The sequence below is a fragment of the Anomalospiza imberbis genome, chromosome 22, assembly GCF_031753505.1.
Source record: "Anomalospiza imberbis isolate Cuckoo-Finch-1a 21T00152 chromosome 22, ASM3175350v1, whole genome shotgun sequence".
NCBI lineage: Eukaryota > Metazoa > Chordata > Aves > Passeriformes > Viduidae > Anomalospiza > Anomalospiza imberbis.
Window position 1 is genome coordinate 4,970,358 of NC_089702.1, and position 133,195 is coordinate 5,103,552.

The 133,195-nt window shown below is 66.0% G+C and overlaps 10 protein-coding genes and 1 long non-coding RNA gene across 14 annotated transcripts; 5 read left to right on the forward strand and 6 right to left on the reverse strand.

Moving 5' to 3' along the window:
- Nucleotides 1–1,979: 1,979 nt before the first annotated feature.
- On the forward strand, nucleotides 1,980–6,282 carry LOC137487089 (all-trans-retinol 13,14-reductase-like). Its single transcript, XM_068212728.1, is given in 12 exon segments — nucleotides 1,980–2,148; nucleotides 2,241–2,299; nucleotides 2,301–2,424; nucleotides 2,972–3,201; nucleotides 3,618–3,813; nucleotides 4,124–4,321; nucleotides 4,412–4,537; nucleotides 4,993–5,131; nucleotides 5,216–5,325; nucleotides 5,461–5,627; nucleotides 5,715–5,874; nucleotides 6,055–6,282. Coding segments are annotated over 12 exon segments (1,824 nt in total). The 3' UTR covers nucleotides 6,201–6,282.
- Nucleotides 6,283–6,612: 330 nt separating this feature from the next.
- On the reverse strand, nucleotides 6,613–8,079 carry LOC137486585 (actin nucleation-promoting factor WASL-like). The gene is made up of 3 exons (XM_068212018.1): nucleotides 8,028–8,079; nucleotides 7,614–7,866; nucleotides 6,613–6,871 (listed from the first exon to the last, which is right to left on the reverse strand). Exons 2-3 carry the CDS (start codon nucleotides 7,860–7,862, stop codon nucleotides 6,773–6,775), a joined length of 348 nt encoding a protein of 115 aa, XP_068068119.1. The 5' UTR covers nucleotides 7,863–7,866; nucleotides 8,028–8,079; the 3' UTR covers nucleotides 6,613–6,772.
- Nucleotides 8,080–22,027: 13,948 nt separating this feature from the next.
- On the forward strand, nucleotides 22,028–37,698 carry COL1A1 (collagen type I alpha 1 chain). Its single transcript, XM_068211823.1, is given in 53 exon segments — nucleotides 22,028–22,263; nucleotides 23,839–24,033; nucleotides 24,161–24,195; nucleotides 24,296–24,331; nucleotides 24,963–25,055; nucleotides 25,136–25,204; nucleotides 25,904–25,948; nucleotides 26,178–26,231; nucleotides 26,433–26,486; nucleotides 26,609–26,662; nucleotides 26,772–26,825; nucleotides 26,930–26,983; nucleotides 27,073–27,117; nucleotides 27,366–27,419; nucleotides 27,537–27,581; nucleotides 27,750–27,803; nucleotides 28,069–28,167; nucleotides 28,255–28,299; nucleotides 28,379–28,477; nucleotides 28,734–28,787; nucleotides 28,879–28,986; nucleotides 29,254–29,307; nucleotides 29,495–29,593; nucleotides 29,758–29,811; nucleotides 29,892–29,990; nucleotides 30,099–30,152; nucleotides 30,625–30,678; nucleotides 30,782–30,835; nucleotides 30,942–30,995; nucleotides 31,242–31,286; nucleotides 31,385–31,483; nucleotides 31,642–31,749; nucleotides 32,082–32,189; nucleotides 32,288–32,341; nucleotides 32,455–32,508; nucleotides 32,610–32,717; nucleotides 32,816–32,869; nucleotides 33,220–33,273; nucleotides 33,482–33,592; nucleotides 33,595–33,645; nucleotides 33,759–33,866; nucleotides 33,962–34,069; nucleotides 34,221–34,274; nucleotides 34,368–34,395; nucleotides 34,398–34,474; nucleotides 34,748–34,801; nucleotides 34,922–35,029; nucleotides 35,142–35,195; nucleotides 35,356–35,463; nucleotides 35,550–35,832; nucleotides 36,713–36,903; nucleotides 36,993–37,235; nucleotides 37,306–37,698. Coding segments are annotated over 53 exon segments (4,359 nt in total). The 5' UTR covers nucleotides 22,028–22,181; the 3' UTR covers nucleotides 37,453–37,698.
- Nucleotides 28,780–32,869, reverse strand: LOC137486603 (uncharacterized). The gene is made up of 3 exons (XR_011005761.1): nucleotides 32,777–32,869; nucleotides 29,235–29,325; nucleotides 28,780–28,912 (listed from the first exon to the last, which is right to left on the reverse strand). It is a non-coding gene; the product is annotated as an uncharacterized lncRNA (long non-coding RNA).
- A 2,630-nt stretch (nucleotides 37,699–40,328) lies between the features above and the next one.
- Nucleotides 40,329–43,811, reverse strand: SGCA (sarcoglycan alpha). The gene is given in 12 exon segments (XM_068212033.1): nucleotides 40,329–40,554; nucleotides 41,170–41,196; nucleotides 41,351–41,556; nucleotides 41,626–41,691; nucleotides 41,694–41,732; nucleotides 41,734–41,791; nucleotides 41,929–42,127; nucleotides 42,206–42,287; nucleotides 42,362–42,501; nucleotides 42,788–42,901; nucleotides 42,904–42,936; nucleotides 43,429–43,811. Coding segments are annotated over 12 exon segments (1,188 nt in total). The 5' UTR covers nucleotides 43,469–43,811; the 3' UTR covers nucleotides 40,329–40,370.
- Nucleotides 43,812–45,196: 1,385 nt separating this feature from the next.
- Nucleotides 45,197–53,798, forward strand: PPP1R9B (protein phosphatase 1 regulatory subunit 9B). The gene is made up of 10 exons (XM_068211883.1): nucleotides 45,197–46,651; nucleotides 49,038–49,170; nucleotides 49,259–49,379; nucleotides 49,463–49,567; nucleotides 49,832–49,967; nucleotides 50,060–50,212; nucleotides 50,294–50,347; nucleotides 50,584–50,813; nucleotides 52,159–52,255; nucleotides 53,631–53,798. Exons 1-10 carry the CDS (start codon nucleotides 45,371–45,373, stop codon nucleotides 53,682–53,684), a joined length of 2,364 nt encoding a protein of 787 aa, XP_068067984.1. The 5' UTR covers nucleotides 45,197–45,370; the 3' UTR covers nucleotides 53,685–53,798.
- Nucleotides 45,394–67,781, reverse strand: PDK2 (pyruvate dehydrogenase kinase 2). 2 transcript variants are annotated; one of them, XM_068211954.1, is made up of 12 exons: nucleotides 67,550–67,781; nucleotides 66,330–66,471; nucleotides 65,485–65,556; nucleotides 65,075–65,259; nucleotides 64,564–64,653; nucleotides 64,225–64,302; nucleotides 63,809–63,885; nucleotides 63,631–63,729; nucleotides 63,437–63,544; nucleotides 62,675–62,788; nucleotides 62,456–62,604; nucleotides 45,394–45,407 (listed from the first exon to the last, which is right to left on the reverse strand). In XM_068211954.1, exons 1-11 carry the CDS (start codon nucleotides 67,665–67,667, stop codon nucleotides 62,464–62,466), a joined length of 1,224 nt encoding a protein of 407 aa, XP_068068055.1. In that variant the 5' UTR covers nucleotides 67,668–67,781; the 3' UTR covers nucleotides 45,394–45,407; nucleotides 62,456–62,463. The 2 variants fall into 2 exon arrangements, with proteins under 2 accessions (XP_068068055.1, XP_068068054.1); XM_068211953.1 differs by lacking the exon at nucleotides 45,394–45,407 and having other exon boundaries at nucleotides 62,090–62,604.
- On the forward strand, nucleotides 55,628–61,448 carry SAMD14 (sterile alpha motif domain containing 14). Of its 3 annotated transcripts, none has more exons than XM_068211959.1 (10): nucleotides 55,628–55,823; nucleotides 56,335–56,386; nucleotides 57,538–57,695; nucleotides 58,337–58,436; nucleotides 58,508–58,595; nucleotides 59,032–59,106; nucleotides 59,207–59,363; nucleotides 60,134–60,241; nucleotides 60,325–60,480; nucleotides 61,223–61,448. In XM_068211959.1, the coding sequence occupies exons 2-10, from the start codon at nucleotides 56,347–56,349 to the stop codon at nucleotides 61,376–61,378; spliced, it is 1,038 nt and encodes a 345-aa protein (XP_068068060.1). In that variant the 5' UTR covers nucleotides 55,628–55,823; nucleotides 56,335–56,346; the 3' UTR covers nucleotides 61,379–61,448. The 3 variants fall into 3 exon arrangements, with proteins under 3 accessions (XP_068068060.1, XP_068068058.1, XP_068068059.1); XM_068211957.1 differs by having other exon boundaries at nucleotides 55,631–55,823; nucleotides 58,178–58,436; nucleotides 61,223–61,446; XM_068211958.1 differs by having other exon boundaries at nucleotides 55,632–55,823; nucleotides 57,559–57,695; nucleotides 58,178–58,436; nucleotides 61,223–61,446.
- An 860-nt stretch (nucleotides 67,782–68,641) lies between the features above and the next one.
- On the reverse strand, nucleotides 68,642–83,711 carry ITGA3 (integrin subunit alpha 3). Its single transcript, XM_068211850.1, is given in 26 exon segments — nucleotides 68,642–69,454; nucleotides 69,457–69,496; nucleotides 70,431–70,556; nucleotides 70,652–70,750; nucleotides 70,990–71,103; nucleotides 71,219–71,332; nucleotides 71,438–71,608; nucleotides 71,684–71,786; nucleotides 72,322–72,399; nucleotides 72,491–72,570; nucleotides 72,663–72,731; nucleotides 72,820–72,985; nucleotides 73,064–73,161; nucleotides 73,236–73,382; nucleotides 73,598–73,734; nucleotides 73,822–73,889; nucleotides 73,961–74,047; nucleotides 74,147–74,283; nucleotides 74,411–74,499; nucleotides 74,797–74,990; nucleotides 75,631–75,838; nucleotides 76,271–76,354; nucleotides 76,559–76,808; nucleotides 77,308–77,390; nucleotides 77,480–77,601; nucleotides 83,511–83,711. Coding segments are annotated over 26 exon segments (3,174 nt in total). The 5' UTR covers nucleotides 83,705–83,711; the 3' UTR covers nucleotides 68,642–69,338.
- A 3,979-nt stretch (nucleotides 83,712–87,690) lies between these two features.
- DLX3 (distal-less homeobox 3) lies at nucleotides 87,691–91,613 on the forward strand. The gene is made up of 3 exons (XM_068211980.1): nucleotides 87,691–88,421; nucleotides 88,953–89,143; nucleotides 91,243–91,613. The coding sequence occupies exons 1-3, from the start codon at nucleotides 88,103–88,105 to the stop codon at nucleotides 91,567–91,569; spliced, it is 837 nt and encodes a 278-aa protein (XP_068068081.1). The 5' UTR covers nucleotides 87,691–88,102; the 3' UTR covers nucleotides 91,570–91,613.
- A 4,355-nt stretch (nucleotides 91,614–95,968) lies between these two features.
- DLX4 (distal-less homeobox 4) lies at nucleotides 95,969–99,049 on the reverse strand. The gene is made up of 3 exons (XM_068212036.1): nucleotides 98,673–99,049; nucleotides 97,445–97,638; nucleotides 95,969–96,690 (listed from the first exon to the last, which is right to left on the reverse strand). The coding sequence occupies exons 1-3, from the start codon at nucleotides 98,932–98,934 to the stop codon at nucleotides 96,436–96,438; spliced, it is 711 nt and encodes a 236-aa protein (XP_068068137.1). The 5' UTR covers nucleotides 98,935–99,049; the 3' UTR covers nucleotides 95,969–96,435.
- Nucleotides 99,050–133,195: the final 34,146 nt, after the last annotated feature.

The window sequence follows — 133,195 nt, forward strand, 5'->3', positions numbered from 1 at the left end:
CCCCTCCCTGTCCCCCAGGCCACAACCCCCCCCTCGGGGACCCCCCTTCTCCCCTTACCGGGGTGGGGGTCGCTCACTGTCCCTTGTGTCCCCTGTCACCCCTTCCCAGGTAGCAATAACCCCCTCCCCGCGCCCTGTAATTAACCCTTAATTAACCCTTAACCGACCTTGTCATTAACCCTGTCATTAACCCAGTGGGGGGCTGTGGACTCGCTGCGGGGGGGGTCTGGGGTGGTGACATGGCGTGTCCCCAAGGGACACGGGGGGTGCAGGGTGTCCCCTCCTGCCCCGGGCCCTGCAGCCCGTGTCCCCTCAGTCCCTGCCCGCCGTTCCCCCCCTTTTTTGGTATTTTGCCGGGAATTTTATTAAAGGAGAGAAAAATGGCTTTGTCCCTGGTGGTGAACGCGAGGGGGGGCTTGGTGTCACCTGTGTCACCTGTGTCACCTGTGTCACACCTGCCGCCTCACCCCCAGCCCTGTCCCTGCTGGCGCTGGTGGTTTTTTATCTGCAAATCGCCATTTCCCGCCAGGCTGGGGCTGGGAGGCCGTTGGGAGGGCGGGGAGGGGGGTGAGGATGAGTGTGTCACACGCGTGTCACCTTGCACGCACACGGGGCCCTTCCTTGGTGCTGCCGGGAGGGGTCAGCAGAGCTGCAGGCACCGGGGGGGGGGGCTGTGGGCGTGCAAGGGTGTGTGGGGGGCGTGCAAGGGGGGTTTGCAGGGGGGTCTGGGTGTGTGGGGGGCGTGCAAGGGGGTTTGCAGGGGGTCTGCGTGTGCAAGTGGGCGTGGGGGGGCGTGCAAGGGGGTTTGCAGGGAGTCTGGGTGTGTGGGAGGGGTGTGCAAGGGGTTTTGCAGGGGGTCTGGGTGTGTGGGGGGCGTGCAAGGGGGTTTGCAGGGGGTCTGGGTGTGCAAGTGGGCGTGGGGGGCGTGCAAAGGGTTTTGCAGGGGGTCTGGGTGTGTGGGGGGCGTGCAAGGGGGTTTGCAGGGGGGTCTGGGCGTGCAAGGGGGTTTTGGCTCCCCTTGCACAAGCGTGGGTGTGCCCGTGTCTATGTGTGCAGCGCCGTGTCCGTGGGTGCCCTGTCCATGGTGCCAGTCCGTGGGTGCCCTGTCCGTGGGTGCCGTGTCCGTGGGTGCCGTGTCCGTGGTGCCCTGTCCATGGTGCCCTGTCCGTGGGTGCCCTGTCCGTGTGTGCCCTGTCCGTGGATGTCCTGTCCGTGGATGTCCTGTCCGTGGTGCCCTGTCCCATGGTGCCCTGTCCGTGGGTGCCCTGTCCGTGTGTGCCCTGTCCGTGGGTGCCGTGTCCGTGGGTGCCCTGTCCATGGTGCCCTGTCCGTGGGTGCCCTGTCCATGTGTGCCCTGTCCATGGTGCCCTGTCCGTGGGTGCCCTGTCCATGTGTGCCCTGTCCATGGTGCCCTGTCCGTGGGTGCCGTGTCCGTGGGTGCCCTGTCCATGTGTGCCCTGTCCGTGTGTGCCCTGTCCGTGGGTGCCGTGTCCGTGGGTGCCCTGTCCGTGGGTGCCGTGTCTGGGAGCTCTGTGTCTTTAAGCAGCGCTGGCTCTAAAGCCGCTCTCTTGGCCAGTCCATAGGTCCATAGTCCATAATCCCCGTGTCCCTAAGCTGCCGTGGCTATAAGGGCTGGGGCCGCACACGCCGGGCTGGGCCGTGTCCCTGCCGTGTCCCTGTGTGTCCCTGTGTGTCCACACCGTGTCCGTGTGTCTCCCTGTGTGTCCCTGCCTTGTCCCTGCTGTGTCTGTGTCTGTCCCTGCCGTGTTCCTGCTGTGTCCCTGCCGTGTCCCTGTGTGTCCGTGTGTCTCCCTGTGTGTCCCTGCCGTGTCCCTGTGTGTCCGTGTGTCTCCCTGTGTGTCCCTGCCGTGTCCCTGTGTGTCCGTGTGTCTCCCTGTGTGTCCCTGCCGTGTCCGTGTGTGTCTGTGTCCCTGCCGTGTCCCTGCCGTGTCCGTACAGAGCCACACACAGTGACAGCCATGTGGCCCATGCTGCTGCTGCTGCCAGCGGCCCTGGCCATGCTGGCCCTGGCCCGGGTGGCCCATCGGCTGCTGGCCCCATCTGGCAACCCCTTTGCAGGGCCACCCCTGGAGCCACCAAGGCCACTGGTGACTGACCAGCGCGCCCGGGACAGGGTGCTGAAGCAGGGTGAGTGTTCTGTGTGTCCGTGTGTCCTGTGGGATGCTGGGTGTGCAGGGCTCGCCGTGCCCTGGCCGTCACTGTCACACGCATGTGCTCAGGGTTCAGCGCCCGGCGCGTGCCGGACCGGCTGGACGCTGTGGTCATCGGCAGTGGCGTGGGGGGGCCTGACGGTGGCCGCCACCCTGGCCAAGGCGGGCCGGCGGGTGCTGGTGCTGGAGCAGCACGACCAGGCCGGGGGCTGCTGCCACACCTTCCAGCAGCACGGCGTCGAGTTCGACGTGGGTGAGGATCCCCCGGCCCCCGGGCAGCCCTGTCACCCCCGTCACCCCCCTGTTCATGCCTTGTCACTGCCTGTCACCCCCTGTCACCCCCTGTCACTCCCCTGTCACCCTCACGTCCCTGAGGCCCCACTGTGAACCTGCTGCCAGCCCTGGTGTGTGCCATGTCCCTGCCCTGTCCCTGCCCTGTCCCTGCCGTGTCCCTGCCATGTCCCTGCCCTGTCCCTGCCCTGTCCCTGCCCTGTCCCTGCCCTGTCTGTGCCATGTCCCTGCCCTGTCCCTGCCATGTCCCTGCCCTGTCCCTGCCCTGTCCCTGCAGTGTCCCTGCCCTGTCCCTGCCATGTCCCTGCCCTGTCCCTGCCCTGTCCCTGCAGTGTCCCTGCCCTGTCCCTGCCATGTCCCTGCCATGTCCCTGCCATGCCCAGATCCCACCCCTGCCCCTCAGTGCCACACCAGGCAAAGCCAAACCCTGCTCTCCACGGCTGCTCCCGCTGCATCTCCATGCCATGTCCCCCTGTCCCCCCACCGTGTCCCCTGTCCCCACGCCACAGGCATCCACTACGTGGGGCAGCTGCACGAGGGGAGCCTCCTGCGGGTGGCCCTGGACCAGGTGACAGATGGGCAGCTCTGCTGGCACCGCCTGCCTGACCCCTACGACGAGGTGACCCTGGGACCCCGGCGCTACCTGCTGCGCTCCGGCAAGGTGGCCTTTGTCACCGCGCTGGAGGAGCAGTTCCCCGCCGAGAAGGCGGCCATCAGGGAGTTCATGAAGCTCTCTAAGGTGCGGCCCTGGGGTCACCTCCCCACGGGGGTGGCATGTCCCCAGGGATGGGCTTGGGATGGTGGCACTGGTGGAGACGTGGATGATGGGTGGACGTGGGGGTGCTTGTGCTGGGGGAAGGGGCTGTGGCCACAGTGGGGACAAAAGTGACAGCGGTGGTGGGGACAGGGGTGATGGGTGTGGTGGGAATGGTGGGGACAAAAGCAGTGGGCACAGAGGGGACACAGAGGGGACACAGAGAGGACACGGGTGATGGGCATGGTAGGGACAAGTTCTGGGGACAGTGAGGACACGGATGCTGGGGGGACAAGTGCTGAGCCACGGGTGGCCCTGGGGTGACAGCAGTGACAGTCCCGAGGACGTGGTGGTGGCCAGGCAGGGCAGTGTTGCTGGTGGCACATGGTGATGTCACACAGGTGGCCTCGCGGCACGCGGCGCTGCTGGCCTTGCTGAAGCTGTCCCCACGCTGGCTCGTCACCCTCCTGCTCCGCTCGGGCCTCCTGCCCCGCCTGTCCCCCGTTTTCCGCATGGCCACCACTAGCCACAGCCAGGCCGCGGCCCGGCTCACCTCCAACCCCGACCTGCGCGCCCTCTTAGGCTACCTCTTCTACGGTCAGGGGCCGTCGCGATAGGGAGGTGCTGTCGCGACAGGGAGGGCACCAGGTGGAGGAGGAGGGCGGTACTGCAGTGGCGGAGGTTGTGTCACGACCCGGGGTGGCACCATCACGACATGGGCAGTGCTGTGTTGGGATGGGGGCGGCCGTGTCGTGACAGTAGAAGGATGCGTTGCGGTAGGGGAGGGCACCGTGGTGACCCGGGAGGGCTGTGTCGCAATAAGGGAGGGCGATATCGCGGTGAGGAGCGCCGCGTCGCGACACGGCAGGGCCAGCCGTGCCCTCGTCACCCTGCCCTGTCGCCGCAGGCACGGCGCCGCGGGACTCGAGCTTCCTGGTGAACGCGCTGATGCTTCACCACTACCAGCGCGGGGCCTGGTACCCGCGGGGGGGGGCGAGCGAGGTCGCCTTCCACGCCGTGCCCGTCATCGAGCGCGCGGGGGGGGCCGTGCTCGTGCGCGCCCCCGTCACGCGCGTGCTCGTCAGCGCCGACGGCACCGCCCTGGGTGAGCGCCGGGACCCCCCCCCCCCCCGGGTTGGGGACGCGGTGGCAGCGCCCCGCGTGTCCCCCTGACCCCCGCCCCGCGTGTCCCCAGGGGTGGCGGTGCGGGCGGGGCCCGGCGAGGAGGAGCTGGAGATCCGCGCCCCCCTGGTCATCTCCGACGCCGGGGTCTTCAACACCTTCGGGAAGCTGCTGCCCCCCCACGTCCGCAGCCACCCCGGTAATGTGGCGCTCGTGTCCCCGTGTCCCTCGCGTCCTCGGTGTCCCCAGCATCCCTGGTGTCCCCAGTGTCCTCATCGTTCCTGGCACCCCCGTGTCCCTGCACGGGCAGGGTCAGGTGCCACCCCCGTGTCCCTATCCGGGCAGGGTCAGGTGCCACCCCCGTGTCCCTGCACGGGCAGGGTCAGGTGCCACCCCCGTGTCCCTGCACAAGCAGGGTCAGGTGCCACCCCTGTGTCCCTATCCGGGCAGGGTCAGGTGTCACCCCCGTGTCCCTATGCGGGCAGGGTCAGGTGCCACCCCCGTGTCCTTACCCGGGCAGGGTCAGGTGCCACCCCCGTGTCCCTATCCGGGCAGGGTCAGGTGCCACCCCCGTGTCCCTGTCCGGGCAGGGTCAGGTGTCACCCCCGTGTCCCTGCACAAGCAGGGTCAGGTGTCACCCCCGTGTCCCCGCAGGTGTCCGCTCCTGCCTGGCCATGGTGCGGCCGGGCATGGGCTCCTTCCTGGTGTTCGTGGGGCTGCGGGGCAGCGCGGCCGAGCTGGGCCTGCCCCCCACCAACTTCTGGATCTACCCCCACAACGACCTGGATGCCATGTGAGGGGTCCCGGCAGCCCTGGGGGGGCACGGCGGGTGGGTGGGGGGCACGGGGGGGGGCACCACACCCCTGTGTTCCCGCAGGATGACCCGGTACGCCGCCCTGAGCCGCGACGACGTCCCCGAGAACCTGGCCATGATGTTCATCACCTTCCCCGCCGCCAAGGACCCCACGTACGAGCAGCGGCACCCAGGTACCCTCCGGGGGGGCCCCCGCGTCCCCCCAGCTCCCCTCCGCGGGCTCGGGGAATCTGCAATCCCCCCGGCACGGGGTGGGCGCTGCCACCGGTACCCCCAGGGGGGTGTCACCGGCTGTCCCCGCCCCGCAGGCAGGTCCTGCATGACCATCCTGACCATGGCACGGTACGAGTGGTTCGAGGAGTGGGCCGGGAGCCGCCCCCGCCACCGCGGCCCCGACTACCAGCGCTACAAGATGGACATCGCCCAGCGGCTGCTGGAGAGGGCCCTGCTCCGCTTCCCGCACCTGCGGGACAAGGTGCCCCAAGGGATGGGCCGGGCTGTCCCACAGGGCCGGGGTGCCCCGGGGGGTGGGGTTCCACCCGTGAGCCCCCGTTCTGTGCAGGTGGAGTTCGTGGAGGCGGCGACCCCGCTCAGCAACCAGTACTACCTGGGGGCTGCGCGGGGGGAGATGTACGGCAGCGAGCACGACCTGCGCCGCTTCAGCCCCGCCGTGGTGGCCGCCCTGAGACCCGAGACACCCGTGAGGAACCTCTACCTGACAGGTGAGGGGCTGTGTCCCCATGTCCTGCTGTCCCCGTGAGCAGCTCCAGGCTCTGGGTGGTGTCCCCAAGGTGTCCCTGCAGTGGGTGGTGGCCACATCCCCCATGGTGGTGGCTGTGTCCCGCCCCGGGGGTGGCCGTGTGCCCCCCGTGGTGTCCCTGTGCCACGGTGGCTGTCCTCAGGGCAGGACGTGTTTTCCTGCGGGCTGGCGGGGGCCGTGCACGGGGGGCTGCTCTGCGCCTCGGCCGTCCTGGGCCGCCTGCTCTACCTGGACCTGCTGTTCCTCAAGAGGAAAATCAAGCGGCGCCAGGGCCGGCACACGGCGTGAGGGGACAGCGGGCCTGGGGACACCTGTCCTCGGGGACACCTGTCCTCGGGGATGGCTCCGGGCTGGGAGTGGCTCCCAGCTCAATAAACCCCGCTGTCCCAGTGGCCAGTACCTGTCTTTGGGGAGAGGATGGAGATGGGGGCGGGAGAGGGGTGGGATAGGGACAGGGACTGGAATAGGGATGGGGACAGGGATGGGATGGGATGGGAATAGGGATAGGGGTGAGACCGGAACGGAGAGAGGGTTGGGATGGGGATGGGGTTGGGATAGGGATGGGATGGGGATGGGCACAGGGAGCACCCACAGCTGGGGGTAAATGGGGCGTGCAGAACCCCCTTAAAATTTCCCCCCTTCTCCCTTTGTACTCCCCGAGCTTCTCCAGCCCCGTCCTCCTCCCAGCAGAGTCCGGAATTCTTCACACTTTTAAATATAATAAATAGGGGAATTCTCAGTGGGACGGCTTGTGGAAATGGGGGGCCATGAGCCCAGGCCATGCGGGTGGTCCCGAAAGGTCCATGTCCCCCCGAGTGAAGGGGAACGTTGTCACCAGCTGTCCTTGGAGGGTGTCACCTCTAGGTCCAGGTGGTGAAGGGGGGTTGAGCTGTGGGGTTGTGGCCACATTCGGGGCACGGCCCCTCGGGCACGGGGTACAGGAAGGGCTTGGCTGTCACCTGAGGGCGAGGGGGCATCAGTGCGGGGGGACATGTGGCACACTCAGGGGGCTCCCCAGGGAAAGAGGCTGTCCCCCTTCGTGGGTAAGGCAGCCCAGCACCCAGCGCCCCATGCCCCAGCACCCCCCACCCCACATCCCATCACCCCACACCCCACATCCCATCACCCCACACCCCACATCCCATCACCCCACATCCCATCACCCCACACCCCACATCCCATCACCCCACACCCCACATCCCATCACCCCACACCCCACATCCCATCACCCCACATCCCATCACCTCACACCCCACATCCCATCACCCCACACCCCACATCCCATCACCCCACATCCCATCACCCCACACCCCACATCCCATCACCCTACACCCCACATCCCATCACCCCACATCCCATCACCCAACATCCCATCACCCCACATCCCATCACCCCCCACCCCACACCCCATCACCCCACACCCCACATCCCATCACCCCACATCCCATCACCCCACACCCCACATCCCATCACCCTACACCCCACATCCCATCACCCCACATCCCATCACCCAACATCCCATCACCCCACATCCCATCACCCCCCACCCCACACCCCATCACCCCGCACCCCACATCCCATCACACCACACCCCACATCCCATCACCCCGCACCCCACATCCCATCACCCCCCACCCCACAGTCCCCCCCCCCCGGCCCCTATTCCGGGCTCAGCCCAGCCCCACACCGGGCGGGACCCACCTCGCTGTAGGGCGGGGGCTCCAGCCCCACGGGGATGGCGGCGCTGGGCAGACTGGGCAGCGTGGGCAGCAGGGTCAGCGCGGGGGGCACGGAGCCCTGGGGGTCTCTGTAGGGCGGGGCGGGTGCGGGACCCTGCGGGCTCCTGTAGGCGGGGGGGGGCACGGGGTCCTGGCAGAGCTTGCGGATGATGTGGAAGATGAGGAGGAGGACGGTGATGGCTACGAAGGTGATGATGATGATGAAGAACATGGCCCTGGGAACACCAAGAAGTGCGTGCTGGGGGCTGGCATGTCCCCGCCCAGCCCTGTCCCCACACCCGCAGAGCTCCCAGGGTCTCTCCACGTCTCCATCCCCCCCGTCCCCCTCCCCAGGGACCCCTCCCGGGCATGGCCCCCTGGCCCCCCGCCAACGAACCCGGTGTCCCCCGGCGCCGCCGCGTCACCTCCGTGCCACAGCCGCACTCTGGACCGGGGCCACCCCACGGCCCGCGCCCAGCGTCCCACACCCGCCGCCCTTTGCACCCTCCCTGCCCCACTGCGGACCTTGCCCTGGGTGGGGGGCCCTCGGGGCACCCCGCCGTGGGTCAGTTTGGGGTAACTTGGGCCACTTGGGGGCTTTTTAAAGGGTGGGACCATGCCAAGGGGGGCTGGCACCTTGCTGAGGGGGGCTGTCCCCGAACTGGGGGGATGAGAGGGGTGGCCTGGGTGGCGCAGGGCGTGCTCAGGGTGACACAAGGGGTGTTCGGGGTGACACAGGGGACCCCTGGCCCTGCCAGGAGTCGTGCCTGGGCCGAGGGGAGGGTGAGGAGCCAGCGGTGAGGCCGAAGGAGCGAGATCCCCCCGCGGGTGTGAAGAGCCGCCGGCTCAGCACCGTAAGCTCCCAAATCCCATCAGCGCCTGAGCCCCGCGCCGGGGCGATCCGGGGGCGATCCGGGGGCGATCCGGGGGTGATTCGGGGGTGACTCGGGGATGATCCAGGGGTGACTCGGGGATGATCCGGGGGTAATTCGGAGGGAGAGGCGGGGAGTGAACCGGGGGTGATCCTGAGGTGATCCGGGGGCGATCTGAGGGTGAACCAGAGGTGATCCGGGGGGTGAGCCGGTGGGTGAACCTGGCGTGATCCGGGGGTGATCCGGACGTGCCCCACGCTGCGCCTCCGGCCCCGCGACAGCGGGTGACAAAGCGGGTGAGTGGCCCGAGAGCAGACGAGGAGGCGGTGGCAGGTGTGGGACCAAGGGGACGGTTTGGGAGGGGGAGCTGGAGCCGCGGAAGGTCGGGGGGATCGGGCCGTGGGATGCCCTAAGCAGGATCATCCCCCTAAGGGGTTTAGGGCTGCCCTGGGCACCGGGGCTTGGCCGCACGGGTCAGGCAGCTCCAGCCGCGTAATTGGCTCAAGGGCTTAGCGGGGGATTTGCCACCACATGTCCTCCTGTGCCCTGGTGGGGACCCCCCAGAATCGGCCTGCCGATGCGGCAGAGCCCCCCCTCAGCCAGGTGAGCCCCCCCTCAGTGCTGGCTGAAATGAGTTTGTCGGGTCTCTGCTGCCGGACACCGGGCTCCTTCCCCCCCCGGGGCCGGGTGCTGCCCCACGAGCCCAGCCCGGGGCGCTGGGTGGGTGTCCCCTCGTGTCCCCCAGGGCATGAGAGGGTGCCCGGGGCTCCCTTCGGGCTCCACACCAGCCGCGGGGAATGAAATCCCAGCTGGAGGCAGAAACATCCGCGACGCCAGGTGGGTGCTGGTGGCCGCACCGGGCAGGAACAGGAACGGGAACGGGAAAACGGGAACGGGAACGAAGGGTGCACACTCCTGGACACACACACACACACACACACACACACACGGACACACAGACAGACACACAGACGGTCACACACGCACATCATCCCCTGGCACACGGACCCTGTGCCCTCAGGGACGGCTGTGCCAACCCCGCGCCCGGCTGCCAAGGCTGCCACGGTGCCACCAGCCCCGGCGCAGGGACAAGCGCCATCCCCGGCCGTGTCCCCAGGTGACCCCGTCTCGCCGCTCTCCCGTTTCCCAGGCCAGGGCGGCGTCCCGGGACGGGACACGCGGGACAGCCGGGCACCGGTGCCGCCCGGGCACAGCCACACCGGGGTGGGACGCGCCGCTGTCACCGCTAAATCCTCGCCGTGGTACGAGGCGGGGAGGACCCCGGGCAGCCCCGCTCTCCCCCCGCCCGCTCCGGGCTGCCTCGGCCGCGCTGCCGGCGTTCGCAGACGCGCGGTTGCGTAACCCGCGATGACGGGGCCCCCCAAAAAACGTGAGAACCGGCGGTGGCTGCGGCCCCACGGCGGGGCGGGGCCGGGGCCCCACAGGCGCTCCCGGTGTGCCTCGGTTTCCCTGGGAGAGCGGGGGCCGGGATGCCCCTTGCGGAGGAAGGTCCCCGGCCGTGTGTCCCTGTCCCTTCCCCAGGGCCGCTCGGGCCGTGGGGTGCGCACACACGCGCTGTGCTCGCTGCCCTGTGCACACACGCGTGTGCAAGCGTGTCCAAGTGTGCACAGGCACACGCACGACCGAGATCCCCACACGGATGCCGCCGCCGCTCCTCGGCCACCGCGACGCTGACGAGAGGACCCAGTGTGTCCCCCTGTCCCCATCCCCATCCAGGCCACCGTCCCCCCAGCCCCCTCCCCGCCCCCGCCTGGCCCCGTGCCCCCCTTCCCCACCGCGGCCCCTCTCCCCTCCCTCGGCCCAGCCTTTTCCCTTCCAGCTCCCTGTTTGAAGCTATTTTTTCCACAGCTCCTGCCAAGAGCCGCTAATGAGAAACAAACGGGCTCCTCGGCCGCGGCTGCTCCCGGCCCACACACCTCCGGCCGCGGGGCCGGGCTTGCACCTCCCTGTGCCCTCCTGGCAGCGACCTCGGGCACCTGCATCCTCCTCACCTGGCACCGGCACCGGGCATCTGCATCCTGCCCAGCTGGCACTGCCATCCTCGCCATCAGCACCGTCCCTGGGCACCTCCATCCTCCCTGCCCGGCACCATCCCTGGGCGTCTCCATCCACTCATGTGCCACCATTGCAAGCTGTCTCTGTCCTGCCCATGTACCACCATCCCAGGCATCTCCATGCCCCCACCCAGCACAATTCCCGGCATCTCCATCCTCCCAGGGCATCTCCGTCCTGCACACGTCACCATCCCTGAGCATCTTAACTGTCCCCATCTGTCACCATCCCAGGATGTCACCAACCTCCCCCTCCAGCACCATCCCTGAGCATTTCCATGCTGCCCACCCAGCATCACCCATGGGCATCTCTGTCCTGGCCATGTGCCACTGTCCTTGGGCATCTCTGTGCTGCCCAGGCGCCACCATCCCTGGGGACCTCATCCTCTCCTCTTGCCACCATCCCAGGGCACCTCATCCTCTCCTCTTGCCACCATCCCAGGGCACCTCATCCTCTCCTCTTGTCACCATCCCTGGGCGCCTCATCCTCTCCTCTTGTCACCATCCCTGGGCACCTCATCCTCTCCTCTTGTCACCATCCCTGGGTGCCTCATCCTCTCCTCTTGTCACCATCCCAGGGCATTTCCGTCCTGCCACCATCCCTGGGGTCTCTGCCCCGCTGCAGGGCAGGGCTGGGCCGGAGCCAGGTGCCACCAGGCTCTGAGCACCTCGGTGTCCCCTCTTCCCCCGTGTCCCGTGCCTGTGACCAGGCTGCTGCCAGAGCGGTGCCGGGGGTGGGGAGGAGCGAGGTGCGAGGGAGTCCCGAGCTGTCCCCCCCGCCGGCTCCCCCGGTCCCCCACCCAGCCCGGGCTCGGCCGGGGTCGCAGCCAAGCCCGTGCTGTTCCAGTTGGCCCCGGCTCGGCCCCAGTTATCGGCCGGTCACATTTTCCACTGAGCCGTGTTTGTGTTTGAGCAGCGCCGGCAGGAGGGAGGGAGTGCGGGAGAAGGGCAGGGACCCCCCGATGCCACCGCGGGGAGGGGGACAGCGTGGGGGGAAGGGTTTAGGGAGGAGGGCATGGGAGGGGGATTCCGGCCTGGGGAGGAGGACTGGCCGGGAGGGGGTTGGCACCGAGGGTGGGAGCAGCACCCAGGAATGGGAGCAGGGATCAGGGTGAGCTCAGCGCCTGGAGAGGGAGCGGGACCTGGGCTGGGGACATCACCTGGGCTTGGAGGGACCGCAGAGAGCAGCATCCGGGGCGGGAGCGGTACCCGGGGATGGGAACAGTGCCCAGGGATGGGAGCAGCACCCAGGGAAGGAAATCCTGGGGACACAGAGCCGGCACTGCCTGAGCCGAACGTTCTCTCGTCCCACCCTTAAGGCTCCCGGGACAGCGACGGCCGAGCCAAGCCCACGTCAGGAGACGCCCCCTCCTCACGCTCAGGCTGTGGGGAGCAAACCCCCCCTGCCTGGGGCTCCCCAGGCCCCGGGGCCGGGCAGGTTCCTCGAGCGAGCGCGCCTCGGCCAGGCCGGGCCGGAGGGACGTCACGGGGCCGGATCCTCGCCCTGCTTCCTCGAAGGAGCCGCCGCTGCCGCTGCCAGGGTGACGCTGGCGGCTCGGGGCTGACCTGCTTTCTCTCCTCCGCCCCGGCATCCCTCCGGCATCCCTCCGGCCGGGCCCGGCCCCGCTGCGCCGCCAGCGCCGACGGCTTCCTGCGGAGGCGGAGGAATTTGGCTCCCGGCCGCCGGGCTGGAGCCGGACACCGCCGGCAGCGCGGCCACCCGGCACCGGCCGAGGGACAGCGGGGTTCCACCGGGACCGGGAACGGGAACGGGCTAAGGGTGCCACCGCGGCCATGGCGGCATCGGGTGGGGTCGGGGGTAGCCCCTGGGGGTCTGTCCCTGAGAGCACACGCGTGACACAGGCGTGTGGCTGCGCACGCCCGGCACACCTCGGCACACGCAGGGGCTGCACCCACCCGAGCTCCTGTGGGGATGGAGAAGGGATGGAGGGGCAGAGGGATGGGGGGAGAAATACATAAAAAGGGTGTAAAGTAGTCAGATGGGATGGATGGATGGATGAGGGATGAGGGATGGATGAGGGATGGATGGATGGATCGATGGATGGATCGATGGATCGATGGATCGATGGATCGATGGATGATGGATGGATGAGGGATGGATGATGGATGGATGGATGGATGGATGGATGGATGGATGGATGGATGATGGATGGATGGATGGATGATGGATGGATGAATGATGGATGGATGGATGAGGGATGGATAGATGATGGATGGATGGATAGATGGATGGATGGATGGATGATGGATGGATGGATGGATGGATGGATGGATGGATGATGGAGGAATGGATGGATGATGGATGGATGAATGATGGATGGATGGATGAGGGATGGATAGATGATGGATGGATGGATGGATGGATGGATGGATGGATGGATGATGGATGGATGGATGGATGATGGATGGATGGATGGATGATGGATGGATGAATGATGGATGGATGGATGAGGGATGGATAGATGATGGATGAATGATGGATGGATGGATGATGGATGGATGATGGATGATGGATGGATGATGGATGGATGGATGATGGATGGATAGATGATGGATGGATGGATGATGGATGGATGGATGGATGATGGATGGATGGATGGATGGATGATGGATGGATGGATGATGGATGGATGATAGATGATGGATGGATGGATGATGGATGATGGATGATGGATGGATGGATGATGGATGATGGATGATGGATGGATGATGGATGATGGATGGACAGATGGTGGATGGATGGACAGATGGTAGATGGAAGGATGGATGACAGGTTACATGAGAGAAGGGACAGACAGGCAGCTGGCACAAGGGACAGCGTCACAGCCAAGGGGCACTTCACAGTGTGGCACCACCAGCCCCTACAACCCCCTTGGGCTCACCACAACCCCCTGTTATCCCCCCAAGCCCTGCAGAGCAGCACTGACCCCCTGCCCCCCTTGGGGGTGAGCCCGTTGGTGCCACAGGTGTCACTGGTGTCCCACAGCCCTCGGCGTGGCACCCAGCATGTCCCCATGGCACAGCCCAGTGTGCCCGGGCCTGCCAGTGCCCACGGGATGTGCTGTGCCCACGGGCAGGGCTGGGCACCCACCTTTATCTGGCCCTGAGAGTGTCCTGTCGGTGGTCTGGGGGTGCAGCCCCCCGGTGCCGCCCGTGGTGAGTCCCCAAGCGCTGCCAGTGCCACATGCCAGCCCTGCCTGTGGCACGGCGTGGCGTGTCCCCGCTCTGTCCCACGGCACAGTGTCCCCAGCCTTTCCCGTGGCACAGCGTGGGTTGTCCCCACCCCTGCCCGCGGCCCAGCCCTTCCTGTGGCACAGCGTGGCACACCCCAGCCCTGCCGGTGGCACTGTCCCCAGCCCTGCCCGTGGCACAGCGTGGCAGTCCCAGCCCTGCCAGCGGCGGTGTCCCCAGCCCTGCCCGGTGCCCTGCCGGTACCTCGGGGGATGCTTCCCATTCCGAGCCCCGCGGGGGTGAGCAGAGTGGGTCCCGGCCCGGCACAAGGCGGGGACCCCCCCCCCCAGCCCCCCCAGCCACCGGCGCAGCCCCCGGGCCCCCCTCCCGCTGCCGACGTGGAGGCTGCGCCGGAGACGTGTCAGGGGTGGGGTGCGAGCCAAGGGCATCGTGCGCCCGCCCCGAATTTCGGCTGGGGGGGTGCGGGCTTCAGCAGCCCCGCCGAGGGAGGAGGCGGCGGCCGGCGGAATGTGTCGGGCACCCGCCGCGTCCCCGCCACCGCCGCTGTCCCCGCGTGGGGACACGGCTGCTCCCGGCGGGGCCCGCGGGCCGGGGGGACCCCCCCTGCCTTGCTCCCCGCTGTTGCCTCTGCTGCGGTCTGTGCGGGATCCCCGGCACCGCCCGTGCCATGGGGACACCGTGGGCTCCCCCCGGCCCCGCCGTGCCTCAGTTTCCCCTCACACGTGTGCAGAGCCAGGGAAAAGCCCGCCGGACGGGGGTTGTTTTCTTTTTTTTTTTTTTTTTTTTTTTGCTGGGGGCGGGGGGGGGGGAGGGAAAGTCTTTTAAAGTTTTCTGGCTTTGCCCCAATTTCATCCCTTTGAAACCCTTTTGTTGGGTGGCCGCGCCCCCTCCCCGCAGGCCACGCCCACACGGACACACCACGCCCAGTTCCCCCAGTTCCCCCCCCTTCCAGCCCCCCCCCCCCCGCTCTATTTCCACGACGGCCGAGTCCCGCTGCCAAAGGGACGTGGCGGGGACGGGGGGGACACCGTGGGGATGGGGGGGACACCGTGGGGACGGGGGGGACACCGTGGGGATGGGGGGGACACCGTGGGGATGGGGGGGACACGGAAAGGATGAGGGGACCCCATCAGAAATGGGGATTCCCTGGAGATGGGGAGCGCTGCGGGGGTGGGGGAGCAGGGAAGGGACAGGGGGACACTGCGGGGATCGGGGGACACTGCAGGAATGGGGGACACCCCGTCAGGAATGGGGACACCGTGGGATAAGGGTGGCCCTGGGGGAACCGCGTCGGTTTGGGGGATCCCGTGGGGCTGGGGGGGGGCACGGAAGGGACGAGGGGACACTGCCGGGCTGTGAGGGAAGAGTTAACCCCCCCTCGGCCGTGCCGCTCCCGGCCCCTGGCAGGGAACTGGGATCAACTGGGGGAGCGGGCAGGGAGGTGCTGACGTGGGGCCGGGGAGGAGGAGGAGGAGGAGGAGGAAGAGCTAGAGCTGGAGCTGGAGCATCGCTGCTGCTGCTGCTGGGCCGAGCTCCAGCTGGAGCGACCCTCGCTGGGGGCGGCGGGGCCGGGGGGGGGCACGGGCCCTGCTCCCCCTGCCTGGCCCCAGCTCTTCTTTTGGGGAGGAAGGGTCTTGAGTCCACAGCTGGGTCCTGACCCCCAGCCCAGGAACCCAAACCAGGCAAATACCCCAATAATCCCAACCACCAATCCCCCAACCCCAACAACCCCAACAGCCCCAACTCAAAAACTCCAAACACCCCAACCCAACACCCCAAACCCCAACCACTCTACCCCAGGTAACCCCCAACCCAAACAACCCCAGGTAACCCCCAACCCAAACAACCCCAGGAACCCGAGGACCCCAACCCAAGCACCCAAACCACCTGAGGACCCCACCCCAACAGCTCCTCCCACCAATCCAAATACCCCAACCCCAACCCAAGAACCCCAAGCAGTGCCTGGCTCCCCCCGGCAGTCAGATCCCCCTCAAAGCCGCAGATTTTTGGGGAGACCTTGGTGCCAGATGAGCCCTTTGGCACCCCGAGGACACCCCACAGGTCTGCCCCCCCAAAGCCACCAAACCATCACCCCCTCCCTCCTGGGGGGCTCTCGGGGTTTTCAGCCGCTCGCACCAAGGTTTTGGGGTACGGCCCTCCCCCAGGGGACCCCCCCTGCCCCGCCATGGGGGTGGCGGAGGGTGCGAGGCGGGTGCTGGCAGCGCCACGACGCGGCCACGTGGCAGCGGAGCCACCGTCCCCGCCAGGCTGCGGGCGCGGGGCCAGCCACGGCCGATGAGGTCACCGGGACAGCTCCCGGCCAGCCCCGGGGCCGCCGGCAGCGCGGGAGCGCTCGGTTCCCGTTCCTGTCCCTGCCGCTCCTGTCCCCTGCCGCGGCTGTCCCCTGCCCTGCCTGTCCCCGTCCCCAACCCTGTCCCCACCCTGTCCGCACCCTGTCCCCGTTCCCGCCAGGAGTGAGCGCGGCAGATCCCGGGGATGCTTTCCGGGGGGGTTCAAGGGTGAGGAATCCCCTCCCCGGGGGGGCTGTGGGGTGCTCGGGGTGCCCCCACGTCCCCCCCAGTCCCACGGTCGGGATGGGGATGGGGAGCATCGCCCCCTCCCCGGACTGCCCCGGGGGCTGGCGCGGGGAGTGAGGGGCGGGGGGGGCCAGCAAATTCTTCAATGAAACTGAAGAGGAGAAGGGAAAAAAAAAAAGAAATAAAAAGGGAAAAAAAAAAAAGAAATAAAAAGGGAAAAAAAAAAAGGGAGTCGGGAACGGAAAATGTTCGGCGTGGAGCTCGGCCCTCAGAGTTTCCATCCCGGCTCTGCGAGCCCAGACAGCGGGGCCGGGCCTGGGCGGCTGCTCCCGGCCTGGGACCCCCTGGACCCCCAAAACCTCCCCCCAGCCCCCCCAGCTCCACTCCAGACCCCACTCCTGGGGTGAGGGGGTGCAGGAGGGGCCCAGCCCAGGATGAGGGGGTGCAGATGGGGGGAAGGAGCCCCCCAGGAGGGGCCCAGCCCAGGATGAGGGGGTGCAGATGGGGGGAAGGAGCCCCCCAGGAGGGGCCCAGCCCAGGATGAGGGGGTGCAGATGGGGGGAAGGAGCCCCCCAGGAGGGGCCCAGCCCAGGATGAGGGGGTGCAGATGGGGGGAAGGAGCCCCCCAGGAGGGGCCCAACCTTGGCTGTGGCGGTTCAGGGGTTCAGAAAGGCGGGGATGATCAACTCCCCAAAAAAGAACCAGGCCTGGATGTGGGGGATGAGTGCCCAGGGGAGTCCCAGCCCTGGACAGGAGGGTGCAGATTGGGGGTGACCCCCAGCCCTGGCTGTGGGGGGAATGTGGGGGTGCAGAGGGGGAAATGAGCCCCCCGGGGGGGTCCCAGCCACTGGGAGGGGTCACACCCCTGCTCCCCATCCCACTGCACCCATGCTGGGTGGCGGCACCCCCCGAGCAGGACGAGATCCCCCGCTCAAGCCGGGGGTCCCCGGTGGGGACACGACCACCCCATTGCTGTCCCCCCGGGCCGGCGGTGCCCCCGCCGAGGGCGGCGCAGCGTTGGCATCCCGGAGGCCAATTTAAGCAATTTTCCCTGGAAATAGCCGGGGAGTCGCGGCCGTGATTACGGGGTTCTGCCCTGACGCCACAATTGAGGGCGCCGAGGGCCGGAGGCCACCAGGAATAGCCGGGGCGGTGCCGGGCTGCGGCCGCCGCGGGGGAAACTGAGGCACCGCGTCGCCCACCACGTCCCCACGGGAGGGTGACAAGTTGGGGGGGGGGGGGGTCTGGAGGGGTCGGGTCTGAGCGAGGGGGGTCTCGGGGAACTCCACCCCCTCACCAAAAGGCCTCTTAGTGGTGGCGTGGTGGGTCTGGGGGTGGGTTGGGGGACACCGCGCTCCCCTGGGGGACACGGGCAGGGGTGGGGTCACACACCTGCGTGTCACCACCTGGCAGGACACCGCCCTCGCCCTCACCGCGACGGCCACCAAGGGGGGGCAACACGGCCCGGGGGGGTCCTGTGCGTGCGGGATGGGGAAGGGGCGATGAGGGGGGGACCCGGGAGCGGCTCCCGGGGCTGCCGAGGGAAGGCGGGGGGAGAGAGAGAAGGGAATTAATCCGATCCATGTGTCTGGGCTGCCGGGGGGAGCTAACCGGCTCCAGATGCCGCTGTCTGCTCCAGCTCCTCGGCAAACAAACCCCTGCCCTACCCCCGACCCCCCCGCACCCCCTTTTTGGGCGCTTCCCTCCCAAAAGGGGTGGGGGGCTGCCCCCCTTCATCCTCGCCCTCCACCCTCGGGGCAACCCCTGGCCCGGAGGATTTTTGGGGCAGCCGCCGACTTTTTGGGGCACCCATAAACTTTTGGGGAACCCCCTGCATTTTTGGGCATGCCCCAACTTTTTGGCACGACCACTGAGTTTTCTGGGAGGATCCCCCAATTTTTGGGGTGGCCCCCAAGTTTTTGGGGTGACTCTCTTCTTTTTGAGGTGTCTGCCTCCGTTCTGACCCCTGTGGCCACATGCCCGGTTTGCACCAGTAAAAACCAGTCTGGGACATGCGGAAAAGGCTCTGGGATTCCTCCAGAAGCTGAGGGGGGGCTGAGTGTGACACCCCCATCCCCAACACCCCCAAGGAGCAGGAGGGTCCCAGGTGGCTGCACCCAAAACCCTGCAGGAGCCCAGGCCTGCGCTCGGCATCTCCCATTCTGCTTCCGAGGATCCTAATGACTTTTCCAGCCTCTTTTTTTCATATTCGTCTTCTTTATTATTTTTTTTTCTTATTCGGAGTGGGAATTCTTCCCTTTTCCCAGCCCCCATCCCCTTGTCCCGCATTCCTGGGGCGGGCGGCCGGGGGCTGATGAGGTGGCATCATCCCGTCCTTCCCCCCAGCTTTTTTTTTTTTTTCCCCTCCCTCTCCATATATACATAAAAAATAAAAAAAAAAGGGAAGAAAAAAAACACCCAAGCCGATGACATTCTTTTCTTTTCTGTCATGCTGCAAAAATTAAAGACACATCTTCAGCCTGGAGCCCGGCCAGGGCTTTTCGAGTCGCCGGGGCAGGATTGGAGGAGGCTTCGCTTGCAACGTGTCTTGGATGCATGGATCCAGGGCTGGAGAAGGGATCCGGGGCTGGAGAAGGGATATGGGGATGGAGAAGGGATATGAGGCTGGATATGGGGTTGGAGAATGGATATGGGGCTGGAGAAGGGAAGTGGGGCTGGATATGGGGCTGGAGAATGGATATGGGGCTGGAGAAGGGAAGTGGGGCTGGATATGGGAGTGGAGAAGGGATGTGGGGTTGGAGAATGGATATGGGGCTGGATATGGGAGTGGAGAATGGATATGGGGCTGGAGAATGGATATGGGGCTGGAGAATGGATATGGGGCTGGATACGGGGTTGGAGAATGGATATGGGGCTGGAGAAGGGATGTGGGGCTGGATACGGGGTTGGAGAATGGATATGGGGCTGGAGAAGGGATGTGGGGCTGGATACGGGGACAGGGCTGGGCACAGGACTGGGACACGCCTGGGCACACGAGTGACCCCCACCCCTCCCCTCCTCCAGTGTGTGTTTTATTTAATATTTAAATTTAATGGCAGGGAAAAAAAAAAAAAAAGCTCTCCCGGTGGCACAAAAGGGGAGGGGGTGACACGGTGTGTGTGTGTGTCCCCCCCCCCTATTATTTCACTGTTAAACTGCACGGATTTGGGATTTTTCTGAAGGAAAATCAGGGAACATCCTCGTGGGACCTCCCGCTTCGATGTGGGGTCGCTCTGCCGTGCTCCCAGTATTCCCAGTGCTCCCAGTAACCTGCTGAGCTGCAAGGCCTCAGCATAGTGGTGGTGGGGGCAGACTGAGTGAGCCCAGTGCTCCCAGTATTCCCAGTGCTCCCAGTGCTCCCAGTGCTCCCAGTGCTCCCAGTACTCCCAGTGCTCTCAGTATTCCCAGTGCTCCCAGTACTCCCAGTGCTCCCAGTATTCCCAGTGCTCCAAGCGCTCCCAGTGTTCCCAGTGCTCCCAGTGCTCTCAGTATTTCCAGTACTCCCAGTGCTCTCAGTATTCCCAGTACTCCCAGTGCTCTCAGTATTCCCAGTGCTCCCAGTACTCCCAGTGCTCTCAGTATTCCCAGTGCTCCCAGTACTCCCAGTACTCCCAGTACTCCCAGTGCTCTCAGTATTCCCAGTGCTCCTACTGCTCCCTATATTCCCAGTATTCCCAGTGTTCCCAGTGCTCCCAGTGCTCCCAGTGCTCTCAGTATTCCCAGTGCTCCCAGTGCTCCCAGTACTCCCAGTGCTCTCAGTATTCCCAGTGCTCCCACTGCTCCCTATATTCCCAGTATTCCCAGTGTTCCCAGTGCTCCCAGTGCTCCCAGTGCTCTCAGCCCTCCCAGTGCTCCCAGTGCTCTCAGTATTCCCAGTGCTCCCAGCGCTCCCAGTGCTCCCAGTATTCCCAGTACTCCCAGTACTCCCAGTGCTCCCACTGCTCCCTCTATTCCCAGTATTCCCAGTGTTCCCAGTGCTCCCAGTGCTCCCAGTACTCCCAGCGCTCCCAGTGCTCCCAGTATTCCCAGTATTCCCAGTGCTCCCAGTACTCCCGGTATTCCCAGAATTCCCAGTGCTCCCAGCGCTCCCAGTGCTCCCAGTATTCCCAGTATTCCCAGTGCTCCCAGTACTCCCGGTATTCCCAGTATTCCCAGTGCTCCCATTCTCGCGGCTGCTGGGAGGGCAGGCTGAGGGCTGAGCCCAGCTCTCCCAGAATTCCCGGAATTCCAATCCCGCTGCAAACCCTGGCGCGGCGGCAGGAGGGACAAGCGGAGCTCTCCCAGCGCTCCCAGTATTCCCAGTACTCCGATGAGCCTTCAGTCCCAGCGACAGGGTGGACAGAGGTTAAATACGCCTCGCTCGCCCAGTTCTCCCAGTATTCCCAGTAATCCAGTGGATCTCCAAGCCCTCTGTACCCTGGTGGGGGGGACAAGTGGAGGTGTGAAGGCCGAGCCCAGTGCTCCCAGTTCTCCCAGTTTTCCCAGCATTCCAACGGGATTTCAAACCCTCAGCATAGCGGGAGGAGGGGGACAAATGGAGTGAGCCCAGTGTTCCCAGTGTTCCCAGTATTCCCAGTGTTCCCAGTGTTCCCAGTGTTCCACTGAGCCCTCAAGCTCTCGGCACAGCGACAGAGGGGATAAACAGAGCGCTCCCAGCACTCCCAGTGCTCCCAGTATCCCACGAGCCCACAGCCCCCCAGCACAGCGTGGGGGACACCAGGGCTGAACCCACCTTTTCCCTCGCCCCCGGCCCCATTTCCCACCGCATTCCCCAAAAATCCCCCGAGCAGCAGCGGGAGCTCCCCCTCCCCCGGGTGCCACATTGGCCGTGTCCCTCCCGCTCCGCTGCCGAGCTCCCGGCCCGGGGACGGGCGGGGATTTTTTTGGCGTGTAATTACACCCTCCCCAAATTGCACGGTAGGTTGTGGATCATTGTCCAGGAGCTTTTGCTTTTTCCAACCAACGTGGCTCCTTCAAATGTGGAAACGGCCGTGGAGCCGTGCCAGGGGGGGAGCGCGGGGAGCGAGAGGAGCGAGGGGAAGGAAGGGAAAAGAGGGAAAGAAAGGGCTAAAAACACAAAGTGAGTGGGTTTAGGGGAGGGCTTTGGGGTGTCTGTGGTTCTTGGAGGGGTTTTGGGATTGGGGTCCCTCAGGGGATGTTCCTGGGGACCGTCCAGTGGATGCTCTGGGGACTGGTGGCCTTGCACCGTGCTGGGGTTTGGTCCCGCTGGGGGGGTCCCCGATGGGAGCCGTGGGTGGGTTTTGGGGTGCCCCAGCTGCGGGGTGGCTGTTGTGGGGGGGGGGGGGGGGGAGGGTGGCAGGGCCCTGGTGCAGCTCCCGGCGTCGCGTGGCACCGGGGTCCCCGAAGCGCCACGTGCCCCATCGCCCGCCCCCACCCACCCAGCCCTGCAGACACCTCCGAGTGTGCAGAACCCCCCCAAAAATCACAACCCCCCCCGCAAAAACCCGCACCCCAAACCCCCCCTGACCCCAATCCCAGCCGGCCTGGCCCCCGGCTCGGCTGCGGAGCACACGCGTGTGCCGGGCCGTGTGTGCGTGTGCCCGGCCGTGTTTGCGTGTGCACGGCCACACGGCCCGGGGGGGGTCAGGGGGTGCCCCCCGACTCGCTGGGTGCCTCTGATTGGCCGAGGGGGCCGTCCAAAATCCGCTGCTCGCGCCGGGTCCCACCTCTCCGCGGCGGCGCATCGTATAAAAGGGCCGGCGGAGAAGTGGGCAAAGGGCAGTAGGAAGTTTCTGCTGGGGTCTGGATTTGGAGCTCCAGGGTTGGATCGGCCCCGTATGACCCCAAGCTAAGAACAAAAGAGACCCCAAAGAGTCTACATGTCTAATATTTAGACATGTTCAGCTTTGTGGATTCTCGGTCACTGCTGTTGATAGCAGCGACTGTCCTACTCGCCCGCGGGCAAGGAGAGGAAGACAGTGAGTAGTGGGCGCTGGGTGATGCTGCTCACCCCGGCGGGACGCGGCTGTGGGGTGGGACCGGCTCCCGCGGCACCGGCGACGCCCGGCCCGGCTGCTCCGGGGTGGGCGAGGAGGAACTCGGGGTGGGCGTGCGGAGAGGAGAGGGGAATTAGGGGCAAAGTAGGGAAATGAGGGGAAAATTGAAAAAAAAAAAAAAAAAAAAAAAAAAAAAAAAAAAAAAGAGAGAATAGGACTGAAGGGATTTGGGGTTGGGGGAAAAGGGGTTTAGGGGGCTGTGGGGGTGAGGTGTCGGGGCGCCCTGCCAAGAGCGGGGAGGGAAGGAAGGGTGGAGAGGAGCCGGCGGGGAAGGAGGGAGCCGGGACGAAGGGGAGGAGGAGGAGGAGGCCGGGAAGGGAAAGGAAAGGGGGGAAAGAGCGCGGGAGAGAGAAGAGGGGGGAGAGGAGGGAGAGGGGGGGCCCAGCCCCGGGATCTGCGAAAGCCATCAGGAAAGAATTAGAAAAGTCTCGGATGATTCATAAGCAAAATGTTTCGGCAGCCGGGGGAGCGGGGGCTGCCAGCGGCGCGGGCCGGGGGCACGGCTGGGGTCACCCCCCCATGCCACGCCACGACCCCCGTGCCCCGCTGCCACCTGCGCCAGTGGGACACGGCGGGACCCTGGGCCCGGAGCCCATCGCTTTTTGCCCAATTTTGTCCTTTTTTGGGGATTTTTTGGGTGTTTTCCTTAAATGCCTTTTTAATTATTATTATCATTTATTATTACTATTATTATTATTATTATTATTATGCATTTTGCACTGACAATGCCCATCCCGCATTTCCCCTCCTCCATTTCCCATTCCCCGTTCTCCGTCCTGCATTTCCCATTCTGCATTTTGCCTTTCCCATTCCCATTCTTCCCTTTTTTTTTTTTCCCCAGAAGAATTTTGCATTTTCCATTTGCCTTTTTTAAACACTTTTTTCCCCCTTTTTTTTTTTTTCCTTTTTTTTTTTTTTAACTTTTTGCCTTTTTTTTATTTTTTTGGAGGGGCGGGGGGAGTGTTCCACGAGCTGGCGCAGCCCCTCTCTCCCCTTCCCCACGCCAGGACCCTTCCCCACCGTGGGGCCACCGCCGGGCCTGGCCGCTCGCCCTGCCCTCCCCTCCCTCCCCACGCAGCCCCCGCCCGCCTCCGCTCTCTGGCGTCCCCTTCCCGCTCCCATCTGGCCCGATCCAGCCCCATCCCTGGATCCAATTTCAGCCCAGACTCCGGGGCCCGCCCGTCCCGTCCCGTCCGTCCCCCCCAGCCCGCGGCTGTCGCGTCCCCCACGGATGCCGGGGACCCCCCCCTGCCTCGGGGGGTGTTTGCCTTGGCCCCGGCCGGCCCGAGCGAGCGGCTGCGGGGATTTTTTGTTTAAATTCCAGCCGGTGTGGGAAGAGTTTATTGTGGAGTTTTTCCCGTGTCACCGCGCTGCGCTGATGAGAACCAGATGAAGGAAAGGGAGAAGCGCTGCGGGAGCGGGGAGGGGGTGAGGGGAGGGGGGAGCCCGCCGGGCTCCGGTCCGCCCATCCTGACGCTGCCGCCCGCCCCGTCCCAGTCCAAACCGGGAGCTGCATCCAGGATGGGCTCACGTACAACGACAAGGACGTGTGGAAACCAGAACCGTGCCAGATCTGCGTCTGCGACAGCGGCAACATCCTGTGCGACGAGGTGATCTGCGAGGACACCTCCGACTGCCCCAACGCCGAGATCCCCTTCGGAGAGTGCTGCCCCATCTGTCCCGACACCGACGGTACCGCGACATCCCCTCCGCGGGGTCCCACCCCCCCGGGGACCGGCGGGCTCCGCGTCCCCCTCCCCCGGGGTGCCTGGGTGATGCTGCGCTGCTCTGAACCCCTTTTTTTTCCACCCCCCCACAGCCTCCCCTGCCTACCCAGAAAGTGTTGGAGTGGAGGTAAGGGCTCCCCAAAACGCAGCCCCCGCCAATTTCACCACAACCCCGCCCCCGTCTTTGGAGCCCCCCTTTTCTAACCTGTTCTGTCTCTGCCCCACAGGGTCCTAAAGGAGACACCGGCCCCAAAGGAGACAGGGTGGGTGTGCCCCCCTCAGAGCCCCCTGCTCTGCAGAGACCCCCATCCTGCTGAGGCTCACCCCAATCCCACAGGGGGACACCCCTATCCTGCTGGGGCTCACCCCAATCCCACAGGGGGACACCCCAATCCCCAACTGGGGATCACCCAAATCCTGCTGGGGGACACCCCAATCCCCAACTGGGGATACCCCCCAGTCCTGCTGGAGGACATCCCAGTCCTGCTGGGGTTCATCCTAATCCTGCTGGGGGACACCCCACTCCTTCTGGGGTTCATCCCAATCCTGCTGGAGGACACCTCAATCCTGCTGGGGCTCATCCCAATCCCCAAGTTGGGCTCACCCCACTCCTTCTGGGGGACACCCCAATCCCGCTGGGGTCACCCCAATCCTGCTGGGGTTCATCCCAATCCTGCTGGAGGACACCCCAATCCCGCTGGGCTCACCCCAATCCTGCTGGGGTTCATCCCAATCCCCAAATTGGGCTCACCCCAATCCCGCTGGGGTCACCCCAATCCTGCTGGAGGTCACCCCAATCCCACAGGAGGTCACCCCAATCCCACAGGAGGACACCCCAATCCCACTGGGCTCACCCCAATCCCACAGGGCCTCACGCCTCTCTTCTCTCCCCAGGGACTCCCCGGCCCCCCCGGCAGAGATGGAATCCCCGGACAGCCCGGACTCCCAGGACCCCCAGGCCCTCCTGGCCCCCCAGGCCTCGGCGGAGTGAGTGTGGGGGGGTCCCTGGTGGTGCAGCCCCCCCAGGGGTCCCTGCCCCGCTCACCCCCCGCTCTCCCTCCCCGCAGAACTTCGCTCCCCAGATGTCCTACGGCTACGATGAGAAGGCTGGAGGCATGGCCGTGCCCGGGCCCATGGTGAGCCCGGGGGCACGGGGGGACACCAGGGGCACAGGGGCAGGGGGGGACACCAGGGGCACAGGGGGCATGGGGGGCACAGGGGAACAAGGGGACACCAGGGGCACAAGGGGACACCAGGGGGCATGGGGGCATGGGGGACACCAGGGGCACAGGGGGAAGCTGGGCGAGGGGACAGGACAGGAGTGGTCCCTGTGCCGGTGATGTCACTTGAGCACCAGGACATGGCAGGGATGTTGGGGATGGGGACAGGGATGGGGTGACAACAGAGACAGGGAATGTGCAGGGATTGGGACAGGGACAGAGCCGGGGACAGGTTGGTGATGGGGACAAGGAGTGGGTGGAGGTGGGAACAGAGATGGGGACATGGTGTTGGGGTGGCAGTGGGGACAGGCAATGGGGACAATAAAATGGGGCGATGGGGGCATGGCAATAGGGGCAGGGATGGGGTGGCAGTGGGGACAGGCAATGCTTGGTGTTGGGGACAAGGAATGCAGTGGCTGGGGTGGCAATGGGGACAGCGAGTGGGGGACAGGGAAGGGCTGGCTTTGGGACAGTGATGGGGTGGAGGTGAGGACAGCGGGGAGGGTGGTGGGGTGGCAACAGGGCCCAGTGGGTACAGCAGTGGGGCGGTGATGGGGACAGGGACAGGGACAGGGTGACAAGGCACCCACTGATGACTCTTTCTGTTCTCCCCAGGGCCCAGCTGGTCCCCGTGGTCTCCCCGGCCCTCCCGGTGCTCCCGTGAGTGTCACCTCTTCCTGTCCGTTTGGGTTTGGGGACAAACAGCCACTCTGGGTGGTGGGGGGACAGGTCAGAGGGTGTCATACCCTTCCTGACAGCTACAGAAGCACATGGGGACAAAGTCCTCGTGCCACCATATGGGGGGACACCGCCACTGCCACGGGGGGATCCAGGCCCAAGCTTCTCACTTTCTGACCCATTTTTTTACCCTTTATTTTTTTCTCCACAGGGTCCTCAAGGTTTCCAAGGTCCCCCTGGTGAACCTGGAGAGCCTGGTGCTTCTGTGAGTGCTGTCACCTGCCGATGTCCCCTGGGTTTGGGGACACTGCTGCTGCTCCCAGCCCTGGCTGTGGCCACACTGTCCCTGCTCTGGGATCCATGGCAGTGGGGCTGCCAGGGCCTGGCAGTGCCCGGGGCGGGTGGCAGGGTGACAGGGGGCAGCTGTCACCTCAGCACCCTCACCTCTGCCCTCCCTCTTTCCTAGGGTCCCATGGGCCCCCGAGGTCCCGCTGGCCCCCCTGGCAAGAACGGAGATGACGTAAGTGGCCCGTCCGTGGGGTCCCCCCCACTTTAGGGCCTGGTGGCCCTGCCAGCCCCCCCAGGTGAGCAGGGGCTGCCTGGCTTGGGGACATGCCACCAAGGCCGTTTTCTTGTCCTCAGGGTGAAGCTGGCAAGCCTGGCCGCCCCGGAGAGCGGGGTCCCCCCGGCCCCCAGGTGAGACACACGAGGGGACACCCCCAGCTGTCCCCCCCTCGGGGACAGGGCACTCTGGTGTGGGGACAGCCCCCCCAGCGCCCCCGTCACCACCTCCCGTTTCCCCCAGGGTGCTCGAGGTCTCCCCGGAACCGCCGGCCTGCCAGGCATGAAGGGACACAGAGTGAGTCCCCCCTCCCGTGCTGGTGACACTCAGGGGGCGAGGGACCCCTGACCTCCCCCAGGGTCCCCTCCTGACCCCCCAACCCTTCTCTCTCCTGCCCCCAGGGTTTCAGTGGTCTGGATGGTGCCAAGGGTGAGCCTGGACCTGCTGGCCCCAAGGTGAGGAGTGGTGGCAGTGCCACCGCTGTCACAGCAATGTCGCTGCTCTCCCTGCAGAGCAGGTCCCTCATGGTGTCCTTCCTCCTTAGGGAGAGCCCGGCAGCCCCGGAGAGAACGGAGCTCCTGGGCAGATGGTGAGTGCTGGACCCAGGGGTGCAGGGGGTTCTGGGTGGGAGGGGACAAGGATGGGGGGTGACACCCGGTGGGGACCCAGCTCCTCCTCAGGGATCCGCCAGGGAATGGGGTGGGAGGGGTTGAACCCCTTGGGAACGTCACCGTGGGCAGCAGTGGCGGGCACAGGGATGGGAGGAGGCTCAGAAAGGGGGAAGTGTCCATGCAGGTGACCCAAACGTGTCCTAAATGTGTCCTGTTCCCTCCCCAGGGTCCTCGTGGTCTTCCCGGTGAGAGAGGCCGTCCCGGCCCATCTGGCCCCGCTGTGAGTATTTGGGATGGGCAGGGCTGAGATCCCTGCCCGGGCACGGGGACCTGTGCCACCTGTGGGGGTCACCTGTGCCACCCGTGGGCGTCACTCACGCTGTCCCCTCTCCCCCAGGGCGCTCGCGGCAACGACGGTGCTCCCGGCGCTGCCGGTCCCCCCGTGAGTACCCCCAACACCATGCACCCTCCTGGGGAGGGAGATCCCATCCCGGCTGCCCCCATGGGGAGCCCTGGCCGGGAGCCAGGGGGGCTCTGCTGCCTGGGGATCCCCCTGTGCCAGCTGTGGGCCGGGATCTCCCCTCTGAGCCGTGCCCTCTCTCCCATTTAGGGTCCAACTGGTCCTGCTGGTCCCCCCGGCTTCCCCGGTGCCGCTGGTGCTAAGGTAGGGCCTGCTTGGCTCTGCGGGACTGGGGGGCACTGGGAGTGTGGGCTGGGGGAGCGCTGGGCAGGGAAGGGGTCCCCGAGGCCGGAGCGCCCAGGCTGGCACTGCCTGGGACAGTGGCACCCCTGGGGACGTCCCCAGCGTGTTCTGGGCACCTGTACCGGCTGTGCCACCACGGGAAGGAGCCGCAGGTGGAACCAGCCCTGCGGGGGTCAGGGCAGCCCTGGCGCTCACGGCTCTTCCTCCTCCTCCTCTTCCTCCCCAGGGTGAGACCGGTCCCCAGGGAGCTCGTGGCAGCGAAGGTCCCCAAGGTGCTCGCGGTGAGCCCGGTCCCCCCGGCCCTGCTGGCGCTGCCGGTCCTGCTGTAAGTGACATCCGAAGGCTCCCTGTCCTTTGGCCTCGCGTCCTGCCAGCCCCGCCGTGACCCTCCTCTTCCTCCTTCTCTCCACAGGGCAACCCCGGTGCTGACGGCCAACCCGGTGCCAAGGGCGCGACCGTGAGTGTCCCTCGCGTCCCCCCCGGCCGGGGCAGGAAGGGCTGTGCCGCTTCCTCACGGCCTCCTGTGCCTCTTGCAGGGCGCTCCTGGCATCGCTGGCGCTCCCGGCTTCCCCGGTGCCCGCGGTCCCTCCGGACCCCAGGGTCCCAGCGGCGCCCCCGGCCCCAAGGGGAACACCGTGAGTACCCCCGGGCTCCTCCAGCTGCCTCTTCCCGGGCTGGGAGCCTTTCCTCCGCCCCGGGACGCTGCTGCAGCCCCGCCTGGAGGTGCCTCCCGAGGTGTCCCATGGTCTCTGCAGCCCTGCCGGGGCAGGGTGGTGCAGGGCGTGGCAGATGCTGCGCTCTGGTCCCTCTGAGAGCTCATCGGGCGTGACTCGGGGGTCCCTCTGCTCCTCAATCCGCCGCTGAACCTTTTCTCTCTTCTCTCCCCTCCAGGGTGAGCCCGGTGCTCCAGGCAACAAGGGTGACACCGGTGCCAAAGGCGAACCCGTGAGTGACCCCTCGATGTGTCCCTGGGGGAACGGCCCCTGCTGGCTCCGGCCCCTCCCGGGGGTCCTCATCCCTGCTGGTCCTTCCCCAGGGTCCCGCTGGTGTCCAAGGCCCCCCCGGCCCCGCTGGAGAAGAAGGCAAGAGAGGAGCCCGTGGTGAGCCCGGCCCCGCTGGGCTGCCCGGCCCCGCTGGCGAACGTGTGAGTAGCAGCGTCCCTGTCCCCACCCCGGCCATGTCCCTGTCCCCACCCCCGCCATGTCCCTGTCCCTGTCCCCATCCCCGCCCTCCTCCCATCCCCCCGTGTCCAGCGGCTGAACCTCGTGCGTGTTTGGGGACCCCGTGGTGACATCCCCGGCCCCTTCAGGCTGCTCCCACTGGTGGCCATGTCCCGCTCTGGCACACGCCTCCCCTGCAGCCCCGAGGTCCCCCCCGTGTCCCCACACTGACCCTGCCGTGTCCCCCTCAGGGTGCTCCTGGCAGCCGCGGTTTCCCTGGCGCCGATGGCATCGCCGGTCCTAAGGTGGGTGTCCGCGTCCGTCTGCGAGAGAAAGTCGCCTCAGCGGGGCCCTGCGGACTCTGGCCGCTGTCACCTGTGCCCACTCAGTGGCCACAGCGGCGCCGAGTGGCTGCCACCCGCGGGGACACGGCTCTGTGCCGGTCCCCGGCTGCTGTCCTGCAGCTGGGTCACCCCAGTCCCCCCTTCCCAGGGTCCCCCCGGCGAGCGCGGCTCCCCCGGCCCCGTTGGCCCCAAAGGATCTCCTGGTGAAGCTGGACGCCCCGGGGAACCCGGACTCCCCGGTGCCAAGGTGAGCGGGCATGGTGACACGGTGACACGGTGACGCGGAGCCTCATCAGCACGGCCACAGGGCTGTCCTGTGCCGGCGGAGGAGCCGCTTTCCAGGACGCTCCCGTTCTCTGGAGCACCCCCTGGAAGTGCTGAGCTCCTGACCCCCCTCCTGCTGCCTCGCAGGGTCTGACTGGAAGCCCCGGGAGCCCCGGTCCCGACGGCAAGACCGGCCCCCCTGTAAGTTGTCCCCGCTGATGTCCCCTCCTCCCCTGGCTCGCCACGGGCCCGGCTAAGGAGGCGCTGGCTCCCCCCGACAGGGTCCCGCTGGTCAAGACGGGCGGCCCGGCCCCCCCGGTCCCCCCGGAGCCAGAGGCCAGGCCGGCGTGATGGGATTCCCCGGTCCCAAAGGTGCTGCGGTAAGTGCCAACCCCGGGGCCGCTGCCGCACCCTGCTCCCCGAGGGACGCGCCCGGGACCTGTCCCGCGTCCCCGGTGCGTCACGGGCTCATCCCCCTCTGGTTTTAGGGCGAACCCGGCAAACCTGGCGAGAGAGGAGCTCCCGGTCCCCCCGGCGCCGTGGTGAGTTGGGGTGGGGCACAGACAGCCCTGGGTGGGGGGGTGGACCCGGTGTGAGGTGACGGAGAGGGTCACCGTGCTGTGGGGTGACAGGGAGGGTGACAGGGAGCATCACCCCAGCGTGGGGTGGCGGGGAGAGCCTGCCTGGCACGGGTCAGCGCGATGGGTGCGAATGGGGTGTGAATAGGGTGCGAATGGGGTGCGAACGCGGGGTGAGGGGGCCGAGGCAGCCAGGGAAGGCTCCTGGCCTGAGGCCGCAGCGGGATGAGGTGTTTGGGATCCCGTCCCGGTGGCTACCGGCGGAGCTGGAGCGGGGACAGCGGCGGTGACGTGGCCGCGGGCAGCTCGCCGCGGTGTCTCCCGGCCTTCGAAGGATCCCGTGGCCGTGTCCAGGCCCACGGCCAGCTCGGGGCGGGGGGGGGACACAGAGCCCTGCGGGGGCTGCTCTGAACACCCTCCTCTCCCTCCTCCCCAGGGCCCTGCTGGCAAAGATGGTGAAACCGGTGCCCAAGGTCCCCCCGGCCCCACCGTGAGTATCCCCCGGCCCGCGGCCACCCACGGCCACGCCCGGCCACTGGACAAGGGTCTTGGGAGCCACCTGCCCCCCTCCATGCCTGTCCTGTGTCCCCCAGGGTCCCGCTGGAGAAAGAGGTGAACAAGGTCCCGCTGGTGCTCCTGGCTTCCAGGTGAGGAGTATCCCCTTCCCCGGCAGGGGACAGAGCACCCAGAGCGTGGGTGACATTGCCCTTGTCCCCTCCATGGTGGCTCACGGCTCCTCTTCTTCCTCCCCAGGGTCTGCCCGGCCCCGCTGGCCCCCCTGGTGAGGCTGGCAAGCCCGGTGAGCAGGTGAGTGTGGGCACTGGGGACCCTCCTGTCCCCTCCCCATCGCCCCTCTCCCGGTCACACCAGGGGCAGCTGCTGCTGCTGGGGTCCCCCCAGGGCACCCCAGGTGCTCCATGCAGTGAGGGAGCAGTGGGAATCCTAGCCCTGCCCAGGGAATGAGGGACCCCTGAGGGCACCCCGGGGTCCCCTCTGCCCATCCCCAGTGCCACCCGTTCCCCTCTGACTTGTCACCCTCTCCCTCCCGCTCAGGGTGTCCCCGGAGACGCCGGAGCCCCCGGTCCCGCCGGTGCCAGGGTAAGCTGAACCCCCCCGTCTCCCCTCAACTCTGGGCACCCCAAAGTTCCCCACAGGCCCCTGACGGGCCCGGGCCCTGTCCCACCTCCCCTCCCCAGGGTGAGAGAGGATTCCCTGGAGAACGCGGTGTCCAAGGCCCCCCCGGTCCCCAAGGTCCTCGTGGTGCTAACGGTGCTCCCGGTAACGATGGTGCTAAGGTAGGTGCCAGGCTGGGCGTGGGGGGGGACTGTGCCCAGCTTGTGGGGCACAGCCGTGAGGGTGGCTGGGTTTGGCCTCACCCCCTGAGGGTGGGCTGAGGCCGGGGTGGATTTGCCGTGCCGGGATCTCACTAATGCCTGCTTTCCCTCTTTGCCAGGGCGATGCTGGTGCTCCCGGAGCCCCCGGGAACCAGGGCCCCCCCGGTCTGCAGGGTATGCCCGGAGAGCGTGGTGCTGCCGGCCTGCCAGGCGCCAAGGGTGACAGAGTACGTGTCCCCACACCCCTCGTGTCCCCAGAACCCTGCTGTCCCCCTTGGTAACCTGCTCCCCATCATCCTTGTGCCCCCTCAGCACCCCCTCGGGGCTGGGTGTGCCCCCGAGCTGAGGCCGGTGGGCAGCAGGGTCCTGAGCACGGGATGCTCTGTGTCACCTCTGTCCCCATCCCTTGGGGACAATCCCTCGCTGAGAGCCCAGCTCTTGCGAGGAGGAGGAGGAGGATGGTCCCAGCCCGTCCCAGGGAGGATGAAGAACCGGGGATGTCTCAGTGCACCCTCCAAGGGACGTGTCCCCGTAACCCACCCTTGTGTCTCTCCCTCAGGGTGACCCCGGTCCCAAAGGTGCTGATGGCGCTCCTGGCAAAGACGGTCTCCGAGGCCTGACCGGTCCCATCGGCCCCCCCGGCCCTGCTGGTGCTCCTGGTGACAAGGTGGGGACATCCCGCAGGGACAGATGTGTCCAGGCAGTCACCGCCACCTCCTCGCCACAGCCCTGATCTCTTTTTTCTGTTTTCCTCCCCTTTTCCAGGGTGAAGCCGGTCCCCCCGGTCCCGCTGGTCCCACTGGCGCCCGTGGTGCTCCCGTAAGTGTCCCCCACCCTCGACGATGGCCCTGCCGTGGGTGGCCACTCCTTGGTGGCCATGGTGGCCGTCCCCTGCTTGTCTCACGCCGTTCCCTCCCATCTCTCTTCTCCAGGGTGACCGCGGCGAGCCCGGCCCTCCCGGCCCTGCTGGATTTGCTGGCCCCCCCGTAAGTGCGACGGGCTGCCCCCCCCACCACCCGGGGGTCCGCTCCCACCCCTCAGGGTGTCTCTGAGCCCCCCGGACTCACGCCGGCCCCGTGTCCCGCAGGGCGCTGACGGCCAGCCTGGTGCTAAAGGTGAAACTGGGGATGCTGGAGCCAAGGGTGACGCCGGTCCCCCCGGCCCCGCTGGCCCCACTGGTGCTCCTGGACCTGCTGTAAGTGCCCCCCTCATCCCCCCCCACGGCCCGGGCTGCAGCCCCACAGCACAGCTCACCCCTCTCCTCCTCCTCTTCCTCCTCTTCCTCCTGCCCAGGGTGCTGTTGGTGCTCCCGGTCCCAAAGGTGCTCGCGGCAGCGCTGGACCCCCTGTAAGTACCGGTCTTGTGGGGAAGGGGCGCTTGGGGGAGTCTGGGGGCGCCCCCGGGTTGGAACAACCCCGAGGTGCTTTAACTCTGCCTCTGCTCCCCCCACACCGTGGGGCACCTCCGGCCCTGCCCCCCCAAAACCGTCTGGGGATGGAGTGGGGTGGCCTCATCCCAGCAGGGGATAGAGCAGAGGGAAAAGGGGGGTTGCCTTTACACCCCCCAAATCAGCCCCCCAGGCGGGCGCTTTCCTCCTGACCACCAGCCCTGGGGTTCCCTGCGGTGACTCCCAGCCAGGGGATTGTCCCCTGGACCTTCGGATCCAACCCCACTGACGCAGCTCTCCTCCCTCACAGGGTGCTACTGGTTTCCCTGGTGCTGCTGGAAGAGTTGGACCCCCCGGCCCCTCTGTGAGTACCCCTGGGGGGGAGATGTGGGGGGGCTGGTGCTGGGGACACGGGACAGGGGGTGCTGGGGACACGGGACAGGAGGTGCTGGGCACCGTCCAGGTGCTGCACGTGGCCGCCCTGTCCCACTTGGCACCGGGACGCCTCTGGCCGCCCTTCAGCTGGCAGCGGGGGGGTCCCGGCCTGACGGCATCCCCTCCCCCCCGTGCAGGGCAACATCGGCCTCCCCGGCCCTCCCGGCCCCAGCGGGAAGGAAGGTGGCAAAGGACCCCGCGGTGAGACCGGCCCCGCTGGCCGCCCCGGAGAACCGGGACCCGCCGGCCCCCCCCGGCCCCCCCCGGCGAGAAAGGAGCCCCCGGCGCTGACGGCCCCATCGTGAGTCCGCCCCCCGCCCGGATCCCTCTGCTCGTCACCGCCTCTCGCTGTCCCCTCCGTGGCGAGGGTGGCGCCCGCCGCTGCCCCCCCTGAGGTGCCGTTTGTCCCCGCAGGGCGCTCCCGGCACGCCCGGACCCCAAGGTATCGCCGGCCAGCGCGGTGTCGTTGGTCTCCCCGGCCAGAGAGGCGAGCGAGGCTTCCCTGGGCTGCCCGGCCCCTCCGTGAGTACCGGGGGGGCTCCCGGCAACCGAAGGCTCTGTCAGCCCCCGGGGTGGCTGTCCCACGGTGTCTGAGCCCCCGCTGTGTCCCCCCGCAGGGTGAACCCGGCAAACAAGGTCCTTCCGGCTCCCCCGGCGAGCGCGGCCCCCCCGGCCCCATGGGCCCCCCCGGCCTGGCCGGACCCCCCGGAGAAGCCGGACGTGAGGTGAGCCCGTGGCCACCATCGGCGCTGGGGGGCACGGACCCCCCGTGCTGAGGATGTGCCCACTCAGGGCACTGATGGGCACTGCCCGTGGGGGGCTGTGAGAACCCCCGTGACCCCCCCCCACCCCTAACGAGGGTCTCTCTCCCCGTAGGGTGCTCCCGGTGCTGAAGGTGCCCCCGGCCGTGACGGTGCTGCTGGTCCCAAGGTGAGTGGGCTCTGAGGGGGGCGCGGGAGGGGTGATGGGGCTGTGCTGGCCCGCACTGACCTCTCCTCTTCCTCCTCCTCCTCCTGCTCGCAGGGCGATCGTGGTGAGACCGGCCCCGCCGGCCCCCTGGTGCTCCCGGTGCCCCCGGTGCCCCCGGCCCCGTTGGTCCTGCTGGCAAGAATGGAGATCGTGGTGAGACCGTAAGTGATGCTCTGCCCAGAAGCCCCCTTGCACCCCCCGGCCCGGGGACACCGGGAAGGAGCCGGTTCTGGGGCCTGGCCCCGGGCTCAGCTCCTGCTGCTGGAAGGAGCTTCTCCAGGAAGCCAGAGGTGCCACCACCCTGCAAAGGGCGATCTCAGAGGTGCCACCACCCCTCTCGGGGGTCTCTGAGCGCCTCAAGGTGGTTGTGCCCCAAGCCAGCAGCAGCAGGAGGTGCAGGATGCTCTAACCTGTCCCCTTCTCTCCTGTCCCAGGGTCCCCAAGGTCCCGCTGGCCCCCCTGGTCCTGCTGGTGCTCGTGGTCCTGCTGTAAGTGATGTTCTGCTCTGTCCTCCTCGGTGCCTCTGTGTCCCCACAGGCGTGGGGGCAGTGACTGTCCAGGATCCCGCTCAACTCATCTTCCTCCTCCTCCTCCTCCTCCTCCTGCAGGGTCCCCAAGGTCCCCGTGGTGACAAAGGTGAAGCCGGTGAACAGGGTGACAGAGGCATGAAGGGTCACAGAGGCTTCTCCGGTCTCCAGGGCCCACCCGGTCCTCCCGTAAGTCCTGCGGGGTGACGGTGGCCCCGGGCGCTGCCGCCCGTCCAGGAGGCAGCACGAGCTGCTGATGTCACCTCTGATGTCGCCTCTTCTTCCTCCTCGACTGTCACAGGGCTCTCCTGGTGAACAAGGTCCTTCTGGTGCTTCTGGTCCCGCCGGTCCCCGAGTGAGTCCCGGGACGAGCTGCGGCACCCGGCCACGGCCGTGGCATCGCAGGGGGGCGGGGGGCCCCCACCGCCATCGGGATTCCCGCGGGGTGGTGCCTCGGGGCTGGAGGCTCTGCCGGGGCCGCACGGCCGCGCTCACGCTTTTCTCCCGTCCCGCAGGGTCCTCCCGGCTCCGCTGGTGCTGCTGGCAAGGACGGTCTGAACGGGCTGCCCGGCCCCATCGGCCCCCCCGGCCCCCGCGGCCGCACCGGCGACGTCGGTCCCGTCGTACGTCCCGACCCGTCCGCCCTCCCAGAGCCGCCCGCCTTCAGCGCCCGCTCCTCCGTCACCATCCTCCTCCTCTCCCCCCGCAGGGTCCCCCCGGCCCCCCCGGGCCCCCCGGTCCTCCCGGCCCTCCGAGCGGCGGCTTCGACTTCAGCTTCCTGCCCCAGCCGCCCCAGGAGAAGGCGCACGACGGCGGCCGCTACTACCGGGCCGATGACGCCAACGTGATGCGCGACCGCGACCTGGAGGTGGACACCACCCTCAAGAGCCTGAGCCAGCAGATCGAGAACATCCGCAGCCCCGAAGGCACCCGCAAGAACCCCGCCCGCACCTGCCGCGACCTGAAGATGTGCCACGGCGACTGGAAGAGCGGTCGGTGTCCCCCCGGTCCCCGCCGGACCCTCGCAGCTGTCACCCCGTCTCTGTCCCCTCTGCTGCTCCTCACCTCTGTCCTTCTTGCACCTCCCGGTGCATTCGCACCGCCCCTCGTCTGTCCTGTCTCTCCTGTCTGCCCTCTCCTCCATCCTCCATCCTCCATCCCCCTCGTGTCCCTCCCGTCCCTCTCCTGTTTGCTCCCCTTCTTCTTCCTCTTTTCCTGCTCCACGCTCCACCTCCATCTCCCTCCTTTGCCTTCCTCACCTCCCTCCTCACCTCCCATGGCTGCTCCTTGTCTTCCTCCTTCCTTCTCTCACCCTCAACATCTCCCAGCCTTCCTCTCCCAGTCCCTGGCCCTCACCCATCCCTCCATCCTCTGCTCCTCAGCTCCATTCTCTTTACCCTGGGGCTGTTCCTCACCCTCATCCTTCATCCCTCCTGGCTCTTCCTCACCTGTTCCGTCCTGGATTCTCCTTACCTCCATCCCCTGGGGCTGCTCCTCACCTGTTCCATCCCTCTGGCTGTTCCTCAGCTCCATTCTCCATCCTCTGGGGCTGCTCCTCACCTGTTCCATCCCTCTGGCTGTTCCTCAGCTCCATTCTCCATCCCCTGGGGCTGCTCCTCACCTGTTCCATCCCTCTGGCTGTTCCTCAGCTCCATTCTCCATCCCCTGGGGCTGCTCCTCACCTGTTCCATCCCTCTGGCTGTTCCTCAGCTCCATTCTCCATCCTCTGGGGCTGCTCCTCACCTTCATCCTCCATCCCTGCTGGCTGTTCCTCCCTTCCACCCCCCTAGCTGTCCCTCCCCTGTTCCCTCCTGGCTGTCCCTCTCCTCCAGCCTCCTTCCCCCTCTCCTGACCCTGTCCCTGTCCCCTCAGGCGAGTACTGGATCGACCCCAACCAAGGCTGCAACCTGGACGCCATCAAGGTCTTCTGCAACATGGAGACGGGCGAGACGTGCGTGTACCCGACGCAGGCGTCCATCGCCCGCAAGAACTGGTACCTCAGCAAGAACCCCAAGGAGAAGAAACACGTCTGGTTCGGCGAGACCATGAGCGACGGCTTCCAGGTGGGCGCGAGGGCCACCGTTGGGGGGGCGAGGGGATGGGGCGGGGGGCGCCGGAGCGGCACGGCGGTGACCGACGTCCCCTGGCGCAGTTCGAGTACGGCGGCGAGGGCTCCGACCCGGCAGACGTGGCCATCCAGCTGACCTTCCTGCGCCTCATGGCCACTGAGGCCGCCCAGAACGTCACCTACCACTGCAAGAACAGCGTGGCCTACATGGACCAGGCCAGCGGCAACCTGAAGAAGGCCCTGCTGCTGCAGGGCGCCAACGAGATCGAGATCCGCGCCGAGGGCAACAGCCGCTTCACCTACGGCGTCACCGAGGACGGCTGCACGGTGCGTGCCGGGGGCGGTGGGGGTGGGGGACGCCCGCTGGGGACGGGGGGTGACCGTGGTGTCCCCGCAGAGTCACACGGGCGCCTGGGGCAAGACAGTCATCGAGTACAAGACGACGAAGACCTCGCGCCTGCCCATCATCGATTTGGCTCCTATGGACGTCGGCGCTCCGGACCAGGAATTCGGCATCGACATCGGCCCCGTCTGCTTCTTGTAACCCCGGACGCCCCACGCGTGACAGGAGAGAGTAATAATAATGATAAAAATAATAATAATAATAATAAAAAAAAAAAACCACAAAAAAAAAACCAGCCAAAAAAAAAAAAAAAAAAAAGGAGAAAATTTCACATGGACTTGAATTTGTGTCGGTTTCTATCCAGCGTCTCTAGAACAACTCCGGTTGCGTTGCCGTAAGAGAAAAACCTCAAAAACCCTCCCAAAAAAAAAAAAAAAACCAAACAAACCGCATTCAACCCCCTCAAAAAATATAAAAAAATAAAAAACAAATAAATGACTTTTTCAAACAAAATCACCAGGAAGTGGGTTCGCTTGCTTGCCCCCCCCTCATTCCTCAGCCCCGGAGATGGCAAAGCTCAGCTCCCCAAAGGGTCCCCGAGCCCCCCGGGACCCCCAGGGCCCCTCCCCACCAGCCCCTTTGCTTCTTGCATCTCATTAGAATTTTAATTTTTGCTGCGAGGAAGATGTCAAACTCCTGGCTATAATTTGCTTTTTCTCCCTTGTTTTCCCTCTTTCCCTCCCCTCTCCCCCCTTTTTTTTTTTTTGATAATGCTGATTTTGAGCTCTCTCGATTTCCTTTTGTTCTGGTTATTTTTTATCATGATTTTTTTGTTTTGTTTTGTTCGTTGTTTGTTGTTCGTTTTATTTTCATTCAGGCAGCAAAACCAATTCACTCCCAAGCCGCGGAGCAGCTCCGGCCCTGCGCTGACGCCCCTGTCCGGATGGCTACCTCACCACTCTCGGGGTGTTTCATCGTCTTTTTGAGTCTGAATTTTGGGGTTCTTTTTGTTTTTTAGCTTCGTTTGGAGCTTTTCAGCCGTGCCGGGACTTTCTTGCCAGGTTCAGAGCAAAGGTGCTAACTTTCCCCCATCATGTTCCCCCCTTTTTTCTCTTTGGTTGCTCTGTTGTTCTCTTATTTTGATTTTCCTTTGGAGGTTTTCTTTCCCTCAGGATTTTTATCCTTTTTTGGTTTTTTTTTTTTTAATTATTATTTTTAAATATTCTCTTTAATTTTGGCCCCGGAACACCCAACCCCGGGACCGCCTGGTGCTACAACCTCCAAAGAGGTCTCAGCTTGGTCTGTTCTAATCCCCCTCTATTTTACAGTTTATTTCCCTCTTTTTTTTGCTGCTCAGCTCCGCTCGGGAATTTTCCAAAGGTGCTACTCCCCCCCTACCCCCACCTCCACCACCCCACGAGCAAATCCCGCAAGGCAAGAGGCATCAAATCCCAAGGGGAAAAGGAATAAATCGATTTTCCAGGTGGAGCAGGTGGAACTTCAGCTCCGCTCTCATCTTCCAGCAGCTTTTTCTCCCTCCTTCCATCCCCGCATCCTCCCCGGGCACAGAGGGCCACGAACCCACTCCCTTTGCCGGGTCCCGGCGGATGCTCCGGCTTTTCCCCGGTTTTGTACCTAGTCTGTATAATGTATTATAATAATAATTAATTAATTAAGTAATTAATGATTTTAAAGTGGTTTGGGGTTTTCTTATTTTCTTTTCTTTTTTTTTTTTTTTTTTTCTAAATGGATTTTTTTTTTTTTTCCTGACTGCTGAAATAAAGGCATGTGAAATGATCCAACCAACCTCGGGCTGCTCTGCTCTGCTCTCGGGGGGCTCGGGGGGGGTCCTGGCTGGGCGATGTTGGGAATTCCTCGTCCCCCATCCCGCTCTGGTCCTGGCCGATCCCGCTCTGCTCCCGACGACTTCTGCGCTCCGCTCCCTGCCCGTCCTCCTCCTCCTCCTCCTCCTCCCTCCTCCTCCTCCTCCTCCTCTTGTCCCAGCCCCCCCATCCCGGCATGACGGGGGGAGGAAGGAAGGGGAGGGGGTTGGGATGGGCTGGGGGCTCAGAGCCGCTGGGAACCCCCAGTGGGAGGGGTCTGGGGGGGGTCTGTGTCCCCAAATGGGGAGGGGGGCTGGAGGGGAGGAAGGGCTGTGGGCAGCACTGCCAGGCTGGGGACACCGGGGGGGAGGGGGGGCTCAGCTCAGAGCGACCCCCGAAAGGGAGAGCTGGGGAGGGGGGCGGCCACAAAGAGACGCCCCAAAATTGGGGCAGAGGGGTGAGGGGCTGGGCGGTTGTGGAGGTGCCCCACGACGAGCCCCCCACTCCGCGCCCCTCACGCCCGCGGGTGCCCGGGGGTGGGGGTGGGGGCTGTGCTCTGTCTGTGCCCCCTCCCCATGGCGGGGGGCACGCGGGGACCCCCCCAGCCCTGGGGCCAGCAGCGCCGGCCCTGTCCCGCTCCATCAATGGCTGCCCTTGTTCTGCGGGGCCCCCGCGCTTTCCTCTCCCCCAGCTGGCGCCGCCCCGGCCGGGGGGGGGGCTCTCAAAGAGCCTCTTTCTTCTCGGGGCTGGGGCCGGGGCACCCCCGGGGGCGGGGAGGGGTCCTGGGGGGTGCCGGCCGGGATGGCCGGCTCTGAGCGGAGCGCGCCGAGCCCTCGGGGGCTCCGGGTGGGACCCAGGCGGACACGGACACCCAGGTGAGCTGGGATGGGGGGGGATTTGGGGGAGGGGGTCATCGCGGGGCTCTGGGAGTGCGTTCCCCCCTTGGTCCCAATCCCCGGTCTCATCCCGCTCCCCTGTCCCCCCACGGGGCTGGGGGGGGGTCACTCGGAGTCACCCCAGCCCTTGTGGGGGGTTACGAGTTTCGATGGGGGGGTCGTGGCTGAGCACCCCCCAAACCTACCCCGTAAATAAAGCACAAAGCCTCATTTCGTCCCTCGAGACTCAATTTATGCACCGAAACTCACCCTAAATCGGGGACACCCCAAATCCTCCGGGCAGAGCCCGGCCGGACCCGCAAGTCCTCCTCCCGCTGCCGGGGTTTTGTCCCCCGACAAAAGCCAACCCGGACACGCCGTTGCCTGCGCTGGCGTTGTCCCCCGCGGCGCGGGTGTCCCCTCAGTGCGGGAGCAGCGGGGGCGCGGGCCCCGTGGCGGGCGCTGGCATGGGGTTGGTGCGCTGGCCCGTGCGGACGTTGAACATGGGCAGCGTGGAGAGCGGCCGGGGCACGTCCCGGCTGCCGGCCATGAGCCGCAGCTCGCGCGTGTCCCCGAGGATGGAGCTGTGATGGACCAGCTGGATGCTGCGGGGACAGCGCGGGATGTAGCCCGGGCTGCCAGCAGCACCCCCTGAGGAACCCCTCACTGGGGGTCCCTATCCCGTCAGCGGGGCCAGCGCGGCCGGCGTTGGGGCGTGCGCCCCAAAATCGGGATCTTCACCCCAAAAGGAGGGTCTGCACCCGTCACTGGGGGCCTGCTCCATCACGGGGGTCTGCTCACCCTTCAGCGGGGTCTGAATGCCTTTATTGGGGTCTGGACCCCATCTTTATTGCGGTCTGCCCCCCAAAAGTGAGGGCTGTACCCCATCATTGGGGTCTGTGTGTCGTTTCTGGGGTCTCCTCCCTGCCCGGGGTCCCTCAGAGGCTGTCACAGAAGTGAAGCAGCTCTTTGTGCCCCCACCCCGTGTCTGAGAGGGTTTTTGGGGGGCCCGAGGGGTGGGGAGGGCAGGAGGGGGCTGGAGGGGCCCCTTTGGGGTGGGGGGACCTTTAGGCTCCATGGCACCCCCAAAGAGCCGATTGCTCCCTGTCCCCTTTTCCTGCCAGCCCTGTCCCCCCCACACTTGGCTGGAAGAACCCCCCCCCCAAAGCGGCCCCCCAAAGCAGCCCCCCCAGCACCCCCACAGCTCAAGCAGGACTCACTCAGATGTCTGCAAGTCCCGTTTTTCCCTACAAAAGAGAAAAAAAAGGGAAAAATCCAATAATTACGGTGAGAAGGGCTCTCACCACCCCCGGGTTGTCCCGGTTGTCACAAGGGTCGGGGAAGGGACACCCGGGCCGGGGTCCCCACGCCCTGGCAGGGTGGGGGGACCCCCCGACTCACACTCCCTCCCTGCGGCAGCACATGAGGTGGCCCAGGAGCAGGCAGAGCAGCGCGGCCACCGCCAGCGGCACCAGCAGCGTCACCAGGAAGGCGGGCAGCAGCTCCCGGGGGGCGACCTCGGTGGGCGGCTCGAAACCGCCCCCCTCCTCCAGCACCCCGGACCCCCACACCGGCCCCGGCGTGGTGGGGCTGGGACCGACCTGCAGCTGCAGGGGAGGGGGCGTGAGGAGGGGCTGGGGGGCTCCGGGGACACGGGGGGGACACGGGGGTCTCACCAGGGTGAGGTTGCACCAGTGGATGGAGAAGTGGGGAGCGAAGGTGTCGTAGCAGGAGGCGGAGGGGGACGCTGGCCGCGGTGACAGCGGGAGCGGCTCTGCGGGGACCACGGCTGACGCCAGGCACGGCGAGAAGGGGCTGTGGGAGCCCACCTGGACGTACACCCTGCGCGGCAGGTGACCCCAAAGCCAGCCACGGTGAGGAGACCCCGCACGTTCACCTCCACCACCGGTGGCAGGTGACGCCAAAAGCCTCGCGGGGAGGCCGAGGCTGTCCCCGGGACCCCCCAGCCCTGCCCGTACCCCTCCTTGCGGCCCTCGATGGGCAGCGGGACGCGGCCGCCGCGGTCCAGGGCGGAGGTGACATTGATGACATGCAGGTCCCCGCGCTCCCAGAGCCCGGCCGAGGCCTGCAGGAACATCTCCCGCGCCGCCTCGGGCAGCAGCTCCTCCACGTCCCTGTTCCCCACCAGGAACTCGGCCTGGAAGGGCGCGTCCCCACCTGCAGGGACAGGTGGCACCCGTGGGGACACGCCGTGGCCACGGCGGGGCCATCCCGGGCGGTTCGGGGCGCTCGGGCCCTACCTGGGGCGGGGGGTGACGCTGATGACCAGGCGCTGGGACGCGGTGGCGAAGGTGGTGTGACGGTTGTAGGCCAGCACCTGAGGGGACAGAGGGGACACTTGGATGGGCCAGCACTGCTCGTGGGCCACCCCAAGAGCGGCGGGGGCCGTACCTGGACGCTGTGGGTGCCCAGCTCGGGGGCCAGCGGGCAGCCGTACAGGAAGCCGGGCTGGCCGGGGCCCCGCTGGGCGAAGCGCAGCCACCGCGGCAGGTCCGGGCGGCCCCGCAGGTGGGCACGGAAGGTCACGGGGGCTGCGGGGACACGCGGGGGTGGGCACGGGCACCGCCAGCTGTGCCCCCACCCCGCCCCGCCCCATCCAGCTGGTCCCCACAAAGGGATCGTCCCTGGGGGTGCTGCTGCCAGGTCTGAGCTGTGACCCCAAATAGAGGGGACCCCTCAGGGGAGCCCCAAACGGGTGGAGGGTGGGATGGATGGACCGACGGACAGCCCAGCTGGGGTGATCCTGGAGGGAACCATCGGCCAGTGGCCCCCCCTTTTACCATCCCCAGCGCCCCAGGCCCCCAGGCTGGCCCTCACCATCGTCATTCTCGCTGCCGCTGAAGGCCTCCAGGAACGGCTCCCGCTCCAGCTCGTGGACGAAGATGGCTCCGGTCTCGGCAGAGACGCGGAGGTCGGGGAGGACGTGGTGGTCGGGACGGTGGCCAGGGACACCCCCAGGGCCAGGGCTGTGGCCACACACACGGGGCTGAAGCCAGGGCTGGACCACGGCCCCTCCCTGCCTCAGTTTTCCCCAGTGCCCACAGAGCCTGGGACTCTCAGAGGGGCAGGACCGTGTCCCTGCAATGCCAGGTGTCCTCGCAGTGCCAGGTGTCCCCAGGCAGAGCGGAGGATATTTGGGGGGGGTGGGACAGGGACAGAACGGGGTCAGGGCTGGGATAGGGCAGAGGACAGGATGGGGAGAAGGGCACGATGGGCACAGCACCTTCCCTGGCCCTGGCTGTCACACAGAAGTCCCACTCATTGTCCCCCGCCCTGTCCCAGAACCCGCTGGCACCCGGGACACACGGTAGCTTTTTTTAGCTCCGGCACGTCCCCAGCCCCGTCCCCCGCTGTCCTCCGCCCCTGCACCCCCTGTGTCCCCCCCAGTTTGGGGTCCCCCTCCCCTCTGCCCCCCAGGCCCGGCCGTGTCCCCCGGGGGTGACAGGGCTGTCACTCGCCTGCCAGCACCCAGAGCCGGAGCAGCTCGGGGCCCTCCATGTTCCCGGCGCCGGGAGCGGGGCCAGCGCTGATTGACGGAGGCAGCGGGGCCGGGGGGGCCCGCGGGGGGGTCCCACAGGGGACACCCCTCCACCGCCGCCTCCTGTCACCAAGGCATGGCGCTCCGAGGGGCTCCCGTGTCCCCCTGAGGTGTCCCCAGGGAGGGCTTGTCCCAGTGCCCCCACTCAGGGGTAGCGGGATGGCGGCGGGGGGGGACACTTGGGGACCACCTGGGGACAGCCGAGGGCCCCCGGCACGGCCACCTGCGAGACGGGAACACGCGTGTGCGCTGCGTGGGGACGGTGACACGAGCGGAGGGCGCTGGGACAGCGCGGGGTGGCAGCGACGGGGACCTGCGGGGCGTGGGGGGGGGCGATGGCAGCGGTGGAAGGGGAAGGGGAGGGGAGGGGGTGGTCGTGGGGGGGCCGCCCCCCTGTGTCGCGTCACGCCTCGTCACGCACAAAGGGCCGGAGGTGCCACGGGTGACACGGGGGAGGGGACAATCACACATCTGCAGGGTCCTGCTGCCCGTGCGCCTCCATGCTGGGGACCAGGGGTGTCCCCTGTGTCCCCCCGCGCAGCACGGACCCCAACACGGCCACGGGGTCGGGTCTGCCCCCCTCGTCCTCAGGCACCCAGTGGGAAGACAAAAAACGCAAATAACCCCCCCCAAAATACCCCCCCGGCCGCGCAGAAAAGGGGGGGGCCCCACTGTCCCCACCGGCCCGGCCCCCTTGTCACAGTGTCCCCTCCCGCCACCACGGAGCGGCACTGCCAGGGGATGTGCTGCACCCCCGGAGGGGTTGAGAGGGACATTGGGGTCCTGTGGGGACACCGAGGGACACCCGGGCCTGGGGGGTTTGGGGCGTTGGGAGGCCCCGGGGAGGGGGAGCAGGGGACAAGTGGGTAGAACTGAGGGGACACGGGGACGGGAGCGGGGACACGGGGACAGAGCCGGAAGGGGCACAGGGACAGGAGGGGGGGACGGGGGTACAAAATGGGGGGACAAGGGGATGACGCGGGGCGGGGGGGGTGGGTACAAACTTGGGGGGTGATAAGGGGACAGGATGGTGGGACATGGGGGACAAAGCCGGGGGGATGTAAGGGAAGGATGGGGGATGACGTGGGGACAGGATGGGGGGACGTAGGGACAGATCCGGGGGGTGGGTACAAATCCGGGGGGTGCAGGGACGAGACTGAGGGGACACGGGGACAGAGCTGCGGGAGAGATGGGGACAGAACGCGGGGGGCGGGGACAAGGGGACAGAGCTGGGGGAACACAGGGGGACAGATCTGGGGAGGGGGACGTGGGGACAGAACTGGGGAGGGGGACGTGGGGACAGAACTGGGGGGGGGACGGGACACGCGGGGACAGAGCTGGGGGGTGGCACCAGCGGCCGAGCCGGCGTGGGGGGGCCCCACACTGCACAGCGCGGCTGCCGGGGGGGCCCCGCCGCAGGGAGGGGACCCCGGTGCGGGCGTGGGGAGGGGACCGCAGGGGACGCGCGGGGGTCCCCATGGCCGGGCTGCGGCGGCGGCGGCGGCGCTGAGGCCGAAGCGCGGCTGAGGAAGAGGAAGAGCGAGCGCTGCTCAGACCCAGAGGGCTCTGCGGGCAGCGGGGCGGGCAGAGCGCGGCGGCGGCGGCGGCGGCGGCGGCTCCATCACCGGCGCGCAGAAAGGGGAAGAGGAGCAGGAGGAGGAGCGGGGAGGAAGGAAGGAAGGCAGGAAGGAAGAAACGCCGCGGCGGAGGGGCCCGCGGGATGGCCATGGCCTGACCGGGCCGGGGCAGCGCTGCCCCCCGGCACAGCCCCCCGGCACAGCCCCCCGCCCATGGCGCGGTAGCGGGCGCGGGGCCCGGGGGCAGCGGCGGCGGTGGCGGCGAGCGATGCGGGCGCCGGGACCATGCTGAGGACCGAGGCCGGCGGGGCCGGGGGGGCCCCCTCGGCCGGGGGCGCGGCGGGGGCCGGGGGGCTGCGCAGCGCGTCCCCGCACCGGAACGCCTACGAGGCCACCATCCAGGCCCTGGCGCCCACAAAGGAGGCCGATGGCGAGGACGGCAAGAAGAGCCGCGGGAAGAAGTATGGCTCCAACGTGCATCGGATCAAGAACATGTTCCTGCAGATGGGGACGGCGCCCGGCCCCGAGGGCGCCTGCGACCTGGCCAAGGCCAAGGAGAAGCCGGTGCGCCTGTCCCTGCCCCGCGCCGGCAGCCTCGGCGACGGCGTGGACCAGGGCAGCCTCCTCAAGCTGGGCACCAGCGTCTCGGAGCGTGTCAGCCGCTTCGACTCCAAGCCCGACAAACCCTTCTCCAAGCTGCAGGAGACCCGCAAGATCTTCGAGAGGAGCCCGCAGGAGAAGGCCACCACCACCAAGCTGCTGCTGCGCAAGGAGCGCGCCGGCTTCCAGGACCGCAAGCTGGACGTGGTGGTGAGGTTCAACGGCAGCACCGAGTCCCTGGACAAGCTGGACGCCGACGCCGTGTCGCCCACCGTGAGCCAGCTCAGCGCCGTCTTCGAGAAGGCCGACCTGAGGAACAACCTGCACAAGGCGCAGGGCCGGGCGGCCGCGCCGCTCAACGCCAAGGTGGTGGCCAAGCGGCCCAGGGTGTTCGCGCCCGGCGCCGAGGCCGCGCGCCCGGGCGATGGCCACGCCGCCCCGGCACGTGCCCGGCCGCAGGACGAGGACAAGGCGGCCGGGAAGAGCGGGCGGCCGGTAGAGAAGGAAGCAGCCACGCCAAGGGTGCAGGAGGTCTGCAAGATCAAGCCCGTGGAGGTGGAGGAGAGTGGAGAGGGCGAGGAGGAGGAGGAGGCGGCAGCGGTGGCGGGTGAAGCGGTGCCCGCGCCCCAACCGGCCAAAGGGGACGAGGGTCTGGCGGCCGCAGCCCCCCGGCTGGACAGCGGCTCGGGGGCGGCCACGGGCGAGGAGGGCGTCAAGGGCGAGCGGGCGGAGGAGGGCGATGGCTCCGAGGAGGCCAAGAAGGAGGACTTCTCCGAGGCGGATCTGGTGGACATAAGTGCCTACAGCGGGCTCGGGGAGGACTCGGGGGGCAGTGGGCTGGAGGAGGAGGAGGAGGCCGAAGGGCTGTACGAGCCCGAGTCGGGCTGCGTGGAGATCCCGGGGCTGTCCGAGGAAGAGGAGCCCGTCCCCAACCGCAAGATCCAGTTCAGCACGGCCCCCATCCAGGTGAGCCTGGAGGGAGGGAGGGAGGGCACCCAGGGTGAGGGGTACCCCAGGGTGAGGGTACCAGGGTGTGGGGTACCCCAGGGTGAGGTTACCAGAGTGAGGGGTACCCCAGGGTGATGGGTGCTCCAGGGTGATGGGTGTCACAGGGTGAGGGTACCAGGGTGATGGGTGCCCCAGGGTGATGGGTGCCCCAGGGTGAGGGTACCAGAGTGAGGGGTACCCCGGGGTGATGGGCAGCCCAGACTGGGGTTTGTGACCCCCACACCATCACCCCTTTGGCAGGGACAGAAAAAGGGGCTGGGGGTCTGTGTCCTCATGCCCTGTGCCTCCCATGGGACAGGGGTACCTGCCTGTCCCTGTCCCTGTCCCTGTCCCTGTGCTGGGGGAAGCAGGCCCCGGGCCTGGCTAACGAGCTGGTTAATGAACGGCCATTCCTGGACCCCCCAGGGCCGGTGTGATGGGGACAGGTGGCACTGGGACCCGCTGTGGTGGGCCAGGCACAGCACCCAGTGCCAACCCCCCTTTGTCGTGCCCAGGCCGGGCCAAAACCGCTCCATATTTTGGGTGGGGATGCCCGAAATCCTCCAGCGTGAGGGGCTGGGGGATCCCTCGGGGCCGGGGCTCCTCCCTGCCCGGGGGTCGCTGGGGACAAGGTGGCGATGGGGGGGGGGATGTGCCACCCCCGTGTGCCCAACCCCGTGCCCAGGACGGTTTCGGGAAGTGGAGGCAGGGGAGGAAGGGGAGGAAGAGGAGGAAGGGGAAGTGGCTCGGCAGCGTGGCCGGGTGGGCGGCAGCACCCCCCCCCCGCTCCCGGCAGGGATCCTGCGGGGTTCGGGGTCTCCACCCGGGATGCGGGGGGGATAAAGGAGCCGTGCAGCTATTTCGGGGTGTTCCCTCCGGCACGGATCCCCCCGACCGCAGGAGCAGCGGTTGCTTTGTGCCGGAGCCGGGTTATTTTTAGAGCCCGGCCTATATTCTGGCTCTGAGTCAGAGCGGGTGGGTGGCCCCACCTGGGACGGGGGACAGCCACTGCCGTGGCCCGGCCGGGGGACAGTGGTGGCCGTGAGCTGGGGGGCTGCACGCTGAGGGTGGCCTTGGTCCCATGGGACACAGCCAGCCCAGCCCTGGGGAAGGTGCCCTGGCTGTGCATGGGGGTTTTGGGGTGCTCTACTCACCCCATGGATGAGGTTTTTGGGGTGCTCTACTCACCCCATGCGTGGGGGTTTTGGGGTGCTCTGCTCACCCCATGGATGGGGTTTTGGGGTGCTCTACTCACCCCATGTATGGGGGTTTTGGGGTGCTCTACTCACCCCATGCATGGGGTTTTGGGGTGCTCTACTCACCCCATGGATGAGGTTTTTGGGGTGCTCTACTCACCCCATGCGTGGGGGTTTTGGGGTGCTCTGCTCACCCCATGGATGGGGTTTTGGGGTGCTCTACTCACCCCATGTATGGGGGTTTTGGGGTGCTCTACTCACCCCATGCATTGGGGTTTTGGTGTGCTCTGCTCACCCCATGCGTGGGGGTTTTGGGGTGCTCTGCCCACCCCATGCATTGGGGTTTTTGGGGTGCTCTACTCAACCCAAAGGCTCTCAGCTTGGGGGGGGGTAAGGGGCAGGTGGGGGTGGGTGGGGTGGACACCCAGGTGTTAGAGCACCCCAGACCCCTGCCCGGGTGATGCTGAGCCCCCCAAACCCACTGTGGGGAGGGGGGGCGGGTGACACTGGTGACCCCCACCCAGCCCAGCAGTGGGGGCACATTGCAGTCCCTTCCCCACTGCAGGCCCCCCCCCACATCCCAAATCCCCCAGAACCCAGGGACAGGATGGGGGGCACAGCAGGGGACCCCCACAGCCCCCCAGGGACTGCCTGAGCCCAGGGGGACATCGGTCTATCCCCGGCCCTGCTCCTCCCTGTCACCCCTGGGTGCCACACGCGTGGGTCCTGCCCGTCCGTGGGTGTCACCAGGCTTTGTCCCCTGACACTCAGCCCTAATGCCCTTTGTGGCCAGGCTTTATCCCGTGTGCTGTCCCTAATCCACTCGCTCCGGAGGCACCGAGGGGCCGGGGCCCCTCCAGGGACATCTGCCAGGCCCGGCCAGCCCCTCCCCGACAGCCCCCAGGGAGCAGGGCATGGCACCAGCCTGGGGACAGCAGCCTGGTGGCCCAGCCCAGGTCAGCCAGGGAGGGTTTAGGGTGTCCAGGCACCGTCCCCTGTCCCAGAGCCACCCTCAACCCCTTTGTCCTTCCCGCAGCTCCCCCTCGCTCCATGGCACGATTTGGGGCCAGGGTTCTCCGGGGTCCCACGGGCTCGGTCCCACCCCAGCGTTCCTCGGGGGGCACCTGTGGGGTTTTCCCCCCTGGCTGAGCCCTCCCTCGTCCCCCCAGGTGTTCAGCACTTACTCCAACGAGGATTACGACCGCCGGAATGAGGACGTGGATCCCATGGCAGCCTCGGCCGAGTACGAGCTGGAGAAGAGGGTGGAGAGGCTCGACCTCTTCCCCGTGGAGCTGGAGAAAGGTGGGTCCTGCCCCCAAAGCGCCCCCCGGGCGCCCTGCGGCACCCTGGAGGTGCCACCCCGGCGGGACACGGCTCTGTGTCCCCACAGACTCGGAAGGGCTCGGGATCAGCATCATCGGGATGGGCGCGGGGGCCGACATGGGCCTGGAAAAGCTGGGAATCTTCGTCAAGACCGTGACGGAAGGGGGAGCAGCCCACCGGGACGGCAGGTACGGCCGGGGGGCAGCGGGGCCGGGGCTGCCAGCTGTGCCCCGGAGCTGGCCAGGGGCTGTGACCGTGCCCTTGTCCCCAGGATCCAGGTGAACGACCTGATCGTGGAGGTGGATGGCACCAGCCTGGTGGGGGTCACGCAGAGCTTCGCCGCCTCCGTGCTCAGGAACACCAAGGGCCGTGTCCGGTACGAGCTGGGCCTTGGGGGGGTGGGAGCCCTGAGACCCCCCCAGGCCGTGCTAAACCCCCGGGGATCCCTGCCCCACAGCCCATCCCCCCAGCCTGTCCCCCGAGTCCCCCGTCTCCCCCCAGAGTGCCACCCCGGTGCCCCCCAAAGTGCTCCCAACTCATCCCCAGCCCCCACAACACCTCCTGAACCCGAGAGGGCTGCAGGGAGAGCTGCAGGGCTGTCCCCTGGCTGTGCCCCCCCGTGACCCGCGGTGCCCCCCAGGTTCCTGATCGGGCGGGAGAAGCCGGGTGAGCAGAGCGAGGTGGCGCAGCTGATCCAGCAGACGCTGGAGCAGGAGCGGTGGCAGCGGGAGATGATGGAGCAGCGCTACACCCAGTACACCGAGGACGACGAGGAGGTGAGGGGACAGCGCTGCCCGGCAGGGGACACGGGCCGGGGGTGGCACGGTGGGGACCCCCAGGTGCCAACCCCGGCCCGTGCCCGCCGCAGACCGGGGAGTACGCCACGGACGAGGAGGAGGAGATGAGCCCCATGTTCCCCAGCGGGGAGATGGCCATCGAGGTGTTCGAGCTGGCCGAGAACGAGGACACGCTGTCCCCCGTGGAGATGGACCCCGAGAAGCTGGTGCACAAGTTCAAGGAGGTGAGGAGGGGCTGGGAGAGGGCAGGGGGTGCCTGCCCGGGGGGCTGTGCCCACCCCGTGCCCACCCCGGCTCTCCCACAGCTCCAGATCAAACACGCCGTGACCGAGGCTGAGATCCAGCAGCTCAAGAGGAAGGTGAGGGGGGGTCCTGGCTGCCCGGGGGTGGGGGGACACCCTGACAGCTGCCCTAGCACCCTGAATGTCCTTCTCCACCTGCCCTGCATGGGCCATTCCACGTCCTGCCGTGTCCTGCCTGTCACCTGGCTGTGCCATGTCATGCCACACTGTGCCGTGTCCCATCCCCTGGCTGTGCCGTGTCCCACCCCGCTCCCTGGCTGTGCCACACCCCGTGGTGACACCGCTGTCCCCAGCTGCAGTGCCTGGAGCAGGAGAAGGCGCGCTGGAGGGCCGAGAAGGCCCAGCTGGAGCAGAGCGTGGAGGAGAACAAGGAGCGCATGGAGAAGCTGGAGGGGTACTGGATGGAGGCGCAGAACCTGTGCCAGGCCGTGGACGAGCACCTCAAGGAGACCCAGGCCCAGTACCAGACCCTGGAGCGCAAGTACAGCAAGGCCAAGCGGCTCATCAAGGAGTACCAGCAGAAGTGAGGGCAGCTCCCGGTGTCCCCTCGGGAAGGAACCCGTCCCCAGGGTGTCCCACCCCCTCCCCCCGGGCACCCCTGTCCCTGGGTACAGACTGTGCCAGTGGGTCGAGCCATCCCCTGGCCATGGCTCCATCCCCGTGGGTCCATCCCTGGATCCCTGGCCGTGTGTCCATCCCCTTGCCATGGGTCCATCCCTGGGCCATGGGTCCATCCCTGGCCATGGGTCCATCCCTTGGTCGTGTATCCATCCCTGGGCCATGGGTCCATCCCTGGGCCTTGGTTCCATCCCCTGGCCGTGTGTCCTTCCCTGGCCATGGGTCCATCCCTTTGCCATGGGTCCATCCCTGGGCCGTGTGTCCATCCCCTGGCCGTGTATCCATCCCCTTGCCATGGGTCCATCCCTTGCCATGGGTCCATCCCTTGGTCGTGGGTCCATCCCTGGCCATGGGTCCATCCCCTGGCCGTGTGTCCATCCCCTTGCCATAGGTCCATCCCCTAGCCGTGTGTTCATCCCTGGCCATGGGTCCATCCCCTGGCTGTGTGTCCATCTCCTTGCCATGGTTCCATCCCCTGGCCGTGTGTCCATCCCTTGCCATGGTTCCATCCCCTGGCCATGTGTCCATCCCCTTGCCATGGTTCCATCCCCTGGCCGTGTGTCCATCCCTTGCCATGGGTCCATCCCCTTGCCATGGGTCCATCCCCTGGCCGTGTGTCCATCCCCTGGCCGTGTGTCCATCCCTTGCCATGGGTCCATCCCCTGGCCATGGGTCCATCCCTGGCCATGGGTCCATCCCTGGACACCGGATCCTCCCCGGTCAGCCCCTGTCCCTGTGCCCTTGGTGTGGAACCTCGAGGGGCTCTGACTCCTCCGTGGCACTCTCTGTCCCTGGGCACGGACCATCCTTCGGGCAGGGTCACATCCCTGAGGTGCCAAATCCTCCCTGGGCACTCTCTGGCTCCGGGCATGGACCTTCCCTGGTCGTGGGCTCACCCCTGGGGAACCAACTCCTTCCCCTTGACTCAGACCCATCCCTGGGGCACCAAATCCTTCTGGGCACCTTTTGTCCACTGGCAGGGACCTTCCCCGTGGCATGGCTCCGTCCTGGAGCACCCTGGGCCAGTGTCCCTGCCCAAGGATGAGCTTTGAGCTCCCTCCCGATCCCAACCCTCCCCGGATCCCATGATCCGTGAGGCACCAGCTCCTTCCTGAGCATGGCCCATCCTCCGGGAGATCCCTGGGCACCACAACCCACCCAGCAGGGTCCTGCCCTGGCACCCAAACCCCGGGGTCCCCCTGGGACGTCCCCGGCTGTCCCCACAGCAGCCACCCTGCGGGTCCCCACAGGGAGATCGAGTTCCTGAAGAAGGAGACGGCGCAGCGGCGGGTGCTGGAGGAGTCGGAGCTGGCGCACAAGGAGGAGATGGAGAAGCTGCAGGAGAAGGTGGGCACGGGGCGCCGGGACGCGGGATGTCCCTGACCCCCCGCCCGGCCCCGCCCGGCCCCGCCGCTCCCAGCGATGGATCCCGGGGATCTGCTCGGCCGCCGGAGCTCTGCGGGGCGCCGGCTCCCTCTGGACTGAGCCACGCATCCCACGCCGGATCGTGGGGGATCTGCTCCCACCGGACCCTGCTCCCGCCGCCGGATCGCTCGGGATCTGCTCGGATCTGCTCGGGCGCCCGAGTCTTCTCCCGGCCCTGGATCTCGCTCTGGATTGCAGCGGATCTGCCCGGGCTCAGCTTTGGGGCCTGACATCCCCTAAGAGGGCGAGAGGGATCTCCCCGGGCTGTGGATCCCGGTGGCGCGTGGGGGATCCGCGGGATCCCGGTGACCGGCGCCAAGCGCGGGGCCCGGCGCGCTCCCGTTGGGATCCCATGCTGGTCATGCTGGATCCCCCCACGGACCTGCGGATCCTGCGGCGGCCCCAGCGCGGGGCCGGGGCCGTGCAGGGCACAGCGGATCCCCCGTGGCCACCGGATCCCAAAGGATCCCGCCCGGGGGGTCACGGGGGAGGGGCCGGCCCTGCCCGGCCGGGGGGCACCAGGGCACAGCGGGGAGGTCCCCAACACCCAGCAGAGGCTCCCCCACCACCACTCAGCCACCTCCATCACCCCCAAAATGTCCCCCGGCATCCCACAGAGACTCGCCCAGCACCTGCCTGCAGCCCCCTCCCCATCCCAACCCATCCCTGTGCCCCCCAGTCACTCCTGTGTATCCGCCAGTCATCCCTGTGTGCCCCCCAGTCACCCCAGTGTGTCCCCAGTTACCTCTGTGTCCCCCAGTCACCCCTGTGTGTCCCCAGTTACCTCTGTGTCCCCCAGTCACCCCCGTGTGTCCCCCAGTCACCCCAGTGTGTCCCCCAGTTACCTCTGTGTCCCCCAGTCACCCCCGTGTGTCCCCCAGTCACCCCAGTGTGTCCCCCAGTTACCTCCGTGTCCCCCCAGTCACCCCCGTGTGTCCCCCCAGTCACCCCCGTGTGTCCCCCCAGTCACCCCCGTGTGTCCCCCAGTGTGTCCCCCGGTCACCCCTGTGTCCCCAGTCTGTCCCCCACGTGTCCCTCTGTCCCCCTTGTCCCATCCCTGTCTTCCCTGTCGCCCCTGTGCCAGCCCCCACCCTCCACCCCCCTTGTCCCCCCCATGTCCTGCCCCCCTTGTCCCATCCGTCCCCCCCATTTCCCTGTCCCCATGGCTGTATCCCCCACCCCCACCGTGTCCCCCCGCCCGTCCCACGTCCCCATGCGTGTCCCCGTGTCCCCCCCACCCCGGTGTGTCCCCCCCGGCCCCCCCCCGCTGAGACCTGTCCCCTTTGCTGTTTTTCAGATCTCCGAACTGGAGGCCAAGCTGCAGACTTTGAAAAATTCCAACCCGACCTAAACCACCCTCAAACCGCAGCGATCCTGGGGGGGGGGGCCCCCCTCCCCCCGCCAAGCCCCGGCCCTGCCCCCTCCCCTTCCCAGCCCTTCCCCGGGGGGGTGGGGGGAGGTGAGACCCCGCCAAGGCCCTCCTGGTGCCCCCCCACCCCCCCACGGGGGCACAGACAGCGGGAGGGGGCTCGCGGGGGGTCGGGGGGGGACACCCCGCGTTCGTGTCCGTGTCCAGTGTGAGTCTCGTGGTGACGTGATGGACCCGCGGGGGGGGGCGCGGCCCCCCCCAGGCCCCCCCTTCCCCTCGACGTGACCCCCCCCCTCCCCCCCTTCACCCCCAGACACAGCTGGCACCTGGCTGGACGCTGGGGGGAGGGGACACGGGGCAATGTCCCCCCCCACCCCAAATGCGAGCCATGCTGGGGGGGACCCTGGAAGCCCCCCCAGACCCAGCTCCTTCTCTTGGGACTCGCTGGAGCACGGCCGGGGGGGGGCGGTGGTCTTTGCCCCCCCCCGCCATCCACAGACTCACCCCCAGCCCCACATCGAGGCGACCCCGGGACCATCGCCATGGGGGGGACCCCAAGTGTCCTCCCCCCCCTCCCCACTCAGTGCCACCATCGCCGGGCAAGGGGGGGACCCCCGAGCCTTTGCCAACCCCGCAGGGGATGGGGGGGCACCAGCCCCACTGCCCCCCCCCGGGAAAGGGGGGGCTGCCTGGCACCCGTCTGTGGGGACGCCCTGCTGCCCCCCGGCCCCGCCAACGCCCCCCCCCAAGCCCGGGGCTTTCGCCTTCCCCGGGCGGGGGGGACACACGGGGGTCCCCTCAGGGGTGGGGGCGATGCTCCCATCCCCTCACCTGTAAATACCCCCTCCCCCCAAAAACCACAGCATTTCTCTGGGGCTGGGACACACCCCCCCCCGACCTCCGGCCACCCCCGCCGGCCCGGGGGGGGGGGTCCCGCCCTCTCGGCCCGGGGGGAACCCCTTTAATTTTCATTTCTATTTTGCCCCCCCCCTCCCCCGCCCCCGAGTCTCCGACAGTAACTGGATGTGGGGGCAACTGGGAGCCAGAGCTGGTTATACTGGGAAGGGGAGGCGGGGGGGGGGCGCGTGGGGCGGCGGGGGGGGGGAGGGGGGGGCGGGCGGGGCTGGGGGGTCCGACTGGATTGGAGCCACTTGGGGAGGGGGGAGGGGGCTATTTAAGAGGGGGAGGGGTCCGGGGAGCGCGAGCCCCGGGGGGGGGGCCGGGGTTATTTAATCTCACACGTGTACCTGTGGGTGTATATACTATATATAATGTACCTATGTATGCACCGCTCCCGCTCTCAGCGCCCCCCGCCCCACAACCGCGACCCCCCCACCCCCGCCCCGCCCCGCAACCGCGGCCTCGGCCTCCCCCCCCACCCCCCGCCCCCCTCTGCCGGCGGATGGGACGGGGGGGGGGCACTGGGGGGGACTGGGAAGGGTGGGGGGGGAATGTGGGGAATCATTTGGGGTCACGGCAAGGATTAGGAAGGGGTGGGGGGCACTGGGGAGGGGGGTGAGAAGAATTGGGAACACTGGGAAGGATGGGGGGAACTGGGAGGGCTGGGAGTGATTTGAGGTCGTGGGAAGAAGCCGGGGGGGCACAGGGGAGTGGGCAGGATGGGGGACACTGGGTGGCACTGGGAGGGTTGGGAAGGACTGGGTGCACTGGGAGGAGCCCCCTGGGCTGGGGGGCACTGGGGAGGATGGGGAGCCTGTGGCGGGCGGGTGGCACCGCTGTGCCGTGCCCGGCGTGCCCGTGTCCCTCCGGTCGCTGTCCCTTCAGCACCGCCGCGTGTCCCTCCGTGCCCGGTGTCCCCGTGCCCTCGGTGCCCCCCCCGGCGCTGTCCGTTCAGCACCCCGCGTGTGTTTGCTGTCCCTCGGGTCCCGGTGTCCCCCCCACGGTGTCCGTTCGGCACCGGGCTCGTTCCGGGCGGGGCAGACCCCGCCCCCGCCGCCCCCGCCGTTTCCGGGTTCCTGTGCCCCCCCCGCGGCCCCCGGCCCGGCGGGGCGGCTCGGCAGCGCCCTCCGCTCCCACCGGCCCCGCCACCGGCCCGGCCCCGACCCCGGCCCGGCCCGGCCCGAGGCGACCGGGGGCGATCAGGATGCCCCAGGAGCGCGGGTGAGTGGGGAGGGGGGATCGGGCAGGGCGTCACCCCTGGACAGCGGCCCCGGTACAGCCCCGGTACTCCTCCAGCCCCCGGTACAGCTCTCGGTACAGCCGCGGTACGTTCCCGGTCGTGCCCCTCCCCCGGGACAGCCCCGGTACAGCCTCGGCAGAGCCTCGGTACGTTCCCGGTAGTGCCCCTCCCCCGGGACAGCCCCATCCTCTCGGTTCGGTATTCCCGGTCCAGCTCCATCCCCGATCGCCATTCCCGGTCCAGCATCCCCGGTCCAGCCCCTCGCCGGTACCGGCCCCTCCCGGGGCTGCTTCAACCCCCCCCCCCCCAAATGCTGCCGAGGCCCGAGGAGCCCCCGCTCCCCTCCCCGAGACTCCCCGAGCACCGGGGGGCGGGGGGGTTTAACCCCTTCCCGGCCGCTCTGCAGAGGATGTCCCCAGCCCCCCGTCCCGCGGGACACGGGGAGGCACAGAGGGGCTGGTCCTTCCCCCTGAGTGTCCCCTCTGTCCCCAGCCCTGTCCCACCATGTCGGTCTCCAAGCTGCAAGACACGGACGAGGTTTTTGGTGAGTTCCTGTGGGGGGGGGCGGGGGTGCAGAACCCCCCGAGGGGTGTAGAGGGTGCAGAGCCACCCGTGGGTCCCCGCCCACCCTCAGTGTCCTCCCGTGTTTGGGCTTGGGGACAATGTGTGCTTGGGGACACAGGGATGTGCCTGGGGATGGGGGCATGGGGACACACGCGGGGGTGTGGGGGTGACAAAGACATGGGGACACATCCAGGGCACACAGGAATGGGGGTACAGGCACAGGGGTGTGCAGGGGGTGACAGGGACTTGGGGACATAGCAGGGGACATGGCCCAGAGCCACCCCTCAGGTGGGATTGGGGTACAGTGGTCAGAGCAGGGTGGGGATATTGGGGGGATCCCGGTGGGACCTGGGCAAAGTGTGTCCCTCCTGGGTGACGGGGACACTCTGTCCTCAGGGTCACCCCACTCCTCTGACCCCATGCTGGGCCATCTCTTTGAACATTTCTCTCTGTCCCCCTGTCCCCTGTCCTGCCCCACCGGGGTGCCCCACCCATGTCCCCAATGCTTCCCTCTCCTTGTGCCCCCTCCTGTCCTGGGACCGCCCACCTGCCCTTTGACTCTCCTGCCCTGTCCGTCTGTCCCTGTCCCTCTGTCCCCTCTCCACTGGGCTGGCCTTCCCTGTCTGTCCACCTGCCTCCAACGCTTCCCTGTCCCCTTCTCCCTGCTCATCTCTCCCTCCATCCCCTATCCCTCCATCCATCCATCCCTCCATCATCCCTCCATCCATCCATCCATCCATCCATCCATCCATCCATCATCCATCCATCCATCCATCCATCATCCATCCATCATCCATCCATCCATCATCCATCCATCCATCCATCCATCCATCCATCCATCATCCATCCATCCCCCATCCATCCGTCCGTCCATGGATCCATCCATCCATCATCCATCCATCCATCCATGATCTCCATCCATCATCCATCCATCATCCATTCATCCGTCTGTCCATCCATCCATCCATCCCCCATCCATCCATCCATCCATCCATCCACCCAATCTCCCTCCTTGTCCATCCCCCTATCCACCCCCACGTCCCTGCTCTCTCCATCCCACCCCACGCCATCCCGGTGTCCGTGTGTCCGTCCGTCTGTCTCTCTCTGCCCCGGTCTCTCTTTCACTCCCAGATTTTACCGCTGTGGTTCCAGAGACGCCGCGCTTGGACAGCAGCTTGCACAAGGCCCGCGCCCGGCTCCTGGCCCGCGGCCGCCGCCAGCGGCCCTCGCGCTCCCGCCTGCGCGACAGCGCCAGCTCCACCGAGGGCGACGAGGGGCCCGAGGCCGCGGTGAGATGGGGGACACCGGGGCTGGGGGGTCACAGGGACTGGGGACCTCAGGGATGGACTTGGGGGACACCGGGGGCTGGGGATGTCACAGGGACTGGGGATGTCAGGGACAGAGTCGAGGGACGCTGAGGGCTGGGGGGTCACAGGGATTGGGAACCTCAGGGATGGACTTGGAGGGCACCGAGGGCTGGGGGTCACAGAGATTGGGGACCTCAGGTGATGCCAGGGCTGGGAGTGTCACAGGGGCGTGGGGTACTGCAGCCCCCAGGGGTGGCAGAGGGGTGTCATGGATCCTGGGGACACCAGGGCTGGGGGTGTCACAGGGGCTGGGGACACCAGGGACCCCAGGGACAGGCCTGGGGGGCACTGTGGACACCAAGGATGGGGTTGGGGGATGCCATGTTTGGGGGCAGGGAAGGTGGCCGAGGGGACAGCTCCGGGGGGCTGCAGGGGTCTGACCCCCCTTGCCCATGCCCCCGCAGGGCACTGAGGGCGAGGGCAGCCCCCCGGCCCCCTCGCCCTTCTCCCGCACCGACGGCTTCTCCTTCGAGCCGGGGGTGGCACGGCCGGGCCTGGGGGACCCCCCGGCCCCCACGCCCCCCCTCAGCCGCTACCGGCCCCTCACCAACACCCCGTCCCAGGAGGGGCTCTCGGGCCCCCCCGCGCCCCAGTCCTGCCCCAGCTCCGACAGCTCCCCCGGCTTCGCCCGCCGCGACCGCCGGCCCCGGCAGCACAGCGAAGGTGAGACCCCCCTGAGCCCCCTGGGGACTCCTGGGGGGACAGTGGGTGACAGCCCGGTGCCACCCCTGCAGATGACAGCCGGGACATGAGCCCCCCCTCGCCCGCCAGCCCGACCGTGGGGCTCGATAAGAAAACACGGAGGAAGTTCTTGGATTTGGGGTGAGAGCTCGTCCCTGGGCAGGGGGGGAGGGATGGGGAGGGGACAGAGGGGGACAGGGGGAAGGAGGGGGGATGGGGAGGGACAGAGGGCTGTGGGGATGGATGGATGGATAGATGATGGATGAAGGATGGATGATGGATGGATGGAGGTCATAGATGGATGGATGATGGATGGATGGATGATGGATGGATGGATGATGGATGGATGGAGGGATGGATGGATGATGGATGGGGGATGGATGGATCCAAGGATGGATGGACGGACGGATGGATGGGGGATGGATGGATGGATGATGGAGGGATGGAAGGATGGATGGATGGATGGAGGGATGGATGGATGGATGGATGGATGGATGGATGGATGGAGGGATCCATGGATGGACGGACGGAGGGGGTCCTGGTGCCCCAGCCTTCAGGTCACCACCCCTGTCCCCAGGGTGACCCTGCGCCGGGCATCCTCTGGGAAGAGCCGCAAGGAGAAGAGCAGCAACCGCCTGTCCATGGGCAGCAGGTGAGGGATCCCACCCCCGGGCAGGGGGAGAACCTGGAGACATCCTGGGGACATCCTGGGGACAACCTGGGAACGCCCCCTGACACTGCTCTGTCCCTAGGGAGGTGGCAGAGGGGCCTGGCCGCCCCTCAGGGTCCCCGTTCCTGCCCTTCTCCTGGTTCTCGGACAGCGCCAGGGGCTCCGGCTCGCCCGGCTCCGCGTCCCCCGCTGGCTCCCCCCGGCACGAGGGGCTCAGCCCCGCCAAATCCACCTCGCAGGTGAGCGCCCGGCAGTGGGGATGGGCCTGGGGACCCCTAGGGAGCTCGGTGGCTCTAGGAGAGGAGGTGACACCAGCTCTGGGGACAGGGGGACAAAGCCCCGTAGGGTCAGGTAGCAACAGGGAGAGGACTCGAAGCCCCATAGGGTCAGGGTGGCTTTGTGGGGGTGTCAAAGCCCTGTAGAGTCAAGACAGGTATTGGGGGTCGCCAAAGCCTTCAAGGTTTGGGGTGGCTTTGTGGGGGGATCAACACTCTGAGGGGTCTGGCAGCCCAACTGGGGGGTTGTGGGGTGGTTCTGGGGTCACTGGGGGCTCTGTGGTGGCTCTGGGGGTCGCTGTGGGCTCTGCGGTGGCTCTGGGGTCACTGGGGGCAGTGGGGTGGCTCTGGGGTTGCTCTGGGGGGGTCACTGGGGGCTGTGGGGTGGCTCTGGGGGTCACTGGGGGCTGTGGGGTGGCTCAGAGGGTCACTGGAGGCTGTGGGGTGGCTCTGGGGGTCACAGGGGGCTGTGGGGTGGCTCTGGGGGTCACTGAGGGCTCTGCAGTGGCTCTGAGGGGTCACTGGGGGCTCTGCGGTGGCTCTGGGGTCACTGGGAGCTGTGGGGTGGCTCTGGGGGTCGCTGGGGGCTCTGCGGTGGCTCTGGGGTCACTGGGAGCTGTGGGGTGGCTCTGGGGGGTCGCTGGGGGCCCTGCGGTGGCTCTGGGGGCACTGGGGGCTCTGCGGTGGCTCTGGGGGTCGCTGTGGGCCCAGCCCTGCTCCTCTCGCTGCCCCAGGACTCCGAGCTGAGCGAGGATTCGCCGCCGTCCAGCGCCAGCCCCCGCCTGCCCGGCTCCCCCAAGTGCTCGTACCCCTACCACACCCTGTCCCAGTCCTCGGACGAGGTGAGGGCGGCGTGGGGGGCTCGGGGACGGGGGTGTACCCCCCCTAGGTGGCCCGGGGACCCCCGGCTGACCCCCGTGCACAGCTGCTGGAGGAGCCGGCGGGCGCGGCCGCGGGCTGGACGTGCGGCCAGGTGGGGCAGTGGCTGCAGAGCCTGGGCCTGGAGCGCTACGTGCGGGAATTCGCGGAGCGCGGCGTGGACGGGCCCCGCCTGCTGCACCTCGACGGGGCCAAGCTCAAGGTGCGGGGCCGGGGGGGCTCCAGGGGCCCCAAAAGATGGAGGGCGAGAGGGTCTGGGTGCTCCAGTGGGGGATTCCGTGGGGCAGGAAGGTCTGGGAGGGTTCGGGGTGCCCAATTCCATGGGGCAGGAAGGTCTGGGAGGGTTCGGGGTACCCCAAAGGAGGTTTCCATGGGGCAGGAAGGTCTGGGAGAGTTCGGGGTACCCCAGTGGGGGATTCCGTGGGGCAGGAAGGTCTGGGAGAGTTCGGGGTGCCCCAAAGGAGGTTTCCATGGGGCAGGAAGGTCTGTGAGGGTTTGGGGTGCCCAATTCCATGGGGCAGGAAGGTCTGGGAGGGTTCGGGGTACCCCAGTGGGGGATTCCGTGGGGCAGGAAGGTCTGGGAGAGTTCGGGGTGCCCCAAAGGAGGTTTCCATGGGGCAGGAAGGTCTGGGAGCGTTTGGGGTGCCCAATTCCATGGGGCAGGAAGGTCTGGGAGGGTTCGGGGTACCCCAGTGGGGGATTCCGTGGGGCAGGAAGGTCTGGGAGAGTCCGGGGTACCCCAAAGGAGGTTTCCACCGGTATCCAAACCCCTTTGCCCAAGCTGGCCGCTCCATGGGGCGGGAGGCCCGGGTATCCCAAGGATCGATCCCAAGGGACGGACGGGCGGTTCTGGAAGGAGCTGCTGGCCGGGGGGCGTCCCGGGGTGGGGCTGGTCCCGGGGCAGGGGGTCCGGGGGTGTCCGTGCCCAGCCCGCGCTGCCGCAGGCGCTGGGCGTGGGCAGCTCCCAGGACCGCGCGGTGCTCAAGCGGCGGCTGAAGGAGCTGAGCCTGGCGGCCGAGCGGGAGCGCAAGGCCCGCGAGAAGGCGGAGAAGCAGCGGGAGAAGCAGAAGAAGAAGGACCAGGAGCAGCGGCGGAGCTGAACGGGGGGGGGGTCCCCGCACCCCCTCCCCACCCACATCCCTCCTCGGGACACACCGCCGGGGACACGGGGCACGGCCGAGGGACAGCGGGGGCAGGTGGGGGGAGCAGCACCTGCCCCCCACCCCCGGCTCCAGCCGCCCCCTCCCCGCCCAGCCCGGCCCCCCCCCGGGCCCCTTTCCGGGGCTGGACACCCCCAGCCCGTCCTGTCACCCGCACCTGTCACCACCCCCGAGGGGTCCCAGCCCCCTCCCCACCCCGTATCCCCTGGCACAGGAGGGGACAGGGCATGACCTGACCCCCCCCCTACACACGGGCACCCCCAAATCGGGGGCGGGGAGTGAACCCCGCCCCCCCCCCAGCCCCAAACGCGGCCCCTCGAGGCCACCCCAGGAAATAAAAGGGTATCAAGGGCCAGTGCAAACCGGAGTGACCGGTGTCACCTGACTGGGGGGGGGCACACAGCAGCTCCCCCGGCCCTGTGTCCCTAGGTGCCACCCCCGGACTGAAGCCTCAGCCCCCTCCCAAGGCTGGAGGGGGTAAACTGAGCCACCAGGACCACAAACCACCACAGAGGTTCAGTCAACATCCAATTTATTGCCAGTGGGGAGGGGTCTGGAGGGTCAGGGGGGAATTTGGGGAATGGAGGGGGGGGGAGGGTTGAGCAGGTCACAGCCAGTGGGGGTGGGGACAGCTCAGTAGTGCAATAAAAGGGAGGAACAGGGACAGGAACATGGGGGGGGTGCTCAGGCCTGGTCCCCCCACTCCATCAGGGCTGTGGGTGCAGGGAAGTGCTACTGGTCCTACTGGGACAAGGACCAGTCCCTTGCTGGGATGGGGGACACCCCCTGGGGCAGGTGGGAACTTCGGGGGGGGGCAGTGAAGGAACAACAGGCACTGCTCCAACCCTCCCCATCTCTGTCCCTAAGTGCCACCAAGGCGGGGACACCAGGACACCCCCACATCCCACACTTCCCAAGGAGCCCCCTGAAGAACCCGAATGCCAAACACCCCCTGGGGCACTCGGGGACACCTCGTGGGTGGGGGGGCTGAGGGGTCCCGGTGCCTGGGGGGGCCCGGGGGGGGCTCAGGGCACGCGGTAGGTGGAGGTGTTCTTGGGCTCGGTGCTGGGCACGCACCAGTCCCCCGCCTCCTGGCTGGCCTGGTAGTGCCGCCACGCCGACTTGTTGTACACGGGCAGCCGCTCCACCGAGTCCGTGGACAGCGCCTGGGTGGGGGCACGGGGCTCAGGGAGGGTCCTGCGCCCCCCCAGGCCGGGGCTGGGCACGGGCACCCACCTTCAGGTAGATGACGGCGTCGGTGCCGAAGCCCTCCATGGAGAAGAGCTGCAGGTCCCCCTGGAAGTACTTGGCGTAGAGGCGGGAGATGGGCAGCCCGTAGCCAAAGCCAGCCTGGGGGGGACGAGGCACTTGGGCTGGGGGGGTCCCCAGGGCTGAGGGGGCACCCCCAGGGCACCCCTGGCCTCGCCACAGCGCCCCAAGAAGCGCCAGGAGTGTCCCCTGGCGCTGCCAGCGGTCGTGGTGGCACCGTCAAAGGGCCCCAGAATGCACACAGGGGCCCCTGCCACCCCAAAGGGTCCCCATGCCACCCCCAAGGGGTCACCATGCCACTCCAAAGGGTCCCCATGCCACCCTAAAGGGTCCCCATGCCACCCCAAAGGGTCCCCCTGCCACCCCAAAGGGTCCTCATGCCACCCCAAAGGGTCCCCATGCCACCCCAAAGGGTCCCACTGCCACCCCAAACAGTCCCCACATCACACCCAGCCTACCAAAGTGTCCCCGTGCCACTTCCAAGCACCCCCATGCCACCAAATGTCCCCACGCCAGCCTAAACATCCCCAAAAGGTGCCAGGCCAAGGCCAAACCTCCCCGTGCTACTCCAGCCCACCCCAATCACCCCCAAAACACTCCTAGGCCACTCCAGCCACCTCCAAATCTCCCCCTGCCACTCCAGGTCCCCAAACGACCCCCAAACCTCCCCGTGTCACTCCAGCCGCAAACCCTTCTCCCTCTCCCCCTCCCCTGGGGGGGGTCATGTACCAGGGGGGCCCCCCCGGAGCCCAGCTGGGGGGTGGGGGCAGTCGAGTACATGTAGCTGAAGAGCCGCTCGATCTTCCTCAGGGGCACGCCCATGCCCCTGTCACTCATCTGGGGACACCACAGCAGGTGACAACCCCGCTCCTGTCCCCCCTCCCCGGAGCGCCCCCCGCCAGGGTGGGGCTGGGGTCCCTCACCCGGATGGACAGGTCCTCCTGGCCCAGGGCCACCATCACCCTGATGGCTGGCAGCCGGGGGCTGTTCTCGTGGCTCTCCACCGTGGCTCTCATGGCGTTCTGGGGACACAGAGCCCCCGGGGGTGTCAGGGGGTCCCACACAGCCCCCCCCCCGCGACCCCCCAAAGGGCTGGGCTACCTTGAACAGCTCGAAGAGCATGTGGTACAGGTGGGACGGGACGTAGACGATGCTCACGGGCTGCTCCGAGTTGCAGGCTGGGGGGGACACTGGGATTGGTGGGGACAATCCTGACCTGAAACCTCCCCCAGCCCTAAATGGGTCACCTGAGAATCCCCCCATCACAGGGACCCCCCAAACCTAAAGAAGCCAATATCCCCTGTCACAGGGAGCCCATTCCTAAAGGAGGCGAGGGCCCCCTGCCGTGCAGACCCCAACCCAAAACGAGCCACACAGAAATCCCCCTGCCCCAGGGTCCCCAAACCCAAAGGAGCCACCTGAGAATCCCCAAACTTAAAGGAGCCACCCACGATCCCCCTGCCTTGGCCCCCCCATCCCCTCAGCCCTGCTGTCCCCTCAGACTGCTGTCCCCTCACCGTTGACCTCCTCGATCTCCAGGTCGGGCGAGGCCATGTAGTATTTGTCACACAGCAGCTTGGCCATGTTGTAGGCGTCTGGCAAAGGGAGGGACAGAGGGCTCAGCACCACCAGGACCAACAGGGGCAGTCTTTGGGGTCCCCCCACCCCCAAACATTCCCCATTCCTACAGACCCGGGACGTTCCTGGGGTCTCCTGCAGCGACCGCACAGCTCAGGGGACAGTTTGGCTGAGGTCACCCCAAACTTGTGACACGAGTGGTGCCAGGAGGACTTTCAAGCAACCCCCACCCCCCAAACTGCCCCTGCCGTGGGGTGGGGACCCCAGACCCCACCAACCTCTCACCACGTTGGCCACGTTGCAGTGGGGGTCGATGCTCCCGATGTGTTTGGGGTGCGCGGGGTTGGTGCTGCCATCGAAGAGCAGGGCTGGGGAGGGGACAACGAGCTGGGGGCACCCCAGGGACACTCGGGGACACCTCTGGGAGACCCTGGGGCTGTGGGGGGAACATTTGACACCAGGGGAGATGCCCAAGACAGGATCCCTGGGGTTAGTGGGGACCCTCAGAACAGACCCCTGGGGATGGGGGGACATTCTGGGGACACCCAGAGATGATGGGGACCCTCAGGACAGACCCCTGGGGCTGAGGTGACCCTGAGGACAGACCCCTGGGGATGGGGGGACATTGTGGGGACATCTAGTGATGACAGGGACCCTCAGGACAGACCCCTGGGGTTGGGAGGACCCTCAGGACAGAGCCCTGGGGACACTCCGGGGGGTTCTGGGGACACTCCCGTTCTGGGGGACAGCCAGGAGCCCCCAGGCCGGGCAGCCCCCCGAGCCCCTCACTGTGCTGGTTGATGAGCATGCGGATGGAGATGCGGCTCAGGTAGAAGCGGTCCAGGAAATACTGGATGTTCTGGTTGGACACGGGGTCGTCCCCGTATGTCTCCTTGTACTCGATCACCCCCTGCGCCATGGTGGGGACAACGTCGTTGTGGCGGTTCCGGATCGTCACCAGCGCGTTGGTGAACCTGCCCAGGGGACAGGGACAGCGCTGGGGACACCCGCTCCAGGCACAGCCCCGATCCAGGCCGGGATTCCCCGGGAGCTGGGGGCGCTGGCAAAACCCGGAGCTGGCTCCGGTGGCACCGGGGGTGGGGGCGCTTCGGGGTGACCCTGGGTGACACCAGCACGGGTCTGGGAGGAGGTGACACCCGCAGCTGGGGACAAGGACACGCCGTCACCTCCTGACTCACTGTCCCAGCGTGGCTTGGTCCTCGGGGTCCCTGTCGTGGAATTCCATGATGTCCAGCAGGCTCTGGACGTACCTGGGGGGACACGGTCATCCCACAGCTGGCACCCCCAAACAGAGAGGACACCCCAGGTGACACCACACAGAGCCAGGGGCCAGCACCCCTCAACCCAGGCCCCCGCCCCAAAACCTGCTGCACCAGGGGTCGCTGTCCCACCCCAGTGCTGGCACTTGGGGACACGGCCCCTCTGATGGGGGTGGGGCTGTGATGGGGTGGCACGGCCAGACCCCCTGGCACGGCCAGATCCCGCTGGCAGCGGCCCAGGACACCGGACAAACAACGTGTCACGTGGTGGCCCGGGAGAAGGGTCACGCTGCTGGCACTGGCACGGGGACATGGCATTTAAAGGGACACTCAGACCCACCCAGGACAGGGACATCCTGTGGCCCGGTCCCTTCAGGGAGCAGGTGGCACTGGTGGCTCCCCCGCTGGCAGGGGAGTGTCCCCAGAGGACCTGCAGCCCGTGTCACCCAAGAGCACGGCGTGGCACCAGCTGCGGAGTGCCCTGTCACCCCTCCCTCTGTCCCCCTCCCCATGCCAGCTCCCTGCAGGGGAGGACAGCTGGTGACAGCTGTGGGACACACGGTGGTGGTGGCACCCGCGGGCAGCGACAGGAGCCGCGGTGGCAATGGGAGCTGCGCAGGGGACCCGGGAGGGTGACAACAAGGGGACCCATGGCAGTGGGACCCCAGGCGAGTGGGGGGACCCGTGGCAGCACAGGAGTGGGGGGCGGCAGTGCCAGCAGCCCCCGTGGCAGTGTCCCCGTGTCCCCAAGGGCCTGGACTGACCAGCTCTGCACCAGCTGCACGGAGGGCGTGCGCAGCACCCGGTCCGGGAGCAGGTTGATCTCCTTCATGATGTTGGAGAGGCGCACGGGCAGCTCCTGGCGCAGGAAGGCGAACGACGTCTTCTCACAGGCATTGCTGGAGCCTGGGGACACGGGGGGGACACGGGGGGGACACGGGTGAGCACCCCAGAGCCAGCGCTGGCGGCACTGCCACCCCTCTGGCAGCGGGGAGAGGGGACAGAAGCAGGTTCTGGTCCTTGGATGGGGAGGGTGTGAGGGCTGGGGGACACTGGGGGACACTGTGGGGGACAGGGAGGGGGACAGTGCTCAGCCCACTGGGGAGGACAGGCTGGGTGCCCAGTGCCACCCAGAACAGCCCAAACTGGGGCTCGGAGACCCCCGAGTGCAGCTGGGAGGGGAGAAGGAGCTGGGCCAGCACCAGAACCCAAAGCAGGCCAGGGACTCGGAGAGAGGTCCCCAAGCAGGAGCCAACATCCCACAAGGCAGGGGGGGCACAGCTGACCCCAAAGCCCTGGAGGGGCAGATCCCTGGGGACAGGGGATAGTGGGATGGAGATGGGGGGACAGGGAGGACCCCGGAGTGCAGCCCCCAGCCCGTCTGGGGAGCAGGGGACGAGAGAGGGCCAGGCTGGGTGACAGCAACGGGGGGACATCCCCACCCCCGGGGGCACTGGAGCGGATTGGGGGGGGTCCCAGCTGTCGTCGTCAGGACGTGCCCCAAATGAGGGGGGTCTGGGGGCCAGAGGGGACACCCCCAAAAGGGGCCGATGAGGAAACCACGTTCCAACCGCACTTATTTACCCGGGGGGGGGCGTTGTTAACTCTCCCCGTCCCCAATAATAACGGGATATTTGGGGGGGGTCAGGGTTACCCCGGCCCCACACACTCACTGAGTGGGGGGCAGCCCCCAGACCCCTCAGGGGTGGGGAGGGGAGAAACGCCTTGGGGGCGGGTGTGTGAAGGAATTCCCGGGGAGGGGGGGCTGGGAATTCCTGGGAAAGGGGGCCGGGAATTCCCGGGGGTGTGCACGGAGCTCCCTCCCCCGAGCATCGCCCCCACACCGGGTGTCCCCGCCGAGGGGGGGAGGGCCTGGGGTCGACACGAGGGGTATCCCCATGCCGTAGCAAGGTGGGGGTCCCGGGGCTGGGCAGGGGGCGCGGTCGGGGGCGGGGGGGGGGGGGGGGGGGTTCCCTTTATTTACCGAAGTCCAGAAACTGCTTCATGGAGAGCGGCGACGGCGAGAACTTGCTGAAGTGCTCGATGTAGGTGGGGACGCCGGCCAGCGCCGCGCGCTTCCCGAGGCACCGCAGCAGCCGCATGGCCCCGCTGTCCCCTCAGGGTCCCTTCAGTGTCCCCTCAGTGTCCCCTCAGTGTCCCCTCAGGGTCCCCTCAGGGTCCCCTCAGTTTCCCCTCAGCGCCCCCCGAGCCCCCCGGGCCCGGCCGCGGCCCCGCCCCCGCCGCGCCGCGCGCAAACAACACACCCTCTGTCAATCAACGGGACCCAGCCAATCAGCGGCCCGCTATGCAGCAAAACCCCGCCCCAACCCCCCCGTGCCTATCCGCTGGGCACGCCCCGCTGTCAATCACCGCGAGCCACGCCCCTCAAGGAAGTGAATGCTGCCCGCCCCGTTGTCAATCAGCGCGCGCCTCGCGGCCAATCAGCGCGCGCTATGCTTTTGGCCCCGCCCCACCCGGCATAACCCCGCCCCTCGCTGACGCAGCGGCGCTGATTTGCATAACCGGGGCTCCCATCAGCCCCTCGGGGGTCCCAGATCCTTTCCCGGGGCGTTTCGGGGGGGTTTGAGCCTTTCCCGAAGGTTTTAGGGGGGTCTGAGCCCACCCCAGCTCCCGCATTACCGCCCCATCACCCGCTGTGCCCCGAATACGTCATCCCCCCCATCTTCTTTTTTCCCCACCCCCAAAAGCCCCCCAACCCTCAGCCCGCCCCCCACCAACCCGGCAGCCACGACAAGGAGGGGACAAGAGGTTACAAATCCCAGAGCGAGGCTTTATTGGGCCCCGGCGAGGAAGGGGACGGGGGGTTTGGGGGCCGGGTGGGGGCTGGGGGTACGGGACCCCCCTCCCCAGCCGCCCCCGGTACCGACCGGACGCCGGGACTCGACACCGAAACACGGACACGGAGAGACACGGAATAACTTAACCCCGTGGGGCGGGACAGGGACCCCCGGGGCGGGGGGCGAGGGTCGGGGATGATGGGGGGGGACACGGCCTGAAGCGCTGCACCCCCCCCAAGGCAAAGCAGCGGTCGAGAACAGCGGGAGGGGTTTGGGGTGAGGAGGGGGAGACCCCCGAGGGGTCTGGGGTGAGGAGGGGGTGCAGGAGGGAATGAGCTCCCCCAGCCCAGCCCCCCCCCCCCCGGGGAAAGCAGAGGGGTCCCGCACCCATTGCCGAGGGGAGGGGGGCGAGCGTGTCCCGACCGGCAGGGACGTGTCCCCAGGGGCCGGGACGTGTCCCAGGGAGGCTGGGGACAAGGGACGGGGAGGTGGCGAGCGGAGTGTCAGCGCGGGGGGAAGGCACTCGGTGAGGCCAGCAGCACTTCGGCGAGCGGGGAAGGGGGGGCACATTTGGGGGGTCGCCCCCACAAGCGTGCAAGGCACGAGCGGGCAAGAACCCCCCGGGCGAGCGGGGAGGGGCTGCGGGAGCCCCCCGGGCGAGCGGGGAGGGGCTGCGGGAGCCAACGCCGGGCGAGCCGAGAGGGGCTACGGGAGCCCCCCGGGCGAGCGGGGAGGGGCTGCGGGAGCCCCCCGGGCGAGCCGGGAGGGGCTGCGGGAGCCCCCCGGGCGAACCGGGAGGGGCTGCGGGAGCCCCCCGGGCGAGCGGGGAGGGGCTGCGGGAGCCCCCCGGGCGAGCCGGGAGGGGCTGCGGGAGCCAGCGCCGGGGGCGACCACGTCCGAGGGGATGGGGCAGGGAGAGATGCGCTTGTGCAAAGTCAGAGCCCCCCTGGCAGGGGCTCGGGCGGGGGCAGGGGGTCAGTAGTACTTGTCCGGCTCCTGCCACTTGGTCACCCAGAGCTTCTTGCGGCGGCGGGGCAGGAGCCCCCCGGGCTGGTAGCGCTGCTCCTGCCGGATCCGCACCGCGTGGTACTTGGCATGATCCGGTAGTAACGGGTCCGCTGGAAAAAGTCACACTGGGAGGAGGAGAGAGAGAGAGAGGACAGAGGGTCAGTGAGGGGCCGGAGAGGGTCAGGGAGAGGGACAGAGACCCCCGAGGCGGCGAAGAGCAGAGCAAAGGGAGCAGCGATCCTGGAGCCGCTCGGAGACCCCGCGGAGCCCTAAGGGACCCTGCGGGACAGAGGAAGAGGAGAGGAGGCTGAAGAGGAGGAAGATGCCGCTGCAGCCCGGCCCCACGGGGCATTACCAGGCGGGGCCCGCGGCGCCCGGGGGGGCACGGGGGGTGCCCCCCGTTAGTAGTCGTCCGTGAGCCGCTCGGTTTCCGACGGCTGGATCCTCATCTCTGCCTTCTGCCCCTTGGCCTCGTACATGGCCCGGGTGTTGGCCCGCCGGAAGAACCCGCACTGCAGGGAAGGGGACAGGGTCAGGGGGGCTGGGACAGGGGCTGGGGGGGTCCTGGGCACCCCCCGCAGGTGGGGGCAGCGGGGCAGGGAGATGCCCCACAGGGATGCTGCAGGGTGGGGGGTCCTGCTGAACCAGTGACCCCCTCCTGGGTAAAAGAGGGGGCTTCAAGAAGCTGGGGGTGTCCCCAGGGGGCTGTGGGGGTCCCCCAGTCCCTGCAGCGCAGCCACAGGGAAGGAGGTCCAGCCCCGCTTTGGGTGCACATCCAAAAATATTCTGCACCCCAAAACACGTGTGGAACGTCTCTGCTCCTCTTCCTCATCCCTCTCCAGCCGGGAATCTTCCTGCTGCGAGGGCACCTCCCACCCGGGGGACACCTGCCACCCGCGGGGGCATCTTCCAGCTGAGGGGACAATCTTCCAGCTGCGAGTCTCTCGCACCCCTCGCCAGGCAGGGAGGAGGTGGCCATGGGTGACACGAGCCTGTCGGGTCTCAGCACGGTTCCTGCACCCCCTCTTCCCCAGGAAGGGGATTTGGGACCCCACTCACCTTCCAGAGGAGGAGGATGATGAGCCCCAGCAGCAGCAACCCGGCTGCCACCGACACCAGCACCAGCCAGAGCGCGATCTCGGCCGGCTGCTCCTCCTGCAGCTCCGAGTCCACGTCCACGGAGAACTGGGGGGGGGGTGGGAAGGGCCTCGTTGGGGCACGGAGCTCCAGCGGCCCCAGTCCCGCCCAGTTTGCCCCAGCAGGGCTCTGGTGTGGCTCACCCGCACCGTGTGGTTCCTCATGGTGATGGTGGGCACCTGCGAGCGCAGGAACAGCGTGGCCGTGCCCGTCACCTTCACTCGGTCAAAGTCCCGGAACTCCTGGGGACAGCGGGGACACGGCTGAGGGACAGGGACGGGGATGGGCAGGGACACACAGATGGCAACAGGTGGATGGAGGATGACGGAGGTGACACACGGATGGAGGGGGGGACACAGGTGACAGTAGGGACACCCAGGGGTGGGTGCCAGCTGCTGAGCTGAGCCCTGGCAGACTCGGGGCCCTGTTTAACACCGCCCCAGGGCTCAGGCAGCCCTGAGCCCGCAGCCCCGGGACTGACCTCGATGAAGGTGCTGTTCCAGACGCGGGCGCGGAGGCTGAAGCTGGAGGGGATCTGCGTGTGCAGCAGGGGACACTCAAACCACACGCAGCGCGCCGTGCCCGCCGAGCAGCTCTGGGGGACACGGGGGTCAGGGGGGCCCAAAGCACCACCCCGGCGCCAGGAAGCAGCGGGGACAGTGACCCGGGAGGGGGGATGCGCTGCCCGACCCCCCTCAGCCCCCACTCACCAGCGCCGCCTCGGACCTCGGGCGCCGGCCGGTGGCCAAGGTGACCGGGGGCTCTCCCGGCTCGGGGGGCTCCAGCTCCCGTCTCCGCCGGGATGGAGCCTGGTCCTGCAGGAGCTGAGGGGGGACACGAGCCCCATCAGAGCCCGGGCTGCGCCGGGGGGGCTGAAGGACACCCGCGGCGGGGCAAGGGCACGGCCCTGAGGGCACCGGGTAACTCACGGTGAGGTTGAGGGGGTTGATGACCCCCCCGGGGGGGTGACACGTGTCGTTGCCGTTCACCAGGATCTCCGTGGGGTAGAGGAGCCATTTGCCATTGGGGATCTCGTAGGGCCACTCAAACCCCAGCAGGATGGTGCCCAGCGTGCCCAGGGACTCGCCTTTGGTGGTCACCTGCGGGCAGGGCGGGAGGTGGAGTCCGGCGTTCCCAAATCCGCCTCCCTCCGGCCCCGGCCACGCCCAGCTCACCTGGAAGTCGAAGGTGAGGGGGCTGCCCACGTCCTGCTCCTGTTTCATGGCCGACTCGCCCACCACGGTCCCGCTGAAGTAGGACTGGATGTGCGAGGAGGCTCTGGGAACGGGATGGGGGACGGGAACGGCGTGAGGGGCACAGGGGACATCCCACTGCGACCCCATTGTGACCCCATTCCTGGGACACGGAGGGCTGGCACAGCCAGACTCAGGTGGGGAGAATGGAGGGGACACAGAGGGGGGCACGGGACACAGAGGGGGTGCAGGGGACGCTGAGGGGGTGGAGGGGACACAGAGAGGGTGGAGGGGACACAGAGAGGGTGGAGGGGACGCTGAGGGGGTGGAGGGGACGCTGAGGGGGTGGAGGGGACACAGAGGGGGGCACGGGACACAGAGGGGTGCAGGGGACACAGAGGGGGTGCAGGGGACGCTGAGGGGGTGGAGGGGACACAGAGAGGGTGGAGGGGACGCTGAGGGGGTGGAGGGGACGCTGAGGGGGTGCAGGGGATGCTGAGGGGGTGGAGGGGATGCTGAGGGGGTGGAGGGGACACAGAGAGGGTGCAGGGGACGCTGAGGGGGTGCAGGGGACACAGAGAGGGTGCAGGGGACGCTGAGGGGGTGCAGGGGACGCTCACATGCTCAGCGAGGACTGGATGCTGTAATCCACCAGCAGCTTGGCCAGCACGGGCTGCAGATCCTCCTGGGTGCTCTGCCTGCCGGGGCACCGGGATGGGGCACCGGGATTGGCATCTCCCCCGTCCCACCGGGACCATCCCCGCCCCTGTCCCACCCCCTCCCACTCACGTGGACAGGTCCAGCCACACGGCCACCTCCCGCGTGTCCAGCATGATCCCGATGGCTTCGAAGGTGATGGTCAGCTCTGCCTGCACACGGGGGCACAGGGAGCAGCTCAGCTGGACCCCACCTGCTGAGCCCCCCGGGAAAGGCCAGGGGGGCAGCTGGGGGCAGCTCTCACCCTCTGGTTCCTCTTGAAGGGGTTTCCCAGCTCGCACAGCACCGTGTCCCCAAAGGTGCAGGCTCCGCTCTGGGGAGGGCAAAGGGGGTCAGGAACCTCCTGGCCGAGCCTAGCTGGTCCCGGTGGGACTCGGGGCCCCAGGGTGTCCCCCCCATACCGGGCGGACGGAGGAGGGCAGCAGGCTGGGGGGCACGGTGACGTTCAGCAGGGCCTCGTGGGCGTCCTCGCCGTTCCAGGGCGTCGTGGGGACGTTGGTGATGTTGATGCTCAGGTGCAGCTTGCGCACGTCCCGGCTGTACTGCAGCACCTGGGTGCCGTTCACCCTGCGCGTGGACAGCGGGGTCAGCCGTCCCCGTGGCGCAGGGACACCCCCGGGGGGACACGCAGGGCCCCGCTGTCACCTGGGCAGCGGCTGGTTCTGCTCGGTGACGAAGCTGCTCTGCAGCTGGAGGTTGCTGTAGCACTGGTTGTCGGAGCCACATTCCTTCTGGAACTCGATCTGCAGGGACAGGGATGTCCCCTGAGTCCCCGCCACCCCTGGGGCACCCCAGCGTGTCCCCCCGCCCGGCTCACCTTGGTCTCGTTCTCGTGGGACTGGTCCTGGTTGAGGACGGGGAAGGTGTCCAGGGAGTGGGGGCCCAGCTGGAATGTTCTGGGCCTCTCCAGCAGGGAGTAGTTCATGGAGAGCACGATGGGGTGCAACTTGTCCCGGACGTTGTCCTGCAGGGGTGGGAATCACACACAGATCCCTGCCTGGCCCCAAACGCAGCTCCAGCCACGGCTGGGGTCCCCCTCTGCTGCTGCCAGCCCAGTGAGAGACCCCAGAGAGTGACCACAGGGATGGGGGATGGAGGGATGGAGGAAGGGATGGAAGGAGGGATGGAGGGATCCATGGAAGGATCCATGGATGGATCCATGGATGGATGGACGCTCACCAGCAGCAGGAGCTCCTGGGACTGGCAGCGGGTGTCGGGCATGGAGAAGTCCCCGGTGTAGGTGGCAGATTGGGACCCTGAGAACCTGACCCTGGGCGGGTGCCGGTCCTTGTCGGCCTCCAGCGTGTACTGCAGGGCTGGGGGACAGCACGAGTTGTCCAACACCCCCCACAACGTGTCCCCATGTCCCTGTGTCCCCCTGCCCCCCAGCACCCCCCACTCACTGATCCTCTCGCTGTAGTTGGGGTCCCCCGCGCTCTGGTTGTAGGAGAAGCACAGGGTCACCGTCATGCTGGGGGGACAAAGGGGCCGTGAGCTGAGCCAGGGGTGCCACCAGCAGCCACGGGGACACCGGGGACTCACCAGGACTTGGGCGTGCACTGGGCAGGGTCCACCTTGCTGGGGGTCACCGTGAAGGTTTTGTCCAGGATGTTGATCACGGGACGGGCTCTGGGCAGGGATTGAGGTTGGCTGAGCCCCCCTGCTCCGTGCCCACCCCAGGGGTGGCAGGGGGGGCAGGACACCCGTCCCCTGTCCCCAGTGCTGTACCTGAGCAGGACGATGCGCTCGCTCAGGCTGCCCACCAGCAGGTCTGGGTAGGAATTCCCGTCCATGTCCAGCCCCCCGCTCAGCGAGTACCCGAAGGTTTTTATCTTGGTGGGGCCCAGGTCTGACCCGCTGATCACCTGGATTTGGGGGGCGGGGGGGGTCTCACCCAGTGCCCTGGAGTGGGGGTCTCAGGGGGTGTCCAAAGCCCTGATCCTGGGGAGGGATCCAGGCCCTGGCCTGGTCAGGGCTCCCCGGGGCCGTTACCTGCCGGGGTCGGTCCCGCAGCCCCTCGGCGCTGCTGTGGTAGATGTAGACCTTGCCAGGCCCCTCGAAAGGAGCCCCCACAGCGATATCTGGGGGGACAAGAGCAGGGTCAGCCCCCCAGGGCCCTCCCTGGGACCCCAAACTCCAGCTCCAGCCTCAGCCAGGCAGCCCCAGCCATGTCTGGGGTCCCCCCTTCTTGTGAGACCCCACAAACTCAGCACAGGAGGGAGGGAGGGGTGGACACAAGGAATAATGGCACAATCAGGACCTCCAAGCTATCCTCCATCTCCTCCTCTTCGCCCTAAACCTCTCCAGAGCCCCCCCAGGCCCCCTCCTTTCCTGAGCCCCCCCCGTGGCTCCCCATGAAGGTGTCCCCGGCCGCTCACCCTGGAACCCGTCCTGGTTGATGTCCCCGATGCTGGCCAGGGCAAAGCCGAACCCGGAGTAGCTGGGCCCGGTGAGGACGAGGCTGGGGAGCTGCTGGAAGCCCCCGGCCTCGTTCATGTACACGAACACTGCGCCCCCCACCTCCTGCTTCCGCTCGAAGTAGTAGGGGGCCCCCACCACCAGGTCCTGCCACCTGCGGGGACAGCGAGGTGCTGGGGGCCGGGGCTGTGACCCCACACACCTGAAGTAGTGGGGGACCTCCCCCAGAGCTGTGAAAATGTGATTCCCCCAAAAACACCTCCCCAGCCCACAGCTGGGACCCACAGAGATCCCAGGGGAGCTGCGGGGTGCTCCAGGTGAGACCCCCACCCTCAGGAGCTGCAGGGTGCTCCAGGTGAGACCCCCACCCTCAGGAGCTGCAGGGTGCTCCAGGTGAGACCCCCACCCTCAAGAGCTGCAGGGTGCTCCAGGTGAGACTCCCACCCTCAAGAGCTGCAGGGTGCTCCAGGTGAGACCCCCACCCTCAGGAGCTGCAGGGTGCTCCAGGTGAGACCCCCACCCTGGGAGCTGCAGGGTGCTCCAGGTGAGACCCCCACCCTCAGGAGCTGCAGGGTGCTCCAGGTGAGACCCCCACCCTCAGGAGCTGCAGGGTGCTCCAGGTGAGACCCCCACCCCTGGGAGCTGAGGGTCCAAGCCCACCTGAGCCTCAGGATATCCTAAGACCCCCCCATTTTTAGGAGCTGACAGATCCCAGCCCAGGTGACCTTCGGGAAGCCCCAGGTGAGACCCCCAGGTGAGCCCCGCCCCGCAGCCGGGGGGTCGTGGCCCCTCACCCGTCGTTGTTGAGGTCGGCCAGGGCGAGGGCGCTGCCGAAGTAGGAGCCGACCTGCGGCCCGGGGAGCAGCAGGCTCCGGTTCAGCGTCTGCCGGGCGCCGCGGCTCAGCAGCAGCACGGCGCCCGTGTGCCGGTACCGCGGCGCGCCCGTCACCACGGTCACCGCGTCCTGCTGCAGCACCGCGCTGCCCACCTCGGCCGTGTACCCTGCGGGGGCCGCGTCAGGGAGGGCACGGGGACCCCCGAGATCCCCTCGTGTCCTCCCCGAGCCCCCCGCACCCCGCAAAGCCCGCCCTGGGCCCCTGCACCCCCCGGGTATCTCGGGGGGAGCACTGGGAACGGCTCACACCCTCCCTAAGTGTCCCTAAGTGTCCCTAAGTGTTCCCAAGTGTCCTCAGCGCCTTTGACATCCCCGCCCAAAACTCACAGCTCCCAAAGCTCCTCCTCACCCCAAATCACCGCCCCATCTTCTCCCTCCGTGAATGTCACCACTGCCGCCCAGTCTCACCATCCCAGGGGGGTCTTCAAGCCTCCCTGAGTCCCCCCACCACTTTAACATGCACCCCAGCGTTCCCCCTCAATCCATCCCCCCCAAACCTCCTCCTCCTCACCCCAAACCCCTCCCGGGGCTCCTCCCACCTATATAGGTGTTGCCGTTCCTCTTGTTGGGGTAGGAGAAGTCGTGCAGGTCCCACGAGTCCCGCTGGAGCATGTAATCGGTGCCTGGAACGGTGAGGGGGGGTCACCCCACAGCCTTGGAGGGTCCCACAGGGGCACGGGCACCTCGGGAAGGGGGTCCCATGGGGGCACAGACCCCCTGGGCAAGGAAGTGTCCCCAAAGGTAAGGGGAACCCCCAGGAAAAGGGGTGCCCAGAGGGGCGACCCCAGGGCTGGCAGGTGCCCCCCTGTCCCCGCCAGGACCCTCACCCTGCCAGTTGTAGGCACCGGGCGCCCCAAAGTAGATGATGTTGGCGCTGAAGCCAGCGCTGGTGCCCATCTGGCACATGCCGGTCTCGTCGGTGTCGGTGTTGGCGTTGCACATCTCGTTGTGGTACGTCTGCCACTCGTCCCCCAGGTCCAGGCGCAGGTCATTGCCCCGCACGTAGCAGCGGCCAACCATGCGACGCTGCGCCTCCGCCCCCGACCACAGCACCCGCGTGTAGCGGTGGGCACAGGCCTGGGACAGGGACAGGGACAGCTCAGGGACAGGGACAGCTGAGGGACAGCTGAGGGACAGCTCAGGGACAGCTAAGGGACAGTTCAGGGACAGCTCAGGGACAGCTCAGGGACAGGGCACAGCTCAGGGACAGCAGGGACAGGGACAGCTCAGGGACAGCTCAGGGAGAGCTAAGGGACAGGGGACAGCTCAAGGACAGCTCAGGGACAGCACCCACGTGTAGCAGTGGGCACAGGCCTGGGACAAGGACAGCTCAGGGACAGCTCAGGGACTGACTACAGCACCTGCGTGTAGCGGTGGGCACAGGCCTGGGGACAGCAGGGACACTAAGGTTCAGGGGACACCCCAAAGGTGCGGGGACACCCCAAGGGTGTGCGTGTGTAAGGAACAGGGATCTGGGTGTGCAAGGAACAGGGATCTGGGTGTGCAAGGAACCGGGATCTGGGTGGCTAAGGATCTGAGTGTGCAAGGATCTGTCTGTGCAAAGCCCCCGACTCACCAGGACCCTCCCCGGTGGCTGCCGCTGGCTGGCCACTGTCACCCCCAGCCACATGTCCTCGATGATGGCCTTGTCCGGCTCATCTGCGGGGGAAGAGCCAGCCTGAGAGGGGGTCCCCAATCCCAGGGGGGTTTTGGGGTGGTCACACACCCCGGGCAGGGGGGTCACCCACCCTTGAGCTCGATGGCCAGGCGCTGGCAGTCGCGGGTGGTGGCGCTCAGGGGACATGCGTACACGGCGCCCGTCCGCGTTCCATTCACCGGCTCCGCGTCCTGGGGGGCCCCCACAAGCAGCCTGGGGGGCACAAAGGGGGCACGTGGGTGGGTGATGGGGGGAGCAGGTCCAACCCCCCAAACCCCTCCAACTCATTTTAGGGTGCAGAGCCAGGTAGGTGCCCTGGGGAGGGGACACCTGGAGGACACCGGAGCTGCTTCCCCAGAGTTTGGCACACCCTGACACCCCCAGATAATGGGGTCAGCCCTATCTCCAGAGCTGGAAGAGGACACAGGGACCCCGAACGGCCTCAGGGACAGATTGATGGAATCACGGCTCCCCCACTCCTCCACAGACCCCATCCCATGGCTGAGCCCCATCCCTGTGCATGGAGGGTGGGAGGAGGGGTCACAGTGACCCCCCCAAACCTCGCTGTGCTGGCGGGGAAAACAAGAGGGAGGGGCTGCTCTGCACCCCCAGGGCAGCCCTGGCCCGTCCGTGCAAACACCCCCGGCCCTTCCCGGCCAGGCTTTGATCCATCCGCAGCCCCGGCACAGCTGCGGCGTGTCCGGCCGACAGCGCCGAGCTGCCGTGCCAGGGAACGCAGGGACAGGGGACAGAGCCCCGGGAGCGGGGAGGGGAGCTTGGACGGACACCCCTAATATGGGATGGACACCTCTCATCTGGGATGGACACCCCTCACCCCGGAAAGACATCCCTCATCCCAGACAGACACCCCTCACCCCGAACAGACACCCTCGTCTGGGATGGACACCCCTCACCCCAGACAAGCACCCCTCACCCTGGCAGGGCTCGGGCAGCACCCAGCTGTCCCAGGACAAGCAGCACCTCCCAGGGGTGACCTCCTCCAGGAAGGGCAGTGCCATGGGGGACGTCGGCATTCCAGGCTGGATGTGCTCCCCAGCCCCTTCACGTGATGCTAAAGGGACCCCCCCAGCCCAAAGGAAGATGCTGGGGACCCCAAGCAAGGCCCCGTGGCCCTGGCATGGCCGGAGGGCTCCGGAAGGGCCAGCCTTTCCGCCGGGAAGTCCTTCGGGAGCGCAAGGACAATGGCGTGGAGGTGGCCGTGCTGGGGAGGAAGTGCCTCCCTCTGGCAGGCGGGACACACGTGGGGGGACACGGCACCCAGGACATGGCACCGAGGACATGAGGGGGACACGGCACCCAGGACACAGCACCCAGGACACGGCAGGGACACGGCACCCAGGACATGGCACCCAGGACATGGAGTGGACACAGCACCCAGGACATGAGGGTGACACAGCACCCAGGACATGGAGTGGACACGGCACCCAGGACATGGCATCCAGGACATGGAGTGGACATGGCACCCAGGACATGAGGGTGACACAGCACCCAGGAGATGGAGGGGACACGGCACCCAGGACATGGCATCCAGGACATGGAGTGGACACGGCACCCAGGACATGAGGGTGACACAGCACCCAGGACACGGAGTGGACACGGCACCCAGGACATGGCATCCAGGACATGGAGTGGACACGGCACCCAGGACATGAGGGTGACACAGCACCCAGGAGATGGAGGGGACACAGCACCCAGGACATGGCACCTAGGGCACGAGGGAACATGGCACCGAGGACACAGCACCCAGGACACGGTGGGGACACGGCACCCAGGACATGGAGTGGACACGGCACCCAGGACATGGCACCTAGGGCACGGGGGGGGGTCACGGCACCCAGAGCTGCTCACGGGGCACTGGTGTAACGAGCTGGCCAGTCCTCAGCAGGGCCACCAGCGAGGACAGGGCCAAACGCCGCTGTCCCCATCCCCGCTGTCCCCATCCCAGCGCCGGCAGACATGGCCAAACGCCGCTGTCCCCACGGCAGCGCCGGCGGGCAGGGAGTGCCGGGAAGCTGAGCAATGCGGGGCCGGCAGCGCGGGCACGTCCGGGCGGGCCGGGCGCTGACTCAAAGCCCAGGCGCAGGAGGAATGCGGGGCCCCGGGCAGCCCCCGCCCCGGCACGCCGGGACCCCCCCGGGGCGGCTCCGCGGCGGCTGAGTCAGCCCGGGGCTGCAGGTGGGGGGGGTTGGCACCGCTCAGCCCAAAGGGGGGTCCGGGGGGGCTGCTCCCCGCAGGATTGCCAGGATGGGGGTGCCGGAAAGCGGGAGTCGCTGGGCAGGGAGGGGAACGAGGGGGGTGATGGCTCCTGGTGATGCCAGCTCGGCACACAGGAATCTGCCCCCCCAGCTGCAAGGGGGGGCACAAGGGGCACCATTGTCCCCTCTTACCTGGGGGGGGAAGTGACTCAGGGCAGCTGCTGTGACTCAGAGCTGGGGGGGTGCTGCCCCCACACCCCGAACCCCACCGGGACCTGCAGCCCCGGGGGTGCCGCAGCCGGGGGTGCCCCCAGGCTCCCCCGGTGGTCCCGGACCCAGCCGGACCCCGCCGTCCCCGGGGGGCGGGAGCCCACCCAAGCCAAGCAGCTCCGGCACGCCGCTGCCTCCAGCCAAGATTCCCGGCACGGCAGCCCACCCGCAGCTCTGCTCCTGGGAAAGGGGGAGTGCGGGGCCTTCCAGAGCAGGGGGGGCACCCAGGGGCGGCCCACGCCCGGGCGTGAGCCAAGGAGCCACGGGCCCCCGGCTTCCCGGGGGAGCGGAGTTGGGATTCTGGGGGGCCCGGGACCAGTTTGTGGCACTGGTCCCAGTGGGCTGGGGGGACGGGGAGCTGGGGCTGTGCTCGAGATGGTCAAACAGCGGCACGAGGGGGAGGCCGGGACGGGAGGGAAGCAGGAATGTGAGGCCGTGCTCCGTCCTAATCCGCCCTGGCAAGCGGGGGGGGCTGGATGGAAGCGGGGGGGGGGGCTCCCTGCCAGCGCTGGCTCAGCTGGGAGGGGGGGCTATGGGAGGCTCCGGGCACCAGGACCCCAAACTGTGGCGTCCCCTGCGGTGGGAGAGGTGAGGATGGCAGAGAATCCCACCCGGACACCTCAGCACCGTCTGGAACAGGGGGGTCGTGCAGCCCCCTGAGGCCCCCAGCCCCAGAGCCCCCTCCCCAGGGAGCAGCTGGGCAGCGAGGGGAGCTCCTCATCCATCTCCCGTCACGCTGCGGGGGTGACGGAGCCGGGAGGGGAGAAGCAGGCGGGGGGAGCCCGGCCCGCCCCCAGTTTCTCCCCAGTGCCGCTGTGTTTGCCATGGGGGTCCCTGGGCAGGAAATCCACCAGGACCCCTCTGGGAAGGAGCCGGGAGAGGGGGGATGGCTCCGGGAGGGATGGATGGATGGATGGATGGATGGATGGATGGATGGATGGATGGATGGATGGATGGACGGACGGCTCCACATCCGTCCCCCTCCTCCTGCCGAGCAGCCGCAGCCCCGCAGGATCCCGGCGGATTCGGGCCAAGGCAGGGGGAGCTCAGCCAGCTCCAGCAATCCGCAAAAGCCCGGCCGGGGGGAGGGAAAACCGGGAACGCAGCCAGGAGAGCGCTCTCAGCAGCCAGCTGGAATCAGGAAGACCCCCGAGCCCCGGGCAGAGCCCCAGTTCCCTCAGGGCTGCAGATGTGGGTGCTGCCTCCCCTCTGGCTGAAGATTTTGGGAGGGTGGGGGTGGTCCTCAGCTTTCCTGGAACGGATCTCCCGTGCCTCAGTTTCCCCAGGTCACCCAGGGACCTCCAAACCCACCTGGGCCGGACTGAGCGGCTCCGCGAGCCAAAGCGGCTCCCGGTGGGAGCGGCCGGAGCCGGCGGGAGCGGCCGGACGCGGGCGGCCCGAGGAGCTCCGTAATCTCGGCAGGGCTGATAAGAGCCCCGCTCCCAGCCCGCGCTCACCTGGCCGGGGAGGAGCGAGCAAACAAACCTTTGCATGGGCACAGCTCCGCGGGGCGCGCAGAACTCGGCGGGGGCGGAACGTGGGGGGCTGCGGCATCGCCCCGGCCCCGCCGTGCCCTCCTGGCCCCCCGCCAGCGCCCGCCCGGGAATTCGGGAATGCCGGCGCTGCCCCGGAGCATCCCAACAGCCAGGGCAGGAGCCAGCCCCCCCAAAAAAAGCACGGGACCCCTCCTCCCGCGCGGCTAACGGGGCATGACAGTGGCAGGAAGCGTCCCTTTCCTGTCCCCACCCTGCACCTGTGAGCAGAGGGCACCGCAGCCTTCGCCCGGCACCGGGACGCGGGTGCGACCCCCGGGGGGCTCCGGGGGACCCCCTGCGCCGGCCGCACCCCGGAGCGGCTCCGGCACCCCGAACTGGGGCCGCCCCACGGACGGAGAGAACCGCGCGCTGCTCCCAGCGGAGGCTCCCGGGGGACGGGCCGTGAATGCCCGGGGGGGTTCTGGCTCCGAAGCCGCTCCCCCGCCGCCGGTGGAGCCTCCGCGCCCCGCCGGGATCGAGCTGGGACACGCTGGGACACGTGGCGCAGGTGGGGGGGGTGGCGCGTCCCTGTCACAGGCCCCCCCAAACCCCCCCGGGCCGTTCCCGACCTGTCCCGGTGCCAGCCGCGACCCCCGCCCGGTGCCCCCCGGCAGCTGCTCCGGTGCCAGCGGAGCGGGCAGGACCGGGCCGGGGGTGGGGCCCGCGTGTCCCCGAGGGCAGGGGGGGGTCCCGCACCCCCTCCCGGAGCTCCGCAGGGAACGGCTCCGCTCCCTCCTGCACGGGAGCAACAACAGCTCCTCATCCCACGGCCCCAAATGCATCCCTGGAATGCGGAGCGGCACATGCCTGCAGCGGGCAGCTGCTGCCAGCCCCCCGGGAAAAACGGGATTCCCGGGGGTCTCCAGGGACCCCCCCCGCAGCCGGGAGAGCCGCGGGAAGGTGATCCAGCAAAAACCCGCGCCCTTGAGGGGGACAAAGCCAGCCCAGCCCCTGCGGCGGAGCTTTCTCCCGGCACGGACGGGAATTCCCGGCCAGGCGGGACCGGGAACGGGGAGCGGGGGGGTCCGGGACAGCGGGGGGACACAGCGAGTGACAGCGGTGCGACGGCACGGGGAATGCCCCGGCTGAAAAGGGCTTTTGTTGGGGCTTTGCCCGGCAGCAGGAACCACAGTCCAACAGGTTCCCCGGGTACGGGGCCCCGCCGGCACCGGCGGGAGCTCGGGGGGGCGCGGGGGGGCTCCGCCACCGCCCCGCTGAGGGTCGGCGCCGGCCGGGACCGCTCCGCTGGGAAGGGATCCCACCCCCCAGCGCACCTGGTGGGGGGCACGGGGTGTCCCCAAGCTGCTGCCAGACCCCCCGCGTGTCACTGGGACCCTGCAGTGGGCGCTCAACACGCGGGGAATGAGGAGGGGACTCGGGGTGGGACCCCCAGCGACGGGACCCCCGGCAATACCGGGGTACGGAAAAGCCACGAGCAGGGGAGCCCCCCGCATCCCCCGAGGACCAACAGCGGAGCGCGGACCCCCCCCCTCAGCTGGGCTCTGGAGGGGCCCCGCGAGGGACCCCCCGCGCCCACCCCAGCACCCCCGGGCGCCCCCCGCCCCCACAGCAGCGGCGCGGGCTCGGGACCTTCGCCCTGAGACAGAACAGGGACCCCCCCCGGGACCCCCCCGGGATCCCCAGCACCCCCGGGGCACCCTCCGTGCCACAGGGACCCCACCCCATGTGGGACCCCCATCCCAAGGGGGGGCTCCTCACCCCCCCGGGGGACCCTCCCCGCTCTTCCCCACCCCACGGGGGATCCGCACCCCACGGGGATCCCTCCGCACCCCACGGGCGACCCCGACCCTAACGGGGACCACTCTCAACGCCTCCGCCCCCCACGGGGGACCCCGCACTTGACGGGGACGCCCCCGCTGACAGGTAAAGCGCTGTCTCACTCCTCCGCCTCACGGGGGTCCCAACCACCGGAGACCCCCTCTGATCCTCCCGGGGACCCCCCGCACCCCCACGGGGGACCCCTCCCCGTTCTTCCCCACCCCCCAGGTGAACCTCCCCTCGCTCTCCCGCACCGCACGGGGAGCGCAGCCAGGGCCCCCCACTGCACGGGGCTCGCCCCCCGCCCCCCGGCCGCGCTCACAGGCTCCGCTCCCGCCGCTCCGTCTCCCGGTGCAGCGCTACCGAGAAGCCGAACAGGGCTCCGGCGGGGCCCTCCTTGAGCACGGGGAAGGTGCGGTCCAGGTTGAAGGCGGCGGCGGCGCCGAGCAGCACCGGGCCGAGCCCCAGCAGCAGCCCCGGCAGGGGCGGCGGCAGCAGCCGGCGGCGCCGCGCCATGTCCCGCACCGGCCGCCGTACCCGCCCTGCCGCCCTACCGGGACCGGTGCGCGCGGGGGGGGCGGGGCCGGGCGGGGCCGGGGCGGGGCCGGGGCGGGGCCGGGGCGCTTCCGGACACGCCCCTTAAAGGGGCCGCGCACCCCGCTGCGCACCGCAGGTACCTGCGTGCGCAGGTGTGCGGGGCAGGGAGGGCCGGGCGCACCTGGGGGCAGCGCGTCCGCGTCCGCCGCAGCTGTGTCACCCCCGCGAGGGGATCGCGGGCCTCAGACCCCGCCCCATGCCAGACCCCTCCCCCTGCCAGACCCCTCCGAGCGCCCCCCACCCCACTGTCCCCTCCCCACACCCCCGCGGGACAATTCCCCCTCTTCCTCCCGCCCTAATCCCCCCGGGGTAGGACCCCCCTACCTGGCACCTCTTTGGGATGGGACCCCCCCATGGGACCCCCCAGGAGAGAGGGGACCCCCAAGTTAGCACTCTTTATGGGATGAGACCCCCCCCCATGGCAGGAGGTCACACCGGGACCCCGAGAGCGGCACCGGGGCGGGGCCGTGCCGTGGGACAGCCCCGCCCCTGCGGGGACAGGGAGGGGACCCGCGGTGGCCGTGGGGACATGGCAGCCTCGCCACTTCCCTGCCGGGGGTGGCGGCCGCGGCTGTCACCGTCCCGACCCCGGCAAAGGTCACCCGGAGCCACCGCGCCGCTCCCACCGTGCCGGGAAATCCGGGCTGGGCTGGCCTGGGGGGACTGGGGGGGCTGCAGGATGTCCTGTGTCCCCCGCCCGATGTCCCCGTGCCCCTGTGCCGTGTCATCGGCACTGGAAAGAGTGACGGCAACAGGGACATCGCGGGCAGCGCTGCCCGCAGCGGCAGCCGGCCCTGGCACGGGGACCTCCCTGTCCCCATCCCTGTCCCCATCCCCTGTCCCTTGTCCCCATCCCCTGTCCCAAATCCCCTGTTGCCTGTCCCCATCCTCTGTCCCCCAATCCCTTGTCCCAAATCCCCTGTCCCCCAGTCCCTTGTCCCAAATCCCCTGTCCCCATTCCCTTGTCCCTTGTCCCAAATCCCCTGTCCCCATTCCCTTGTCCCTTGTCCCAAATCCCCTGTCCCCATCCCCTTGTCCCTTGTCCCAAATCCCCTGTCCCCATCCCCTGTCCCAAATCCCCTGTTGCCTGTCCCCATCCTCTGTCCCCCAATTCCTTGTCCCAAATCCCCTCTCCCCATCCCCATCCCCTGTCCCTTGTCCCAAATCCCCTGTCCCCATCCCCTGTCCCTTGTCCCAAATCCCCTGTCCCCATCCCCTGTCCCTTGTCCCAAATCCCCTGTCCCCATCCCCTGTCCCTTGTCCCAAATCCCCTGTCCCCATCCCCTGTCCCTTGTCCCAAATCCCCTGTCCCCATCCCCTGTCCCAAATCCCCTGTTGCCTGTCCCCATCCTCTGTCCCCCAATTCCTTGTCCCAAATCCCCTGTCCCCCAATCCCTTGTCCCAAATCCCCTCTCCCCATCCCCATCCCCTGTCCCTTGTCCCAAATCCCCTGTCCCCATCCCCTGTCCCTTGTCCCAAATCCCCTGTCTCCATCCCCTGTCCCTTGTCCCAAATCCCCTGTCCCCATCCCCTGTCCCCACGCCCGGCCCCGCCCCTCGCGCCCCCAGTGACACCGATGACGTCACCCGCGGTGTCATTGCCCCTAAAGGCCACGAGGTGACGCCATTGACCCAAAGATGCTCCGGGGGGGGTTGGGGGCGATCGGGGACCCCCCAGGTTCAACCCCCACGGCTGTGACAGGGCTGGGGGGACACGCGGGGACTCCCGGGGACACTGCCGGGCTCCGGGACCCCCCCAGCCTTTTTGGGGGACATGCGGAGGAAACTCTTCAGCCTTGGGGGGTCACGGGGGGGCCGTAGGGGGGCGAGGGGGGCACCCCCAGCCCTGTGGGGGACCCTCGTGGGTGGGGGTTGACTGGACCCTGTGCTCAGCCCCGCCTGTGGGTCCCCCCCAGAGACCCCCGGGTGCCCCAGAACTGCGACTTCTGTCCCCCCCACTGCCCCAGCTCCCCCAAACTGCCCCCCCCAGCCTCTCCCCACCCCTGAGCTCCCGGATTTGGGGGTTCCACAGGCCCCAGCCCGGCCCGGCAGCCCCTGGCAGCTCCAGAGCTCCCAGTCCCAGACTGGTCGGGGACTGGCCGGACCCGCTCCCCCTCCAACCCCGCTCCCCCGCTGCCCTCCCCGGCCTCCAGCTCCACAACCGGCTTTTCCTGCCGCAGACGCAGCTCCCGGCGGGGCCCAGCCCTGGCGACAGCCCTGCTGGAGGGCGACAGCCAGGCTGGGGACCTGCGGATGTCCCAGCGGCTCCTGGGGACCCTGGGAACCTCCCAGGGAATCCCGGCGCAGCTCCCAGGGCTGGGCTGGTCCCAGACACTTCTGTCCCCTCGGAATGAATTCCTGGAATCACCAGCTACAATTCCCACGTGGGAAGTGAGGCCGTGCCATTCCCCCAGCTCCGGGGTCACGCTTGGCGTCCTGCAGAGCCCCCTGCTTCCCTTGGGCATTCATCCCTGTCCTCTTTATTTCTGCCTATCTGTTTCTATTATTTCCATTTGTTTCTCTTTCTATTTCTATTACTTCTATTTCTGTTTGTCCTTTTCCTGTTCTTGCTCTTATTCCTATTCCTATTCCTATTTATTCCTATTCCCGTTTCTAATCCCATTCCTACTTCTGATCCTATTCCTACTCATATTCCTGTTCTTCTTCCTATGCATTCTTATTCCTCTCCCTATACATTTCTATTCCTATTTATCCGTGTTCCTATTCTTATTCCTATTCCTGTTTATTCCTGTTCCTACTCCCATTCCTGTTCCCGTTCTCATTCCCATTCCTACTCCTTTCCCATTCCTTCTCCTTTCCCATTGCTACTCCCATTCCCTCTCCTTTCCCTTTGCCCTCTTCCCATTCCTACTCCTTTCCCATTCCTTCTCCTTTCCCATTGCTACTCCCATTCCCTCTCCTTTCCCTTTGCCCTCTTCCCATTCCTACTCCTTTCCCATTCCTTCTCCTTTCCCATTGCTACTCCCATTCCCTCTCCTTTCCCTTTGCCCTCTTCCCATTCCTACTCCTTTCCCACTCCCTCTCCTCTCCCATTCCCTATTTTCCTCTCTCTTTCACCGCGGTCCCGGCGGTTCCGGCGGTGCCGGGACTCGAACCCGTGGCTCCCGGGGCGCGGCGCAGTTCCCGCCGTGGCCGCCAGGCGGAGCCGTTGCCCCGCGCCGCGGACGGGCCGGGGGGCACCGCGGGGACAATGCGGGGTCGGGGGGGGGGACACCCCGCACAGGGGACAGGAGGGGACACACAGGGGACAGGAGGGGACAGCCCCGCCCGGGCCACGGACCCAGACCCCTCCCAGCCCCCCAGTTCTTGTCAGGGGAAATTCCTGCCCGCAGAAGCAGAGACCCCTCTTCCCCCCCAAAAAAGCCCCCCCCCCTTGCAAAGCCCCCTCCCCGGTGCTGGGGGCGGTGGGGACAGCCCGGAGGGTGGCCGAGGTGAGGGGGGGCAGGGCTGGCCCGCGACCCCCGGCTGGGTCACGCTGCTGGGGGTCCTTGGGCCAGCAGAGGGGTCATGGCTCTGAGTAAGGGTGGGAGAAGGGCACGGAACCGCGGGGGGTGTCCCCTCAAAATCGGGGCTTGTCGCTGCCCCGAGGTGCCCCCAGCGCGGGGGGAGCGAGGCAGGGTTGGGGGTACGGGAGGATCCTCCGGGGGGGATGCCTGGGGGGTGGTGTTGGACTGGAGGATGCTGCTGGGAGAAGGTGGGAGCAGGGGAGAAATGGGGGAGCCATAAACAAACCCCTAAAGCCCCCAGGCCCAAGCACGGATCCATCCCAGTCCCAAACCCCAACCCCCCTTCCCTGCCCCACAACAAACAACCCCAAACACTCCTCCAAAAAATCCCCCCCACAGCCCCAAAATGCCCAGCCCTGTCCTGTCCCCCACAGTGTCCCCTGTGTCCCCAGGACCCCCCTCCTGCAGACAGGACCCTGCACACTTTATTTATTCCCTCACCCTCCTTCACCCACTCTTTGTTGTTTCTTGAGAGAGAGAAAGAAAAAAAAAAAAAAAAGAAGAGAGAGAGAGAGAAAAAAAAAACCCACACAGGAGGAGGCAGGAGCCTATTTTGCCTCCCAGGCAATATTTCTGGAGCCAATCGGAATGCGCACCCACCCTGCCCTGCTCCCTAATTAAAGGCTTTAAGCAGGCGGCCGGGGCCGGAGGTTTGGGCACAGTCTCTCGGTGGCTCCTCGCGAAGCAGCCGCAGCGCCGGATCCCGCTCGGGGCACGCCAGGCCGCGGCGGCCGCCAGGTTGGGGGGGTCCCCGGCGCGGGCAGGCAGCTGCCCCCTCCCCGCTGCCAGCCATGAGCGGCTCTTTCGATAAGAAGCTCTCCAGCATCCTGACGGACCTCTCGGGCTCGCTGAGCTGCCACGCAGCCTCCAAGGACTCTCCCACCCTGCCGGAGTCCTCGGTCACCGACCTGGGCTACTACACGGGCCAGCACGACTACTACCCGGGCCAGTCGTACGGGCAGCCCGTGGGCCACTACCCCTACCCCCAATTCAACCTCAACGGCATCGGCGCCGCCGGCACCTACTCGCCCAAATCCGAGTATTCCTACAGCCCTTCCTACCGCCAGTACGGGCACTTCAGGGAGCAGCAGCTCCCGGCGCAGGAGGCAGGTAGGGATGGACCGGGGCACCGGGGCCGTGCCCACCCCGCTGCTCCCGCGGCGTGCCGGGGGGGGCTTGGTGGGGCTTAAACCCCCCGGTGTTTGTGGGGTTTTACCCCTCGGGGTGTCCCCGATCTTTGTGAGGTTTTATCCCTCCGGAGTGTCCCCGGTCTTTGTGGGGTTTTAACCCCCCGGTGTTTGTGGGGTTTTACCCCTCGGAATGTCCCCAGTCTCTGTAGGGTTGTGCCCCTCCGGGTGTCCCCGGGCTGGGGACAGCTGGCGGCTGTCGGGGCTCAGCCGTTCCCGTGGGGACGGATCCGTGCTGGATGCAGAGGCCGGGACATGTCCCGGGGGTGTCCCGGTGGTTGTCGCATGGGACGGGGCGCTGCCAGCACCCCGAGCGGGGTGACACCGAGCTGGGGACGGGCTGACACCGAGCTGGGGACGGGCTGACACCCAGCTGGGGACGGGCTGACACCCAGCTGGGGACGGGGTGGCTGCCCTGGGAGCCCTTCACGCCTCACCCCGCGCCCTCTCGCAGTGTCCGTGAAGGAGGAGCCGGAGCCGGAGGTGCGGATGGTCAACGGGAAGCCCAAGAAGATCCGCAAGCCCCGCACCATCTACTCCAGCTACCAGCTGGCCGCCCTGCAGCGCCGCTTCCAGAAGGCGCAGTACCTGGCGCTGCCCGAGCGCGCCGAGCTGGCCGCGCAGCTGGGGCTCACCCAGACCCAGGTGAGGGCTGAGCCCCCCCCGACACCCCAAATCCCCCCTGCGGGCAGCAGAGGGGGAGCCCGAGCTGCCACACCCCCCCCCCCGCCCCCCATAAATCCTGGATTTGGGAAGGGCTCGGTTCCCGGGGAGCCAAAAGGGGTCTGGGGGTCACAGGGATGGAGTTCCCCGCTTGCTGTGGGTTGCAGGGTCCCCGGGCGAGATTTCCCCGTTGGAGCAGATCCGAGGGAAAAGTGGAGAGGACGGAGGCCGCAGGGAGAGGGGAGCCCAGCCATGCCCCACTCGGCAGTTTTGGGGTTCATCCCACTCCCTCTGGAGCCGGCCCCATCCCAGACCTCGCAGTGCCACGGGGTTTGGGGCTGGATCCTGCCCCGGCACCCGGGACAGTCCCGGGTCACGGCACACCCGGGACCAGGAATGTGGGGCACCAAGTCCCGGGCGAGCCGGGCTGCTCGGGACGGGGCTCTCGGATCGGGGATCTCGGATCGGGGCTCTCGGGACGCCCCATCCCCACAGCAGCTACTGAACCCAAATCCTGCCGGAACAGGGACCTGAGGGGGGACCCTGCTTCTACTGCCCAGACTTCCCAAGGCCTCCCCTGGCTCTGGCTGCCCCATCCCGCTCGGTTCGTGCAGGGAGAAGGGATTTGGGGACCGGTTCCACGCCCGCTGTCCCCAGCGCTGGGGTGGCCCTGCAGGCTGGACTGGAAGAGCCGGGACGTGCGGGATGAGCTTCTCCTCCTCCCCGCGAGCCGCCCAGATTCGGGGCGAAACCCTCGCTCTTGGGGTCCTGCCTGGCGCGGGGACAAATCGTCCCCTTGGCTCTGCGGGTGGGAGGGGAGCGGGTTGTCCCCGCTGTCCCCGCTGTCCCCGCTGCCCGTGACTCCCCCGCGCCCCATCGCGGTGCCCTCCCTGCCTCGGGGCCGGCGCCGGCGCCCTTGTGCCGCCCTTGGCCTTCCTCCTCCTCCCTTGGGCGATGAAGCAATCGGGGACACTCGGCAAAGGGCTGACGGAGCGCGTCACCCGCTCCCAGAGGGACATCCTGTTTGGGTGACAACCACCGCCACCCCCGCCCCTCGCCCAGGGCCAAGGGCGTCCAGCGCCGCCTCGCCCAGCGCGGGGACGCTCCCGACGCCCGGCGTGTGGCGTGACGGGCTCCTCGTGACGCCCGTGTCCCCAGAGGGGTCTCTGTGACACCCGCTGTCACGTGGGTGCTGTCCCCAGAGCACGGGGTGTCCCTGTCCATGGACTGTCCATGTCCCTGGAGTGTCCGTGGAGTGTCTGCGGAGTGTCCATGGAGGGTCCATGGTGTGTTTGCGGAGTGTCTGCGGAGTGTCTGCGGAGTGTCCGTGGAGTGTCCGTGGAGTGTCCATGGTCCTGTGGTGTGTCCATGGAGTGTCCGTTGTGTGTCCATGGAGCGTCCATGGAGTGTCTGCAGAGTGTCCATGGAGGGTCCATGGTGTGTCCGTGGAGTGTCCGTGGAGTGTCCGTGGAGTGTCTGTGGAGTGTCCGTGGAATGTCCCTGGAGTGTCTGTAGTGTGTCCTTGGAGGGTCCATGAAGTGTCCATGGAATGTCCGTGTCTGTGGAGTGTATGTGGTGTGTCCGTGGTGTGTCCATGCAGTGTCCGTGGCGTGTCCGTGTTCTCCATGACACTCACACCGAGGGTCACTGTCCATGTGTCCCATGACACCCCTGTCCCGAGGAGTTTCCTGCCATGCATCGTGTGGGTCCCCATGATGTCCCTTCCCGTGGTGCCTCATGTGTCACCGGTGTCCCTTGTCCCTTCCTACGTGCCAGAGTGTCTCTGGGGTCACTGTGACCTCCCTGTCCCTTGTCCCTTCCCGTGTCCCTGGGGTCACTGTGACCCCCATGTCCCTTCCCGTGTCCCTGGGGTCACTGTGACCCCCCTGACCCAGGTTGGTTCCAGTGCCCAGGAAAGTCCCCCGTGACCCCCATATCCCTTCTCATGTTTCGGGGCTGCCTGTGACCCCCGTGTCCGGTGTCCCTACGGCCCAAACCACCCCATCCCCTGTCCTCTCCCCTCTCCCCCATCCCTCCCGCTCCCTTCCCGGCTCTCTGACCCTTTCCCCTCCACCCCACAGGTGAAGATCTGGTTCCAGAACCGGCGCTCCAAGTTCAAGAAGCTCTACAAGAATGGCGAGGTGCCGCTGGAGCACAGCCCCAACAACAGCGACTCCATGGCCTGCAACTCGCCGCCGTCGCCGGTGTGGGACAGTCCCGGCGGCAGCGCCCGCACCCCGCTGCCGCAGCCGCTGCCCTACAGCTCCTCGCCGGGCTTCCTGGAGGAGCACAACCCCTGGTACCACCCCCAGAGCCTCAGCGGCCCCCACGGACCCCCGCAGGCGCAGGCGGCCCCCCCGATGCACCACCCGTCCCCCGGGCCCCCCAGCACGGGCGCCGTGTACTGACGGGCACGGAGGGCTCAGAGACGCTGCACAACTCCTTGGCCTCCTTTTTTTCCACACACCCCCCCCCCCCGCAACCCACCCCCGGTTTGGTTTTGCCTCCTGATTTTTCCTAAGAAAAAAAAATACCCCAAAAACAGCAACGACAAGCCAAAGGAAAGGAACCCTCCCCCCGCGCACCCCTAGAAACCCTCGCTCCTCGCCTCGCTCATCTCAGGAACCAGAGGACTGCAAAGGCTTCAAACCCTCCGCTCCCAGCGCAGGAAAAGCTGGAAAATCCTCCTGTACTTTTTAATTTCTGACGTTTTTCCATCGCAACTTCCCCCCTCCCCGCCCCCGGACAAATTTGGCCCCCGAAGATGTTCATCCCAACCCCTCGCCGGAGCTTTGCCTGTTGGGGTGACCCCGCTGAGTGACCCCGGATCCCGCCGGGGTGGAGGAGCTGTGTCACCGCTGTCGCGACAGGGGCGTGCCTGTCCCCAGCCGAGGCGAGGTGCTGGGCCCAGGCTCCGAAACTGGGAGCGGTTTTGGGGCTCACGGACCCCCCACGGGAGCAAAGCGGGACCCTCACCCCAGCCGGAATCGCCCGGGACGATGCTCATACCAGAAGGTGGTGATTTAAAACAAAAAATCGGGTGGGGGGGGGGTGTGGGGAGGGAAATATTTTAATATTTAAGCAAGTCAGGAGTGGTTTTAAGTTATTGTTTGAAGAGAAAAACTCGCATTCATCTCCGTTTTCTGGCTGTGCCTCCAGCTGTGGGTAAAGGAACGGCGAAAATGCCTCTTTTCTATGGAAATCGACGACTTATTTTAAAGGAAAAAAAATAACCGAGCTCTTTCCTATTTTTTAAGAGAATACCGCTATTTTTTTAAGCAAAAAGTGCCGTTTTAAGGAGTGTTCATAGTGTTGTACAGTCCCGGGGATTTATTTATGTTGCCTTCTATAAATAGGGGTGTTTTGGGGGGAAAAAAAGGGAGTGTACATAAGGTTCGTTTGTATAAAGTTGTTCCAAACCAAACTGGTTTCGGTCTGGGTTTTTTTGGTTTTTTTTTTTTTTTTTGGTTGTTTGGTTGTTTGGGTTTTTTTGTTTGTTTGTTTTTTGGGTTTTTTTGTCTATAATTTTTCTTTTTTCCTAAGGAAAATTCCCCCCCCCCCCCCCGGTTGATGGGAGCCCCCCTCGGGTGTCCCTGAGCGTCCTTTGCTCCTTCCCAGGGACCCAAAGCCGGGCTGGAAATGTTCATTAATAAAAGTTCTGAATTTAAAGCTCCAAACTCCGTTTCCCCCCGATTTCTGGAGGGTTTTAGGGAGCAGGGTTTGGGGTTTTTCCACTTTGGGAAATGTGGAATTAAACCCCATTTTTGGGAGACGCCTGGGCATGAAGTGGCACCGGGTGATGCTGCTTGACCCCAAACCCCACTTTGTCCTGCTGAGAGGGAATTTGGGGCAGGAATAGGATTTTTTCCCGGGTATTCAGAGCATTCCCCAAACGGCCGCGGGACCCTGGCGCTTCCCTCCCGCTGCTCCTACTGGGACCAGTGAGCTGCCAGCCCTCGGACTGGGAGGGCGGCTGCGCTGCCCCGAGGTCCCTTTTGGGGACAACAAGGTGGGGACAGGACAAGCCCTCCCAAGACCCCAAAATCCCATGGGACCCACACATTCCCTGCGGGGAGGCGCCGTCCCCTCAGCGCTGTGGGGGAATGTGTGGGTCCCATGGGATTTTGGGTTGGGGCGCTCCAGTGAACCCCAGGAGCGCCAGGGGGGTGTCCAGGGCTGTGGTGGCCCTGTCCTGCTGTCCCCGGTGTGCCCCTCGCCGTGTCACGGGTGTGACACGCTGTCCCCAGCGCTGTCCCCATCACCCCCGATGGCTGTGGGGACCCCAAACCCCGCTCGGCCCCGTTCCCCGCGGGGGCTCCAGCGCCACAGCTCGGGACGCTCCCGGCTCTCAGTGTCCCAGACGTGTCCCCACGGCCCCCGTTCCCAAACCCACGCAGGACTTTCCCTCCCACCTCGCCCCCCAAATCCCCCCACAAGCTGCAGCCCCAAGGCTCCGTTCCCAATCCCACGGGAGGGGGAGGGACCGGAGCCGGGAGCTCCGTGCCGGGAGCTGGCGCTGGGGAGGTTTCGTTTTAGTTTTTCTTTTTTTTTTTAATTTAATTTTTTTTTTTCATTTAGAGGAGGAGAAAAAAAACCCCAGGATGGCGGCGGGTTACATATCCAGGGATTATGTAAATCCCGGGTGCCGCGCTGCCCACGGCCAGGCGCGAACGCCGCTCCCAGCGCTGCCCGCGGATCGCGCTGTCCCGGGAATGCGCTCCGGGAAAAGCCTTGGGGTCTGGGGGCTCCGGGAAAAGCCTTGGGGTCGGGGAGCTCCCCCAGCCCCCCATCCCGTCCCCCAGAGGGTCCCCCCGGGGTCCTGTCCCCCTTTTGTCCTCCCTCATCCCCATCTCCAGCCCCCCGGGGGGGTCACCGCCAGCTCCCCCCACAGCTGTCCCAGCCCAGCCGTGGCGAGGACGCCCCAGGATTCCCCAAAAAGCGGCTGTGGGACCCCGAGATCCCTCCCCGGGGCCAGGTTTGGGGTCCCGGCACACTCCCGAAAGGGGTTTGGGAACGGGAACGGGAGCGGGAATGGGAGCCAGGGGCAGGGTCCCCACAGGTGTGGGGACATCCCCACACTGTCCCCAGCATCCCCGTCCTGTCCTGGCACAGGCACATAACGACCTCCCCCAGTCATCCCAGTCATCCCAGTCATCCCAGTTATCCCAGTTACCCCTGAGGGCAGCGGGGACAGCCCTGGGATGGCAGGACCGGGCTTTTGTGGGTCCCAGCGGGTGGTGGCAGTGCCAGGGGTGACAGTGACAAGTGTGACAGTGCCGGGGGTGGCAGTGCCGGGGGTGGCAGCGCCAGGGGTGGCAGTGCCGGGGGTGGCAGTGCCGGGGGTGGCAGTGCCCTGTCCCCCGCTGTCCCCCCGGGCCCAGCAGAGCCCTCCCAGCCCGCGCTCGGCTCCTGCCCCGTTGCGACACCTGCAGCCCTTGCGTCACCCGGTGCCAGCCCCGGGAGCAGGGGCAGCGCCCGCCCACGGCCCGGCCTGGCAGCCCCAGCCCTGGAGCCGGGCCCGGCCCAGCCCTCGGCTCACCCGGAGCCACGGCCCTGCCAGCCGGGGCTCGGGAGGGCCCCGCAGATGGGACAGCACCGTCCCCTTAGCGGGGTCTGTCCCCATCACCCTGGGGATGTCCTGCTGGGGACAGGGAGGTGACACCGCGGCCCAAATCCAACCCCTTCCCTAAATCCTCTGTGGGGAGGGTGGGCTCCGTCCTCCGGGAAAATTCCACTGGGAGCATCACCCACCACGGGCTTGGCTGTGGATCCCGGTCAGGCCCAGCCCCTGGGCTCCACAGCCCCTGTGGGGACAGCTGGGGACACGCATCCCATGGGATCAGCACCCCAAAGCCCTCGGCTGACGGATCAGAACTGCCAGGGTGGCTGGGAATGGGGACATGGGGGTCCCCAGTGCCACCAGCCCCGGTCTCCAGAGGCCTGGTGGTCTCTCCCCCACCAGGCTCCGATCTCCACCCCAGCCCCGATCCCTGCCCTCGATCCCGACCCCTCAGCTGGGATCCGGGGGTCACCCTGGTCCTGTGAGGCGTGAAGGTGCTAAAGCAGAGCAGCTCCTGAAAGGGGGCAGGAAGGGGCCCTTGGGGCAGGGGACTCATGGGATGGGAATATCGAGGACCAGGACCACAGAGTGGGAATATCAGGGCCCAGGATCACGGGGTGGGAATATCAGCAGCCAGGATCACGGGGTGGGAATATTGAGAACCAGGATCACGGGGTGGGAATTTCGGGGGCCAGGATCACGGAGTGTTCGTGCCAGGGGGGCATGGAGCTGCTGCCCCTCAGCCGGGGGAGTCCCGGTGGGGCCTGGCCCCCACTGCAAGGGACAAACATGGAGCAGGACTGGGAAAAGGGGGAAATAACGACATGGAAAGGAAGGGAAACAACAAGGATGTATTTTCCAGCCGGGTTCTGGCCTCTGGAAGCACAAAGCCAAACCTACAGAGGGAAATCCCCCCCTGCTCCCCAAACACCCTCCTCGCTCCCAGGGCCGGGTGTCTGTGGGGACACCGGGCAGGGACCCCGGCTCAGCTGGGGTCCCCAGCCTGCCCCGTGTCCCCCTGCCCTCCCACTGCCACCCCTGCTGGGGGAGACCTCTCCGACAGCTCTGAACTGCCCCAAACTCCTGGCAGGAGGGGCCAGGAGCCCCTCGCGAGCCCCAGCCCCACAGTTCCTGTAACTGGGCTCCATTTCAGGCAGATGTTGGGGGGACACAGCCCCAGCCCCTGACCCTGCAGCCCCAGCCCCTCTGGGCTGTTTTCCCAGGAATTGGGAGGTTCTGGATGGAAGAGTCTGCCCCAAACCAGGGACACCTCAAAGCCGCGGGGAGTGCGGAGGAGCAGAACCGATTGATGTTCAGCCTGTTTATAAACGGGGGCACAACCAATAACCGACAGAATTTATAAATAAAGCCAGACCTGGGGGGCCGGGGACCCCCCAGCCCCTCCTGGGGTCCTCCTGCCCCCTGTGCATGATTGGGGGGACCCGGGGCCGAGTCCTGTCCCACTGGGATGGCGCACAGGGCACGGGGCACTGCGGAGCGTGACAGAGCAGGACATCCCCGGGCTCCTGCCGATCGTTGTCACCTTCTTCCTCCTCTTCTTCCTCCTCCTCCATTCGCTGGGTTCCCCCAGGGCTTCGCTGGGCTCCCAGTCCCCTGGGGGGCAGCGGCAGAGCGCCCCCCACAGCGTCCCTCGGTGTCCCTCAGTGTGCCTCTGTGTCCCTCCGGATCCGGCGGTGCTGGAGCGGTGGCAGTGTCACATCATGGGGGTCCTGGGGATGGCGTCCTGCGGGTGCGGCTGGTACCAGGCCCCGAAGCTGTTGATGTAGCCCCCGGGGGCCAGCGGGGGCCCCTTGCCGGGCCCGGGGAGGTCCCAGAGCGGGGGGAGGCCGGGGGAGCAGGGGGACAGGGCAGGGACGCTGTGCGGGGTCTGCTCCCCTTCGGGGGCACCCGGGCCCTGCTTCATGATCTTCTTGTACTTGGAGCGCTTGTTCTGGAACCAGATCTTCACCTGGGGGCAGAGAGAGGGGGGTGAGGGGGGACGAAGAGGCCAACACCCCCTAAACCCCCACTTTAACCATTACAGACCCCCAGCCCCCCTTGACCCCATTCCTGTGGGGTCTGGGGCACAAAACGGGCCGGGAGCCCAACCCTTCACAAGGCACCCGGGACTCCCCTCTGTGGCGGGGGGAGATTGTGGGGAGAGGCACCGGGAGCCCGGAGAGCGAGGCAGAGTCCCCGGGAGTGTCCCCGGGTCCCCCTGGCCGTGCCAGCCCCGCCGGGTGCCGGTGCCGGGGCTGGGCCGGGCCCTGTTCATTCCTCCCCGCGGTCCCCCCCGCGCTGCCGGCAGGTTCCCACTTGTCTCCTCTTCCCCGGCTTTATGAGCTCGCTTCGCCCCTGGCTCCGGGGCTGCACCGCTGCCGCCTGCCTGTCTCTCCCCATCGCCTTCAAAAACCCACTCGCCCCGTCCCGCGGCCCGGGGCCGCCCAGCGCCGGGCACGGCCGGGCCGCCAGCCAGGCTCCGGGGCTGGGAAAGTCCCGCTGCCGCTGGGAGGTGCGGGCAGGGGCGCCCCAAACCCGAGCCCTGCGGGCCCACCGGCGCCAGCTCCCCCGCCGCGGCACGGCTCGGCTCGGCTCGCTTCCAGCCGGGCACGGCCCGCAGCCGGAGCCGTCCCGGGGGGCACACGGCGCGTCCCGGTGGCCCCGTCCGGCCCCGGTGGGCCCGCGGTGTCCCGGGCCGGGCCGTAGCTGGGTCTGGGCCGTACCTGGGTCTGGGTGAGCCCCAGCTGCGCCGCCAGCTCGGCGCGCTCGGGCAGCGCCAGGTACTGCGTCTGCTGGAAGCGCTGGTTCAGCGCCTGCAGCTGCAGGCTCGAGTAGATGGTCCGCGGCTTCCGCAGCTTCTTGCCCTTCCCGGCGAGCCGCAGCTCCCCGTTGGACACGGCCAGCGGCTTCTCGGCCTCTGGGGAGCGGGGAGAGGAGCCACGGTCCATCAGACACACGGGGAGGTTAAAAAAAACACCTCAAACCAACCCGAAATCAGCCCAAACCACCCCAAACTACCCAAAACCACCCCCAATCATCCCCGCGGCTACCTGGGGGTGTCTGTGGAAGGGAGGGGGGATAAGTGGTGGGGGGGCTGCTCTTCACTGGTGTTTAAACCTCGGGGAAAGCAAAAGGAGAGGAAGAGGAAGGGAAGAATGGGACCATTCAGCCGCTGTCCACGTCCAGCAGCACGTGGGACCCAGGCCTCGGCCTGTGCCCGGCCGGGGGGGCCGGGCGGGGACCCCGGGGACGGAGGAGCACCAGGATGGACCCCCCTGCCCCGGGGGAGCCACCGGGCCGCGCTGGGGGTCCCTGGCCCAGCAGCAGCTGCCTGGTGTCTGTCACCCAGGGAGCACAGCCAGGGCCGGGACCCGCGGGGGCAGCCCCGGGGCCGGTTCTCTCCAAGCCGGTTCGGCTCTCTCCAAGCCGGTTCGGCTCTCTCCAGGCCGGTTCGGTTCTCTCCAGGCCGATTCGGCTCTCTCCAGGCTCAGATTGCCGCTTCCTTGCCTCGGCTTTTGGGGCAAAGAGCGGGGAACAGGGACGGAGCAGGGACTGGGGTGTGGGGAGAGGGGAGAGCCTGCCCGGCCCGGGGGGCACAGCTGGAGCGTGTGGGCAGCTGAGGGGCTCAGGGCACGGGATGGGGGGGATGGGGGGGCATGGGGGTCCCGGGGGCACCTGTACCGGCTTGTAGGGGCTGATGCTCCCCGTGCCCGCGGCTCCTCGAAGCCACCCACGTGTCCCCGCGGGTCGGGGCGCTCTGAGAGCAGGGGGACACCACCCCCGACCTCCCCGGCTGCCCCCCAGGACCCCACACCGGGCCCAGCCCGGCCCAGCACCGCCGCTGCCCTGGAGCGCTTCCGACGGCTCCGTCCCGGCTCTCCCGGCGCAACCCCGGCTCTCCCGGCCGGGAGGGTGCCCGGGGCGGGTGCGCGCCCCCCGCGCCCCCCTTACCTGTGTCCTGCAGCCTGGCCCCGGGGGCCGGGGCGTGCGGGGCGCCGGGGGGCGGGTAGGGCAGGTAGGCACCCCCGTGGGGCGGCGGGGGGACCCCGCCGGGGTACGGGAAGTGCCCGGACCGGCCGTAGGAGGAGAAGGGCGGGGGGTCGTGCTGGGGGTGGCCGTGCAGGGGGTAGTGCTGGGGGGGGCCGAGCTCCAGGAACGCGGCTTTGGAGGGGTCGGAGCCCAGCAGGGTCTCGGCCACCGAGCTCATGGTCATGGTCCGGCCGGGCCGGGCCGGGCAGTGCCCGCAGCCCCCGCGGCAGAGCCGAGCTGAGCTGAGCTGAGCCGAGCCGAGCCGAGCCGAGCCGAGCCCCCGCCGACCCCCGACGGCTCCGGCTGCCGCGGCCCCGGGGATGCCCCGAACGCCCCGCCCCGCCCCGCCCCCGCAGTGACGTCACGTCCCGGGGCACCCCCTTCACCCCGTGCCCACCCCCCCTCGAGTGTGGGACCCCCTTCGAGGCCATCCCCCCCCTGCGCCACCGTGACCCCTCCCCGGGGCTGGGGGACACCGCGACCCCCGCCCCCCCCGTGTCCTGGCGGTGTCCCCCGAGGGGGGGTGACCCTCGTGCAGGTTTGGGGGGGGAACCCCTTCTCAGGGACCCCCGGGGGACACGGGGCAGCCCCGCGAGCAGGCGGGGGCGGCTGAGGCCGCTCGGGGCGCAGGGGGACACGGGCGGGCCGGACCCGTGTGCTCCGGGGGCGGGGGGCGCTCCCGGGGTGCCAGGCGGGGTTGGCACCTCCCGAGCCACCCCCGGCAGCCGCGGGGGCCCCTTCCCGGCGCCGGCAGCGCCCGGTCCCCGCGGGGCCCCGTTCCCGGCGGGTGACAACCTGCCCGGCCGCGTCCTCCGTGACCCCGGAGGGGCCTCGGGCCGGGGGGGCCCCAGCGGCGCCCCGCCGTGCAGCCGGGGCACACCGGGAACAAAACCCCCGGAGCTGCTGTCGCCGCCTTTGGGGACAGCCAGCGGAGCCCCGGCCGTGCCGGTGGCGGAGGCTGCGATGGCCTTGGGGACAGCGGGGTGACACGGCGGGAAGGGAGCGCTGTCCCTGCTGCCGCCCCCGCTGGCACGGCGGGAGCAGCGGCTCCGCGGGAGCGGTGACAGCGGCCGGGGGCGCGGGCAGGGAGGGCCCCCTGTCCCCCCCTCGCCTCAGGCCGGTGCCAGCCGCGTTTCCATGCGGCCACCGGGGGCTCTGAGTCACCCGCGCCGGGGCCGGCGCTCCGATATAAATAACCCAGCCCGGCTGAACCCGGGACGCGCGGGGACCGCGTCCTGCCCCGCGCTCGGGGACAGCCCGGCCTCACCCTTCGCTCCTGCCCTCTGTCCCCAGCCCCACCTGAGCCCATTCCCAGGACCCTCGGGCTGTCCCCCGGTGCTGTCCCCCCGTCCCAGCACGGAGCTTTGTCCCCGGGATGATGCTCAGGGACAACGCGGGCTCCAAACCCCACAACAGCTTTCAACTGGGGTGTGGGGCGAAGCCTCTGCGGGGGCCACAAAACTCTGAGGACCAACAGGGGATGTCCCCAAGCCCAGCCAGGCCAAAGGGGGGCGGAGCAGCAGCCAGAGGAGAATTCCAGATGTTTGCAGCCCTGCCCGCGCCGCGTGCCCGGGGAGCCGGCCCAGCCGGCACCGAGGGCGAGGAGCGAAGGAAAGGAAAGCTCCCCTGATCTGCTTTTATCCCGCTCCTCACTTTCCCCGGTGACTCAGCCCCACCGGCTGCGGGACGGGTGCCGGCTTGCCGGGATCGGCTCCCGCCGGCCCCGCTCCCTCCCGGCACCTCACCGGGTGCTGGGGGGCACAAAGGGGGTGCTGGGGCTAGGGGCGGCATGCCCCCTCCCTCCCACCACAGAGGCTCCTCGTGGGGGATCCCATGAATGTCCCAGAGCTGGATCGGGGGGACACAGACCCCCTTCCCAGCCCCTGGTGAGGCTTTCCCAGCCCTCTGCTGAGAGCTGGATGGAAGAAATACCCATAATTAATAAAAGTACCCCAAAATGTCCACCCTAAAGCAGGGAGCCGAGGCCTCTGTGCCAGGTGCTGCGGGATGGTGTCCCCAGGGATGTCTGGGGACAAGATTTGCCCTCTGGGAGGAGCAGGGGGGACACCCAGGGTTCAATTCCTGCTGGGGCAAAGGGGCACAGCTCTGTTCTATCGGGGGGGGAAGGAGGGACGGGACCCCTCCCCATCCCATCCCATTATCCCATCCCACTCCATCCCACCCCATCCCATTATCCCACCCCATGCCATCCCACCGAGCCAGTGGGGAGGGGTCCCCCCCATTTGGGGACCCCCAGGGGGGGACCCACGAGAAGGGGCAGCCCAGGGGGAGCAGCAGGACAGTGGTGGCACCCTCCTCATCCTCCTCATCATCCTCCTGCCTGTCCACCCTCTGGGTCGGGGGTCCGAAGGTGCCAATCTCAGCCCCGTTCTGTGCCAAGGGTGGGCACGGGGACAGGGACAGGGACAGGGACAGGGGACAGGGATAGGGACAGGGGACAAGGGTAGGGGCAGGGGCAGGGACAGGGAAGCACCGCCTGCTCCAAACCCCTTCGGGAGAGGAGATTAAAGTCCGGCACCAGCCCTCGGGCTGTGCAGAGCCCCCGGCTCGCCCCGGGGCTGGTTTTGGGAGGGTTCCAGGACAGATGTGGGCACAGGGCACGGCCGGCTCGGGTGCCAGCCCGGTGGGTGTCAGCGGGGGCTGGCAGGGACAGGACGGGGCTGTTGGAGCGGAGTTTGGGGTTGGAGCGGGGCCTCGCTGCCAAGACAAACACATCGACTCAACCCGCGCTGAATTAAAAAAATAAATCACGGCCGCGCTCGGAGCCAACGCCGGGCCTCGGTGGCGGGGCTGGGAGGTGCCGGCACACGCCGGGCCCCGCGCGGTGGCCGGGGCGCGCCGGGACACGCGGGGATAACGTCGCTGGCGGTCACCTGGACGGGGATGCTCCCGGGATACGCGGGATGCGGATCCACCCGGGCACAGCCGCGCTGCTGCCGTCCGCCGGGGCTGATGAAAGCAGCGAGGATTAAAGGGGAAAGCAGGGATGGGCGTGTGAGGACGGGGGGGAGGGGGGGGGGCGGGAACGCGTGTGCCAGGTAACCAACCCCAAAGATCCCCCGAGATAAAGGGAGATCCCAACAGCTGTAATTAGGCTGGAGATAGAGCGGCGCGGGGAAAGCCTGGAGCCAGGAGCAGGAATTCTGGGTTAATGGCAGCCCAAGGAGAAGTTAATAACAAGCCCAGCGGAGTGGGAGCAGACAGCCTGGCGTCTGCCCTCCCACACGCCCGCGCTGCCACCGCCGAGCAGCCGCGCTATCTCCAGCCGGGAATGGTCCCGGGGCAGCCGGGGAGACGCTGCAGCACGAGCTGGGCTCCCCCCGCCGCCCCGGGCGGCCCCCCCGGCTTTTGGGGCGTCTCGGCACCGGCAAAAGCCGGGCCGGGAGAGCAGGGGGGTGAGGGGATGGTGGGGAGCATCCTCTGGGAGGGGAGGGGGGGACATCCAGGGAGGGGAAAGTCCCGGTCCCGGGGGCTGGTCCTGCCCCAGAGGGGAGCAGCGAGCCGGGGTTTGTCCCCCGGGCGCTGCCAGACACCCCCAGAGCACCCAGGGCCTGCTCCCCCTGCGATGAATCATGTCCGGAGGTGACCTCGTGGCGCAGAGGTGGCCCCAGGGGACACACGGACGTGGGAGGTGACAGCGATGTCACAGCGGGGGCTGGACACTTGCAGAGGGACGCAAGGGAAGGCAAAGATGGCGCTGATTCCCCCGCTCTTTATTTTAAAAGCTCCAACAAGCCCAAGAGTTGAAATTTTCTGCCAAAAGAGGCTCAAAAAGTGGCTCCGGGTCCTGGAGCTTGGATGGGCTTGGGAAGGTGAACGCTGGCTCCCACTGGGAATTCCCATCCCGATTCCCAAGGCCCAGAGGGTCTGCAGGGGGTGTGGTGCCATCAAATCCTCACCCAGGGGTGTAAATCAGCATTTCCCCAACACCACAACCGCACAACACCCAGGGTCCCTCCCCTGCCCATCCCAGAGCTGGGATGAAACCACAGAGATGTCACCAAAATCCTCAAACCCAGCGCTGCTGCCCCGCCCCCTCCCAGAGCCGATATTTTGCTTCAGAACCTCCAAATATTTTCCAGGACGCCGGTCTGAGTTTGATTTTCCCGGGGACGCGTGGCTGGAAAGCAAAGGCATCAAAGGGGCCTGGTGGAAACAACAATGAGAGATGGCCCGGGAGGAAATTGCCCCTGGATTTCCATCCCTACTGGGATGGGTGGATCGGTGGATGGAAGGATGGATGGAGGAGTGGGGAGAATTCCCAAATTCCTGCTTGGAGAGGAGCAAACCAGCGCCGGCTTTGCCGCCCAAAAACGTAGAGGTGACAATTCCATCATTCCCGGCCATTCCCGGCTATTCCTGGCCATTCCCGGCCATTCCCTCCCATTCCCTCCCATTCCTGGCCATTCCCTCCCGTTCCCGGCCATTCCTGACCATTCCTGCTCAATTCCCTCCCGTTCCCTCCCGTTCTCTCCCGTTCTCTCCCATTCCCGCCCGTTCCCGGCCAGCGGAGCTGAGGCCCAGCCCCGGGAGGGTCCAGTCCCTCCCCATCCCGACCGTCCTTTGGAGGGTTCATTAAGAGCCTGGCATTAATTGTGGGATCAATTTTCCGCTGTGGGAATTCCCCGCGTTCCCGTCCCGCTTTGGGGGAGAATGAATTATTCCCCCGCTGGAAATGGGACAGATTTAATCAATTATTCCACTCATTAGCCCCGGCCTGGCCCCGCTAATTTGGGAACGGAACCTCCTTAAGAGGCTTTGGGACCTTCATTTGCATCTCCCCGAATTCCGGGAGCTGCAGAGGTCGGGCGGAAGCCGGACCCTGCTGTGGTCACTCGAGCCAGGCCCCGGCCACAGGAATGCTGCAGTCCCTGATTTACCCACGAGGGTGGCAGTGGGGCAGATTCCCAAATCCCAAACCTCAGTTCCCCAATCCCTAATCTCAATTCCCAAATCCCAAACCTCAGTTCCCCAATCCCTAATCTCAATTCCCAAATCCCAAACCTCAGTTCCCCAATCCCTAATCTCAATTCCCAAATCCCAAATCTCAGTTCCCAAATCCCAGATCTCAGTTCCCCAATCCCAAATCTCAATTCCCAAATCCCAGATCTCAGTTCCCCAATCCCAAATCTCAGTTCCCAAATCCCAGATCTCAGTTCCCCAATCCCAAATCTCAGTTCCCCAGTCCCAGATCTCAGTTCCCCAATCCCAAATCTCAGTTCCCCAGTCCCAGATCTCAGTTCCCCAATCCCAAATCTCAATTCCACAATCCCAAACCCAGCCCCACAGAGCTTCCCAAATCCAGGACCCCCTCCTGCCCCGGGCCCCGGCCGGGCTCAGCCCTGTGTGGTCACCATTGTCCCCAGCCAGGACCTGTGGCTTTGGGGAGATCCTAATCAGCGCCCCCACACTCTCGTTAATTAACAGAGGGACAATTAGCGGTGGAGGAAATTGTTCCTCTCCTCGTGCCGTTTCTGGTTTTTTTGGCTGGGTTTTTTTTTGTTTTGTTTTTGTTTTTGTTTTTGTTTTGTTTTTTAATTTTTTCCTCCGCGTGTGCCGGGTACGAGGAATTCTTGGAGCCTCTGGGGCCGAATTCCCGGGCTCCAGCCGAGCTCTCCGTCCGGGATTTCCCTCCGAGAGGAGCCGGGGTCTGGCTCAGGAGCGGGGAAAGGAGAGAGGCCGCCGCTCCGGGCCCGGATCCCGGGGCTGGGAGCACCCCGGGGTTCATCCCGAGCTGTCCCCGCTGCACCGGAGCCTTCGATCCCTGCAGATCCCGCACGGGACAGCTCGGGAGAGCCCCCCGCCCGCTCGGTGGTGGCTCCGGCAGGACCCTGGCAGGGCTGGCACGGTGACAGTGGCAGCGCTGGCACGGTGACACTGGCAGGGCTGGCACGGTGACACTGGCAGGGCTGGCACGGTGACACCGGGAGCTCGCAGCGAGCACGGGGACACCCCCCCACACGCAGGTCGCCCCCTCTCTCGCGGCCGGTGACAGCCGTGTCCCCAAAGCCCGGAGCCACCGAGCGCTTCCCCGCAGAGCCGGAGGCAAAGCCGGGCCCCGGGGCCAGCCCGGGCCGGTCGGGCCAGTGTCACCTCCCGTGTCCCCACGCCACCGAGCTCCGCCCCGGCTCGCAGGGGGTCATTAGTGGCGGTGACAATCCCGGCAGCACGCGCCGGGCATTTCCATCCCGGGGAAGCTCGGGAGGGAGGAGGGAGGAGGGAAGGAGAGGGAGGGACGAGCGGGGACGGTGAATGTGTAATTAAGGTGCCATTAAGAGGCGCCCAGGAGTCTCCCGGGGACCAGGGCGGGCTCAGTCGCTGCCACCCCGACGGCTCCTGGGTGCCGAAGTCCCCCCCGGGCACGGCCGGGAGGGCTCAGGGGACTTGCCCCGAGGGATGCGACATCATCAGGGGCGCTGTGGCACCGGGACACCCCTTCCAAAGCCAGGCAGGACCGTCCTGTCCCGTCCCTGGGAGCGGGTGACCCATCCCCAACATCCACCCGCAGCGCGTGATGGTTTTTCCTGTTCCTGGGAGCATCCCCATGGCACAGGTGACACACGAACTCCCCGCTGCCACCCTGCCACCCTCAGCCAGGCCAAAAATCCCGGGTCTGAGGCCAAAAATCCCAGGTTTGAAGGCAAATCCCACCGTTCCTCACCGCCCCCCGAATTCCAGCCGCCTGGCAGGTTCCTTTTCCATTGAACACTCCCCGGCCCTCCCTCTCTTTGCAGCTCCCGAATTATTTGTGGTTCAGCGGGCACTGAATGGGGCTGGAATTCCTTAATCCACCCGCGGAGCAGCCTTCCCAGCGCCGGGCCCGTAACCCAACCCCGCCGGGCACAAAGCCGGGGAGCGCCCGGGCACGGGGTCGGGTCCCGGCTCCCCCCGGGCCGGGGCAGGGGGGCCCCGCGGCCGCGGCTCCTTTGAACATCCCGGGCCGAGCTTTTGTCTCCTTTGTTTTGGGAATCGCACCTGGATGCGGCCGGGCTCCCCAGGGCTCCCATTTCATCCTGCTTTGTTCCCATCCTGTGGGTTTGGGTCCGGCTGCCGCCTCACCCCGGGTGCGGTGACCGAGGGGGGTTTGGGTTGGGTTTTTGACAGGGGTGACCCCACAATAGTTCCAGAGCATTCCCCAGTGGTGCCAGAGCCCCCCAGTGTGTCCCAGTCACCCAGGAGGGGATGTCCCCTATCCCTGTCCCTGTCCCTCTGGCTGAGCTCCACTCCAGCTGCGGCCGCGGGAGAACCCAGTGCCCTCTTTCCATCTTTTCCATTCGCTTTCCATCTTTTCCATTGGCTCTGCTTTTCCCTCCCGCATCCTCCCCGTGAGTAATCGGGAGCGGCCTCTCCCGGCTCTGCCAGCGGCTCCGGGGCCACCCGGGGCCACCCCGGGCAGCAGCAGGAGGAGGAGGAGGGTGAGGAGGAAGGATTCTCTCTTGTTCCATCACTGTCTGCCCATGGAAATAATTCTCCACCTTGTTTATGTCTTTGTTTTCATCACTGAGGTGTCACAGAGGAGCAGCAGCTCCTGTCCCCGCCAGGATCGGGGACAGCCGGGACAGCCCCCCCAGGAAGAGCCCCCGAATTCCCGAGCCGGGGCAGGATCCTCCCCGCAGCCCCGGGGGCAGAAGGTGGAGCTTGGCTCACACCGGGGCCACCTCAGCTGCCAGGGCTTGGTCACCAAGTGCCACCGGCTCCGATGGGACCTGACGGGCCGGATTCCTGCCAGGACATCTTCCCTGCCAGGGCTGGAGATCAAAGGCGATGGGACAGGGACGTGTGAGCTCTGTTCACGTGGGGCTGAGCCCGGCCCCGAGCCGGTTCTGTCCCGGCTCCACCGGCAGGAGCGGAGGGGCAGGGCCGGGAATGCCGCGGGGAGTGCAGCCCCCTCTGCATCCTGCCCCACATCCCCATCCTCATCCTCGTCCCCATCTCCATCCCATCCCCATCCCCATCTCCTCCCTCCCTCCCTCCCAAACCACACCAAACCACACCAAACCAAACCAAACCAAACCAAACCAAACTAAACTTGATGCCCCAAAAGGAAAATTCCTGCTCCAAACCCACTGTGGGAGAGCAGCCCCATTCCTGGCCCTGTTCCCCTGTCTCTGTCCCTGTCTCTGTCCCTGGCCCTGGCCCTGGCCCTGCACACGGCGCTGATTTGGCTCCAGAGGGAAGGGACCTCGCTGTGCCCTCTCTGCACCTGCAGGGCTGGGAGCCATCCCAAGCACGAATTCCTGCAGGATCTGCTCAGATGTGGGGTTTTCCCAGTCCCACAGGGAATTGTGCTTTGCCATCATCCAGGTTTTGTCCTCGACAAGAAGAGAGGGATCCTTGCCTTGGCCGGGAGAGCAAACCCAGCATTACCGCAGGGAAGTCTCAGGGAGGAGGGGAACCATTCCAGGGTGACCTGGGATTCCTGCAGTTCCTGACCCTAAAGGAAGTGGTTTGGGGATTTTAGGAATAGCTCCTGCCTGGCCCTTCCTCCTCTGTGCTGCCATTCCCAGCCAGCTGTAAGGATTTCCCCTGTGCCCGACCCCTTAATCCTTTTCCCACTTCCTTTTCTGAATTCCCGCTCTTCCCACCATCCCAAAGCCTTTCCAAATTTTTGCTTTTCCTGCTGAGCCGTTGGCAGCTCCAGAGCCTGTGGGGATGAGTCCTGCACCACTTCCAGGTGATCCTGCTCCGTTGGAGACGCCGGGATTAACTCTTCCCGTCTCCTTTTGGAGCTTTCCCAGCTCCCCTGCATCTCGTCCCCGCTGCCAGCCCACATCCCGGGCCCGCATTCCTCACACCCGAGTCACCTGCTCCGGCAGGTGCCGGCCCCATCCCGGTTTCTCCCTGGAGAACACCCACAGGAAGGCGGCGCCTGCCCCTTCCCCGTCCCCTCCCATCCCCGGGAGCCGGGAGAGGCCTCGCTCCGCCGGGCCGGGCTGTGGGAGCGGATGCAATTCCCGGCAGTTCAGCCCTGCCTGCCCAGGATCTTTATCTCCCCCAGGGAGAGAGGAAGTGCAGGAGATTGGAATCTGGAGCTGGAAATCGGCTCGGGATCAGGACCAGCCCACACGGCCTCACCTGCCAGGATCCTCCCTGAATCCTGCAGGATCTCTGCTGGCCTTGCCTGGAGGTGCCAGGAGTCCTCCTGGAACCGTGGAACCAGAGAATCCGGGAGTGGGTTGGGTTGGAAGGACCTGAAATCCCACCCAGGGACCCCTCCCACCGTCCCAGGCTGCTCCAGCCCTGTCCAGCCTGGCCTGGGACACTGCCAGGGGTCCAGGGGCAGCCACAGCCGCTCTGGGAATTCCATCCCAGCCCGTCCCCACCCTCCCAGGGAACAATTCCCAATTCCCAGTATCCCATCCAGCCCTGCCCTCTGGCAGTGGGAGCCATTCCCTGTGCGCTGTCCCTCCAGCCCTTGTCCCCAGCTCTCCTGGAGCCCCTTTAGGGGCTCTGAGCTCTCCCTGGAGCCTTCCCCTCTCCAGGAGAACATTCCCAGCCCTCCCAGCCTGCCTCCACATCCAACCCCACCTTCCTCTGGCCCTGTTTGTCCCCTCCAGCCGCCTCTGGGGACCCGAAACCCCCCCCGAAATGGAAACGCCCCATCCCTGGGGAGCAGACCCGCGTTCCCTGTGCTGGGAGAGCCCCCCGGGCTGGCAGGGCCCGGGTGATTAATGCCGGGACGCGCAGGGAAGCTCCCGGAGCCTTTGAAGTGCGGCTCGGGCAGTGCTGGAAGGCCGGAGCCGCTCTGGGGCCGGAGCGGAGCGGGGAGAGGGAAGGCAGGGAGGAAAAGTGGGAAGAGCCTCAGCCGGAGCATTCCCGGCGTTGTCCAACTCGTCCTGAGGGACTCCGAGCGATGCCTCCGGTGGAGAGCTGGGATAATGAAACCAGGGATGCTGCAGAAACTTAATTTCGTTTAATTAAAAATTAAAAAAAAAAAAAAAAAAAAAAAAGAAAGAAAGAAAAGGGGAGAAAAAGACGGCGAGAAGAAAGGATCGGGAAAGGATTGTCCCAGGAAACTTCCTCCGGGATTTGGGATGTGCTCCAGGCAGGGCTGGGTGGGCTGGGCCGTGTTCCCTCAGCTCATCCCGGGGCTGGGGAGGGCCTCCTGGAGAAGGGGGCCCGAGGGAGCAGTGGGATTCCATCCCCAGGGATTTGGGGTATTCAGGAGGTGGGATCAGATCTCGGCACTGCCGGGGCCAAGGGAAAGGACACGGGATGGGGCTGGCCGGAGGAATTCAAGTGTCCCAAACGAAATCCATGCGATGGGATAAATCCATGGGGTGGGATAAATCCATGGGGTGGGATAAAACCACAGGGTGGGATAAATCCACAGGATGGGATGAATCCACAGGATGGGATGGATCCACAGGATGGGATAAATCCACAGGATGGGATGAATCCATGGGATGGGATAAATCCATGGGATGGGATGGATCCACAGGATGGGATGGATCCACAGGATGGGATAAATCCATGGGATGGGATAAATCCATGGGATGGGATAAATCCATGGGATGGGATGGATCCACAGGATTGGATAAATCCACAGGATGGGATGGATCCACAGGATGGGATGAATCCACAGGGTGGGATGGATCCACAGGATGGAATAAATCAATGGGGTGGGATGAATCCATGGGGTGGGATGAATCAGAGGGGATGGGATAAATCCACAGGGTGGGATGAATCCACAGGATGGGATAAATCTGCAGGGCGGGATAAATCCATGGGATGGGATAAATCTGTGGGGTGGGATGGAGGAATGTGGCTGGAAGTCTGCAGGGACTCAGGCCACCCCTCGAGGTGGCAGCGAGTCCCCGCTGTCCCTTTTCCCAGCCCCAAGCTGCTTTCCCAGGCTCCCGTCCCCACATCCTCCGAGGATTTGGGGTGATTGGAGCCGACGGGTTTCCTGTTGGCTCCTTTTGCTGTGGTTGGGTTTAATTTGGTTACAAATGTTTGTCCCAACAGGAGAAATCCCAGGAAAACACAGACAAACTCCAGCTTTGTGCTGGAAAAAGCCACCTGGGGCTCCTGCAGCACCCCGGGACTTCTCCGCGTGGTGGAATCACCTCTTCATGCAGAGGAGGGGGTCACTGGCAGCACAGATTCGGGAAAACAAATCCCTACCCCCTTCCCAGCACTCCGAGCCCGTGCCCAGCTCCAATCCGGAGCCTTTGTGGTTCCACAAAGCCTCGACCTCCTCCCGACTCCAGAGGCGCTCCCGGTTTTCCTGCAGCACGCAGGAAATGCGCCGAGCACCGTGAGAACGGCGCTCCTGTGGTCGTGCCCGGCCCTGACCAGAGGGAGCAGGGACGGGAGCGCTGGAAACTTCCCCAGCTTCCCATCCCAAAGGTCTGCCCGCTCCAGAGGAGCTTTCGGGATGCTCCTGTGGGGCTTCGGGTGGCGGCCCTGGAACAGCAGAGGGGCTGGAGCAGGATCCCAAGGACTGGGGGGCAGAGATCCCAAGGATTGTGGGGCAGAGATCCCCAAGGACGAGGGCAGAGATCCCAAGGATTGTGGGGCAGAGATCCCAAGGATTGGGGGGCAGAGATCCCCAAGGATGAGGGCAGAGATCCCAAGGATTGTGGGGCAGAGATCCCCAAGGACGAGGGCAGAGATCCCAAGGATTGGGGGCAGAGATCCCCAAGGACGAGGGCAGAGATCCCAAGGATTGTGGGGCAGAGATCCCAAGGATTGGGGGGCAGAGATCCCCAAGGACGAGGGCAGAGATCCCAAGGATTGGGGGGCAGAGATCCCAGGGATTGTGGCACAGATATTCCCAAGGACTGGGGGGCAGAGATCCCAAGGACTGGGGGGCAGAGGTCCCCAGGGATTTGGGAGCAGGATCCCAAGGGATATGGGTTGCAAAGATCCCCAGGGATCTGGGAGCAGGATCCCAAGGGATTTGGGTTGCAAAGATCCCCAGGGGATCTCTGCTCCCGAGGGGGATGCAGAACCCGGGGGCAGCCGGGGCTGCTTTGGCTCAGCTGCTGCAGCCCCACAGCTCCCAATCCCTTCCCTCATCCCATTCCCCCCTCTCCATCCCCCTCTCCATTCCCTGCCCGCGGGATCTGCCGGGGGAGCTCCCGGCGCTGCTGGATCAAGTCTGGACCTGAGCGTTCCCCGCAAGGCTCGGGGATCCCGGCGGGGACGGGGGACACGAGGCCGCTCATCCCTCCCTGCTTGCTCCGGGACCTCTCCTGTCCTCTCCTCTCCTCAGGGATTGGGGTTTGCTCAGGGGTTCATCCCTGGGTCGGGAAGGAAGCCGAGACAGCCGGGAGCCCGGGATGGTCCGTAGGGACACCGAGTGTCACCTGTCCCCCGCTCCGGTCATCCCGGCCCGCCCGGCACCTCCGGGAGCTGCCGAACCGAACCGCGGCACCGGGAGAGACCAAAGCGCTCCCGGGAAGCTCCCAAAGCTCCTTCCATGCAGGAATTCCAGCATCCCACTCTTACGTAACCCAGGGCCGGGTTTATTGATTTATCACGGCCGGTGATTCCAAGCTCCAGCAGCTCCCTCTACGGGCTGGGAGCACCGGGAGGTGACTCAGCCTTTGGGATTGCTGCTCCTCTCCCATGGCTTGGGATTGTTCCTCTCCCATGGTTTGGGATTGTTCCTGTCCCCATGGTTCGGGATTCCTGCTCTCCCATGGTTTGGGATTGTTCCTCTCCCATGGTTTGGGAACGTTCCTCTCCCATGGTTTGGGATTGTTGCTCTCCCATCGTTTGGGATTGTTCCTCTCCCATGGTTTGGGATTATTCCTCTCCCATGGTTTGGGAACGTTTCTCTCCCATGGTTTGGGATTGTTCCTCTCCCATGGTTTGGGATTGTTCCTCTCCCATGGTTTGGGATTGTTCCTGTCCCCATGGTTCGGGATTCCTGCTCTCCCATGGTTTGGGATTATTCCTCTCCCATGGTTTGGGAATGTTCCTCTCCCATCGTTTGGGATTGTTCCTCTCTCATGGTTTGGGATTCCTGCTCCTTCCATCGTCCCTCCCTGGTGTCCATCCCCATCGTTTGGCGCCCCGTGCAGGACAAACACTGCCCCCAAATCCCTGGGGGCCTCCAAGGTCGGCACCTGTGTGGATTTAACCCCAAAAACCTCAGGCGGTGACGCCGCCCTCGAAGCCGAGGGACATCCACGCTCCTGGAATTCCTCATCCACAACAACAACGCGTCACGGGAGCGGGAGCAGCTCCGGGAGAGGCGGCTCCGGCTCTGCCCAAGAGCCCCGGGCCAGGGCGGGGCGGCTCCAGGGCTCCGGCCCCGGTTTCCTGTTTGCGCTGCCCACAGCGGCCCCGCAGCCCCGGCAGGGCCTTTCCCGGCTCCCGGGGCTGGCATTGGGAGCAGGTTGCCGGGATACGCGCGGCATCAAAGGGATCCGGCCGGGCTGGCATCCCCAGGATGCCGCGGTAATTGCGGGGTGTCCTGGGCTGGCCCGGCCCGGCCCGGCCCGGCTCTGCTGAGGTTGCTGTGCTGGAGAAGAGCAGGGAGGGCAAAACACGGGGGAAGGGCTTCCCTCGGCTCCAGAAAACAGGGATGGCCCGGGATGAGGGGACCCTAAAGCTCTGCCACGGGCAGGGACAATTCCACTGTCCCAGGCTGCTCCAGGGTCTGTCCAGCCTGGCCCGGGACACTTCCACTGCAGAGATCCCACCACAAAAATGTCCTAAACTTTTGGGTGTTCACAAAAGCCGCTTTTCTCTGGAATTCCAGCTGTTCCATAGCCAGGGGAACAGGGAAAAGGGACAGGCAGCAGTGGATCCATGGATCCAGATCTGAGGGCTCTCAGTGGCTTTCCATGGATCTGGAAAGTGTTTTATGGATCCTCAAGTGTTTTATCCACCCCTGGGAACTGCTCTGGGTGCTGCCATTGGTCCCAATCCATGGATCAATTCCCCTGGGAGAACCCTCCTCCTCCTTCTCCTCCTCCTTCCCAATACCCCTGGACACTTTTCCAGAGAAGAAAGTGAAATCCATCAGACTCCGTCGTTTGGAACAGCTCATGCTGCCCCATCCCATTTCCCTCTTTCCCAGGCCAAACCTCCCCAGCTCTTCCCTAATTGCTGCATTTTCCATAATCATCGCCAGGCTCTGGGAGAGAATTCCCAGGGAAGGAGGCTGTGCTTGGAGCAGGGATCCCTCCAGGCCGGGACATCCCTGAGCATCCCCCGTCCCCTCCTGGAGCTGCCTCGGCCCTTTCGGGAATGTGGCTTTATTGACACCGGGATAAATCCTGGAATTGCTGCGGTGGGAAGGGATTTTACAGCTCATCTCACTCCACAGGGGACGCCTTCCATGGGGCTCACGGGGGGCAAACCCACATGGATAAACCCTGAGTGGATAAATCCTGAGTGGACAAATCCCATATGAACAAATCCCCTGTGGATAAATCCTGTGTGGATAAATCCCATATAGATAAACCCCACATAGATAAATCCTGCGTGTATAAATCCTGAGTGGATAAATCCCACACGGATAAACTCCACATGGATAAATCCTGAGTGGATAAATCCCATCAGGATAAATCCTGCATGGATAAATCTCGCATGGATAAACTCCACATGGATAAATCCTGAGTGGATAAATCCCACACGGATAAACTCCACATGGATAAATCCTGAGTGGATAAATCCCACATGGATAAACTCCACATGGATAAATCCTGAGTGGATAAATCCCATCAGGATAAATCCCGCATGGATAAATCCCATATAGATAAATCCCACATGGATGAATCCTGTGTGGATAAACCCCACATGGGTAAAACCCACATGGATGAATCCCGCATGGATAAACCCCACTTGGTTAAACCCCACATGGGTAAATCCTGCGTGGATAAACCCCACATGGATGAATCCCATATGGATAAATCCCACTTGGATAAACCCCACATGGATGAATCCCGCGGGGCCGGGAGCAGCTGGATTTGCTGGGATGGGCTCCGGAGGCAGGGAATGGGATGTTCCCGCAGCAGGGTCTGGCTGAGCCAGGCCCGGAGCCTCCTCGGGAGCTGGAAGTGGCTCTGGAGCCGCTGGGATCAGCGATCCCGGGATGTCACACCCGGCCCGGGATGTCACACCCTCCGTAACTCATCGGGAGGGCGGGGGCAGGAACGGGCAGTTGAGCAATCCCAGCTGGTTCCTTTTGGGAAGAGTTTCAGCATTTGGAAATTTCTGACTCTTTCGGAAAGAAAACAACAACGACAACCCAAAAAATAATTGGGAAAAAAAAAAAAAAAAAAAAAAGATGTTGGCGTTTCCCAAAAATCCAAAGCTGGATAAACAGCAAAGGGCAAATCCCTGTCCCGGTGCCGAGCACAGACCCGGGGCTGGCACAGGATTTTATTGGCTTTATTCCAGCAAAGTCTGGCCCAAACTCAGGGCTGCTTCCTTCTGTTCCATAAATTTTCCTTTCTGGAGTGATTTCTTCCCAAAAGTCAGCTGGGTTTGAAAAATATTTTCTTTCCAGCTTCTCAGCCATTCCTTCTTTTGCTTTTCATTTTATTTTTGGCATCGGGATGTTCTCACGGGCAGCTCCAGAGCTGCCTGAATCCTGGTGGTTTTTCACAGGTTTTGGGCAATTCCTGAGGAACGCTTTTCCCACCTGGAGATAAATTGTGCAGCTGAGGTCAGGATGAACACTGAGAATTCCAGGAATTGCCTCCAGCAGCCAGGAGAAACTCCCGGGTGCCTTATCCAGCCCTGGGATAACCAGAAATCCTGGGATCAACGTTCCCAGCAGAAATGGAGGAGAATTCTCCCAGTCTGGCTGCCAGCGATCTCCCCTAGAACACAAAGGGGATTTTGAACCCCGCTGAAATCCTGGGATCAATGCTTCCAGCAGAAATGGAGGAGAATACCATAATAACCAGAAATCCTGGGATCAACGTTCCCAGCAGAAATGGAGGAGAATTCCCCCAGTCTGGCTCCCAGGGATCTCCCCTAGAACACAAAGGGGATTTTGAACCTCGCTGATGAAGGAGGAGGCCTGGGAGGGACCTGCAGGGGCAGGGAAGGGGCTGGAAGCTCTGGGATCAAAGGGAATTGTCCTGCTCGGGGTGAGGAGAGGCCCAGCCCCAGCAGCCGGGGCTGGCAAGCAGCACGGAGGGGCAGGAGGAGCTCTGGGGAAATGGGACGTTCATGGATTCAGGTGGGAACGGAGCAGGCTCCTCATCAGCTTTCATGTGGGGGGGAATCGCCGGGGCTCCTCCAGCCTCGGATGTCCCAGCAGGGAATGTGGGTCCCCGGCGGCTCCCGGGGCTCCCCAAATCCACCCCGGCCGTCCCAGAAGGGCTCAGCTCCGCAGGGAGGGACGGGGGGAGGTGGGAAAAGGGAGCTTTGGGGTCACCAGGCACTGCTGGCATGGTTGGGAACAGCTGGGAAATGTCCCTGGGACGATGCCTGGGTTGGGATCAGCCTCGCCGGAGCTCAAGGTCAGGACAGAGCCCGGGGATGCGGAGCAGGAGCAGCTTTTTGAGGAAAACCAGGACAAGCTGGGAGCTGCGAGGCCGAGAGAGCCCAGGGCTGTGGGGATGAGCTCAGCAGGGCTGGAAAAATCCCAGACTCCCTGGAGACCGAGCAGGGCTCATCCCAACCCCGCCGGGAGGAGTAGGAACAGATCCCAAATCCCAAACCCCAAACCCCAAATCCCATATCCCAAATCCCAAATCCCATATCCCATATCCCAAACCCCATATCCCAAATCCCAAATCAACTCCAAATCCCAAATCCCGTATCCCATATTCCAAACCCAAAATCAACTCCAAATCCCATATCCCATATCCCAAATCCCAAACCCAAAATCAACTCCAAATCCCATGTCCCATATCCCACATCCCAAATCCCAAATCCCAAACCCCCTCTGGGGGCTGCCAGGACCCCTCCCACCGCTGCCAGGGGGATGTGGGACCCTCCTCGTCCCCTAGCACGGTCACATTGCACAGGGCCGGTGTCACTGTCACAGGTGGCACTGCCACTGCTGTCACTGCCACAGGTGGCACTGCCCAGGTGGCACTTCCTAGGTGACAATGCCCAGGTGTCGCTGTCACAGCGTCTCTGCAAAGGTGTCACTGCCCAGGTGCCACTACCCAGGTGACAATGCCCAGGTGTCACTGTCACAGCGTCTCTGCAAAGGTGTCACTGCCCAGGTGCCACTACCCAGGTGACAATGCCCAGGTGTCACTGCCCAGGTGTCGCTGTCACAGCATCTCTGCAAAGATGTCACTGCCCAGGTGCCACTACCCAGGTGACAATGCCCAGGTGCCACTGTCACAGTGTCACTGCAAAGGTGTCATGGCCCAGATGCCACTGCCACCATGGCCCAGATGCCACCATGGCCACTGCCACCATGGCCCAGATGCCACCATGGCCCAGATGCCACCATGGCCACTGCCACCATGGCCCAGATGCCACCATGGCCACTGCCACCATGGCCCAGATGCCACCATGGCCCAGATGCCACCATGGCCCAGATGCCACCATGGCCACTGCCACCATGGCCCAGATGCCACCATGGCCACTGCCACCATGGCCACTGCCCAGGTGTCACTGCCACAGCGCCGCTGCCACGGGTGTCCCTGCCACCGCCGCCCCATCCTGTGCACAACGAGTTCCTGATGCAACTCCCGATGGATCCGCGGCATTCCTGGGCACGGAGTCACCGGGAGGCCGCTGGGACGGGGCCCGGCGTGGGTGAGGAGTGTGGGGAGCAGGTCCTGGGGCCGGATCCACAACACCCTCCTCCTCCTCCTCCTCCTCCTCCTCCTCCTGCTCCCAGGGGAAAGGAGTCAAGGATTGGGAAAAGGGCGTTGGGTCCAGAATCCTTGGAAAAAGCCAGAGGTTCCCGCTGCCCACACCTGGCGGAGGGCAGGGATCCGGATTTGGCTTCAGCCGAGTCCTCTCTGGTGGAGCAGAGGAAATCGGGGAATCAGGAAATCGGGAAATTGGGAAATCACGTGGGGTTCACCGAAGGGAATCCCGGAGGATTTGGGAAGAGGGGCAGAGACTCCCTGGGGTGGGGCTCCGCAGCATCAGAACCTGGATCCGATCCTGGTCCATCCCACAGAAACCACGGGAGCGCAACCCCGGGAGATCCCAGGCTGCCTCTGCCCAAGGACCAAATCCAATCAATGTTGGGTTAATTAGGTACAAATTAATCTCGTTAATCAGCCGTTAATCACAGCGCCCTGCACGGGGATCCCAAACCAGCTGCAGCGCCCAAAATCCCTGCCTGGGGGGGCTGGGGACTCATCCCGGGGATTTTCCAGCCCGGTTTCACCCCTGTGACCACGGGGAGCCTCCCCCAGAGCGGCCCGGGGCCCCTGGGCTCCCGCTGCAGCTCCTGGGGTGCTGCTGGAAAAACACAGAACTCCCGGGGAGGCGCCGGGGCCCGGAGCACCCGGTCCCACCTGGAAAAACCTGCTCCCATCTCCTGAAAATCTGGTCCCCACAAAGCCACCCCGCAGCAGCTGCCGCCCGTCTGGACCCCGCGTCCCCGGCCGGGCTTCCACCTTCAAAGTCCAGCCCGGAAAAAGCCCCACAAGCCGTTCTGGGCTAGCAGATACGGGATGTGGCAACGCCACGGGCAGCGACGGGCACGGGGGCTCCGCGGGGACTTGGAAGCTGCAGGTCCTGCCCGGAGCCAGGGGCTAGCAAAGGCTCCTCCTGGGCTACCTGGAGTCAGGGGCTAGCAAAGGCTCCTCCTGGGCCACCAGGAGCCAGGGGCTGGCAAAGGCTCCTCCTGGGCTACCTGCAGCCAGGGGCTGACACAGGCTCCTCCTGGGCCACCAGGAGCCGGGGGCTGGCACAGGCTCCTCCTGGGCTACCTGGAGCCAGGGGCTAGCAAAGGCTCCTCCTGGGCTACCTGGAGCCAGGGGCTGACACAGGCTCCTCCTGGGCTACCTGGAGTCAGGGGCTGGCACAGGCTCCTCCTGGGCTACCTGGAGTCAGGGGCTGCGACATGCTGCTCCTGGGCCACCAGGAGCCAGGGGCTGGCACAGCCCCGGGAAAGGCTCTGCCGGGACAGCTGTGGGGACAAGGACGAGGCCGGAAGGGAACTGTCCTGGCTCATGGAGAGCAGGGCAAATAAACGGGAGGGAAATCAAATCCCGGCGTGGTTTGGCTGGGAAGGGACCTCTGGAGGCACCCGGGACATCTGGGACGTCCCCAGGCAAGGAGACCAAAGGAGTGAGAGGGGCTCCTGGCCTGGAATCATTCCAAACTGGGGATCCCGGGATGGGGGGAAAGCTCCGAGGAGCGTCCCCGGCTTGGGATCCTCCACATCCTCTCCCTGCATGCAGAGGGTGAAGAGTCCCTGGAATCGCTGGTTTTATTGTTGTTTTCCTGCTTCCCGGGGGTTTTTATCCAGTTCAAATCCTTCCAATTCCAGGTTCTGGCTGCCAGGCCGAGGTGGAATTTTGGGAAGGAGGAGAAATTCCCGTCAATCCCACGGAAAAGGGAGCGGGGTCTGGTTCACAGCTCCAGAATGTTCCAGAAGGAGGAAAATCCATCGATGGAATCCTGAGTTTCATCACGGAATCCACAACCCCCCTTCCCACCAGGGCTGGGGGCAGAACATCCAGGGACTGTGGGAGAAGCAGGGCCGGGAATGGGATCTTAATTAGGGTTAATTAATTAAAGGTTGCCTTGTCCAGGGCGAGGGAGACCCTGTGTGGAGAGCGGGAGCAGCACAGGCCCCACACCTGGGCAGGACACCTGGAACATTCGGCAGCTCCCGAAATTCTAGGCAAAACAATGAGGAAAAAGAAAAAAAGAATAAAAAATTGATTTTTTTTTTTTTTTTTTGGGAATGAAATTTCTGCTTAAACCCTACCTAATCCCAGGTTTAATCAAACTAAACCCAGATGTAATCCATCAAACTGAGGGTTTTTTCATGTTTTGGATCTCTCATTAAAGGATGGGAATGGGAGAGTGGGAACGACAAAGAGGCTTTACCAGGGATAAAATATTTGGCTTCAATTTGAAAGAAAAAAAGGGTGAATTCCATGGTGTTTCTGGATTTTAAATAAAAAACTGGGATTTTTTTGTTGAGGAAGGTCACTTTAAACAGGCAACCGAAGACTTTTGGGCGCACCAAAAACCCCAATTCTTTCTCACCTCACGCCCAAAATGAACATTTCCTCTGGGCAAGAAGGAGGAAAAGGGAGATTCCCCCCCGGTGCCACAATTCCCACAAGGAGAGGGAACCAAACCCCGCTGGGAGCCCAGGAGAGACAAAACCCCGGGAATTAAACCCAACTTCGGGGAGCCTTCGGCTCCTCCGTGCAGGCGTTTTTAACCCTTGGTGCCCCTGCCCCAGTGAGGAGCGGGGCTCAGCCGTGGCTCAGCCCCGGGGCAGCTCCTGCCCGGTGACACTGGGGACATTCGGAGCCTCCCCGGTGACACAGATCCCGTTCCTGACCTATTTCCCCTCGGCTTTAACCTGGATAACTGCGGCAGCAGCCATGGAGATCCCAGGAAAAGGGGTCAGGGCTTGGGATGGGCCCAGCAGGGCCTCCAGCCTGGCCTGGAACGGGACTGAGATTCCCGGTAAATTCCCACAAAATTCCCACTAAATTCCCTGTAAACTCCCTGTAAATTCCCACTAAATTCCCAGTAAACTGTCAGTAAATTCCCTGTAAATCCTCTGCAAACTCTCAGTAAATTCCCAGTAAATTCCCAGTAGAATCCCAGTAAATTCGCAGTGTATTCCCTATAAATTCCCAGTAAATTCCCAGTAAATTCCCTGTAAACTCCCAATAAATTCCCTGTCAATTCCCCAGTGAGCAAAACCCCCCTGAGACACCAACAGTGGGATCAGGACGGGATTCAAGAGGGAAAAGCAGGAATTCCCCAAAACAATCCCAACCCTGTTCCAGGTTTGGGTTGGCTAAACCGGAGTTCTTTGCAGGAGCCACGTCTGGGAATTCCATGGGAATAAACCCGGCATTCCCGAGCCCCTGGGCTCTGCCTCATCCCAGCCTCTCTCCCTTCCCGAGTGTTGATGTTAAATAAACTCCTCCTGGAATTATCTGACACCGTAATTATTGGCAGATAATTGCCCGGGACGTGGTACAAGGAATCCTAATCCCAGATCCAAAATCGTTTCCGAACGGTGCCAGGTCACGGCAGCGCCCCAGGAAAACCAAATCCTTTCCTGCTCTGCAGAACTTGGGTCACATCCCGGGTTTTGAGGACCTCCAAACCCAGATTTCCCTGGCAAATACTGGGAAAAATCAGGGAGTTCCACCCCAGGGAGGATAAATTGTATTCCCGCTTCACGAACGTCCTCCAAACCCAGGTTTCTCTGGAAAATACGGGGAAAAGTCAGGATAATCTGCTCCGAGGAGGATAAATTGTGTTCCTGCATCCCAGGTGAGGGAGAGGGGAGCGACTCCGAGCTCGGCTCCCAGGGGACCTGGGGACAGCTCTGAGCTCCCCGGGGTGAATCCAGCGGCGTCCGGGCTTCCCAAGCCCCGAATCCAGGGAATTTCGTCCTCCTCGGCAGCCGGGGCCAGCGGGCTGTGTCAGCAGGACGAGTCCTGGCGTGAGGTGACAGCGCCGTGTCCCCGTGACATCAGCGCGGGCCCACGGAGCCGGTCCTGCCACGTGTCCCCGCGTTGCGACAGCGCCAGCGCCCCGCGGGGGCACCGGGCACGCCCGGGCACGGGGGGTGGCAGCGCGGGGACAGCGCTGCCCCGGGCCCGGCCCGGATCGCCCCGCTCAAAACCCGGGATTCGCTCCCCAGCCCCTCCCCAAATCCCGCGTCTGGTCCTGGGGGACACCGCGGGCGCTGCCGTCACCCCAGGCCAGGGTGACAAAGGGAAATTCCCCCCCAAAAGCCACCCCGGGGCCGGGCTGTGCCCCCGGGGCTCCGCTCACGCCTTTGGTTTCTTTGTCCTTGGTTGTGCTGGAGAATCCGCCGATTTCCGCGGAATTTCCTGGGAATTCAGCTCCTTAACCCCCCTAAACCCCGGGCCCCGCCCCCACTGAAGGTCCCTTTGTTGCGGCCCCACCTGGGCCCCGGCCCCGCTCCCGTCCCGATTGTCCCGGGACACCCCGGGGGTCACCTGGGTCACCTCGGCGGGCAGAGGGGGCGGCCCCGGCCAGGTGAGGTTTCGGGGCAGCCTTTGATGCCGCGCGGGCCGGAATTCCAGCCCAGCTCTCCCGGGATGCTCCCCCCGCGCGGCCCTGGCAGGTTTCTCTCTTTAATTATTTTCTACCTTTCTTCGTTAATTATCAAATTGTCGGAGGCCCGGCTGGGAACGGCAGTGGCAAATCATTGTCACCCTCCCGGACCACCGAGGTGTCACCCCCGGTGCCCTTCTGGCGCCTTTTGCAGCAAAATTCCAATTTTTCCATTGGTTGATGAATTTTAAGCCCTCCCAGGCACAGGGTGGGATTTTGGGGTGCCCTGTGCGGGGCCAGGGTGATGCTGGGGGGTCGCTCCCAGCTCGGGGTGTTTTGGGATACTCAACAAACGCAGATCCCGAGGGAATGGGTGAATCCCAAAGTGGGAATCGCTCGCTGAGCCCTGGCTGGATCCTCCCCTGGATCCCAAGGGACATTTCCCGGGATCAGCAAACCCAGCACGGGAGGAAAGCTCGGCTGCGTCCTCGGGAATCCCGGCCGGGCTGGGAAAAGCAGGAAGGGCTCCCGGGAAGGGGCAGGAACTGGGAAGAGCAGCCCAAAATCCCCAAAAGGGAGCCGGGGTCTGTCCCGGCAGAGGGACCGGCGCTGCCCAGGCTCCCTCGGGCACCCAGAGCCACCCTCGGAGCGCCCTTCTCCAGCCGGGAATGCTGCAGGGAGCCTCCCGGAGGAGCCCTCCCCACCCGGCCCCGAGCCCGAGGTGTGAAAATCCCCATCCAGGTATTTCCCCTCCTTTCCCAATGCCTTGGCTCCGGATTTCCACCTGCTCCACCACAGGCATGGGAGCCCCCCAGGTGGGAACGGGCCCGGGAGCGCCGGGCAGGCTCAGCACCCCTTTTCCAGGCAGGACGGGGCTGGAGTTCCACGGGCTGGGGAGGAATTCCCTCGTGCCCATGTGCGGAATTACGGAAATCTGCAGGGAGAAGACAAAGGTCCTTTAAAAAGCCCCAGATCCTGACATTCCTGAGCCTGGAGAGGGAGAGGAGCCTCGATGTGATCGGGTGGGAGAATCACCCCGGGTCCAGGCGCCAGGGATCCATTCCAGCCCTGGCCAGGGATCCATCCTGGCCACAGCTCCAGGGATCCATCCTGGCCCCTCCAGGGATCCAGGGATCCATCCTGGCCCTGGCTGCAGGGATCCATCCCGACCCTGGCACCAGGGATCCATCCTGGCCACTCCAGGGATCCAGGGATCCATCCTGACCCTGACTGCAGGGATCCATCCCGACCCTGGCACCAGGGATCCATCCTGGCCACTCCAGGGATCCAGGGATCCATCCTGGCCCTGACTGCAGGGATCCATCCCGACCCTGGCACCAGGGATCCATCCTGGCCACTCCAGGGATCCAGGGATCCATCCTGGCCCTGGCTGCAGGGATCCATCCCAGTCACGGCTCCAGGGATCCATCCTGGCCACTCCAGGGATCCAGGGATCCATCCTGGACCTGGCTGCAGGGATCCATCCTGGCCACAGCTCCAGGAATCCTGGGATCCATCCTGACCCTGGTACCAGTGATCCATCCCTGGCTGCAGGGATCCATCCTGACCACTCCAGGGATCCATCCTGGCCCTGGCTCCAGGGATCCATCCCTGGCTCCAGGGGCTGCAATTTGGGGGCGAGCTGGGAAAAAGCGCTGGGTTCGTTCGGGTCGGGGGGAGCTGGGCCGGGCGGGGCTGAGGGGAGGCAGAACCGGGCCGAGGGAGGCAGAACCGGGCCGGGGGAGGCAGAACCGGGCCGGGGGAGGCAGAACCGGGCCGGGGGAAGGTGGAACCGGGCCGGGGGAAGGTGGAACCGGGCCGGGGGGAGGCAGAGTCGCCTTTAATCCCTCAGCAGCGGCGGCGGCGCGGGGCTCGCAGCGCTGAGTGTGTAGCCCTGGGACAGGCGCGATGCCTTTGATTTCTTGGCAGGTTTGGGGTGGGAGGATTTCATCAGAAAACACGGGAGGCTCCAGTCCTGCCCTGGAACAGCCTCCGGACATTCTGGCCACGGCAGCAGCCAAGGGAGGCACCGCCTGCTCCAGGAGTTTCAAGGAAGCTTTCCCGGGCCGGGAGCTTTGCCCAGCTTGCAGAATCCTTGGCTCCAGCCGGATCCTCCATCCAGGCAGAGTCTGAGAGGTTCCTGCAGGTAAATTCTGCCTCCCTGCCCCCTCCTGGGATGCAGCAGGAACCTGCACGTCCCGGGAAGTGCTGTCGCCACCCAGATTTCCAGGATGGAGCCTCAGCTCCACCACGAGGAGCATTCCCAGGGACACAAACAGCCGGGAGAGCCCTGGATCCAGGCCCTGGCATGGAGAAACACGAAAAGGGGAAATTCTGGTTGGGCCAGGGAGCTGGGGATGCACCAGGGAGGGATCCTCGGGGCCTTTTGCCTTTCCACAGGGTCAGAATATCCCAGCTGGGAGGGACCCACAGAGATCACGGAGTCGAAGTCCCAGCTGTGAAGCAGAGCAGATCCCCTCAGCCCAGGCCGTGGATCCGGGCAGGAAAACACCCCAGGCCCGTGTCCCACGGGGATGGAGCTTCACGTGTCGGGATCCAGGCAAACCCTCCCCGGCTCGTGCCCTTGGGCTGACTCAGACTTCCCTCAATCCCTGCTCCCCAGCCCCTCTGGAATCATCAGCATCCTCAAGGAGCCAGGGAGACCTGGAGGCACCTCAGTGTCCCAAAATTCCTTGGATTCCCTTTTCCAGAGAAAGTGTTCCTTGCTGGGCCCTGCAACGTGGATTGGGTGATGGGAAGCAGCGGATGGATGCTGCTCCCTTTGGGATTCTGCTCCCACTGGGATTCTGCTCCCACTGAGATTCTGATCCCACTGGGATTCTGCTCCCCTTGGGATTCTGATCCCACTGGGATTCTGATCCCTTAGGATTCTGGGAGTGTCCCACAAGTCCCCCAGAGCCAGGGGAGCTCTGAGCAAGCCCAGGTGTCCTTCTCCAGGGAAATCTAAGGAAATCAGGCTGGAAGTGGAGCTGACACAAAACTCCCTCCTCAAACCCCTGAAAAAGCTGGAAGATTCCGAGCCTGGCTCCCGAACCGCAGGCTTGGCCCCAAACCCATCAGCGCTCCTGGAAAGACTCCCTGCACTGGCCTGGATTTTCCATGAGCTCTGCAGAGCCCAGGATGCCTCATCCCAGCTGTCTCAGAGCCCAGGAAGGTTCCTGCCTCCCGATCCTGGCGTGTCCCCATTCCGGGCCGGAGCGGGATGTGACACAGGCGTCACCTGGGACTGACCCTGCCGGGCCCTGGGCTGGCTCCAGCCATGGGAGTCAGGAATTCCTGCAGCTGGAGAGGATCCGGGCAGAGTCAGGGACTGCAGGGGCGGCTCAGGGATGGGAACATCCCTGGTGCCTTTCCCGGGACAGGAGCCAGCGCCGGCCACTGCCGGTGGCTTTGGCTCTTCCAGGACTGAAATGGCCAGGAAAAGATCGGCCTGGAATGACACCGGGACCAGGAGGGGACATCCAGAGGGTCCCAAGGGCTGGGAGCTGTCCTGGCTCTGCTCCAGTGGGAAGGGATTTGGCTCTGGGCATGGCCAGGTGGCACCGAGGCGGTGGCACCAAGGTGATGGCACCGAGGCGGTGGCACCGAGGTGATGGCACCGAGGTGGTGGCACTGAGGTGGTGGCACTGAGGCAGTGGCACCGAGGCGGTGGCACCGAGGCGGTGGCACCAAGGCAGGGGCACCAAGGAGGTGGCACCAAGGCGGTGGCACCGAGGCGGTGGCACCGAGGCGGTGGCACTGAGGTGGTGGCACCGAGGTGGTGGCACTGAGGCGGGGGCACCAAGGACGTGGCACCAAGGAGGTGGCACTGAGGTGGTGGCACCGAGGCGATGGCACTGCTCCCTCCAGGCGCCTCCCGTGTGGGATCCCTGGGATTTCCCAGGTCCTGAGGGGTCAGGGAATTCCTCCTGGAGCTTCCCATGCCCCGAACACCCACGGGCAGCCAGAGGGGATTTAGAGTTCAGGGCAAAGCCGGGCGGGGTTGTCCCGATGTTCCCTTGGGAGTGACCCCAGCACGGAGCTGCAGCTCCCCCCGAGCTTCCCACAGCCACATTCCCGATAAAACCTTTCCCTTTCCCTTTCCCCTGCAGACCCTGGCAAAGGAGGGAGCTCTGAGCTGCAGGTGCTGGAGCAGGACGGGAGGAGGGAGGAGCCGCCCCGGGAACTCCGGGAACTTTGGGAACGTGTTTTTCCAGAGGTTACCCAACCCTGCCTGGCTCCGAGGCCTCTGGCTCCCCCATGGGATCCCCAGGATTTTAACAAGGAGAAGGAAAGGGGAACATCGGTGTCGTAAATTGAAATTCCAGGGGGAAAAATGTTCACAGGGAGATGGGGCAGGGGAATAAAGGGAAACCTGCAGGGAAGGGGGAACGCTTCCCATCTCTGGAAGGGGAACCTGGGCCCCCACATCCAGATCCCACAGGCACCTGGAAACAGCTGGGAAATCCTTTCCTGTGGGGCCATGGTGGGGGTTTGTCCCCTCCTGTTCCTGTGACTCAGCCGGCCCCAAATTCCTGCTGTGCAAACCACGAGCCTCTGGAGCAGCTCGGGAAAGGGGCAGGAAGGAGAGAGCCCAGGCCAGAGAGGGATCCAAAGGATCTTCAGCTCCTGTGGGAGGAAAGGACGGATGGGAGCAGGGATGGGGGATGGAGGGACCTGTGGATGGATGGAGGGATGGATGGACAGATGGATGGATGGATGGATGGATGGATGGATGGATGATGGATGGATGGAAGCAGGGATGGATGGATCCATGGATGGGAGCAGGGATGGATGGATGGATGGATGATGGATGATAGATAGATGGATGATGGATGGATGGATGGATGGATGGATGGATGGATGGATGGATCCATGGATGGATCCATGGATGGATGATGGATGGATGGATGATGGATGGATGGATGATGGATGGATGGATGGATGGAAGCAGGGATGGATGGATCCATGGATGGATCCATGGATGGAAGCAGGGATAGATGGCTCCATGGATGGATGGATGGAGGGATGATGGGTAGATCCATGGACGGATGGATGGATCCATGGATGGAAGCAGGGATGGATGGATCCATGGATGGATCCATGGATGGAAGCAGGGATCTCTCTCCCAGCTCTGGTGATGCCACCCGTGCCAGGGCAGCTCCCGAAGTCCCCCGGCTCTGGCACAGCCACTTTCCCTCTCCCTGCGCCTTTCCCGATCTCCTGGTCCCGCTGGGAATTCCGCCACCTTTGGCCACGTGACCTTCGCCCTCCTGGCTCCGTGTCCCCAAAATCCGCGGCTCGGCCCCGCCGCTGCCCGGCCCTGGCAGGGGCAGGGACAGGGACAGGACAGGGACAGCGCTGGTGGCCTTTGATGGGGTCACCAAAGTCCCCGGGAGCCGCGGGCGGTGCCAGCGGGAGCTGGAGCGGAGCCCGGAGCTGCTGCCACGTCCCGGGGCTGCCGCCGCCCTCCCGCTGGCTCGGGAATTCTCCGGGAAATCCGCGGGACTCAGGGCAGCGGGAGCGGCCGGACCCCACTACACGGACAATAAATAACAAATAATTAACGAATAATAATTACCCTGGGCTGGGGGCAGCTGCTCCGGGAGTGGCTGGGCTGGGATCAGCTCCCGCCCAGCCCCGCTCATGCCGGGAGCTCCAACTGGATCCAGTTTGGATTCGCCAATGGTCGGGAGTGTCCTGGGACCTCCCAGTGCCCGGGGCTGCCGCTTTCCCCGCCGTGATTTATGGAGATCCTCCGGAATCCCTGCTCTGCTTGCAGCGCCTTTTCCCTCTCAGCCGGGGCATCCTTTCACCACCCCGCGGGTAAATCTGCAATTAATTAATTAATTAGCCCGTGTCTGAGCGGGCTGAGAAAACGCAAGTGCGGCTGAGCATTGTTCAATTATTGTCATTAAATGTTTATCTGGCGTTGCCGGCAGTGTTTGGGGTTTGGGAGATTAAGGAAGATTTCCTGTCTGGGCGGGTTTTGTCATCGCAGGGAGGCAGAGGGAGAGCTCCGGGATCGGCAGAGGGGATGGAGGGATTGGGATAGTGAATAAATACCGACAATCGGGAGGGCTTTGTGGGAAACAGCGCTGAGGAGAACGGGAGGGGAGCAGGGGGGAGCGGGAACGCCGGGATGGGTCACGGGAGCTCCCGGGGACGTTTGGACATGGGATGGGAAAATCTGAAATGTGGAGAACGCCCAGAGGAGCAGGTTCTGCCCAGAGCTCCCTGCAGGGGAATGCAGAACAAACCCAGAACAAATCTGGATCAAATCCTGAACAAATCTGGATCAAATCCTGAACAAATCTGGGTCAAATCCTGAACAAATCTGGGTCAAATCCTGAACAAATCTGGATCAAATCCTGAACAAATCCTAAACAAATACAGAGCAAATCCGGATCGAATCCAGAGCAAATCTGGATCAAATGCAGAACAAATCCAGATAAAACCCAGAGCAAACCCAGAACAAATCCAGATAAAATCCAGAACAAATCCAGATAAAACCCAGAGTAAATCCAGCACAAACCCAGAACGGATCCAGAACAAACCCAGAACAAATCTGGATCAAACCCAGATCACAAATCCTGGCAGGATCCATCTCTGGTGCTGAGGCACTCTGGGAATCTGGGATGTAAGGAGTCCTTGTGTTTTCCTGGGGCTGTGTAACCCCACAGCACTAATCAGACATTAATCAAGCATCCGTTAATTAATTCCTCTAATGGCCATCCAGGCCTTATCTTCCCTCTGGAAAATGGGAGCCCGACAGTGCCTGAGGGAGCCAGAGCAGCGCTGGGTCCCGAGGATTTGTGCTCTGTCCCTGTCCCCTCTCCCTGTCCCTGTCCCTGTCCCTGTCCCTGTCCTGTCCCTGCCCACGTCCCTGACCCACATTTTGGGGCTGGAATGTCACAATCCCGGGGCAGGGCGCGCTGTTTACTGGGAGCCTGGCGGTGCCACCCGCTGGGATGTGGCACAGGGGACACGTGGTGGCTGAGCCTTGAGCTGGGCTCAGCCACATCCAGAGGCCCCGGAGTGGGACGAACCCTCTGGATTTAGGGACAAAGAGTTAAAAAAAGCCCTCCAGAAGGGCCGGAGAGGCTCCAAAAGGCGCTGCCAGCGGCTTTGGGCCGCTCTGCTGCCCACGCCGGGAGCAGAGGGCGGCACTGCCCAAAATACTCCCTGGGGGAGATCCAAACCCCAACCCCACGGCCTGGAGACGCTCCAGGGCTTTGGGCTTTGCTTCCCCGGAGCCGGGCCAGGGCTCCAGCGGGCAGAGCTGCTCCTGGTGCTGCTCCAAACCCTCCAGCCCCGTCCCTGTCCCATCACAGAGCCTGGCTGAACCACTCTTGGTGCCCATCCAGACCCCCCAGCCCCGTCCCTGTCCTGTCTGACCCCGGGACAGGGAATGCCATCCCGCAGATCCCGCCCGTGTCCCGGCCGTTTTCCCTCCCTGCCAGGCCGATCCACCCGGAGCCAGTGTGGAAAATCACCTCAGATTAATGAACAGTGTGAGTTTGGAGCTGATCAGTCAAAGCCCGTTGGGCTCCCGACTCACAACCGGGCCGGAACTGGGTTTAATTTCGTGGAGTTCAGCACTCCCGGGGGGAATGAAACCCGGCCACATCACAGCGGGGTGAATTCCCAATAAAGGCGTTTAATGTGGTTTAATTCCTCCCTTTCAAAGGGAACGGGAGCAGCTTCCCCGCATGTCCCCAGGGACACGAATCCTGCTGGGGAAGGGATTTAAATCCCCCAGCAAATCCCACCGGGAGCCGGGGTCTGGAACCCAGCCCGGGTTTGATTCTCTCTCCAGGGTGGATCCACGCTGTCACCTGGCCGGGATCCAGGATTCCAGCGACCCTCGGGGTGTCGGGATCAGCCGGATCCTTCCGGTGGCAGGACAGGGACCCAGGAGCATCCCAGCCGAGATCCTGGGATGCCATCTACAGGGATAACGCCGCTCAGCACCGGGGCCGGGCCCGGATCCCGGGAATGCGGGGCCGGGCACATCCCGGGAGCCCCGTGCCTGGCGCCGGGAGCTGCTCAAGGAAGGAGCTCTTGGAAAATCGCGAGCCTGGGGGGATGGATGTGGAGCCAGAGGGGGGGGACGTGGAGCTCACCCAGAAATCCCGAGCTCCAGCTGCTCCAGAGGTGCCACCCGGGCACCCCTGGACACTTCCAAGGGTGGCAGGGGCTTCTCCTGGGGCATTTTTTTGGGCTCAGTCCCTTCCCTCAGCTGGGCTCAGTGCCCAGGAGCTTTCCCTGCTCCCGAGGTTGGGAGCGGTTTTGTGCCTTCCCCCAAACACAAATCACTGCTCCTGTTCCTGGTAATTGCCTCCAATCCCATTCCCTTTCCCTTTCAGGAGGAATCCCAGGAGCACAAAGGTGCTGGGGCGGTTCCTGACCCGCACAGGGGCCCTGGGGAGGTCAGAACTTCCCAGGAGTTCTCCAGCTCCGGGCTGGATTCCAGCACACGGCCCTGAGCCAGCTGTGTCTCCCTTCCCACTGGATCTGGTGACCTTGGAGGTCTTTCCCAGCCTAAAGGTCGATGATTCCTTAAATGCTCCTTGCAAGGGCTCCAGGAGCCCACATGGAGCAGGGGTTCCTTGGGATGCAGATGGAATTCCTGCCAGGAACCTCTCCCATCCCTGACAGGGAGCCAGGGTTTCCCAAGGGCTGTGGATCCCCCACCCCTGGAAGTGTCCAGGGCCAGGCTGGATGGGAGCTTGGAGCACCCTGGGAGAGTGGAAGAGAATCCCATGGATCCCAATCCCATGGATCCCAGTCCCAGATATCCAAGTCCTAGGGATCCAAATCCCATTAATCCCAATCCCATTAATCCCAATCCCATGGATCCAAATCCCACAGATCCCAATCCCATGGATCCCACCAACCCACAGCCCGTCCTGCTGCTCTGAGCTGGGCCAGCTCCTGGTGTCCAGCAGCTCCTGGTGTCCACCCTGCCTGGGGGGAGCTGTCCTGCTGCTCCTCATTCCAGCGGGATGAATCCCGGCATGGCCCGGCCTTGCGTCAGCAGCCGGGAATTTCTCTGGGGTGCTTGGCCAGGAGCAGAGAATCTGTCCCCAGTGTCCCCTGAGCCCGCTGTCCCCTGAGCCCGCTGTCCCCAAGCCCGGTGTCCCCAAGCCTGGTGTCCCCAAGCCCGGTACCCCGTGCCCGAGCCAGCCCCGCAGCAGAGCGGGAGCAGCGAGGGCACTGGGAGGCACTGGTTGGACTGGGATTGCTCTGCTGAGCACCGGGCTGACCGGGAATCCCAGGAGCTCCAGCTCAGAGCCTCATTCCATGGAAATGACCCGGAGAGGCCCCGCTGTCCCCCCAGTCCCGTTTTGGGGTCTCTCGTGCAGCTCCCGGGAGGGCCTGGCCCTGTTCCGGAGCCGCCGCATTCCAGAGGTGCCCTGGGAGGTGGGAATGCCCCGGGCCAGCCGCTCCTCAATCCCGGAGCTGTGGGTTGGGAGAACTTTGGAAGAACAGGTCGGGGCTGCCCGGGCGGGCTTGGGAAAGAGGGGAGGGAGCAGAGGGAGCCTGGGGTGTCACCTCCACTCCCGAGTGTCACCTCTGCTCCCGAGTGTCACCTCTGCTCCCGAGTGTCACCACAGCTCCCGAGTGTCACCTCCACTCCTGAGTGTCACCTCGGCTCCCGAGTGTCACCACGGCTCCCAAGTGTCACCTCGGCTCCCGAGTGTCACCTCGGCTCCCGGCGGAGCAGGGCTGGCACAGCCCCGGGGATTCGGGAGTCTTCCCCACACAGGGAATGTTTTTATTCCCGGCACCCCCAGCTCAGAGGGACCCCGGAAGGTCACGGGAGGTTTTCCAAGGGGTGCTGCCTGGAGCTGAATTCCCAAAGAGCAGAACCTGCCATGACCTCCTGGCCCTGAGTGGAGCTCCAGGAGCTCCTCTGTCCCAGCCCCACGTCGTGGGAAGAGCCAGGGAGCGGCAGGATTCCAGGATTCCCAGATTCCTGGATTCTCAGATTCCCAGATTTCCAGATTCCAGGATTCCTGGATTCCTGGATCTCCAGATTTCCAGATTCCCTTTGTCCGGGCAGCAAATTCAGAGCCAGATCATATTCCAGAGGGAGTTTTTCCAAGAGGTCCCCCTGGACCAGCGCAGGGTGACCTCATTCCCGTGGCTCCAGCACCACAAATCCTGGGATCCCGGCACGGATTGGACCCTGAGTTCCCCCCGGGTCCAGCCCCGGGGCAGGGGCAGTTCCAGCCCTGGGGAAGGGGCAGTTCCAGCCCCCGGGCAGGGGCAGTTCCAGCCCCCGGGAAGGGGCAGTTCCAGCCCCGGGAAGGGGCAGTTCCAGCCCCCGGGCAGGGGCAGTTCCAGCCCTGGGGAAGGGGCAGTTCCAGCCCCGGGGAAGGGGCAGTTCCAGCCCCCGGGCAGGGGCAGTTCCAGCCCTGGGGAAGGGGCAGTTCCAGCCCCGGGGAAGGGGCAGTTCCAGCCCCGGGGCAGGGGCAGTTCCAGCCCTGGGGAAGGGGCAGTTCCAGCCCTGGGGAAGGGGCAGTTCCAGCCCCCGGGAAGGGGCAGTTCCAGCTCCCGGGGCAGGGGCAGTTCCAGCCCCGGGGCAGGGGCAGTTCCAGCCGCGGGGCAGGGGCAGTTCCAGACCCGGGAAGGGGCAGTTCCAGCCCTGGGGCAGGGGAAGTTCCAGCCCCCGGGAAGGGGCAGTTCCAGCCCCCGGGAAGGGGCAGTTCCAGCCCTGGGGAAGGGGCAGTTCCAGCCGCGGCTGCCCCAGCGCGGCTCCCGGACCTGGGGTCACACGTGGAGCTCACGGTGCTGCCGGTGCCGGCCCAGCGCGGGATGAGCTCACCCGGGAGTGGCCCGGGAAGTCGAGGCCTCCTCCGGGATGTCTCCGTGCCCACGAGGAAGGAAGCGGAGGGGGATAAATCACCTCCTTATCGGGGATCCGGATCTGCACAGGGATCCGAGCCCGCAGCTTTTCCTGCCAGCTCCGCGTTGGCCCGGCCCGTGCACGGAGCGCAATTAGCGCCGGCTGTTAATGAGGGTTCAACCCGCAGCCGGCAGGGAATTGGCCCCGGCTCCTCTCCCCATGGAATTGTTTGCTCAGGCACCACGGAGCTGCCAGTCAGGCCACCTATGGAGGAAGGAAAACACCGCTCCAGACTGCGCCGGCACCTCCTGGAGCCCTTATCTCATCCCGGGAGCCCTTATCTCATCTCATCCCGGAGTCTGGGAGCGCCTCTTCCCCAAGGATCTCCCTCCAAGCCCTGGCACTCCGCGGCGGTTGGCTCGGGGAGTGGCACCGCGGGATCATGGAAAACGTCTCTGCGCTCACGCCGGGCTCTGCTTCCCCCCAGATCCCCTTCCTCCGCTGCCAGGCTGGGAAAAGCAGGCCAGAGCAGGGAATAAACATCGGGAGAGCATTTCCCGGCCCTGCCACTGCCACCTGGGCTGTTCCTGGCTCTGTCACCTCACCCTGGTGGCACTTTTGGGCTGCCCCTGCAGACGCCAGGCTGGGATCCCTGCCAGGGCTGGAATTCCTGGTGGGCTCCGTCCTCTCCTTCCCGCTCCCGGGCACCTCTGGGACAGCAACAGCTCCCAAAATTCCGTGTCCCCATTTCTCCCCTGTCCTGCCCTTGCCGTGGGATCCTCCCAGGAATGGAGGCCTGGGAAGAGCTGCAGGGTGGGGAGGAGAACGCTGGAATCGCGGGAGGAGCTGGGATGGGGCGGGACCTGGGACCCGGGACCCGGGATCCGGGATCCAGGCCCAGCTTTGGAGCAGTAGGGATTAATCCCTGTCCTGCTCCTCAGCCCCACCGGGGGGGAAAGGACCTTGTCCAAACCTCATCCCGAATTCCTGCTCCCCAGGCCCGATCCAGCGGGATCCCAGGATATTCCCTGGCTGGGGGCTAAGGTTGGGAAGGTGGAGTTCAAAGCCCTCCTTTGTTTGTGGAGCCCTTTGAACCCGGAGGGGCCCTGGGCTGGGATTTGCGGCTCCTTTCCGCAGGGAAAGGAGCCCTGGGGAGCATTCCCTGGCCCTGGAATGCTGCCCCGAGCCTCAGTTTCCCTTCTGCCGTGTGGGACTGGAGCATCCCGGAGGCTTCCTTGGGACCTGTTCCCATTCCAGGGCTCATTCCCTGCCTCAAGCACGGGCATTCCGTGATTTCATGGTGCCGTGCCCCCCTGCCGGGCTCGGGTGTGCCCGGAGCTCCTGTCCTGGAGGAAATTCTGGGATGATCCCACCGGAGCCATTTCTCCCCAAACACGCCCAGGGAGGAGAGAGGAGGCTTCCCAGATTTCCTGAAGGGAAC

Bases quoted from the DNA above. Each gene is read 5' to 3' on its own strand.
- PPP1R9B (XM_068211883.1), top strand. From the start codon at position 45,371: ATGCTGAGGACCGAGGCCGGCGGGGCCGGGGGGGCCCCCTCGGCCGGG. The intron at 49,380-49,462 runs GTACGGCCGGGG...CCTTGTCCCCAG, and splicing joins GCAGCCCACCGGGACGGCAG to GATCCAGGTGAACGACCTGA. The intron at 49,568-49,831 runs GTACGAGCTGGG...GGTGCCCCCCAG, and splicing joins AACACCAAGGGCCGTGTCCG to GTTCCTGATCGGGCGGGAGA.
- DLX4 (XM_068212036.1), bottom strand. From the start codon at position 98,934: ATGACCATGAGCTCGGTGGCCGAGACCCTGCTGGGCTCCGACCCCTCC. The intron at 97,639-98,672 runs GTAAGGGGGGCG...CCCGCTCCCCAG, and splicing joins GGCCAGGCTGCAGGACACAG to AGGCCGAGAAGCCGCTGGCC. The intron at 96,691-97,444 runs GTACGGCCCAGA...CTCTGCCCCCAG, and splicing joins TGGGGCTCACCCAGACCCAG to GTGAAGATCTGGTTCCAGAA.
- DLX3 (XM_068211980.1), top strand. From the start codon at position 88,103: ATGAGCGGCTCTTTCGATAAGAAGCTCTCCAGCATCCTGACGGACCTC. The intron at 88,422-88,952 runs GTAGGGATGGAC...GCCCTCTCGCAG, and splicing joins GCTCCCGGCGCAGGAGGCAG to TGTCCGTGAAGGAGGAGCCG. The intron at 89,144-91,242 runs GTGAGGGCTGAG...TCCACCCCACAG, and splicing joins TGGGGCTCACCCAGACCCAG to GTGAAGATCTGGTTCCAGAA.
- SAMD14 (XM_068211957.1), top strand. From the start codon at position 56,347: ATGTCGGTCTCCAAGCTGCAAGACACGGACGAGGTTTTTG. The intron at 58,437-58,507 runs GTGAGACCCCCC...CCACCCCTGCAG, and splicing joins GCCCCGGCAGCACAGCGAAG to ATGACAGCCGGGACATGAGC. The intron at 60,481-61,222 runs GTGCGGGGCCGG...GCGCTGCCGCAG, and splicing joins TCGACGGGGCCAAGCTCAAG to GCGCTGGGCGTGGGCAGCTC.
- LOC137486585 (XM_068212018.1), bottom strand. From the start codon at position 7,862: ATGTTCTTCATCATCATCATCACCTTCGTAGCCATCACCGTCCTCCTC. The intron at 6,872-7,613 runs GTGGGTCCCGCC...CCTCGCCCTCAG, and splicing joins AGCCCCCGCCCTACAGCGAG to GTGACAGCCAAGCCCTTCCT.
- PDK2 (XM_068211954.1), bottom strand. From the start codon at position 67,667: ATGCGGCTGCTGCGGTGCCTCGGGAAGCGCGCGGCGCTGGCCGGCGTC. The intron at 63,886-64,224 runs GTGAGGGGACAG...TGTCCCCCCCAG, and splicing joins GGAGATCGAGGAGGTCAACG to CCTGCAACTCGGAGCAGCCC. The intron at 62,605-62,674 runs GTGGGTGCCCGT...GCCCCCACCCAG, and splicing joins ACGCCGTCATCTACCTGAAG to GCGCTGTCCACGGACTCGGT.